This window comes from Lonchura striata, chromosome 3 (genome assembly GCF_046129695.1).
Source record: "Lonchura striata isolate bLonStr1 chromosome 3, bLonStr1.mat, whole genome shotgun sequence".
Classification (NCBI taxonomy): Eukaryota; Metazoa; Chordata; class Aves; order Passeriformes; family Estrildidae; genus Lonchura; species Lonchura striata.
This window is the reverse complement of record NC_134605.1, coordinates 58,272,882-58,417,060: the sequence shown is the minus strand read 5'-3', so window position 1 is coordinate 58,417,060 and position 144,179 is coordinate 58,272,882. Positions and strand designations below refer to the sequence as shown.

Genomic DNA, 144,179 nt, shown 5'->3' with positions numbered 1-144,179 from the left:
ACTAGAGTGTTAACTTAAAAATTAATCTACTATTATGAAACTTATGCAACTACTTTCCCTCAGGAGACAATTATAGGTCATAGGACCACCAGTTAAATGTATTAAATAGCAGTATAAATATCTTTTATATTTCCATAAAAGAGAACATCTGATAAGTAAGCAGTAGAGAAGTAAAAAGATCTTTTATGGATATTGGAGATTGTTTTACATATGCTCTACTTGTTCAGATAGTGCTGTTTCTCACAGATTTTTCTCTAACTGCATTTTAGAACAATTTACTTAGGTTTTGTCTCTGTTAACCTTTGTGTTGCAAACTTGCCTTGGTCATGACATTTGTTACACTGATAGTTCATTTTCAATAATAGCAGTTGCAGATTTTGTCATACATGATTGGGTCACATGTGCAGAGCTTCCCCAGCCCATCTAATTCCCTGCGCTTATCCCTTCCCCTAGCCCAGATAACTTTTTTTCAAATAGACTAATTTTTTTCTTTTTTCCTTCTTTTTTTTTTTTCTTTTTTTTTTTTTAATTCAGAAAGTTCTGCATGCTTTCATTCATCTGAGGACTTACATCAATCCTTTATCTGTGCTAAGCCTCAGTTCTGCTCTGGGGATATAGCTCTGTGTACCCACCTCTGGCTACATAGACTAGCCCAGTCCATAAATGCTTCATTCAACTGAAAGTCCTTTAAAATAATCAGCTCCCTGATACCAAGACTGGCTTCTTTTTCCTAAATGATGCAAAGCTGAGAAGTTGCCAGAAACTTTAATTTCTGGAGATCTAATTACCAGTTTCAATTTCAGACAAATCTGAATTCTGATGTCTTCAATGCGAAGGTTTCTGACATAACTTGTAGCTACAACTGTGAAGTTGACAGCATTACCTGCCTCACCTAAAGTATCAGCTCTTTAAGTGCATCTTCTTGTCTTGGTGGCCAGTGCCACTGGCTTTGAGGATGTACTTCTTAGACACAGGAGGTTGTAGACACCCCTTCTGAAGCTGGGCTCAAACTTGTTCAGCTGCTGGTGCTATGCAGCAACATAGGATAGCACTTCTTTTCAGACAGAATTTATGAGTTGTCTCATCTCTTAATTCTCTTCTGACAGTACAAAGTTGATATTCATAGTTCAGGGATGTAGCTAGAGGGGCAATTTTAAGGGGCAAATATATGGTAGTGCTAACTGATTGATAACCAGTGCTTTACTGCATTAAAGAAGAAGCAAGTTAACAGCAAGAACAGGTTCTATTCAGTCAGGTCTGTCAATAGAATGCTTTAGTTTCATACTGCTGAACTTCCTGAGCTACATCACATGAAAAGGAATGAATCTGACCTCTGGGTATTATTTGTGGTGCTCTAGAACTTGCAATTGAGTCAGAGTCTTGGACAATGTTATCTGTCTAATACATTCTTGTATTTCCTAAAAGTTTTGCTATGGGGTCTACCATTTGTTTCAGAGATTTTCAAGAGGCCCATGGAGCAGAGTTCATCTGTCAATAGCTATTACAATTCTTTGAGCTTCTGTTGTGAAGAATTGTGCTTTTGTCTTTCGAGCATCTCTTAACACCAGGTTTTTAATTGTTCAGCTAACATTATTATTTCCTAAGGTATGAGTCACCAATGTTGTACATCTGGTGCTGTCATTCACCTTCCAAAATAGTGATAGATTATGAAATTTCACTGTTCTGATTGGTAACAAGCCAAAAGATTAATTATATTATTCATCCTATTACGATGCAAGCCTCTTTCTGAAAAAAAAAAGCAAGATTACTTCAGCTGGCATAATATTCACTTGCCCTAAGATTCCTTTGATGTCTTCTGCTGGTCAATATATTACAGATGGAAAATACCACTCTGGCAATTTGGTGCAGGGAACTTTAAACTTTGAACTAAGAAGGCAAGATTTTCACTGAAGTATAGTGAATGGTAAAAATTTTCTATACCAACTTTGATCATAGGTTTTTCAGAGCATTTGTGAACATCTCCTATCTTTGCCAATTAAAACAATGCTCTGCCTACACTGCAATCACTAATCTCACTTCTTAAACAGCAGATTAGAGAGCTCTGTGCTGCCTCACCTGCCCATTCCCCGACAGCCCCCAGCCACCCCATAGGGCTGACAGGCAGCTTAACCCTGGCTAACAAACTACTCTAATGAACTAAGCAGCATTGTTGGAGACCAACCAGAGTAGTGATTTGAAAGCTTTATTTTTCCATGGAGCACTTTTACCTTTTATTTAAGTGCTGGCTTTAATGGCTCATTTAAATTGTGCTGAGTAATTGTGATGTTCCATTAAACCAGGTCCAGATGTTCCCTTGCTTGAGCCCTGTGTCCACCCCCGCCCTTGCATATTGCAACCTTTTCATTCTGAGCCAGCTTCACATCTTACCCTCACACTCAGCAGCTGCTGCCAGCACTGTCATTCCCTGATGCCAGCTTCAAGCCTGCTTAGTGGGTCTAGGTGACATTGTAGCAGATGTCACCCTTTAATAAAGGAGAGAGGTTATATATACACTCCTATCCTGGAAGAAAGGATGGCCCAATGTATATGCAAATAGCATAGAAGTGCATTTCATCCTTTCATAAATTACAAATTATTGCAGTGCCTTGAGAAACTGAATTCAATTAAGAAACATTTACATCACCGTTTTTTGCTCTGATCCTCCTGTATTACAATTCTCCTTGGAAGTCTGTTCCTAGCAGAGAGCTTTACTGATACAGGCACTTTATAAAAGCACTTTGCAGAGGCATTAACTTCCAACTTGATATCTGGGCTCTTATATAGCATTTTGAACAAAAGCATGTTAATTCAAAGGAAAAATCAGAACGGCTTCTGCTCTCTTCTTTTAAAAACAGTTTTTAATGATGGAAAGCAGACACATATGCACATCAATTCTACTGTGTGCAGTCAGTAGAATATATGAAACCAAGAGCTGTTGCCTAGGTTTGCATGAAACATAACAGCTGGTTTTGAACAGAGATTTCTTTTTTTGTTTCACTGCTATCTGATTTCTCAGTGGTCTGTTTTCTACTAGACAAACATGGATAATCCAGTGCTTCTCTAGTGTCCTATGCAATCATCTCTGGAATTTAAGATTATTGTGTTGCTTACCATAATTACCCGTCCCTTGGTTAATGACTACAGTTATAGATGAACAAAAAGCCTTTCATGTACTTGCACAATCTACCAGACACAGGGCAGTATGAAGCAGGGTTCAAAGTCCAATTGATTCTAATTCCACACATTGGTAATTTTCACAGCAGCTGTCCTCTGATGATTTTGCTAAGCCTCCCTGTATGTTCATGAGAGTATGAGAGTGACATGACTCCACAAATACAATAGCAGAAAGTGTCTCACCACCCATACAGCACTCCTTGCCTAAGAAGGGCACATTTTCTGAATAACATCATAACCATCCTGACTATTGCTATTCCCACCACACTGGCAGCCCCCAGAGCTATCAGGAAATTATGAACGAGTTAGTTTTGATGAGAGAGTACTCCCGATAATAAGAGAAAAATACTTGATCCACATCATTTCAAGTAAGAAGAGACACATCCAAAAGTAGATGGTTAACCAAAATGTGAATCAGATGCTGAAAACTTTGAGAACTTCCCAGACTCTGGGAGCAGAATTGAATTTTGGTTCCCAACTGCTAGCGGTAATAAGAGTACAGATAACCTTCCTAAAACCACATCTACAAGACAGTCCTCTGCCACAGCATTAAACTGTACACAGATGAGTCTTGGCCACTGCTGGCTTTGTCTAAGTTACAATGGAGGTTCCTCTATTTTGCTTACACCCAGGCCTGTCAGCCAGAGCAATGAATGAATGGCAGCGTTTTTACACACATCCTAATATAAGCTATATCAGAATGTACTCCAGGTATAATTTATCGTGAACATGGAAATAAATTATATAGCTCAGACAAGTTTTTAGACATAAGATGTGGGATGAATGAGCACTTCCCAGCATGGGACCATGTGCTCTCCCTATTTGTGTCCTAGCTCAATGCTGAAAGGAGACATGGTTGTGACCCCTCTCCCTTACACCTCAGAGTCCCTCTGCATAGCAGAAGGGAGCCAGAGCATATCCAGGGCTTCTTTAGTTGTCAAAATACCCCTGTTTTGCAAATATAACTGTGAAATGCCTGTCTTCTCCTGAGTGCTGCCGTCTCTCCACAGCGTCTCATAAAGTCATCTAGCATTAAAAAAACTGCAGGTCTAAGTGTTCAGCCTTTGCATTAGAGGTGATCAATCTTTAGCCTTTGAGGAAGCATGATCCACCCACACTGTGACAGAGACCCTTAGAAAATGAGCATAAGCCTCATGAGAGAAGAGAGATGCTGGTTTTCTTATGGCTCTGCTACATCATTGTATGGCAAATGCCAGCTATAACAAATTAGGGGATTTTCATATACCTAATGATATAAGCAGAAAATCTGTGATAATGCAGACAACAGAAAGTCTTTAAAACTATATCATAGAACAGCTCTCTTAGTGAGCTTATGAAACAAAGGTGCACAATAAAGTAATGCTGCAGTATTACTCTACTGCTGCCACTTCCTGAGCACACACTGTCAGGAGAAATCCACTCACTGGACTACTTCTGATTCTCATTTTGAAATTATTATTGCAAGTGCAATCCCCAGCAATGAGGTAACAGAGATATTTTAGTTTCTCTGTGGGAAGCATCTATATATCAGGCTTGTGATTGCAGGGATCTTCCAGAGCATTACACCTTCCTTGCTGACAAGTGTATCACATCAGAGGTGTGCTGGAGGGGTGGAGAAAGCAAAATGATGCTCATACAGCAATGTCACCCACAGCGTCACTCTGCTGTGCTAACATGGATTGGAATGCTTGCAACCAAACTGAGAGGAGCTGAATTTCTATCAAGAGGCACAGCCTCAGAGAAGGAGCATTATAAAAGGAATCTGATGAGATATATGTATATGCATATATTTATGTATATGCATATGTGCGTGTGGATATGCACTTCTGTAGGTGATGCCAGATGGGATGCTGTGCCTCTGGCTGGCAGCCAGCAGGCAGTGGCTGTTAGAGCCTGGTTCCCCCTCCTAGGAGTGAAAAAGCTGCCAGCTTCCAGAGCAGGGCTGACTTTCACGCAAGATTGTCCTTGAAAGATAAAAGGAAGAATGAGGATAGTTAACCTGATCATAAGCAGGTCACTGAACTGCATTATGATTGAGCAGGTATTATAGAAATGTTTTTCCTTTAGTTAAAATTCCAGTCCCACAGGAACAATTGAAATTTTGTAGATTCATTTTGTATGTATAATGTTTGGCCGTAAGATGATTAAAAAGAAAATCAGTTCTGCTTCAAACCCACAAGCTTTCTACAGTTTCCTATGGTAAAATATTGTTACTGAGGCACATTGTTTTAAGGAAACTTGTTTTCCTGGAAGCATCTGCAAGTTTAGAAATAATCAAGACAATAAGACAAAAAATCAAAATGATGACTAGGTTCACCAATCAAGCTAAGTAAGAAATGAAGCTTTTGAAATCCATCAAGCCACAGTTAGAGAAAAAAAGCCAGTCCTCAGAGACATGACTGGCAGTTTTGTCTTTTAATCTCAAAAGCTGATTTTGCAAATTTAAAATTTTTATGCAATTAACTACGGTCACAGAAGGTTGTTTGGGGGTAACCTGATTTAACTATCAGTAAGACATATATGCCTCTAACATGCAGTATAGGCTGATCAAACTAAAACCTTTGTTTATTAATTGGGTTATAAAGATTAGTGTCAGTTATGACTATTAAGAATATTTAGCTTTAGTATTTATTTTTTCCTTGAGAAATAAGCAAAGCCATTTGCAAATCTGAGTGAGTGAAGCCTTGCCATGCCTTTGCAGTCATTAGTGCCACTTCCCTGGTGAAGACAGCATGTTGTGCCCTGTATGCCAGCACAGAGGGTAACAGGACCTTGCAACAGCAGCAGAGAGGCTCAGTGTCAGGCTAGAAACAGGACCGGGGTAACCGGAGTCCTTTGCATGCATGTTACATGCAGAGGTTCAATCTGAGCCTTGCCTTCCCATTTAACATGAGCAGAAACAAAATGAAAAATGCTACAAGGCTTCAGACTACACCTTATAGTAATACACCCATCTCTCAAATGGCAATACCCTCCTTCCTCTGGGTCACCCAAAGTGCTCTGGCTTCTCGTTCCCTCGCCAACTGCAGACAAACAGCAAAGCTCAGCTGGGGCTATCTGGTGGTGGCAAGGGCACACCAGGCACAGAGTCAGTTCATTACTGAGCACAGCCTGACCTTCTCACGCCCTCGAGGAGGATGTGCAGGATCCTCATGGCAAGTTAGGCAACTGGCCTGCAACCAGCACATTCTTGCTACCAGCACAGAAGTGATTTCCACAGTAACCCATTTCAGCCCCTAGCATAATGGTTAGTATGATATGCAACCCAAAATCCATAACATTTAATAGAGGAAAGTGTGAAAATACATAAAAGGGCTGGCAGTGAAATTCCAAGGTTAAGTTGTAACTTTTTTAGCTTTGGGTACAAGTACAGGGACTTGAGAGAGACATTTAACATTATTTTTTCTACCATCTCTAGATTTCTAAGAATAATTCTGCATTTCTCAAGCCTTTCCAGAAGGAAGAATGAAGATCATCTTTATGGGACAAGAAAATTTCATCTGGAAAAGAAGGGCCATTTTATACTGTGAAAGAATAGAGATGTGTAACTGCACATATTCTTTTAGAGCAGGGAATATGGTTAAGTAAGACAAGGAAAACTAAAGCACAGACATGGTTATCAGTATGAAATCTTCTCATTTACATCCCGCTGCGTATTTATTCATGTCATAGCATAAGGGAACATCAAGAGAAACAGGAAAAAAGTGGTTTGTCAGAGTTCAATCAGTGTTGTTGAAAAAGAAAAAGCCATCTTTATCATCTAGGCAGCCCTTAATTGTCAATACAGTCCAACACTTACAAGAATGCTTATTGCAATGTCTCAAAAATAATTAGTGTGTATAATGTTCACAATTATCAATTTTAAAAAGGCTAGAGGAACTGAGACATCAGCATGAATCCCATCTTCCTGCTGCACAACACTGGAACAGCAGCAGACCAAACCAGCCTGTTCACCTCATTATGCTGCTGATGGGGAGTCATGCTCCCCACATCCCCCTCCAGCTCTCACAATGAGGGGGAAACAGGTATGCAATAAGGACAGCCTCTCTTTGTTGAATATTTTATGGGAATGGAGGGATCCAGGCACTCCATTTCCTTCCTCTACCTCCAATGCAATGAAAAGGAACTTCAGGGCAGCAGAGAATAATGCCCGAAGAATTTGATTCTTCAATTTTTTATGCCTTTTAAAAGTTTTTAAAATTTTACTGCATGAGGATAATGGCATTTTCTACCAAAAGTGCATTGCTGCTGACAATGGCAAAGCATTGAGTATTCAACCCCTGCTTTTATCCGATTCCCCTCTGTAATCTCCCAGATAAGAGCAAGCAAAGCATTTTACTTGTAGACCTTTCATATCCCTCCTGGGAAATTAAAAGTTGCAAAAATCCACCGTGGGATACTGAGAAGCTTAAGGGAGAAATAATGAGCTCTTGTTAGTGAGAAAGGAAGAAAAGTCTGAGGAACCTGAGGACAGAACTGTAAGGGAAGTCAGCAATGACTGAATGGCTCTGGAGAGGAGGATATTAGCCAACAACAGTGAACAGATCATTATGTATATGGCCTTAAGGGACTCCACCCAGAGATAGCAGGGAAAGTTTCTGCAAGACAGGAGGGAGACATAAAGTTTCTCATCCCTTTCTTTCAGATTAATGAGAAAAAAAGAGCATCACACCCTAAGGATGGCTCCATGCTGAAGGACAGCAGTAACCCATCTGGCCTGCAAAACTGCTGGAAGAAGGGTCAGGCTTTTCAACTGAACTTCATTTCAAGTAAAGAATTTACTTTGAAGAGCCACATAAATTTGGCATCCCTTCATTTTTATTGTTGCAAGTTATTTGCAGGGGAAATAAAGAACAATGACAGAGAGGATATACTCAGTTTTTGAAGGATTTTTTATTATTTATAGCTGAAGAATGAACACCAACATGTTTTACATTTCCCACTTGCAGATGTCATTTGATGCCTGGTATTAAGTGTCCAGGTTGCCCACTGCAACCTGTCTGTGGCCCTGGGCTGCTGGGCAGTAAGAGTTTTTAAGTGCCCTAAGAGTTTAGGGCACTCATATGGACTGGGGCAGCAAGTGCTCCCAGCAGAGGTGAGTTCCATGATCCCACTCTACAATGCCCAGCACTGTATGAGACTGATGGAGCAGAAAATGCAGAGGGAATGTGTATAAGAGAGGCTAAGAGTCTGGGAAAAACACACTGGGAGATGAGGGACAAAGTAAAGAGACGAATATCACCCAAGAAACATCAGGTCATGTGGTACCATATTCCTTACTTTTACCATTTCTGGTTGTTCTTAGCACTCTAAAATACACACACAGATCCATTTCAGGCAAATCTCAAACCATGAGTGTTTAACAACATCCTGATGTACAGGGTTCAGGCAGGGTCCTCTGTGCTAAGACAAGCCAAAACAAGAACTCATTCCTTATGTGTCAGTCTATAATGAAACGAATCTGAAAATTCAGAGTGTGCTATTAAATAGCATACAGCCATTAGTGAAATATAAATCAGTTTTTCTGAAACCTTAGATGACAACTTTCTAATCTGAATAGAGATGGCTATTGACCTTATTATAGCAATATATGTATAACTAGTACTGAATTCAGAGAGCAACCATTTTTTGGGTACAACATATGGATGAACAGGTCATCTCCCCCTCTACTATTTACCCTTGCTTCATAAGCAGGAATCGTGACTGAATCAAAGGAAATCAGAGAAAGTCCCAGCCAACAGTGTTCACACTTCTGTTTTCAAATAGCTACTTTGAGGATAATCAACTGACTGATAATAATGAAATACTTCCAGTTTGCAACCAAGTAGGAAGAATATGATAGAATTTTAATTAGAGAGAAATGGATGAGTAGATCAAGACAATTCATACCAAGGAGTGCCAAAAGTGATGGATGAGGTGTTAGCTGTTGAGAAATTTTCGTACTTCTGAAAATTTCAGATGCTTGTCAGTGTTTTATTTTTTACTAAAGCAAAAATTGAGGTAACTCATTTAACTATAGCTGACATAAGTTTCAGACAGAATTATGGCAAACTAGGCCAGGAGTTTATGACTAACAAGATTGGAGTGCAATAGAAAAATGGAAAAATAATTCACATTCCAGTGAGATTTCACTTCTGTTTGATAAAAGTTCCCAGCACTGGTATAGAAAATTCTGGTAAAATCAAGAGAAGTAGCAGTACAAACTTGCAAAGAAGGAAGTGCACCTGTAGCCCTTCAGCCCCACAGGCAGTAGCATGGCTGTCAGAGGAGGAGTGACATAGATGTGGTTTTACATGCCCTGTGGAACTGGGTTGAAAATTCAGTTTGGAGACTAAGGACCAGAATGGGAGCCTGCCACTCTTTATGGTATGGATGTGATGTTTCATATGGTTTTAAAATTAAGAGTATTGTGGAGTAGGGAAATGGCCTTTGATGCCAAAGTTCAGATTGACATAGAAGATCTGGCAATAGCATAAGAAAGAAAATAGGAGGAGGGAAATATGACAAAAATTGCAAATTAACAGTTTTTTATAGTAATTGTTTGGTTGATAAGAAATTAACTGTGTGGAAGATACGCACATTGTCAGATTCTATCAGGTTCATAAATTCTCCCCTTTTGACTAACACCCTTAGCTAATAAGCAAAAGTCTTAGAGGCACAATTGGGAAATTAGCTTTCAATGCACAGGTGGTTCAGAGGGAAAGAGCCCCATGTGGGACTGGGACAGGGACACAAGAGGATACACGAGACCTTATGGTTGGCTCCCTGGAGATGGGAATCTGAGAAGTCTAAGCCAGAAGAGAACTGCAGCTGCCAGCTGAATCTGAAAGAGACTTTCCACAGATAAGACTTGAAGTACTCCCTCTTCAGATGGGCAGAGACAGCTGACCTGACTGAAGGCTCAGAGGGAACTTACAACACTTGTGAAGTTGAGTTCATCTCTAGATTCAGGCATGCTGGTCATGAAGCAGTAACAGAGATTTTCTGCATATCTTAGTGAAGAATTTACTGTGATGTTGAAATTTATTATTTAAAAAATAACTAATTCTATTACACCTTCACAGACAGCTATACCAGAACATGATTTTCCTAGGCACTGATTTGTGAAAATGTAAGATAGATAGGTATGAAATATATATAGACAGTGATTATGGGCCAAAAAGTAACCTTCAGATTCCATTTGCAGTACAAATCTGCCACAGTAATCAAAAAAGGCTTGTTAAATGCTAGGGAAGAGAGAACAAATGGGGAAGAGGCATACCAGAAAGATACCACTTAGATTTCAACTAGCTGTCAAAATCCTTCTCTTTTTAACCTCCAGCAATTCAGCATTGTTTGGCATTGTCATTTATCTCCTTTACTTACACAGTCACTCTTTGAATGCCTGCAGCAGTCTGATGGGAAACATTAGTGGAAAAAGATATTTTTGAAAAGACTTTGTTGGTGTTTGGAAGAGCCCAATTCAATAGCGTTAAGAAGAAAATGTGATTCCAGAGGGCCACATACATGCTTACATTTTTATTTTTAATCACAAAAACAGAAGGAGAACTAAAAAAAGGTTTGGAGTGTTGCTTTTTTTCCCCCCTCAAACAGAATTTTAGTGGAGAAGTGGGAAAAACCAACTGAAACTGGTTAAAAACTGTATCTGACCAGTATTGTCTTCTTGTTACCTCGAGTTCCCTCTTCTGAGTATTCTTCTAGCTTTAGCACATGCCAAGAGCACAGCATAGCAGTGAATGCCTCCAGCTTTGAACAAGCTTCCTCAGGCAGCCCAACAAGTCCAACTGGCTGTGCTGCACTTCATGCTCCCACTCTGGAGAGGTCAGGCTTGCCAGCATTGGGTCACAATACCAGCAGCAAGATGGTTGCTCACAGACTGAAGCTGTCCATAGTGATGCTCCAAGTCTGGCAGTCCCCAGGACATGGGTATTGTCCCCACATGACACCAATAAAGTAAACATGCTGTGTTATAGTCCTCCCAAAATTCAAGATCTTCTGAAGAATTTGACCAGCCGTACAAAATGCCTCTCTTCTCAGGCAGATCCTCTGTTACCAAGAAGAGAGCAATTTTTCAAGAGGAAAATTCATTCACTAGGTCTCTGTTATGTAACTAACCATTAACATGATGAGGAGATGAAGCCCCTGAGGATGGTGCAGCCACAAACCATTGCTCATTACCTACCAACAGCAATACAAACTAAAGCCTTACTGGCAGGTTTTTTAAATCTTAATAATTTGACATTTAACAGCTAGGAAATGCACCCTTGGGAAAAGGATTGTGAGTCAGGGTGGTCACTAGGGAGCAGGATACTAAAAAAGAAAAACAAGTAATGATTCACAAACTGCTGTAGTGCCACTGAATGTAGCAGAGTTCTACTGGTCCATGTAAGCTCAGGCTCTGTCTGACAGGACCAGATCCTGTCAGGTCTCTACAACAAGTAAGTGGGCCACACTGCCCACGTGTAATTCCTCATGCTGTCCCACAGATTTTCCCAGTCTACCCACCCCTGCTCAACTCCTTTGACAGTGCAGTTTTGCAGCACAATTATTCACATGAAACACTGCTCACTGCTGATAAAGGATCACACTGTCATTTTCACCCAGGACAGGTGCCAGGGAGCTACTGCTCAGTCTAAGTGGGGAAGTAAGATATGCTTCAAGAAAGGAAATCATGAGCAGTAAATTAAACACACTGAAAGTCTCCTTGAAGAGTCATCCGCAAGCCCTTGTGCTTATCCAATGCTGCCTACCCAATGAAAAGCTCATTTGATTAGGAAAAAAGGCTGACAAATCCATGTGACTAAGAAAAACACGTCCTGAGGAGGCTGTCCCTGCTACAGTACAAAAAAGCACATTGTGAAACCACCGTGATGTGGGTGGGAGTAGCAAATTCCAGAATTGCAGATGGTATGTGGCAGCATATTGATCACGCCCTGACAGAACTGTCCCAGCTCAACACAGGCAATTTGTTTGAAGGAGATAGAAAACAGAGAAGCAAATATTCCTACAACACAGGAATTATTCTGAACAGTCAGTTCATCATCTGCATGAAATTGTCCACCATGGTTAGAGCTGTTTAGTGTATTCAAAAATTCTTCATACTCCCAGGGTTTGGACCTTGAGACTACAGAAACTGTGAAAAGGATTTTCCAAATCAGCTGTTAAACTGCAATACATTTACTTTAGCTCATTACATAAAAGTACGAGTTCTGTTTTTATAATAATGTAGATTCCTTTTTTTTTTCTAAAGTCCTATGCAAACTGTTAGCTACGTAGCACTAAACTTTAGAAGACTTGACCTTGTTCTTCATAACAAAAACATGTGGTAGGGAGCCTTTAAGATGAAAGGCCAGCATTTCAAGCCATACACCATATTCAGCTGTAAAAACAGTCTTCACACTCCTCTTGAGAGCTATTGAGCAGGTTTAGCAGTATACTGCCTCAAAAGGAATTGTCTTCATGGCCCAGAAAGCCAACAACCCTGTTTTAGCTCATAGTGAGCGAGAAATCTGAAGGGAATTCTGCTGAAAGGCCATCACACACTGGTAAGTGGAAATTGGAACAGATTCAAGTACAGACATAAAATTTTTGCTCCTCACGACTGAGGAGCATGTGGAATTTTTGCCCACATGTCAGGTTTTGTTTGACCCAAATCCTCCTAAGTCATGCACCTGCAACTCACAACCTGAGTTCAAACACTTAAAAGGTGGCAGCATCCCCTGAATCCAAGAGAACAAATTACATCTGGAAATGATTGCCATGCCTCTGATCCATCCAGACTGCCTAAACAAGTAGACTCGGGTCTGCAACATATTTCCAGTATATTTGATGCTCTGGATCTCCAGAGACTGGGATAGATTTTAAGTTGTGCAGATGTGGTGAACAGATGCAGTCCTTGGTCACACACCCAGAAGTTATCAAAAACATGTTCTGTTTCTCCTGCCATGCTTCTCTTGTCTCACTTGCCCGCTTGGTGGTCTTCAGTTCCCTGAGGTAAAATAACAGCATTTCCTATTGTTCTTCTCACACCTTTGCAGACAGTCATAGTGAAATTTTCTTGTTAATGAAGATCAGAAATAGGCCTTATTGCAGTGAAACACGTGCCATGAACAGCAACAGAGAACTTCAGTATGAAGAAATATCTCCAGCTCAAACCATATCTTGTCAGTGTAGATGTAGATTCAGGTTCTATCAGACTTTCCCTCAAGCTGTATCCAAAGCAGGCAGAAATACTGTTCTGCTTCTAGCTGGATCAAGCAAATAGCCAGCCAACAAGCAAACATGCAAAGCTCAGTGATTTAATTTTGTAATAGACAATTTGCAAAACAACTACACCACAGCAATAGGGATGATGTTTCATATCAGTACATCAGCCATATACAGGCACCCTGACTCATTTTTGTAAGGATGAAAGATTAAAGTTTGTGGTAGTCTATTCTATTAGGCAATTGGACCAATTGTCAGAATTATCAGGTGCCATTTAACTTGGATGCCTTATAATCTGGGTGCCAAATTTAGGACATATTAACACAGGTTTTCAGGCTTCAGGCACCAGGTAGTGGCAAGATGGTTTCAGACCTGTGGAAAATACAAGCTCTCCACACCTCAGAAAGGATACTGACCTCTTTATGTTTTAAACCAGGTGATACAGCTAGGGACAGAAGACCAGACATCTTTCAGGTACACAAGTTTTGAATGGAATGAAAGGAGACTCACTCTACTTGCCTGATGCTGTGCACCTGCAGACTGAGTCACATCACAGTGCAGATGTAGTCTTTTACATCATGGCTCAGGGAACTGAAAAAATTGTTTTCTTGTTTTACGTGACAGTCACCAATGTCCTATTGAGAAACAGAACCTCTCTCTTTTAAGCCTCTTTCTTTGCTTTAGTCACCAGATCGTGCTTTCTGTATTGGAATAGCTCAGTGAAGAGTGGGAGGGCTGAAACACAAACACCAAATGATAGGACTTTTCCTCCAATGGCACTTTAAAAAAGCAGAAATCCATGGTGGGTTGAGCCAGATGATAAAATAGAAACACAAACATGCTACACTACTAGAACAGTTATGAAACAGATAAAGACAATGAAGGAATATGCCTGCTCAAAATGTAGTCATGTCCAGGTAAAAATTGCTCCTATCACAAGTACACAACCTCATGAGTATAGGACCTCACAGACAAATATTAGCCCTTAAATCATTTTAAGTACTTCTAATCACAAGTACTGAAATGATTAGGTGCTAGATAACTTAATCTTTTTTATTTTAAATAAGGAAAACAATCCTCCCAATTAATTCTAGTGCTCACTAAATTGTTTCAGTACTAATTGAACACATTCCCAGCTCGGCTGAGCCATTCAGTATAGCTTACTGCAGTACAGGTAATCATATTATCCTGTGCATACTGTTTGCTACCTCAAAAGCTTTTCATTCAGGCTGTTAAAACAGTTGTAGATGGAACAGGGCCTTCTGGGCTTGGAGAGGCTAGAAAACTGGCAGACAGTTGTTTCCTCCCCAGCACGCTGTACCCTGACTGCTCTGGGCAGGGAGAAATCCTGATAACGGGTGGAAGTACACAGAAGTGAAAGCATCTCTGTGCTGTCAAAGATCATGCTTATAGCTTTCACTGAAGAGCTGTGAGCTGTAAATTGTGCATTCTAGCCATTCTCCCTTCATTGTTAATAAATAAAAATGCTCTCTTGCAAAAATCAATGACTAGGGAAAGGTTTGCTTGCTCTCTGAGTGATTTGGGAAGGCAGAGGAGAATGCTGTTGGGGAGTTCTTGGCACAAATTTATGGTGTGGAGACAACAGCCTGCAATGGTAGTTGGGAAATATTTCAAAAATTTTGAAAACAGATTGTGTTATATTGTTCTTGTCTCGAGTGATGTGTGGATGGTGTTCACCTCCCAGCAGGAGGGATGGGGGTGAATGGTTGAGGAGGGAGCCAGTGGAATTTGCACACTCCAGTCCCACTGGTTTGTGCTTTGTTTTGGTACAGGGGAGGATGGAGGGTGAGGAAAGGACCCTGCTTTTGCATCTGAAAAATAAAGAGGTTTTTTAACAAATGGGAATATATTGCCTTGTATTAACAGTTTTTGGGCAAAAGGTAGCAGGGAAAAGAAAAGGTGGAGGTAATTTTTATCCCTGAACCAGGCAGCACAGGAAAGCACACATTTAGACAGCCAAAAATTTTTCCCATATTAAATTTTGCTAATATTCTGTCCATTTTGCACAACATAAGCTATCATTGTTTTGTCAGGAAGGACGGAAGAGGGTGGGGTAGGGGAAAAAAGTAAAGAAGAGAGGAAGACAAAGCACATGAGAACAGACACATGTAGCACTTCCCAAACAGTTCAGAAAAATATGCATATTCTAAGAAGAATTACAGCACTTCAGGAAGTTTGGGGTTCAATTAGGATCACCTGGCAATTTAACCAAGGTAGCCAGTCCCTAGTAAACTGCCCCAGATTTTCACAGCGTTACAAGAGGGCATTTTCAACACGATTGTTTGCCTTCTAATTACAATCAGTGATGCCTTGCTTATGTAAGGATACCCCTATTACATCAAGTGTAAAGCAGATCAACGTCTTAGAAAAACCAAGCTCAGTTGGCTCTGTTTCTGAGCAGTAATCTTATATTTCAAGATCATTGCAGTTCAGACTTCCAGGACTGCTCAGTGTTGGAACCCTGGATGATGAGAATTTTCAACTTTCTATGCTGAAAGGCACAGACCCACAAGAGAATACTACATTTGACCTGAGGCTGTGGAGAAGGCTTCCAAAATTGATTGATAGCACTGGGATTACAGGTGTGCAGTTTGAATAGAAGTGTGTAATATCATGTGGTAGAAAACTTAGAGTTTAAGGTTTTAGAAAATAGTATTATCTATAAAGCTAAGATGGAGGTTTTAGGGCAGTGGTGGGCCCTTCTTCTTCACCTCTTCTTCATGGGTTTGAGTGGTGTTTTGTAATTGAACAGAAAATGTCCACACTGTGGGACACGAGGGATCAGTTATTGGGTTAAAAGTGAAAATAATTTAGGTGTAATTTCTTGATTGGAGAGTTTAGCCTTAAAAGACCTTGTAGAGAAAGATAGCCATTTTGTAGCTTGTTAGTAGAGTGCTGTAGAACTCACCACTTGTGAGATTGTAATATAGATAAGAAATAATAAACATCTGAATCTGAACATGAAATATCATCTCTAGTGCCTTCAATCCCAACCTTGACAGAGGCAGAAAAGAAGTTAAAGAATCAACGGCTCAGCCCAGAATGCCACACAGCCCTTCTGCATAAAGCCTTCTTCTCTCCTAGACTGAGAAGGAGCAGGCACTTGCCTGCCTAGTGCATATGCAAGTGCTCATCACATCCTGCTCAACCAGAGGGACCAGTGCTACATTTCAGTATTCACTATCTCCCATCAGTCCATTTCATTCCACTTACATGATCTATGGGAATCCTTAGGGGAGTGTTTGCACAAGCTAGTCTGGAAAAGAAGGTCAGCCAGTGTTAATCTGCTGGGAAAGTGGCAGCCCTACCAGCTCATAGCACCAGAACTCATTTGCTTTCAAAAGCAGCAACGTCAGATGCAAACAAGGTGAGGCCAATAACCTCCAGTTTGGTGCCAGTGTACATCATGCTCAGACCAGAATGGACAGTCTTGCTAAATGTGATAAAGTGCTTCATCATATCTACCCTGGCATCTAATTTCCAGGTTAACCCCTTGCTGAGTTCTGTATCTCCGCCCCTTAAATATTGTCACGACATGACAACATAGCTGGGGAGATGGGAATGTTTCCATGATAGTTACCAGTTCCAGGCATTTGTTTACTGCACACTAATTGTCTCACTGAGTCACTAGCACTCTAATGTATGTGATGCACTGGCTGGTGTCTTTCAATGCATGGTAAACCTACAGTGGCATTAGGTATTGCTGTTATTATGGTAAGCAAGAGTTGTGCAAATGTTAGGGTAAAAATCTTAGCTCCTCTTAAAAAGTATAAGAAAAGTTGTTTACTACTGTGTTCACATCTTCTGCATTCTTACTGGAAGTAGTCAACCAGCTATTAAATTAGGTTACAACATCTGCAGAGATAGAGTTCATGCTTACACATGCAATGGTTTTACATTTTTACCTCACAAAGTCATCATACCAGAGACCTGGTTACAATAATTCTCTCACACTAGAGTGGAAAAGAACAGTGTGTCTTATCCTATCCAAACTTTCAGTCCTGAACTACAGAGTTTGCATTTTGCATTCTCAGTTCTGAAAACATAGGGTCAACAAAAGCTAGGAACAGTTTGTGAAATAGTTGTGATTGATGACGGTAAGTTTGTTCACAGTACATTGCCTCACTGAGTAGCAGGGGGCCTTTCCACAGAGATGAGTCAGTGACAGCACGTTAATACAAAATCTAAGGGATCACCAAGGACTAAAAATCATGCTAGCACCTTCAACAACAAAAAGTTGCTGGAGGAAAAGAGCACAAATGTCCTTAAGCATGCTCTTGTCACATATCCCACAAAAGCATTTCTCCAGACTAGCACTGGATGGCTTTCTGAGGGAACTGTTGGCAACCAGGACTCCCAGATGTTTATTCTGGGTTGTGATTACAGAGCTCAGCTCCAGCATTCTCTGAAGTGCTTTCTGAATGGGAGCACACAAAGAATGTCAGTAGTCCTGAAATCTTCCCATGCAAATTGGCACATGGACATGGTGGTATTCTCTGAGATGCATCTGAAAGCAAAAAGTGATGCAAGCCTGCATCATGAGACGTCAGCTGGTTAGAGGTACATCAGGTTCTGTTAGTGGGTTACTAAACCCTTAAGGAACAAATAGTACATTTAACCTGTACTTCCTGAAAAGATCAGGGGAGCAAAATGATCCAATTTATTTCCTGTGCTCCCTTACAGGTCTTGCTTTCTAAAGACTCACATTTTTTTGGCACAGTTGTCTTGACAAAATTCAGTGGTTCTAAATACTTAGTACAGATGCACAGTCACATTTTTCATCATACACACATTTGGATACAGATCTCACTACTTTTCTCTTAAGAATGGATGATAGATATTATCTTTGTTTATGGTTTAAAATTTAAAAAAACACTCAGGTGCAACATATGCCAAAAGCAGCATTTGAATTAACACACAGCTTTGAATGAAGCACTAAGTATTATCACATGTTTCACTTTTATATGACTGCTCAGCTCTTCCATGCTCATCATGGAATATCCATTGACTTAATTTCATTCAGCCCAACCTGAGCAAAAAATTTAGCAGGTAGAAACCTGCCTACTTTACAGTGAAGGCTGAAAGATACTTGTTGGTTGGATGATTTCAAGTATCCAACTTGAGAATGTTTTCATGTGTCCAGGTTTTGAGCTGAGATAATCACATTTTATTGGCTCTACACCAGAGCAGTTCTCCCAATGGAAATATGATAGCTAGAACACTCATCTGCTGAAAAACAGTCCATCTGGAATAATGAATCATCAGCTCTTGTCTGCCAGTACCCACCCATACAAAACATATGTGTCAACCATCCTTTGGATTTACTGGAAGTGGATTTACCACACTTGTTTCTAAGGAATCCGCTAAATTAAAAACCCATTCATTAAAGTACAGCTTTAATTCATTTCAGGCTCTTTCATGACCTGTCATGTTATGGATATTCCTATTTTACAATCCAAGCAAACAGAACAATCCATCCTTTGATTTGTAAAAACATTCACATGAGTTGATGACAAATATCTATCATGGAAGAAATAAGAGCTTTCACATGATGCCTAAAAAAGAAATGTTCAAATGGAGTAACTTCAGCAAACAATTTAAGTTATTTTGAACAAATATTTGTGCACATCAGGAAACAAAACACTCATTTTGTTTTTCAGCTACTCATTATAAACAACAAAAGATTAAGAACTTTTGTGAATTCAAAACCACCACCAACTCCCTTCTTTCCCCTGATGTTTGTAAATTGTCTACAGCAATGTCCCACATACACTGAGCAAAACTGATGACTGCTGTCAAAAATGAAACAAATGGCACTACAGAGAAAATCTTAGACTGAAGACGAGGTGATTTACCCTTCCATCATGCACTGTCTGAAAGGGGGCTGCTGCTAATTTGTGAAGAGGGAAAACAAAAGAGCAAGTTTTTCTGATTCTTGGGCCAAAGGGCTTGCAGCACAGTTTGTATCTCTACCTTTCATCCAGAATAAAAGGCCAGAGTGTGCCGAGCCTTTTACTCCCAGCTGCTTCTTGAGCCATGCAGCAGATTCAGTTTAGCCTCATTTATGTGACTCAAAAAGCAATATAATAATTACAGAATACTGGTAAAAAACAGGGAATTTTAGAGTCTTTTAAGCTTCTCCTTTGCTCACATAGATTTTTTCCCTTTCTTAATTTCCAGATTGAAAGTTCTCTGGTGCTAATGGCTTTTGATTTTGACTTATTAAACCCTGCACAGGATGTTTTAAGCTCTCCTATCTATGTGCACTAGAACGCTTAAAGAGTTCAGCCCTGAGGACATTGACTCTCTATAAATAGTAGGAAAATGATCCATCTGTTAAGAGGGAATTGTATTTCAAAACCATACACAGCAAAACTTTGATTTTGTATACACTCCACAGCTGAACTGCCACCATTTTCTTTAAAAATCTTTTATTTCTTTCCATTAATTTGATTCACAGTTTGGTCCTTTGCATTCAAAGGCTGTTAGCAGAAAAGGAAACTGGAGAAGAGCTACAATAAACAAATACACGAACAGCAGAAGTGTCTTGGTACATATTTTTTGGTCCTAATCTTGAAGAAGTTTTACATTTAGAAGGTCAGCAAGAGGATACCTACTGATCATACCAGACATTATTACTTAGGCAAAACAACTAACCTTAAATTCATTTTTACTTTGACTCATAATAATTAATATGGAACTGTGGGAACCCCAGGCTTACTCTGGGGTCCCATGTGGTGGTGAAATTCCTCCTCCAACCCATGCTTCCAAAGAAAAACTGAGCAGGCTCTTGCTGTTTGGTCTCAAGGCAGTTTATTGCGAGTTATCTAAAAGATTGTCTTTGCGGACTGCTGTGGTTTGGTCAGTGGCCCAGGCAGAGGCACACACACCCTGACATCCTCTCTGTCTGCTGTCTTCCTCTTCTCTCCCCCCGCCCAGAGCTGCTGCCATCTTTTATATGATATATTACATATTACATGTTTATAATTTTCCCCCAATACCTACTACCTATATTACAAAGTGCTTTTCTACTCTAAACCAATCTGTGAGTGCCAAAATCACCAAGAACATGGAGGCAAGGAAGAAGAAGGAGGAAGAACAGGATCAACCCACTTTCCTCCATCTTAGAACTTCTGACCCCCATGTACAAAGTAAAAACCCCCCTGTACAAGTGTTAAAACCCCCCTGTACAATACTAAAAAAATTCCCCTCTATTTTGTAATTACTTTTACTATACTATCTAACCCTTTGTGACTGCTTGTTCCACCTTCAAAGTTGGTAACTCATTCCATGGCTCAAACTCAAAATCACAGCTGTTTCCAGCTGCCTGCCAGGGTCTAAAATGCTTCTGACCAAGGCCTGGAACCTCTAAAAATGTCTGAGAGACATTTTGAGTTCCAACATGGAACCTTTGAAATAGACTCCTCTTGCCTTGACTCACTCTTTAAATTGACTGAAAACTCAGGGCAAGGGCTGGCTTTCCAATGAAGGAATACAAAAGTCAGATAAGCCATTCCAGAGGCAGCAAAATTACCCCCTTATTTTTTTCCCTTAGAGGACATGCTCACAATGCTCCCCACCACAATTTTTTTCTGTTGAACTGCTTGCAGAAGATGATGCAAGGGATGCCTGTCTGACACCCTCTGGCAAACATCTGTCTCACAACTTGACAGGTGACTCACCAATACAGTGAAAATTACATTATGGGAAAGCAGTCCCAGAGTGTGGAAAAAGAGAATTTGTGGCATAAGAGGGAGGGAAGGAGTTTTCTAGCAAGCTCAAGCCCACTAGAACAGCTGGTCTTGGTTTTTCAGCTCAGCTATCCTGGGATAAAAAGGGAAATAACTTCAGCCACTTAGTTCATCAAGATTGTATTGAACAACCTCAGGTGGGAACCGTCAGGCCATGGGGAGCTTAGACCAGTTAAAGGATGTGGGAAGTATGCATGAATTACACACATGGAATAAAGGATTTTAGTTAGGTAGACAGACAGAAAACCAGAAGGCTTTAGTGTAACAGCATCACTTCTTCTCAGTTTCTCTGCTCTGACTCCATTCTTTTCTCACCAAGAAATGGAGGCAAAGCAAGGATCACAGTGCTCCAGAAACCCAGACAGCTGCTGCCAGCAAAGAGGTAAGAAAAATGCGTTTATGTAACTTTATTAATATTTTGCTTACACAGGAAATTTAATCAGCAAAGACATCATGTACTTTAGGACTTCCTAAATAGCAGTATTATCTATAAAAGGAATGAATGCTATTACATTAATTCCCCTTCCGGAGGCAGAAGTACATTTCATCCCCTTTGCCTTCTTGGCATGCCTATAAACCTCAAAGTATTTACAGGTAGTGCTCCAGGGCTACTGAGCAGTGAATATTTGATTTGGGCAGCTCATAACCTCTTAAACTCTTCTGAGTGCAATATGTTGTATGATTCAAGAGGTGAGTTTTAAACACTCTAGTTTATTTTATACTAGTGACTTCCAAATCACCCACTGCTCTATAGATGTGGTAACACAGCTCCTGCCTTGTGAAATATGCGTAAGTCTCTCTTCATTCAAAGTTACACAACTGAAAATCACATTATAGGTCTGAAATAACAGTCTTCTGTTCTAAACTGCAGCATCCCTGAATGCTTCCCAAGCCCCAAATCCATTTGGTGAAAAGGAAAGAGGAGGCAAAGCCATGGCTATATGATCCTTGGGAAGATACAGATCTACTCAGGGTTTAAGCTCATGCTTCCTTGTCAAACTCTTATGGTCCCAGAAGAGATACCAGGAGGGGGGAAAAGAAAGCTGCCATAAGCTGACTTATCCTGTGTTATATTCTTCTCTGAGGTTTTTTACACAGCTAACTTGCTGGAGAATTCCTTAGGCAGCTCCATGTCTCTGCCATGAAGGAGCTAAGGAGCTCCTTATCATGTTTTTCAGGACTCTGCAAGTGTCTGGGGCTTTACTAGAAAAATTAAAACATTGTGAGAAAGATTGTTTATATTATCTTTGTAATATTTCTTAAAACAACACTTCTTATTTCCTGTTTATCAGTAAGGAAGCTAGAAAGAAAAGAACTACATATGAAATCCTTTTAATCTCCCTCTTTTTAACAGTTAAACTACATGGTACCTGTAATGTTTCAACAGGAAACTCTCCTACCTGAATACTCATGTTATATATATACATATATATACATATATATACATATATATATATATATATAATATCTATACATAGGAGCGCATGAAACTGTACATAAATTCTTTTCAACTTTGTCAGAAAAAAACCATATCCTCTCCTTTCATTCCTAATCTTGAGGACCCCCATTTAAATTTATACCTCTGCTGCCCTAATTTTCAGGGCATTTCTTGCAGGGTTAGTCCTGCCTGTTGTCTGATTTCTCCCCACCTGGCTCACCATATTGTGAAGGATGTTTATGCACAGACAGGTGAGACTTGTTTAGCCCCTCATGTTATTCACTGTCAGGATTTTAACAATGACTACAGCTACTGCTGTGATTTATTTTCATGGGCTCCAGAGCTAGTCAGAAGAGAACTGAATGTCACTTCAGTTAGAAAACAGGCTCTGCAAGGGTACTGTAGTTTTCTTCCACCTGTGTGATCCAGAGAGGACAAATAAAATACCCTCTAATCCCAGCATGTGACAACAGAAATGAGGAATACAATGCTGTCCCAGGAGATGAGCTCAGACAGTGACCAAACAGAAAAGCAGATGAATTCATGGGCAAAACCTATTCTATCTTGCAAAATCAGTGTAAATAAAAAAAGAAACAAAAAGCAGCAGGAAGGACTGTGAAGATATTTAGGCAAAATTGTTCATCTGCATTTAATGGAATCGGCAAGTTTTTACTAACAACACTGGGATTCTTCAAGCCATATGTCCAGTGAATAACAAAGTCCAATGCAGCCTTTTCTAGATGTTCTCAGTCCTTTAATCCACTTGAGCAATAAGCTATTACTCATTCATATGCTGTCACGTCAATAATTCAGTGTGGGTATTATTACACTTGCGGGGGAATTCCCCAACAAAATAGATTTTTATTGAAGACTATTGACCAGTCAAAACCAAGAAATTTTAGGCAAGTTGTAGTGGAAGACAGGAACTTGTCCAGAATTTATCCTGCCATTTTTCCTTTGGGGCATATAATGGTATAAAGGTTCCATCAAATGGTACCAAAGCGTCTCGGCTTCTTGAGCATTTTGCCATAACCAGCACTAGCTCACCCACCAGGTTTCAGGCTCCTTGACTTGACTTTGGATCATAAAGAAAAGCCTCAACTAACAGAGCTCTATCAGTTTTTCTTCCTCTGTTTCTTTCCCTTCCATAGTCCTATAAAACATTATTCCAGATGATCCACTTTCCTTCTTTCACATTGCATTTCACTTTTTCAGGTGTGCATTTTAGTTTTAGGAACAATCTATGCTGCTAAAATACAGAAATAGTACAATTTGTATAAAGCAAGGAGCTTTCTACTTGAGAGCAAAGTTACTTCCCAAGACACTGAAGGACAAAAATTGAGAACACTTCTGCTTTCACCTTATGCCAGTGTAATCTTTGTTGCAAATATCTGAAGAGACAATTTATTCTTCTCAAGGTGAACGTTAAAACCTGATGGGCAATATGCTGGCCAAAATAAAGCCACACAGCCATATTAAGCACTCTTAAGGCAATGAGCTCTGCTTGTTAGGCATGCTGTTGAAAGAACCAGAATGAGAATTAGAAGTGTTTGAAGACATCCCCTCAGGGCTAAAAAGAACAAGCTGAATTGAATTTGACTTGTACCATGAAAAGTACACTACTGAGAGCCTAGCAGCAGAAAGTCAGTAAACGAAAGTCATGCTATGCTTGGGTACTACAGGAGAAACAGAACAAATGTACAGCACATTAATTATGTCTGTGTAATTGCTCATTAATCTGAAAAGAGAGAAGTGATGTTCATCATTTATCTACTTCAACATATGACATTAGAATAAATCAACACTTTCATAAGCTTGACAAGTTTGGGGAAGACAACATTGTGTTCTCAAGGAAAGAAAGCTTGCAGATTCTTATCCAACCCATACCAGTGAGTGACAGAGGACAAACACAGGTGTTTGATGCCCTGAGAATTAGAATAAATCAAGGTCACAAGGGGAAAAACAAGAAAAGCTTTAGCAGTCTTCATTGTTTTTAGATTACAAGAGGGAAAAAAAAGTCCAGGTTTTGATCTTAAGGAAAAATTGACAACTTTACCCAACTATGTACTTTGTACTGTTATTATTATTTTATTATTTGTTTAATTATTCTCAGGTGTTAATATAAAACTGAAAGAGAAAAATAGAAAATCAAAGTTATTTTCCTGGAGTCAAGAAAGGATTTTAACTGTTACCACATTTTACTACAAATGCAACTATGACACAGTAAAAATTGACTGCTTGTTAATAGCATCACTGTGTAAAACAGAGTGACTACAAGCCTCTTGGTAAATCTTCTGAGGATTGTAGCTCTCCTCACATAAGTTGTTAAGATGTGAAGCTGAAAGACACAAGCCAAAGCTCTTAAGCATGCTCCTACTAATTTGTCAGGTGGCATCAAATAAACAATCAACACTTCAGAATAATTCCCCATATTCTAAGGGAATATCAGGGTGGGAAAACTCAACATTGGAATTTTTTTTCAAATACTGACTAGTTCAGATATCTCTTTGTGTGTGTGTTTGTGTGTGTCCCCAAAAAGAGGGAAATTAAAGTTTTGAGATCCCAGCTTTTGAACATAAGTTTGCCATTAAAAAAAAGAAAAAGACATGCAGTTTCAGCTAGGCAGAAATGCTTCTTTTCCAAAAATGAAAGATATTTTGATATTTCTGTTAGGAAGAGGTAGATACTCCTTTCAAGATAGCATTAATATTGCAGTTCTTAAACAGGAGAACTTTTATTGTTCTGCTGCCAGCTTACTGATCCTGACTTCTTCCACAGCTCCCATTACACATCTCTGAGCACTTCAAAATCTTTTAATCTATTTATCCTTATGGCACCCCTAAGAGTAGCAAAGCACTATTATCCCCATCTGTCAGGTGAACTGATGAAGGGATGCCAGTCCCTCATGAACTCATCATGAGCAGACCAAACAAGGGCAGAGCAACATCCATCCAGCAGAGTGGCAGGAGACTTTATCCATACCCCACCAGAGGAGGAAGACTTTGAGTCTTTGCTCCCAGTTATACAAAGAGCTAAATTCTTCTCTTTTCCATCTTGGATATTTTCAATGTAGTCCAGCAGCTACTCATGCATATTGCTTGAGCAATGAGACCAATTCAGGAAAAGGTGCAAACAGATAGGAATTCTGTGAAGTATCCACTGGCACACAGCATAGGGCACCTGCACTTTCAGCACAGTGCTTGGAGTGGCCCTGAAGGAGTCAGATCCTGCAGCACTGAGGAGCAAATCTGAGTACAGCACCTCTGAGAGGTCTGCCAACAGTAATAGGAAAAAGGTGGTTGAAAAGGAAGCAGAGATATAAATCTAACCATTCACTTTGCTTGTGAATTCTGGTGTTCCAGTCCTGGACTATCCTCACTGTTGGGCCATATAGATTTTTAAAAGGAGATAAAAAGCATTCCTGCCCTGACCAACCAGGAGTGTTTTTATCCAGAATTATATAAAAAATTTATTCTCTCGACCATCTGCCAACAAGATGAGCACACATGGGCTGGGAATGTTAATCCATGACACTGTCTTCCTTCACCTCCTCCAACTGATACCTAGACTATATAGCTATGTGAATCTGACTTGTGTAGAAAGAATAAAATCATTAAGCATGGTTGACTTGGCCAAAAAACTTCCAAGACAGAGGTAGCTGTAAGTATTTGGAAAGCATAAAAATTAAGTAAGGAAAGTAACTGGCTAGGTTAATCCAAAGGAGTGGAAATTGCTCTATATGGTGATGGTTAAGTACTATCAATTATTATACTAGTCTAATGCAGAGACTAAAACTTGCAAAAAGCCCTATTTTCTCTTACAGCTCCCAATAAGACATATATTGCTAGAGTAAAATAAGTTTGTCTGGGTTTCAGTATCAGACTCAAAAAGGGCATAAATAAAGGACAAGTGTATGGCAGAGATGACGGGGTTCAACTTCTGGACCAGTATATGCAAGGTGAAAAACATTAAAGGCCCAAATTGCTGCCTGCATCTTTCCCACCTAAAGGCAAAATGGGCTGCAGTCATCCCTATTTGCTACTTTGCTACATTTCACAGCTAAGCATAAACCCCAAAGGTTTTTTTCCTCTACATTGAAGCCAGCACTTCAGGAGAAAGCAGCAAACGCTTCTGTCTATTCCACCACAATATTACAGGTTTGCTTTCCCCCTTCTGCATTCTAGTCTCTGATTTCTGTTGTATTTCACAGACTCACAGACTGATCAAGATTAAATGGGAACTCTGGAAGTGATCTTGTCCAAACCCTCTGTTCAAACAGGGTCATCTAGAGTTGTTTGCCAAGTCTACACCCAGATGTCTTTTGAATAAATATATTTATATTGTCTAAGATCTTTAATCGGCAGTAAAGTCTAAAAAAAATTAGAGCTAGTATATATTCTAGGAAGTAAATGCTTTATGCTTCTAGGCATAGCAATCATGTCCTTAGAGAGCCCACACAAAGCAAATGACTATCCACCTACAGCAAACCTGAATATTGACTGTTACTGACTGTCATCTAAGTTAGATTCCCTTCATGTTCAGTCTAAAAAGATAGGGTGGATGAATAGAAGGTCTGCCTCTCTGAAAGTCATTTGAGATTTTAGGTAATATTGATGGATTGGACCTGAATCTCTGTCCCAAGATGTTATAGCGTAAAGAAACCTAATGAACATGAAAAAGGAGAGCAATGAATAGAAAGAGATGTCTCTTCCACCTTTCAAGAGAACAATGGCACAGAGAAGAGATGAGCTTCAACTAACTTGCACCTAGTTCAATGCCTTGTACCTTGACCCGAGGTGCCTGTATCATCGAGTTTGAAAAACTGATCATCCAGCCTTTTCCAAAATACCTTTCTTTCAAAGCTATTAAAAATAATACTGCTTACATATGAAATACGGCTGTAAATAAACATTCAAGTCACAGACACATTTTTATGAATAGTTCTGTGAGCACATAGTGATGGAGCTTTTACAGAGATTGATCTGAAAAAATCATGTTTCCCTGCTATTTGGACAGGTTTTACTACGGTATCAGAAAGTTTTTGCATTGAATGCAGCTCATCACAGCACAATGGGCCCCGGATTTCAATCAGGTTTCTACATCATACACACTGCTTTCTTTATAAAAGCTTGACTGATAGGACAAGTGTGCCTCCTGAGCCAGAGAAGCACATTAGCAGTAAACTTTCCGTGCAGGCATAGGCAATGGCTGTAAACAGCAGACTAATGTAACAGAATCAACAGGGATCTCACGATCCATGAACTGATTATGCAAATGTCCTCTGATTGTTTACTTGAGCCATTCTAATCATGGCCTAAACACAAAGCACTTGGAATTTTTCAAATGTGAATGAGACTCTACTAAACATCTAGACTCTTTCTTCTTGGGGCTGTTTATCTCCAGTGCATTTGACTTTCTCAAACCATTAAGTTAAAGGTACAATTGCCACTGGAATGAGAAGCCAGCTAGTTGTAAATCTTGATGCTGAAAGTGATCATTTCAAGCTACAGATCCATGCATCTATAAAAGGTTACAATAGCTGGCTTTTGTTTTGTTGGGGGTTTTTTTGGGTTTTTTTGGGGGTTTTTTTTTGTTGTTCTTTTTTTTTTTGTGGTCCCAGAGAATTAGTTTTAAATGGAGAATCATGCTTCATAGATAAAGTTAATATAATGCTGGAAATTGTGAGGCACAGCTACAGTACTATGGATGCCCAATTCACATTCTGGCAACTTATGTACAAATCCTCCTTTCCACCTCTCTAACCAAGCATATATTCTTTTTCAGCTTATGCAGGCACTCTACAGCATGCACTTATCCCACCTAAAGCTCCAGTCCTTCAGTATTCCTGGCACTCCCCCACAACAGATGTCAAGATCTGAGGTTTGTCATCCATGGTCTCCATGCCACAAGTGGTGTTGAAAACTCTTCCATGGTGAATATGGGACGGGTGGCAGCAGCAGCTCTTGACAGTAGCTGTATGGATGTTTCCCCAGGAGCTGCTGGGTAATTCCCCCATGCTTCTTACAGAGCAATTGGGAGCTGAAACAATTAGCAACCAACACATCCATGCCTTTACTGACAATGTAAATGCCAAGAACTTGGCAGAATGAGATAGGGATCATTGGATTAGGATGGAAGGAAGGCTAGATCGTCTTTACCCCTGAGGTGAAAGAAGAAGAGCAATTAGGAAAGAAGAAGGATAGGATTGGATTCCTCATTTTGGCAGACAGGAAAATAAGGGAAGGAAGGAGCCAGAGTGAACTTCTGCTTAAGGGTGTGTTAAAGGAAACAAGGAGCTTAAAACTGGGAAGGGAAGATGGGTGGGAGTGAAGTTCTGTTTTGGAAACAAGCAGGGACATGCAACTTGCCCCAAAAGTTAGCAGTTGCTGCTGCCTTGAGTAGAAAGTGAATTTCAGAACAAAGGGTTTATGGCAGAGACCCACCTGCCCATTCTCCCATCCCTTTTCTTTTACAGGAAGAGAAATCAAGAGTAGGGCTCAGCTTTGGAAACATGGCTCCATTCCCAGTCGAACTAGTGTTGGAACCAACGCCCCAAAGTGCACCCAGAGGACTACAGGGAGCCAGAACAGCTCTGAGGGCAGGGTATCTATCCCATATTCCCTCTCAGGTAAGTTGCTTACTGACATGATGCTTTTCAATTGACACTGGACTACTGAGAGAGTACTGTGGAGTAACTTCCAAATCTATGAAAGCAGAGATAACAGTTGTAGTAAAAAAACCAACCAACCAAAAAAAAAAAATCACAGCATGTGTCCACTGGAAATAATGCTAGGGAATGGCAGTCATCCACGTTTTTCTTTTTTTTTTTTAATTGACCACTAATGAGCACTACAAAAATTTTATATTACTGAAGAAAAGTTCTCTCACAAATGCCAATGTAATTTGGCCTAGTAAAGCATGTGTCTTAGCCTTGACTTCAACAGAAATCAGTGATTAGAGTTAAACGCATCCATAAGCATCTGCAGGATCAGAGACTGTGTCCCCACAATCAGCTTTTCCAGTACAGTTCACAGTATTGCCAAAGAATCATATTTAAGACTGTATTTTAGTATATCCAATCTATTTAGCTGGTATGTTGTGCATCTCAGAATAGATAATTTCCATAAAATATTGTTGAAGATTTGCTTTTCTGAGTCCCAGTTGTCTGGTAAGTTGCTTTCTTTTTTTGTCAAGATGTGATTCATTAAACTGATTTAAATATACTTTGATTTTTTTAAATGTTTATATCAATCATGTTTACTGAATTCCATATTTGTATTATTTGTGATATGCATAATGTTTTGAAACACATGAACATTACACTCACTAGCAATAGAAATTACCAGCTACAAAGGCAAGAAAATTATCTTCATTCCATTATCTAGATTCACCAACAGAAATCTCATAGATGAACTCTATTCTAATACACAGCCAGATAAGCAATCTTCTTATCTCATAATGGTTTCTTCTCATTTAAATCTCCATTACTTCTGCCATCTCATTTTTATGTAATTTCCTTCTTACAGATGCTTTTATGTTAAATTTCCCCAAGCAGACAATAGATATTACGTTTTCTTGATATCTATTTCAAAGCCTTTTATGTGGAATGAAAATAAGTGCAGAGAAGCTACAGGAAGGTTTTATTTTCTCAGGCATTCCCAAACTATATATATTCTACACTGCAAACTCATTCTAGATGAAAACTACATTCCTTCTTCTTAAAAAAAATCCAATTTCCAAACGTAAGGATTAGGAAGCTAAGTGCCAGGCTTAAAAAACTTTTAATTTGATATAATATTATTGCTGATAATACTGGGGGGACAAAGTAAATCCAAAAAGTCCCTATAGATTATCAACTGAACTATATTCTGCAGATCTGATGCAAAAATGTCATCCTTTAATTCATTCCTGCCCACCAATACAAATTTCTTCCTCTACAATCCTATGAACCTCACCACTTCTTTTTTTTTTTTTTTTTTTTTTTTTTTTTTTTTTTTTTTTGTCAAGGTATAGGTTCTGGAATCTGTCCCTAAAAGATGGAGGAGTGAAACCAAACCTGAATGAAGTGCAACTTGCCTTTGGCAACTGTTTATCAACTAGACTAACCTGATAATTTTTCTCTGTGAACTTACTGAGGTTGCACTCAATCCCCTCGTCAAGATCATCAATAAAGATGTTTAACATCTTTGGGGCCTTGGGAAACCCACGCTTGTGATTGGCCACCAACTGGATGCAACCTCATTCATCACCACTCTCTGGGCTTGGCCATCCAGTCTTCTTAACCCAGCAAACAGTGCACCTGTCCAAGCCGTGGGCTGCCAGCTCCTCCAGGAGAGTGCTGTGGGTGACAGTACTGAATTCCAGGTAGACAACATCCACAACCTTTCCTTCATCCACCAGATGGGTCACCTGGTTATAAAAGATCAGGTTAGTGAAGAAGGATCTGCTTTCCTAAACTCATCCTGGCTGGGTCTGATCCACTAGTTGTCCTGTATGCCCATGAGAGTACTCAATCTGTTCCATAACCTTTCCCAGCACCAAGTCAGGCTGACAGCCCTGTAGTCCCCTGGATATTCCTTCTGGCCGTTCTTGTGGATGGGTGTCACACTGGCCAGATTCCAGTTATTTGGGACCTCCCTGCCAGCTGCCTATAGAATATTCCATCTGCCTCTTTATCCTGGTTGGACGGTCTGTAGTGGATTCCCACCAGGATACCTGGCTTACCAGCCTTTGCCCTGATTCTCGGCCCTAGGCACTCAAACTTATCACCACTATCCTCAAGCTCTGTGCTGTCAAAGCACTCCCTGAGGTACAGAGACACCCCCTCCCTCTTCTTCCTTGCCTGTCCCCTCTGAAAAGTTTGTAGCCACCTGCTGCAGCACTCCAGTCATGACAGTCACCCCACCACATTTCCCTGATGGCAACTATATCATGGCTTTCCTGCTGCACGATGGCCTCTGGTTCCTCCTGTTTCTTACCCACACCGCCTGCACTGGTGTCGATGCAATTGTGACTGCTCCGTTCTCCTCCAAAATCAGCTTCTATGTGTCTCAGGTCCTGCACCTCAAGGGAATTGTAAGCATGTGAAATAATGGTCCTTAAATCAATTAATAATTCTAACAATTTTCAGCATGCTGCTGAAAAGCAAGAGTATGTATGGCTCAGATAAGTTCATGTATGTATTTTGAGACTCAGAAAAGAAGATGATTTGAATTAACAGGGCTTGAAAAACTACATGAAGAACATCCTGAGGGCAAATGATCTAACAATTGTGTCATGACATGTATTTTAATAGGAAAAAATATTAACTGCCATGGTGAGGTAAGTGATCCTTTAAACATTTGCAGACAAAAAAACCACTACCCTGCTGAGTTTTCAATGACTTGAGAACAAAAGCATCTCCATTTAGACACCAGAAGCATTTGACCCTCACAACCCACTGTTGCTATGTTTACTAGGTCGTGCCCATACTGCCCTTCTGGTTCAGTGTTGAAGTGATACCTCGACTGTCCTAATTCACCATCTGTCAGTTGGATTTGCAGTGTGTTTTTAGCATATTCAAATTAGATTATCTGAGCAAGAAACTCACCCAACAACTCTTTTCCATCCACCCATGCATCATATTTACCCCAGTCTGCAATGGAGACAATAAGTGGTTAAATTGATGACTTGTCCTTCAGACAGCCTCCAAACACTGAATGATCAAGACTGCTGTGAGAATTAAAAGATATGGTATCAAAACTTGCAGGTACTAAAGACCATGTTTGAGTTACCCATCCCAGTTTGCATGGGCAGATGTTCAGAAATGTAGACTGCATTTTGGCATTGGGAATAATTCTCAGTGTTCCTGTTACAAAACTCTAATGGATGTCTCCAACTCATCTGCCTAGCACTACTATAATTTTATAGCTAAACATGTCTGGGTCTTCTCCCTCAAAAACCAGTCTAGAATTACTCTCACAATATTGCAAAGTTGGGTCATTTCTGATTCTTGTTTCCTCTTGTCCCTCTTAGCTGCAGCACTGAATCATGCCACCTTCAGACCATGTAACTGGTTATCTACATGCAAGGTAAGTAGCCTCACAAACCAAATAATGCAAGATCCAAACATTAGGGTTGCCTAATGCCAAGGTACCTCTTCACCAAAGTATTAGGATACCCCTCCTTGCTGCTGTTTCTGTGTTCACTATCCTGAGTTCTCCCTGCATCCCAGTGTGCTGAATATGGCTATACTGAGCAAAGTCTGAATTCCTTGTGCCCATAGCTCTCCTTCCTTTCTTGTGTTCAACATGAAAGTCTTATCATCAACAATTTTTCCCCTGAATACTTCCCACAGACTGCCTTAGCCCAGGCTCTCTTGGTCATGGGTTTGGGACACAGCTTGAGAAAGGCTCTGCACTGGAATGGGAAAGCACGGTAATGCACCTGCAGCAATCACACAGACACGAAGCACAGGTCTCTGTGTCCAAGCACATGGTCTCCAACACAACCTGCAGCATATCCAGGGGATGCTCAAGGTTCAGGGACCACTGAGAAAGCTCTCTTCCACGATAATTCTTGGCTGCAGCCCTAGGAATTATCATCCATGGGAGTTCCAGGTGAGGATAATGCACTGTGGGGGAAGACTACTGCAGCTGCCTTCCCACGGCTGCCATGTGCCAGGCTGCGCCCGTACTTGACCCATTTACAGTTGCCATGGAGAGAATGAAGTGTATGGAATTATCACTCCTCCAACTGCAATGAGATATCATGGAAATAAATATCTATTTGTGAATTTAAAGGGGGAATACAATGAAATAATTATGAAAATCTATGTCCAGTGACTGCTAACAAACATGTATTATTTGACAAAGCTAATCTATCATCCTTTGTTATCAGCAGACTGCAACTCTACCCAAATCAAACCTCTTAAGAAGAAAAGAGAGGAAATTGGGCACAGTTGTGGCACCATTCCTTTCAAGACTTTCACATTCAAAATTCAAATGCTTTTCATCTTAATGGTCTTGCAACACAAAAATGGATTAAAGCAGCATTAAGCCAGAAATCAGATTTTTATGTGCAGTGCAATTTCTTGCAAATTCCTTGAATAGGTTGGTCTCCCTCACAACAATTAGATTTCTTCCCTCTGTAATTTTGTTGCAGCTACAGCAGCTACTAAAAAGAACAGCACAGTGAGATTGCAGAGAAGAGCTCCTTCCAAGTGCTACTACTCAGCAAGGTTTCTTAAAGAAAGAAACACTACTATATAAAGGTTTGTTGAGTTGACAGCAAATGACCAAAAATGTTTCATTTAGACCTCAGTAAACATTTTATACATGTTAATGATTTTTTCATTAGTTTATTCTCTTTTCCCACTAAACTGTGAATTTATGAATTTCAAGGATGTATAAAAATGTTAAGCTCTTGCAAGCAACTCTGCAAATCATGAGACAGATCAATTTTTCAAGCTTGGTGGCTGAAGGTAATTTTGGTCAAGCCTCTGGTTAAGGATATTTGCAGCACATAATAGCAATAATTTATTGAAACTATGGCTCAGTGAACATGCTATCTCCATTCACACGTCAGTGGATGGCCCTTTATTAGCCATTTATGCCCATGTAGCTAAACACATTAATTAGTTTTTATTTTCACTTGTTTAAAGAACTTAGAAGGCTAGATGGGGATCAGCATTCCCAAACATCACCTGCAGTTAGAGGAGCTTAGTCTTATGCCAGAGATCTGATCCCACTTTTTTTTCACTGTGTCTTCTGATTATTTTACAATTGTGATAGCAGGGAGAGACAAACAAGCTAAAAGAACAGAGTACAAAAATGAAGGCATATAAAGTCTATTATTCTAACCAGAATGTCCCACAGGGAAATGATTCAGGGCTAGCAACCCTGAAGACGGAGGAGGGGAAACTGTGCTAAAACACATTTGAGTGACACAGACCCAGGCTGTGGGATTGTGAGGGCTTGGGTTTGGTTTTTTGGGGTTTTTTTTGGGTTTTTTTTTGTTTTTTTTTTTTATTTCATGGTAAAGATTAAAGCAGACAGCTGAAAACTCAGAGGTAGGCAATATCTTTCATCCATCTTAGAGACAGAGAGAGGTGGCTTGTCCTGCGGTAATGCAGTGCCACCTACTGATTCCTTTCTTTAACAAAAAAAATGAAAAAAGAAAACCACAATAATTATACCTTCATGTTAAAGGGAAAAAAAACCAACAAACCAAAAAAAAAAAAAAAAAAAAAAAAAAAAAAATCACAAAAAACCCAAACTAAATTACCCCTTCTGGTAGGGCAGGTGCGATCAGCAGCTGCAGCACCAAATGACAGCTGTCCTGATTGTTACCATGAGCTTTGCAGCACTGCAGCTTACCTGTCTCAACTACTGATAATTAACTACAGCTAAACCCAAAATATTTCTTTCACAGATGAGAAAAACCATAAAAACAGTAAGGAAATATTTTTAAGAAAAGAAAATAAACCCAGAATTTCTCATCAGAGAAGACTTCATGAAATACAGGGATCTCTGGATGCTGGCAGTTACTCTAAATCTGATTTATCCCCATCCTGTGAGTTGAGGTTCAGGTTCAGGTGCCTTCCAGAAGCCACACATTCCCATTAGCTAAGTGCTGGGCTACATGCCGGGAAATTCCACATATTTCATTTCTGCTCCCATTTGGCCTGAAGACACCCATCCCTTTGTATTGCTGTGGAGCTGCCCTTGGCCAGGAGACAGCTGCAGGCTGCACAAAAAGGTGGGGAATGGGATGCAGCTTCATGGTTGTGACTTTGGCAGGTGACCACCATAGCAGGTGCTATATGGGACTGCCATCCCTCACCAGCAAATCTATGTTTCATCTTCCTTATTCCTGACTGAAAGGAAGATGAGTGAGAGGAAGACCAGACAACAAGCCTGGGATTTCGAAGTGCCAAATACACCTCATAGCTTCCTACGGATGGTTTTTTCCATATTCTTTCAGTGAGAAAGAGCAATTCATAATGCAAAACCAAAGATAAACTTTTGCAAGTTTGATTTTTATGCACTGGTGCAGCAGTTACCTTTTCCCAAAGATAACATATTTTTTTTTCCTTAAACTCAAAATACTTTCCTGAATACTATAGTTTGCATATTAGGCTATAACAACACCATGAACATACATAGTCTGAGATGGTGCATTAAAAACAATGGTGAGCAAGCTTCTAGAATAGTAGAAGAGCAGACCCTGAGAGTTTTAATAGTTCAAAGATGATCTATATTTACCACTAACATGTAATTCTCAATTTACATGGCACATGGGAAATAATACTTTTGCCCTGTTCTGTCCTGGCAAGCTCTCTTGGATATTATACCCAGGATTTGGTGCCACTTTCATGATGTGTGTGAAGAGATTCAGTGGAAAGCAGTGAACAATGAGAGATCTGGAAAGCATAGCATAGAAGGAAAGCTTGCATGAGGTAATATCACCTAAAAAATATATTTAAAAGCTACTGAAAAGGGAAGTAATAAAATTTTCTTGCCCATCACAGATAGGAGGAAGATGTAATGACCTTCATTCACAGTTAGGAGAATTCAGGTTGCACACTAGCAAAAAAGCACTTGAGCAGCAGAGGTAGAGATAGGGGGAAAGGGTGTCTGAGAGGCTGTGGACTCCCTTCAACATCCTTACTAACAAATTTAATAGAAATACAGGGATAATTACTCTGGCCACAGGCACAGCCTAGACAAGTTCATGAGGTTCTTCAAACCCTTCTTGTTCCATGAACTTCTGATGTTAAAATTCTAGCCTAGGGGGGAAAAAAATGAGCTTCCTTCTAACCATTAATGCAGGGTCAAAATACAAGTACAGCCTGATTCCACACCAGCTGGTGTAAATCAGGAGGTACTAAACTAGGGGCACTGGAATTACACTGCTATAAAGCCCAAAAATATGGCCTTTAAGGTCATTAAACTAATGGGTTTTTCTGTAACAAAAGGCAATTTCTAGATATTTTTTTGTACATATTCTAGTTTCTTTGTTGTGTTCTATTCTGGGTTTTATAGCAATAATGATATGATCACCTCATTGCCCTGGTATCTAAGTAGTGTAACAAGTGGAAAAAATATTAGCCAGGAGAAAGATAAGTTGATTTGATGCCCCTGCACCATATTTTATACCCACAAATAGAAGAATGGAACTGAATAGATTATTTTTATTAAACTCTACATAGTAAACCAGTTTCTCTGCCATCTGTGGCTAACAGGTTCACACAGCTTTCTTTTTTAAACTGGCTAATTTTTTACAGGAAAAGTGTTAATTAAAAAGTAAACCAAAGGGATTAGCTAAATCTTCTGTTTTCTCTGTTTACCAGTTGCTCATCTGTAACAGAGAGATCATAGTTTTCTCACCCCAGACATCTGCTGTATGATTCATTAAGATTTGTAGGGTGGTTTGCATATTCCCAAGTTATTAAAATAGATCACAGCAGATAATCCAAACACTACATTAGAAATTAATTTCCTTTTACTGGACTTTTGACAGAATGCAGAAAATGACTGGAAGATCTGTGTTTTTTCTTCTGAGATATACAGTCAGCCAGTGTGACTGCCCATGCTGAGCCTAGAAAATAAATCTCTCAGCAGCCTCAGTAGGAATGGGATCAGCTAATAATTACCCATATTTTCTACAGGAAGCCTGAGATCTTGCTGATATAGTGAGCACCCTCCAAGAAGTACCTCTATTTCTGCATTTGCATCCTCTCCCAGTGGATTTCCCTTACGAGCATCTCCCAAGAATCTGGTCTGCCCCTTTGTACATGGATAGACAGCTTTTATTGTGCACAGGAGTATCTTCCTATTTAAAGTGGAGGGTGAGCAGTCAGTTTGGTTTTGAGGTAATTTACTTATTGACAAAGATCAGCCTAATATCACCTATTGCTGGGTGGAAATATGTTCTCTTCGGGGTAAAGGGGATGCACAGTCTGCCTGGCTGCATGAAGAGCATCATCCCTTGTAGTTGTGATAATATTTAAGTGTCCATGTGTGGACACTCTTATGCTAGGAGTAACAAGTGCAATTTCATGTTTAATCCACTTTTGAAGATAAATGCTGAGTGTGAGTAAACTAAGCAGGAAGAAGACACTCATATGCCAGGAGCTGATAAAGCAAACTTTATCGGACTTAGCACAAAGACAAAGCAAGACATCCTGAAGCTGTGGCTATCAAAAGCCGAGGTTCCAGGCATGAACAAATAACCTTAAAACCTTTGACCACATATAAGTAGCTTGCAAACCAGGTATTTGGAAGTGTGAGGCAATGGCCACTAACTTACCAAGGGTATCTGGGTCAGTGTCCTCACTCTCAACTCTTGATGCCATTTGACCCTAGACAGCTTGATTTGTCATGGGTTTACTTCCCCATAGCTGAGAGGGTATCAAGCAAGGACAGCTTCCACTGAACAGTACAGCAGTGCTCTTGCTTGAGCAGTGCAATATCTTTTTTAATTGTGTCCTATAGTTTTGTTCCAGCAAAGCTTCTTGATTTCCACTGTTTCAAAATATAATTCTGAAGTAAGGAAGCCTTAACTTTGGGTTATTAACTTTGAATGCCAGATTATGATTTCCATTATTCATTGCCACAACAGACTATTAAAGAGGCATCTCTACCCAGCTAAATGCAAGATTTTGTCTCCAGGCATAATAATATCTCTGGGAGCTGTTCAGCTCTAGTATTTAAACATATATTTAAATTTAAGAATGCAAGTTGTCCCCTGACAGCAGTCAGAATTCTGTTTAAAAGTAAATCACAGACTTTGTTTTCTTTTACTCAATACAGCATAGTTGCTATGGCAATAATCAGTAGCAGAGCACTTGTGGTGTAAGGCAGAATGTTTTGATTGTCGTGTGAAGATTCACACCTCCAGAATTCAATTCTTTTACTAGCTGCTGCTGTTCCTCCTGCTGGCTCAACAGACTGCAGTGAGTCTTTATTAGCTCTGATAAGCAGCACCAAGACAATAATTGTCCCACTTGCTCTGGAAAGGTAACTGAGCACTGAAGAATTAACAAGGCCTTCACTCCCTGTACAAACACCCCAAAGATGATACTACAGAACAGGTGTTTAATGTACAACATTCTTCCTTTTCCTTGGTAAGGAAAGCTTTTAATTCACTTCCTCTATAAAGAACACCTGATGGACTCTATTACGCAAATGCTAATCACGATCAAAGCACTTCTAAGAAGGGATATCCAATCCCTGATCATAAATCTGTAGTCTCCTTGTGTGTGCACAGTATGTATTCAATTTTTATCAGAGTTTTATGGAGCAAAGAACAAATATAGTACCAAGTTGTCCACCAAGAACAGAAGAACATCCCCAACTAGTCAGACGAAAAAATAGATATGTGGGAAAGAATAAATGAAAAAATATCAAAGCAGACAGATTAGCAAGACAGAAGTTGCTGTTTAGCCTTAAGATCACAGGCAAGATCATAACAATTTCTGAAACTATTTGCTATGTTGAAAAAACCTGAGACCTTTTAAACTACCTTGCTTTTATAAGGTGCTCTCAAGGCTGCTCCTGAGGTAATTTTTGGGAATTTTAGGAGGAAAACTCAGTTCCCCAACAGTGTCCTCATGACTCAGTTGAAGCACAGTTGGACTTTTGCAACTTCCAGATATTCCTTCCTCCCTTTCAGTGACCATGCCCAGTATAAAAAAAGTCAGATATCCTTCCTTGAGGTCACTGTAGGATAATTAAGGATCCAGTGTCTTGCTACCTACCCACCACAAAGGCTCATGGTCTTTAAATGCAATCTGAATACAAGCTGCTACAAAAGACAACATCCCCACAAACAGTGAGGTCCCAAGGGTGTCCTGGGATTAAGGAGGCTCTGATGCTCTGTTTCAAAAGTAAAGCACACACAACATCCCTGAAATTCAATGCAAATGCTTCTCTGATAGCAAGAAATGCACACTAAGCCATTGAGATTATATCTGGAAGAAAAAAGGTGGGTACTTTCCTAGCATGTTCCCAGGGAATCTGTATTTATTCTGACAGTTGTCATGTAAAAGGATGGCCACATGTCAATACAGGAAAGTAAATAAGTAAAAAGACTGAGGAGTGTTAGTAAAAGCTACTTCACAGTGGATCTGAAAAGCCACTTTATCTCTGCTTAACTCAGCTGGCTCTGAAATGGGAATACATCAGTGGAAAACTTTTTTGCCTCTGCTACCTATTTTTGGACTTGTCAAAAACATATCACCTAGATTTTTCCAGTTTTCAGCTGATAAAATGCTTGTTGCTTTTCCCTATATACTTTCATACTGATAAGCTTTTTCATACACAGTAACTGAGCTTACCTTACCTCAGTTAAACTCTGGTTTATAAAGCCTGGTCTCTATGGTCCATTCAATAATGTCAGAGTCAGGTCTTACACAACTGTACATGTCTGACACCTTCCATTTACACGTTACACTAGTTTTAAGTCTCAGCATAGAAAGTGCAAGCTGAAAAAAACCCCAACAGAATCTGCCACTAGAAGTGGCTGGACCTTTTCATAGGCATAGGTTGACATACATTTCAGGCAAATATCAAAAGATTTGTTATTTCAAAGTATATCACATCTGGATCTGGTCTAGTACCTGAACCTGAAGCCTTAGGTACATGGGTTCCCCACGGGAAAAACTTTCCTGCTAACTTTTTAGTGCTTTGTCCTTTTGCTGTACTGTACTTCAAACTTGCAGAGGCAAAGGTAAAGTAGATAAGAAAAACATCACTGTAAAAAGATGAGCACAAAGGGAGTTTTTAATAATCAGAACAGAATTTAATTTTTAGAAGTTGGTGAGCTTCAGTAACTAATTAAAAAATATCTTGCTTATGATTTTTAAATATTTTTGAAGTCTTTCACTGCCTTTAACACTGGACACTGACCCCAGTGATAAAGACAAATAAGCTCTGAGATGGAAACCAATATCTTCTCCATGTCCAGAGAAATGCCTGTGAGCTACTTGCTGGGAAATCATCTCTGACAGGCACATAAGAAAGCCTTGTGAAAATGTTCTTCACAAACTCAAAAGTAGGGAGGCCCTCCAGCCATACACCTTCTACCGTTTGAAATGAGTATACATGACCCAGTATGAGAACTTGGTGTTCCTTTTGTTTAAACATTAATCAGCTTTTGCAGAAATAGAAGAGCAGTTTCATTCACTTCTTTTCAATTTAAATAAATATTAGATTTCTAAATACATAAAAAATCACTTTGCACTTCTAAAATTTAAATTACTACAAACCTGAAATGTAACTTCATACAATACTTAGGAAAAAAAAACGTAACAAAAGCAGGAGGGAAAGAATTGAGAATACTTTCCTAATATATATGTTCAGTCAGGTAAGTTTTCTACAGCTATCAACAAATTTCCTTCAAGAGCATTTCATTTGCAGTTTGTCATTATTAAAATGCCCCTAAACTTAGTCCTCCTTGCTATGTATTTGCACAGAAGCTTACAACTGTCAGAATTTAGTCTTGTTCAAACAAAAAAATACAGAACCACCACTCCCTGCAAATTATTACTTTCATAAAATTTTTGTTGCGTTCAAGGTAAGAAATACAAAACCATCTTAATCTTGCAAACTAAGTCAAACGATTCCTCCAGTAAAGATCCACCAGGCAGCAAGGAAAATTCCTTTCTTGGCTCAGAAATTTGTGAATGCTGAGAAGGAGAGAAGACCTCTGCGGGTAGGGGTAGTTCCTCAGCCTCCTCCCATCCCATACAAATCAATCAGCAGGACAGCTCTACACACCCTTCAGGACTGGTTTATATTTAGAAATTAATAAAGAATAAAAAATAGCAAATCATACACCCACTCTGCTTTGGGGAAACAAATGTGCTAATCAAGGGAAGATATAAATAATCGCACGATGACACCACGAAATGCCTCATCCGGTGGCTTCAGTGCAAGCTGCTGTCCAGGGGCCAGCAGAGCTGCTGGATGTATTCCATTAGTCTCTTTCTCAAAGAGATGGATTTCTTTTTTTGGGAACAAGCCCAGTTCACCGAGGAGTCATTTTTTCCCCCATCAGCTGAGATCAGTCACCAGTAACTCATCACTTCTCATCCAGCCCGTGCTCTCCACTTGTAGCTGAGACTTTCCAGCAGTGATCCCACAGCTGGCCTGCAGGAAACACCTCCAAACTCCCTATTCATAGGCTGGGAAGGGCAGAGGAAGGAGAGAGCAGGCAATCAGATACAGAGAGATAGGGAAAGTGTGACCTTCCTTTCCCTCCACAATGACACCATTTTCTCCCTCAGCTTTAACCTTTTAAAAACATTCAAGAAGCCATGTGAAAACTCACAACCTCAATACAATCTAGACATAATAACTCCAAATTTTCAGATGCAAAAGAATATCCATAGTGCTATGATCTATAGATACTAGGCCAGAGAAGGTGAACGTGGCCAACAGCTCCATGGAAGAGCCAATCTGGTTTATTATTCTACCAATTACAGGCACTTCTATTAAAAACTGGTTTCATGTTTCATTAAATTGCTGTCCTGACAGCAAGAAAACAGGAGTTTTGAGTACCTAGCTCTCCCACTGTGACACAGTTTGCCTTTAGGGAATGTATGAAAAATAAATCTTTATCAGGGACTTCCATGCCCCCTCCCTGCCAGTGAGGTTGGCATGAGGCAGAAGTCATAATGCTTCTAGACACTCATGTGAAAGGATTGAGAAGCCTGGAACATTCAGGTGCTAAATGCACTGAGGATGCCAAGTTTATACGATGGCTAAGCAGGAGCCCAGGAAATTGCAACAAAAGTTACTCGATGTCTTGCCTTGGCCATCCAAAGCTGGCTTTGTCAGTCTACCTCAGCTTCACAAGAACTTGCAGACATGTGACTGGAGGTGTACAGGGACAAAAGAGCAAAATAATGTGATGGGCTTATAGGAGGGAACTGGGATTTTTACTGCTTTCCAGCTGCCTTACAAGAAAAGAGTGTTCAAATGGCAGGCTTGTGCTCTCAGGGTGGTCCACAGCAGGGTGTAAAATTGTTGGGAAGTTTATTTATATGCTCAGTCACTCTCTCTGACCTCTAATAGGAGAAAAAACAGCATGAAATGAGGCTCCAGCTACTGTGAAGAATTGCCAGATAATGATATTTATGGAAGAGTAAACATGTTTATACACATCCCTCAGCAGTTAACCACTTTATTGAGCAAAAGACATGCTGCCACTTAAAGGGTTAAAACAGATTCATAATTAGAAGGGAGACTGCAAGACCCTGGTGCAATCCTGCTGTGCAGGACAAGGAGGAGGGTGGTGAGTGTGTACACACACCTCCTTCTGCTCGGAGCAACAATATTTTTATTCACTTTCCAGATAACAGAATCAAAGAATCATAGAGAAGTTTGGATCGTAAGGGACTTTTAAAGGTCATCTATTCCAACCCCTTGTGATGAGCAAGGATACCTGCATTTAGATCAGGTTGCTCAGAACCCCTTTCAACTTGGCCTTGAAAGCTCACAGGGACTTTAGAGCAGCTATAAATTGCAGAGTTTTTTGTTAGCTGGGCTATCACTACAGTCCTGATTCAAGTTAGTGCAGTAGCTCAAAGCCTGAGCTGCCCAGTGCCTTTTTGAGGAGCAGCACAAAGTGAATGGGTTTGATCCCAGCCTTGGCACTAACCTGGCTGCCAACACCTTTGCTGGTAGTTTCTGGGCACACAGAATTTTTTTAGTCCTAGCAGGACAGAGATGAGGCACTACTGCAGAAGACACTGCTTGGTCTGCCTCCATCTGGGGAGGAGTGAATGTCTGTCTGTCTCTTGCGCTGGAAATTCTACCAGCATTTCTCCGTATTTTACCTATGGTTTTCTCAGAATTAGGGGTGGTGGAGGAAACAGCTCTAAATAATGACTACAATGCAAACATTTTACAGTGGAAAATGCACCACCCTAAAAGTGGCACAGAGCCATCATTTTAAAATACACAGGGCAAGAGCAATACCCCTTTGGAAAGTGTCATTTCAAGGTAATGAGGATGTTGAGGAAAGACTGTGTGACCCTGCCCATATTTATCCTCCCAAATAGGTGGGGATGTGTCACAAATCACTGTTACCAACCCGAGCCACTCCTCATTCCAGCATGGCAAGCTCTGCCTTGCCACCAAGGACAAAGCACAGCCATCACCATAACTATTTTGTAGGAGCAGTTCACAGCCAGTTTATCACTGTGAACCTGCAGTGGGAACCCAGCAGTGCCAAAAGACAGAAATAGCAGCACTCCCTTTATCACCCAGGGTTTCACAATGCACAACGCTGTGCCAAAAGGTCCATGGATAGGGTGGGGAGATTCCCCTCACCTTTGCCCAGGGCTCATCACTTAGTCTTGATTTTTAGAAGAACTGTAAGAAAAGGTTTCTCATTTCCAGGTGTGGCAACATGACCCTCACCTCTCAGTTCAAGATCTGGTCTTTACAAAGACAGGACTGCACGAAATGCATCCTGAGGAAAGGGTGCAGAGCCACTCTGTGTGACTGCTGCCTGAGACCATGAGTTGTATTAACCTTCTGGGAGGAAAGGGGGGAAGCGAGACTGCCCCTGATCTGAGATATACAGTCACCTTTAAACAGTACTTTGGTCACACAGTCTGACTGTCTCTTTACCATTGCTCCATCCCACTCAGGGAGAATTGCTGCTCTAAGTGGAAAGTTAAGAGCTGATGGAGCTGAGCTTGGCCAAACTTCCTATTGCAATGACCAGAAGCCAAGTATTGAGAATGGGCTGAGTCCCCCCAGCTCTGCATGTTACCCATCCAGAGCAAAACTGTCCCTGATGGTAAAAAGGCACACATTGATGTTGGAAGAACAAAATGCTGCACTCACCATCTTTCCTGGGAATAGAGAGCACTTTCCTCATTCACATTTTTCCATCAACAAAGTATGTATCTGTCTCCCCTACAAAGAAATAAGAGTTATTACCATTCTGATGTTTCAGATACCAAGTGTTCTGCATGGAGAACTACAGGACCACAAATCATATCTATTTAAAGCACAATAAATTGTTCAAGGCCACATAAAATAAAACCAAACCAAATTTCCCATTAGTTTCATTTGTGAAACCCCAGGAAACTTCCACTTTAGTTAAGAACTAAACAACCCTGATTTGGCACACCTAATGCACCTGCTGCTCTGATCATGCAGGGCTTAGCCCATGCACAATCAACACTTTGAGTGTTCACATTTCTTAAACTTAACTCAGAGGTTAGCTAAGTAGCCACATGTGGAAAGAGAAAGAGTGCTGTGAATTAATCATAAAAATTACCTGACTTAGCTTCAAGGAACAGAGCTCTTTCAAGAGCACTCAAAATCTAACAGCATCCCAGTGACAACTCCATGGAGTACAACTCCAGCTCTTAATGTCTGTTTCCTAAAACTAAAATAAATCAAGCTCTTATATTATTTCATGGCAGTGAAATCCAAAAGAAAATTGTGTATTGCTCAGAATATTGCTATAGATTTATTATTTTCCTGCGCACAGATGAGTGTCAGCAGTTGCTTTTTTTTTTCCTACATGATTTGAATGATCTCAAAGGCAAAAGCCAACACCCCCTATAAAAGTTATTTAATTGTCTGAGCTTCACCCAAGTCCCGTCCTCACTTATATTCTGCTTCTTTACATCTGCTGTTACTTTTAGTATCTTTATTCTTTAGAGGTATAAAAATTGATTTACAAGATTCATCTACAGTGGAGCAAGAACTAACCTGAATTACTGTCTGACTTCCCAGTGCTGCACACTGAAATTTTTCATTCTTTCTACCTCAGCTCTGCTCTAACTCATCCCCACCAGACATCCAGCAGCCAGAGTACACACCAGCTGACACCTTTTTCCTTGAGTTCCAGCAGTTAGTTTTCCAGGATGCCTGAAGACAACGTAAATCATATTACCACCAAATAAAGGAATAAGCAAGACAATTTCAGCCAGGAATATTCTGCCTCTCCCGTACAAAACAACTTCCTTCTCTGCTGAGATTAGTCAAACTGTTCAGAACATGACTGCATAATGGAAAAATTACCCTCAATTCACTTTGAAGAAATGTCTTGCAGGCATTACAGTAGAGTCTGTCCTTAAATATCCTCAGCAGCAAGAAGAAAAATGCTTCACATTTCCAGATGTAAGATGTGCAAAGAAGGTTAATTAACTAAAGTTCATATACTGCTTTGAAGGTGGAAAGACCTTCAAAGGAAGTGTTAAGAACAGATAACCAGAATCCATCTTTTCCAACCTCATAAAAAGCAGATCAATGCTGCATAGAACACATACAACAGAGAAATTGTCCATTTGTAGGATTATTCATCTAAGTTTTCTTAGGGCCTAAGGAGTTGCTTCGAAACTGGCATTTCACAGCTGTCTCTCAGTCAGAGTTGGGATTTCACTACCTATTTTTGACAGGTAACCCAAATGGGACATTGGAGTCAATATGGCTGGAACATTACAACATTTCTTCAGCATTCAGGGCTCATAGTTTTGATGTTTAAAAAGCAGATTTCTGACAGCTCCCTCAAAAAGTAATTTTTTCTGTATCTGTCCAAATACATAACAGCCCAGCTAAAAATGCTGTTTCTGTTGCACAGTATGCCCATTAAATAATTCACGTCACTGACTAACACTGGTGAGAAGTGGTATGTAGTAGCAAAACAAGTGAATCTGAGTACATGACAGCACATTTCTAAATATTAATTAGGAAGGAATGAATGAGCATATTTAAAAATCAAACTGAAATGTACCTCTTGCTGTATTTTGTCCTTACCATCCTTACATCCAAACTGCATGAACTGCAATAACTTAGCCAAACCTCAGGAAGAATGATGGGAGGAATTACTTTCCTCCCCCAGTGGTGAACAGCTACATCTCTCAGGCAAAGAAGCACAAATTGCTTTGGTAAACCATATTTTAATTCCACTGTGGAAAAGAGGCATTAATGAGACCCTGAGTAGAAAAGTGAGTCTTAGGCAGGATGACAGCAAAACCAGAAGCAAACCACCAGCTGACTATCAAAGGTAGACTTTGATTTGTATCAGCTGAGAGGAATGTGACCTCCTCCAAACCCTTGTTCTCAAAATAAGGTAGTTTTATTATTTGGATGAGTAGATGGTGTTAAGCACTACAAATATATAGCATATTGTGCTATAGAGAGCTCAGGAATCTAAAAAAATTGTTTTCTTTCAGGCAGCTCATGGAAAGAAAGTGAACAAGGACATAAGGTCTCAGACCAGAGTGACATTTTCTTTGGAAGTACTTAGATCTTGCCCTTCTAACTGAAGCACCACACTATGGAAACTGCATATCTGAACGGTTATGCACATACACACACTTATTTTTTAAACATAAAGCAAAGGTTTCAAAACATATCACCAACAGAGGAAGCAGCCTGAAGCTCCTTGCAGGGGTCAACTGATTAGAAGAATCTCACAGCGCTGTAACAGCAAATTTCTCTCTGAATCACCAACAAACTCTGGTGAATCTGGCTCTTGCAGGATGCTGGTTTTCACCCCTGTCCCATTTGATTCAAAGCCACAAAGGCCAGAGATATATTTGACCATTCAAAAAACCTCTCCACACTATGCACTTGAATAGGCAAAATGACAACTCTGGAACAAAATTATTAACTGTAGGAATATAATTATGGGTTACAAAAGTATCCTTTCCATCCACAGAAAGCTTAGTGCAGTTCTGGAGGCAAACCAGCACAGGAAGGAGGTAATTTCCTAATCAAACTTTTAAGGGTATCTTATCAAACCTACTCAATGTCCTCTACTTGGAAAACTGACTCCAGTGTCTCCTTGGAAAAGAGTGACTAAAATACAGCCATTCAGCAGGACTGAAATTACCTTCTTTCAGATAATATGTACTCATGTGGTATTTCACCACATGGATATTTCACGACAAGAATCCCAAAGAGAATCCCAGACAGACATTCTGCTGTTTCCACCAACAAACATTTTGGCATTCATCCTATTTTCATCAGTGAAACACAGTCAATTCACTGCAGCCAAGTAAGTGTAAACAAATCAGTTTTTAAAAATTAAGGCAACATTAGGAAATGTTCCTTTTCTTTTTTTTTTTTTTTTTTTTTTTTAAATAAATCAACCCTTGAAAATGTCATTTTACAGCTGCAGAAAATGTGACTTTGCCTGACTTTTTTGTTGGGTCAGCCAAACTTGAAGAAAAACATGAAATCTCTCTGTAACCAAGGATAGACTACTACTTTAATAAGCACTATTCCCAAAGGAAGAGAAAATCCAATTACTAAAATGGTAGCATCATCTTTTCATTATTATTTCAGGAGCTCAGAGTTAATTGGACAAGTTTAGCACCCTGTGAATGAATGTGTGTCCTCATTTCACAATAAATATTCTGTAATTACTTCCATTTCTCTGAAACCAGGAGATGGCTCTCATTAGCAATACCCTGGAAGAAGCCTTTTGTGAGCTTGAGTAATATTACAAAGCCCTTCATTAGCATATCTGGGTACCCCACAGAAGCTCTTACACACAGAGAAATGTTCTTATCTCTTCTTTCATGTAACTGCACAAAGGCCCCACATACCTATGGGGAAGCTGCAGAAGTGCTTTTGCCTCAGCCTCCACTGCAGCCCAGCATCTGTCACCTCATGCCCCACTGGGCTCCTTGGACCAGGCACTCCTGCCTTCACTTGAGCCAAGCTACAAGGTCCAGCACACCTTCCCAAAGCACAGGACAAAGCCAGAGTGGTAGCATCCAGCTGAGAAACCTTGGCCTGATCCACCTGACAGGTCACAACTTCCATCTTCCTCTTTCCACCTTCAACAACTGCCCATCCAGGACCCTTGTGCTCCCTTCTGTGGGGGCATCTGCATTTTCTAGGATATTATTAAGGACACGTGATGCCAGAGAGAAATGCCACAAGGCAGGCTGTGCTGTGTTTAACTCGTCACCCACCAGAGAACACACCTGTCAGGTGCTCTCCACCACCTCCTGTGTTTTAAGAGACAAAACTTGATCTTCCACACAGAAGCCCAGGAGTGTGCATCTGCCCCTCTGGACTCATCACTGACCCCTGCAATTGCTTTCTTGCACATGAACACACACACACACACACACACACACACACTAGTTGCCTTAGTAAAACAGATGTTTCTGAAAGCAAAAGATGTTAAAACACATCATCCAAATCCCACACTAGAAAGACTTTTTTCAGAATTTGGAGCAATTTCTCTTCTTCCAAATCTCTCTGTTGAAGAGAACAGAAACAGCTGCACAGCATAACAGTAATGTTTTATACAAAGGTAAAGATTATCTGCAGATTTAGCACAGTTCTTCTTATTCTCTCCAGCATCATGTCATTCTCCTGTTAATCGCAATGATATGGCAGAGCTCAGGCTGAGTTCTATACTGTCAGGCTGCTTTGGCTGAACTGCTATTCTCACACTGATTGCACTTTTCCCTCATAATCTCCAAATCCATTTCAGCTGCTCCTTTTCAGAAGGCAGCACGATGTACATCTGGCTGCATACCTAGCCTTCAGCTGCATTAAGATGCACTCTGTTTAACCAGTTATAATCTTGCAGGGCTTCCCTCTTTTTCTCATCATACCCCAATCTTCACCTAAATTACTCTGCTATTACCAGCAGAGATTTGATATATTCTAGAAAACAGCCTTATGCATTGTTGTCCCTTAAGTACAAACATCACCTTCCAAGCACAAAAACAAATGCTTGGAAAGGAGGGGAACAGAATTCAATGAAGAAAATGTCCCAGAATTTCCTGCAACTGTTGTTGGTTTCCTTTATTCATTATATTTAGCTTTCTATAGAATATTTAATTACTATCTAGGGTGGAAAATGAGAACTTGGTCTTAGACTAAGAAAATTGAATTCCATTTTCATTTTCCTCTCTCCCACCACAGAATTTAATAAGAAGCTTGAGGACAAGTATTTGGACACTTCAGCGAGCATCCTTTCTGGAGCTGAGACAGGTGTTGAGCTCAAGCTTTAAGTCTGAGCAAAAACTTAAACCTCAGCCCTGAAGACAAGCCTGGAAAGAAACTCCTCACAGTTCCCTCACAATCCCACTGTCTTTTTTCCCCCTTTTTCCTTTATTTGTTGTTGTTACTAAGAGGAAAGTCTTAAGTATCCAACTCTATCTGTGAAGTTGAATCTTTAGGTACAGCTTTCTGAAGTTTGGAAATTCAAAGCTTGGGGTTTAAAACTAGTCTAGCTTACATTCTTGATCTGCACAGTTAAGTTAAGCCTGAAACTTTCTCTGACCCAAAAAGTCAAGTCTGTTTTCATCCCTGAGAGTTTTACAAATATGTTTTCCTTTGCCTAAGTTACAAACACTGTGGGAACATGGACATAGCTTGATTTGAATATAAACATTAGAGCTGATGTGTCCCCTCTGGAGAGGGGACACATCAGCATCTTTGTGTCTCCCTAAGCAAAGCTGCTTTCAGGCATTATACAATAACTGGGTACAGACATAAACAGGCTGAGGAAAGATCTGAAATAGAACATAAATGACCCTATGCTAATTGAGAGCTGTAAAGGATGGCAAATGTATTAATACTTCCCCATGTAAAATAATCATCTCACACCAGTGAGATAATCTTCTACTGTTAAACTGAACTGTACTCACTCCATCAGTAAGAATTAACAGATGGAGCAACTCTTTGAGATTTACATAACAGTAATTAAACAAATGCTCACAATGGCCACATGATTTCATGCTCAAGCCAGTGCATTCTACAAAAAAAAAAAAAAAAAAAAAAGCTTTACTGTCATGTTGGAAAATTCCAAAACGTGTAGCCTGAAGAGCTCTGCAAAAGCCATCAGCTTTATAACTTGGATCAGCCTGCCTTGTCCTCCAGGATATCCTCTTCACTGTCCACTTAGAATGAGAGCAGAAAACTCAGAAATAAAGCAGCTCTAATAGACACCTTCATTATCTGTAGGAAGAAGTCCTTGGACTGCTTCATCTGTAAGATGAGAGAGTTATTCATACATGTTGCTACACTGGAAGTCAGTCTGAATAAAATACATGGGAAAGCTTGTAACTCTTGGTATACAGAAAAATTCTGTGTGCCCACAGAGAGCTCCTGGTACAAGCAGGTAAGCTATCCCATGGCACCTGCTTCACTGCCACAAGCACCAGCAGCTCCCTTTGGGGCTAGGAACTGAGACTAGAGGTAGGCATGGGAAATACAAGAATTACCCATTACTACTGACAGGAAATGTCCCCACTGGGTAACACCCTCACATCTGTGCATGTGCAAATGTATAGGAATCTAAAAGGGCAAGAAAAAGCAGAACAAGCAAAGTACTTGAACTGCACATTAACTGTAGAAGGAAGGAATCCACCCATTAGAGATGGAAAATGCAGAAAGGGACTATATTTTGTATCTTCACATGGGCTCTCTCTCTCCTGCCCAAAAGTTAGCAGCATCATTAGCACCAGCAGACTTCCCTTACCTCTCTGAGGTGCTGACACAGGGATGATGGAATGGGGTTTCCCAGAAGTTCACTTTTCAGAAATCTTCACAGCCGTGCTGGACACAGGGCCACCACCTCCATATCCCACACCAGACCTGCAGAGCTCTGTCCCCACCCCAATACTCCTATTGGCCCAGAATCATGTAGATGACACACACACACCTTTGTCTCCAGCATGAGAAATACGTCTGGAAATCTCCCATCACATTTAATGCAAAGATAAAATCAACCCCTGAAAATAAATTAATCTCATTAAAACGGAACCTAGACCAGATCCAGGTGGGGGAATGTATCCATTTATTTCTACTAATTGTGCAATATCCCATCTGCTGTTGCTGAAAATGTCTGCCTTCCACATGCCCATGTCACCCCCCAACTATTGCACTGAAGCTTTTGAGTTCTTATTCCCTTCCAAACAGGATGTGTAAATAGAAAAGAAATTGGCAGAATGAAACACACGCTGATATAGCTGTTTATTCCCCTCCCAGCTGAGTGACTGGGGATTAAAAACACCAAAGCAGGTGTTCTGCTGCCACCACATGGTCATGAATAGACCTAGGCATTTTTAAAATAAAATGCTTCCTCAGAATGCATCAATTCACTAAGCCTATCATTTTTACATATTTCCCTAACATGCCTTCAACTTCGGTTTCTTGTACCAAATCTATCAAATTCCCAGAGTTCCAACCTGGCTGCTAGGTCTGCTCTGCAACCAGGTGGCATCCAGAGATGTGAGGTGTATCCAACTCTGTTTCTCTTTTTGTTGAAAGCAAACAAGTTTGTGATATACCTGATTTAAAAAATCTCTGCAAACAAGTGAGGAAGAGTTGGAAGTGGTTTTATATTTTGGTGACAAATATTTCCAACAGTTCATTCTCTCAGGAGTAAATTCTGGGTTCTATTAGTGAAGAGTGATGTTATTTGTGATGCAGCCAATATTTTTGTTCAGGGATGTCAAAACCACCATCATTGAGGTCTTGAAGTGGCAAAAGGCTTTCATTTCAAAATAGTCAGAGAACAAGTATTAGGATGATTCAGCTCCCTACCATAAAGAAGGTTATAATTAAAACATTTATTGTCATCATGAATATCAAGAGAATGTAATGACCCCACAGTTTAAAACCACTTAGTAGGTTGAAGATAGTTCCTCAGGCTTTCAGTGTAATATCAATCCTTGATTATCAGTGAAGTGCAATATGGGTGGATGGGACCCCACTGTTTAGAGTGAAAATGAGCTGATTCCCCTTTACAATATCAGTCTCACCACATCCTTTCTACTTTGTCCCTCAAGGTAATTTACAAACAAGAGTTACTGTCATATATTACTCCTTCTCCAATCTGCCTTAAAGGGACAGATTTTTAAGGCAGGAATGTCAAAAATATCAAGGTCTACATTGACTTTCTCATCCAACATGAAAAACTGACTTAAACATTAGCATTTGGGATGATCATTTTCAGCTGTCATTAATATTACTTGACCAAAGTTCAAGAAAGGAATGGCCACAATAGCAGCCTGTATTCTAAGGAGCCATTTTGGTAACTCAAATTGCTGTCATTTATTGCACTCTAAAATACTTCAGTTGACATATGTCAGTGCTTTATTGTGATGGTTTTGACCTCGGTGAAGAACTCATATGAATCCTTTGCTCCCTCCCTGCCTATGCCTGAGGCTTTCATCCCACCAAATGGCAAGTTCAGGTCTCTCACAAGCCAGCAGTTGGTCCACACCAATCCAGACTGAAGCCTGTGTGCCACCCTGTGAACACGTCCCACGTCGCTGGACCACACCGTGGCTGCCAAGCCATATTTCACACCATTGGCTCTTCTGATCACCTCTTCTTCTGTATCAAATGCTACCACACATGTCACAGGACCAAAGATCTCTTCTTGCATGCAACAAGATTCATCCTTGACTTCAGCAATAACTGTGGGCAACATGAAATAGCCTTTCTGGTTGCCAGGTGGGAGGGCTAAAGGATCCACTCCCTCTCCACAGAGGACTCTGGCTCCTTCAGCCTGGGCTTTCTTCACGTAGTTCCTTACCTGGGGAAGCAGCAGAAAAACATCACTGCTAAAGGACACCAAATCCCAAGTGTTTACATATCAGCAGGAGCCTCTGAACAACTCCAGCTGGAACATGCTGCCCTTTTACAATAGAGGGCAGCATTCCCTAAGTTTCATTGTTATGCTTCTTTGTATGCCAAGCTGTGTATTTCTTGCTGAAAAAAGTAATTGTTTTCTCTTTTCTAACGTTTTCTAGCCTAGCAGACAACACTGCTGGCCCTTCCCACTAAGTATTGTCAAAAAGGTAGGACCATTGGTGAAAATATAAGTGGTTCCAGAGCCTCCCTCCCTTCTCTCAGGAGCCTAGGTAGTCTGCCATGTATCCCACACCATGGTTTCACTCATTTACTCCAAGGAATCAGCAGTATTTTCCTGCCTCACAGGCAAGGCTTTTTAAATGGTTACATGCCACTAGGATGATGAAGCTATGAATGCTACAGAAAATCTCATCAATAAATGATTAAAGATGTTTCCGTGGCTGCTGCTACCATATGCTTGCTACCTTGAACACATTGGATGTACTGTTGATCTGCTTCTGCTGTTCTGCAGTTGCCTGGCTTCTCTCCTTACAGAAAGACCACAGAGATACCACAGGACTTCCTTAGCTTTTTCTTCTTTTAGGCACCTTGGCAGGTAAAACTTGGAAGCTCTCTGTGGTGCTACAGACTAAGGACCTCAGGAAGTGGGTGTTTCTACCACTCTACTTCAGAGCAACAGAACTTGGAGAGGCATCAGGAAAGCATATCAAAGGTCTGGCTTTCTCTCACTCTGTGGTTTTTGGGTCTGCTACTTGCGTCAGAGATTTCTGGGATATATGCATCTGCTCTCCCTGAACTCTGACACCACAACTTTCATTTCATATAAGCCACTAAAGCAGACTGTGTCTAACTGTGCACCATCTCAGCTGCTCTCCACACATTGCAAATTACTGCAAGCAGTTCTAGGAAAGTGTTTTCTACAAGCCAAAATTTGCCAGAGTGATATAAAAATAAAACTTTTAACTTGTCAACTAGTTCAACTTATTAGGCCAATTAGTGATCTTAGCAAGTGCATCATTAAAATTGAAGAAAATGTTGTTGAACAACATTTGTGAGTATAAATTCAGGACTATTTGTGAGTATAAATTCAACCATTAGAATTATCACATTCAAACAGGAGGAAATATTCTTTTGCTATTTTAAATTATTTTCCCCATGGAGTTTGACTTTTTTTCAGAGCAATCACATGATCCCAAGCCACAGGCAAAAGAAACTTCATTAAAAAGATACCTTATAATGGCTTTGAGTTATCATCCCTCAGAGCTAATCTTGGAGATGACAAGATTCTTTCCTGCATAGTCCTGAAACTCCCTTTTGTAGCACTCTAAAACATGAGATGAAGTCACATAAACTCCATATAACATCACCTTTTGTAGATGCTCTTTACTTATTAGTGCTCCCACATCGATTGTAGGATCTGAGGGATTCCCAGTCTTCCACTTCTTGGCCTCTGCCACAAACCTCTTCAAAAACTCACTGTATATTTCCCTCTGAACAAAGATCCTGGAGGTGCAGAGACAGATCTCACCCTATCAAAAAGAAAGAAACAAACAAGATATCAACTATATTGGCTCATATAACATTGCACTATTGACATGTATTAGGAATTACAACCCAATTACTTGTTTCCCCGCATCCTCAGGAGCGCAAACTACGTTAACCAGCACTGCAACGTGGGATTTTTTCCAGATAAAAAACGAGAGAAGGAAAAGGCAAAACACTATCAGTATCATGCAATCACTGCCATAAGTAAATTTAATTTTATCAATTACATGTTTACTTCTCCAACATATTTTATAGGAAGCATGATTTGTAACTCTGAATGATCTCTCTCTTCATTTTCTGATACTAAGCTATTTTTCTAACACTTGCCCAGATACAATTTCCTGGCTTTGGTGCTCTCTCCTGAGGGTGATGGTGAGGGAAGAATAATGTTGGTAAAATTTTGTGGGAAGTCCCCTAATTTAGTTCTAACAAATGAACAAGCTTCCCACTTACTTACACAGTGGGACTTAAAGCAGCTGCTTCCCTGAGAGATAAGAAACGAATGTACTTTGAGAGGAGCAATAACACCTTGTTATCTTCTGATGGAGAGTACGAAGACGAGCATTTTATTACTTTGTTTTCCTCCTTGTGGAATAATGAAACCTTTTTCATATTTTTCTACTTAGGACTTTCTCAAACACAATCTTGAAATAGACCTTGACAATTTGAGATTCAGACCCAAAGGTAGGCGCAGCACCCACACAAGCCCTCAGACACGGTCCCATCCTGCTGCCAACGGGGTTTATGTGTTATAGGAGCAGGAGGCACCTGGTTGGCAAAGCTGGACCTCACGGTGGTGGGGATGCACTGGCTCAAGTCAGCATCACTGAAGATGATGGCGGGGTTTTTGCCTCCCAGCTCCAGCGAGAGCCGCTTGCAGTGTGGAGCGCTCTTCTCTGCGATCCGCTGGGCCGTCAGCGTGCTGCCCGTGAAGGAGATGAGAGGCACGTCAGGGTGGCACACCAGGGCCTCTCCTGCCTTGGGGCCTGTGCCAAACACGATATTCACCACCCCAGCAGGCACCCCTGATGGGAAAAAAAGGCACGCGGTCATTGTACCCTCCTGTCGCTCCAAGGGTGTCACTACACTTTGTTTTGTCCCTGAAGTTAGAAAGTTACCAGCAGCTCATGGGTGAACTATACTAACCCTTAACTTCAGTAGTAGCTGAAATCCATTCTGTTAGACAGCTCTATGTGACATGGGTTAAATGATAAAACCACTTCCACGAATCAAGCTTGTCTGACGTGCATCATCAGAGATGCAGTGTACAGTCATTCAGGGAATAAGCAATTGTTCTCCCAGTTTTAATTAACAGTGCACCAAATACAGCCGTGACACAGTTACCAAGAGCTGATTCTCACTCCTTTATTCTCTCATGGCTCCTTTGCTTGCACCACAGACTTAGGACATCCATAAATGGAGTGCAGGAGGCACAAAACTTTTCATCAGAAGATAGTGGAAAAAAATAAGCAACAGCTGGACTGGGGAAGACAGGATAGCATGAGGACAGAGAAAGCCTTTTGTTCTCCAGTGCAACATTCAGCTACAGCAGTCTTTCCCAAAGCCTTTGAGCACCTCCTGATTTTGGAAACTAAAAAAAAACTGGTGCACAGACAAACATTTCCACTCTATTCCTGTTCCTTAGCATGCTACAGTACTTACCTGCTTTCTCCAAGAGTTTGCACATCATCCAGGCTGTAACAGATGTCATCTCACTTGGCTTGGCAACCACAGTATTTCCACATGCAATGGCAGGAGCTATTTTCCAAGTCAACAAATACAATGGCAAATTCCAAGGACTGATTAAACCAGCTACAAAATAAAACCACAAAGACAGGTCAGTCTGCTGGGATACAAAACTCATTTCTCTGACCTCAAGCAGTTATACACCAGTTCAGATCTATGAAGGGAATTCGGCCATGGCTTTTATTTCCAGACAAATGTACAATAAATTTGCAGCATTCCTCACAGCGAGATAACTTCTTAAAAGACCTGTGCAAATGATCCTAAAAGAGATCAGCTGAACTCTCTGAATAAGTTTTGCTGCTTCTTCAGGACAGAATCTTATATTCTCAGGAAGTTTTTCGTGTTTTGCAGGAACATTAATGCAAGGTTAGCCATAACAATAATTTACAACAGTTTTGTCTGCGGTAATACTTTATGTTAACAAAGAGCAAGTGAAAGTAATTATAGAATGGTTTGGGTTGAGAGAGTCCTTAAAGATCATCTGGTTCCAAAGCCCCAGGGACACATTTCACTAGAACAGGTTGCTCAAAGCCCCATCCAACCTGGTCTTGAACACTGCCAGGGGTGGGGCATTGTCCATTTCTTCAGGCAACCTGTACCAGTGCCTCATCACCCTCACAATAAAGAATTTCTTCCTAACATCTAATCTAAATCTACCCTTGTTCACTTTGAAGCCATTACCTCTTGTCTTATCACAACATGTCCTTGTAAAAAGTCCCTCTCTTTTAAGCTTTCTTGCAGGTCTCCCAAGAGCTTTCTCTTCTCCAGGCTGAATGTGCCAGCTCAGATCATATTCCTGCTTCCTCCTGCTCTTTAAAGCTAGTTCTTATTTTTCAGTTTTAATATTAAACAAACTCTGTATAACATATAATACACATTTTCCAGATAAATTTTAGTCTAACTTATGAGTGTTAGAATTTATCTCTATATAAACTGTTGTTCCTATGAATTGCTGAATAATCAGAATTATTTCCAGTAATTGCCTTTAGGAATATTTTCACTTTATATATTAATAGAAAATTATGAAAATAATCTGTAATTGTCATGTGTGACTCCTTACAAAAGCCACATGATTTCTTTCTGTTTGATGGAGCAGATTCAGTGAAGGACTTTTCCTTATGAGAATACTTTTACCAGAAAAAGTCATGTTCTTCACTGCTCAAGAGAAGTTTTAATGGGTCCTCTAAGATAGCCAATTTTATGTTAAACGTAATTCAAGTGTAAATGTGGAGAACTCTCATATTTAATGTTATATGTTATTTGTACTGTATGTATAACATAACCTAATAATGAAATCGTTACAACACGGTTACTTGTCAGCTCAGGACAACCACTTTGTTTTCTGAAGCAGCAGCAGCATCTAGTGGCCGAGTTCAGCAGTTCCCCAGCTAGAGTGGTTTCTTCATCCACGTGGACTCGGGTCACAGACTACTACTGCTTTCCCAAAGGAGAGGGGGATCCCACTCTCCCCACTGAAGCAGGAGCTCAGTGCTCTGCCCATCGCACTGATCCACAGCTGTAATGCTCACCCACAGACACACAGAGACAAAATACAAGAGAGATTGTGAAGGTGAGAGCAAGAGATTAAGCTTTTTAGTCTTTTTTCTTTTTTTTTACCATGAAGTTACATAACTGATTTTACATGGAGTTGCCGATGCATTAGCAGACAAGCCCATGTTTAGCAAATGACTCTGAGATAATAAATGCTTTCAAAAAAATCTTTGCTGAGCCCCTACGGAGGCAGACATTCTGCCAAGCTTTTCAGCATGTGAGGATCATCATACCAACTCCCACAGGTGCCCTCGAGGTGTAGTGCACACAGCCCATGGCTGGCATTTCGGTGCACTCTGTGACGTGATGCAGGATGGAAGAGGCGAAGAATCGGAAGTTGTACACGGCCCGAGGGATGTCCACCGTTCTGGCAAATGTAATAGTTTTTCCTGAAACAAAAACAAACACGTTGCTGTCATCATGGAGAGAAACACTGCTCTATAGTCTGCTCTGAAAGTTGATTTTTGTGTCTTTTGGGAAATGTCTTTTGTCCTGTGCCCAAGTAATCACCAGCACAGTACAAACGTAGTCAATGATAACAGCTCCCCTCTAGTAATTCCAAATATCTGACAACTGAAGTCAAAGTCAGCAATTCTGAAAAGCAAGACTCGCCCAGGAATCCCAAATTCAAAACCTCCTCAAGGTTCATCCATATCTACTCCAATCTGCTGCAACAGTTCATGCCATAAAAAAAAAAAAAAAAAAAAAAAAAAAAAAAAAAATTCATCCAAATCCTCCATTTTAATATTCAGCAAGGCACACTTATTTGAGATCAACAGTTCCAGTTCTTACCCTGATCCTTTGACTCTGCTTGTGCGAATGCTTCCAGGTCATGTTCAATCAGGTCTGCCAATTTGTTCAGGATCTGAGATCTTTCCAATGGACTTTTTGAGGACCAAATTGGGAAGGCATCTTTGGCAGCTTTGACAGCAGCTTCCACCTAAAAAAGCAAAATAAGGATGGTGAATGCTAATGAAAGGATTAAAAAAATATTAAACAATAAGCAGATAAATTCATATTTCAGAGACTAATAATCCAAACCACATTGCTGGGGAGATGACAATTCCTTAGAACTTCTCCATTGTTATCAAGACACTACCTCATAATTCAATAAGTATTACTGAATCAGAATATCTAGAAAATATCTGGAATTCTTGTTTTTCTCCAAATTACAGCAACTTGTGGGCCACCCTCCAGGTCTGAAAGAAATGCTGGAATGGTCAACTGGAACCAGCAGGTGCCACTGGCCAAAACAAAAAGTATCTTTTTTTCTCATAGAGGAAAGAGCAAGAATCTCCCCAGAGCAAATGCAGCTTCAGTCTAAACATGCATAACCCTTGCAACATAAGACCTCAGCCACAGCAGGCAGTAATGAAAGTTAAGGGGCTGGATCCTCTGCTAGCTCTTGATTTCCACCATTTGGATCAGGCAAGGACTAAGAATGTATTTAGGGAATGGACACTCAGAGGAAAATTTTATCTTACCTGATTACAGTTAGAAAGTCATTAATGCCCTCACAGAAAAAAAAAAAGGTCCTTTTTCAACTCTGGGGTTTAGTGAGTTCTCTTACTAGACACCTAATAAAGCCTACAGGTAAGAATTATTGTAAGTGTTCATACAGAGACACACCACTCCTGTCAGGATTTTGCTTGAGATGTACATGACTGCTGTACAGTCCTTCAGCCTGACATTTCTGAACATTGGCAGATTACCAGCACTTTTCTGAAGCAGACCTATCTTCAAAGGATTGAATTCAGCAGGCGGCTTTCTGTCCCATCAGTCATTTCCTCTGGACTCTTAAATGAAGTTGCCTATATCGTTCATCTGTTGATTTATAAGCAATTCCTTTTTCATGTTTACCAGTCTCACACAAACTAAAGATGGTCATCAATATCCTTCCATATTTTAATTAACTGCCCCATTCCCCAACTTTTGCTTCCTATGTAATGCTTATGCCATACTCCCAATGTCTAATGTATGTATCAAAGTGATGGTTTAGTCAAACCTGCCTTAGCTGAGTTCCTAAAATTTTGCTCGTACAATTTCTTCAGTTTTGGAAATCTCCCAAAATCATTAACTAGGAGGATGCTGATGTAATATTGATCAGACTATTATGACCTCTCTGAATGTTGCTATATTGCTAGTTCCCACTGAAGGCTCCTTTCCACCAATTCCACAAAACTGAGTTAAAAAATTTGTTCCTTCAGATTGTGACAGGTCTTATAAAAAACATCACAAAATAACTTACAGATACACCAAAGACTTTCTTACTAATGAGGGCACAAAAGTTCAAGTAAGCAAAAAAATAAAATCTATCTACCCCTTCTTCCCCCTCCCACACACATCAGAATTTATGGGCCCTGTAAAAATAACACCCAGAGTTTGAAAGCCAGACCAGCACTAAGGGGGCAAGGTGGGAAATGAACCAATGTGCAGAGAGTCACATGGATCACTGGCCAAGCTCAGAAACCTAGACTCTTCTCTTTCGACTGTAGTTCAACAACCTCCTGCTCATGTGCCGATGGCAGCAGGCTGTCAGCCACTGAGCACCTGAAGCAGGACCAAACTAGGCCTGGGAAAGGGGAACTGCAGCTTCCTGAGTGAGTCCAATGCAGATACCATGCTACCCTAAAAATGTTCACCTTCTGTGAAACCATACCACCTTCACCTAATGGTTCTTCCACCCTCCCATCTTGTGCTGCTGCTGCTGCTCATCTGTCCTTTCTTCTGTGGCCTTTTCCACCAGCTGCTGCCAGGAGAGGAGACAGTCAATACTGTCTGCATTTTTGACCCTTCAGTGGGTTTAGAAGAAGGACAAAAATACTGCTTTTTCACAAACAGCAGAAGAGAAAACCAGTAAAGGAAGGAATTAGGTGGCAGTAGATTCATCAAATAAAAAGTAAGGGGAAAAAAGGAGAGAGATTTGTAGAGAAGAACTAAGCATACACAGGTTAAACAGTTACTTAGTTTGACTAGCAAAAACCAGCAAAAAAAGTAAAGCCACAAAGAAAGCACACATAAGAATTGAACTATGAACTCCTGTGTCTGAAACACTTCCTTCTGCTTTCCTCTTCTGCATGAGACAGACATACAGAAACAACACACAATCCAGACCCACCATAGAAGGCTCCTATCAAAATACCCCATGCCGAACTGCCCTCAGGACAAGATGTTTGCTTTTGCAGGGGATGTGCAGTAGCCAGGTTCTTTAAAGAGAAGTGTTTTTAAAGTAGATATTTACCAGGACTAATTAGTCCTCATCAGCCTGTCTTTTGGATATGCAGGGCACTTGCTTGTCTTGCTGTGGTATTGCTATGTAGAATTTAAGGTATTAGCTGGGAAACAAACTAACCCCTAGGAACAAAACTCCTCAGTGTTTTTGGCAGAAAGTTGCTAAAATGGCCACAACAGCTGACCTGGTGTTAAACTCTGGAGTCAGCAACAAACTCACTGTCTCCCCTTGTTTCATCTAAGTTCCCAATAAAATTTACCAAGATAATATGCAACTGAACACTGAGCCTTGCTAGAAACCAGCACCCTGAGTCCTTCGCTGAACTCTGGTCTACATGTTTATTTGGTATCTCTAGATAACCTCAAATAGTATGAGATTGCATTTTCTTCAGCATATTCCATCAGTCACCAGCACATGCCAGCTCTGCAGAGCACAACCCTCTTGCACAGTTGTCTGAAGGCAGGACTAAAGCACTCACCAAATTTATACGTCTTTAAACTGGGCTCCCATTGCTGAGAAAGAGAGAAAGAGAAAGCTAAAAGAGAAAAGCCTGACTGAGATAGCTAAAAGAGAAAAGCCTTGCTCTTAGGATGCTTGAACTATATCTCTAGAGTGGCCAGCAGCCTCTGGCATTCTCAGATCTTTCTGGTTTTAATGATTTTGCAAATGAACAGACAAGAAGATTTACACCTGCACATCAAAGAGCAAACTTTTCAGGCATAATTAGGATTGGAATGAACTTACACAGATGTATTCCAACAAACCCAGCCTGTTATTCTTTAACCCTTGGTCATCAGCATCTAACAAATATTTACCCAGGTGAAATTAGAGTGCAAAGTTTTCTGCTGAGAGAAGCTGTCAATAAGGCTGAAATGCAAGCAAAGGGAACAGCTACACACTGTAGTAGTCTGTTTTAAAAAACATTTTCAAAATGCTGTCTGCTATTTGACAATATTTTCCAAGCCCTGTGTGCTATCCAAGCCTGTCCAGTCACTTTCCTCTTCAGTAAGTTTGAAACAATATTTTGGACACAGACTTGTAGGTCCCCTATAAAGCAGCATCAATGAAACTGCAGCTCCCCTGATGAACATCATTGCCTATCCACACCTACAATGTTCCAGGAAACATTCAGCCCAGTAGAGAGCTCAAGACCAGGAAACCCTATGGATGCAGAGGACAAGGTATGTTATAAGGAAACACACTCATCACAGCTACTGAATATCCAACTGCTAATATCAAAACCACAGAGGTCTGAAAGATTTTTACCATCTTCAGAGAAGAGACATCAAGCCAAAAACCCTTTTAAATTAAAACTGCAAATCTTCAAGACACTAAGGGAGAACACAGTTGCATATGGTGCCTCTAAATTTATTTACAGAAGATATCAATAAACACTGTTCTCACAGGTTGTTTATATTTACAGCCTGTCTGGGTGTTATTGTGAACTTACTCACAAGGCATCTCCCACCATGTGAGCTAAAGGAGATCCACACAAATTACTGAAGCTTTATTGATTCACACCAGCTTAGAATCCAGACCATAACTTTCTAATAGCAAAATGTGACAAAAATTGCAGCATTTGCTGCCACAGCAGTGCATTACACCATACTACAATATAATCAAGAATTTACTTGTTTAAGCATTGGAGTCATCATTTTTCTGTTCTCTCACCTCCACCGTCTCTCACTCAAAAGGTTATTGTTACATGAATTTAACATTTTTCACTTTTCTGTACATGTGGATAGTACTCACCTCTCCCTTGCCACTGTCTGGAACCCTGCAATAGACATCTCCAGTGGATGGATTATAGGAGTCTATGTAGGAGGAACAAGGAACAAATGTGCCACCTATGAAGTTTTCCAGCACTAAGAGAGCCTTTGAATGAGCCATTGTTGGCTGCTTACTTCACCTGTGATTTTTTTTTTCAACGAGGCATCAATTTAGATTAATATGTCTGTAGGTATTTGCACAGTGAGTCCAAACTCCTCCCCATCTCCATCTTCCCTGCACCACTTGTTTACAAGTGGGAACAAATCCTGGCAACAACAGCAGGAAAGAGCAAAGGGGAAAAAATTAGTATTACTGTGACACATAAGTTCTTTTCTAGGAGTTGAACCAAAGAGGGAAAAACAGCACAGTTACTGGAAGCCGGCTTTTCTCTGTCTGTAAGAAATGAAGTACTGAAAAAAAGAGAGAAAATGAATGGTTTGAGGCATTTTCTACCTGTATCAGTTTTTGAAGTTACAGTTTGAAGATATTTTGCAACAACTGAACAAAATAATTCATCACTCAAACATCTGGCCAGGAACCTGCTTCTAAGTGTCAGCAGACAAAAGACACTTAAGACCAGCATGTCTGCAGCTCATGTTCACTGTTCCATCAATACTTTTCCTTGTATCCCAAAACCAGTGCACCTAAGAACCAAAAGATTTTAAGTAATAAGAAACTCTTTTCCACTAATATCACCAAACATGAAACAACAGCTTCATGACCCCTCAATTCAAACAGCTGAGAAGCACAATCCTACCTGATACACTCTTATATGCTGTCAGAAATTCATCAAGTTTTTTCTCCCAAAGAAAGCAAGACACTGACTATCATGCTTTCCCTTCCATAGATATTCCAGCAGAAGCCACTTTACTATAGAGAAGCCTGTTACATATAATTAATTTTTCCATTAACTTCCCAAGACCCAAAACTGCCCGGTAAGAGCTGTGTAAAAGATATTTTCTCCAAGACAATGCTGAGGATTATCAACTTGCTTTAAGATTGTGTGCCACCTCTTTGCTCTCCAGAGATATTCAAAAAACTACACCCAGAGAGCAGTATGTTCTCACCAGGAGATTGTGAATATCTCAGTCAGAAGTTTAGGAAGATTTTGCATCCTAGACAACTGGCAAGCCACCAAGTTTCACATGGATCAACATGTAATCATATTTTGATTGAAGAAAGGTGACACACTTCTATTGCACAACAACAGATCATTTATGCTTCAACCAAGTGGCACCTCTGGGCAGAGTTCAAATCTGTGTTGAAAGGCAGTGCAGTCACGTTGCAACTGGATTATGTAATACCTCTGCTTCTCCCAAGCTGCAAACTAGGAAAGCATGCAGTAGCTTTTCAGGCATCATAGAAAAGTGAGCCTCAAAATTTAATCCAAACATGTGTGAGAAGAGTTATCAGAGCTTTGCCTTTGTCCATAAACAGTAAGGAATTTATGCAAGTCTTAGAACTGAAGACTGTAACTGCCCCCTGACTTAAGGGCGACCTAAACATTTTCAAAGTTTGAAAGGCAAGCTCAAGTGGAACCGGTTCAATGCAGGAGCTTGGCAGTATAAACCTCTGGAATCCAACAAGGGCACCTAAACCTTCACAGTGGCATGTTGAAACTGGTAAATATTTAAATGCAATTTTTGGTCTATAAAAAGACATAATAAATAGTGGTAATTAATAAACTTGTCAGTAACAGTTTGCAGGTATTTCAGTTTCATAAGCTTTTACAGAAGTCATTTCCACATAAAGCATTGCTGATACTTCTACAAATACCCATGCTGTCAACAGTACAATTCAACTATGTGGTCAAGTGCAGGTAGCTGCTGAATTGAGGCTAAAGTACCTAAACTCAAAAAAAGTTATCTACCAAAAAAAATCACGTGGGAAGAGTAGGTACAGGCCATAAAGGACTGTGAACTAAATAAGAACTATAGCATTTTTGTGGTGTTCACTACTCTGGACACAGTTTTACTTCAGTTAATCCCCCTAGACCGATGCTCTGGAGCAAGCGCTTCAGTTCCTGCCTCCAACTACTAACTCGGGGCAAAGGTGAATTGTCTCCATTATGCATTCAGGTCCTGAAATACCTGAGGTCCTCTCAAAATTCCTACCAACATAACTTCCAAGTTGTAGTAAAGTGTGTCTGTCCTGAGCTGGAGGTGGCAGAAGGACCCTCCTTTCAGCTGGGAGGTTTCATCTGCCCCGTTACTGAAAAGCGGGAAGGACTTACAGGCATAAGTCAGCACAATTTGGCTTTAGCAGACACCACAAGATTAAACTGTCAGCCTTTGTTCAAAAGAGCCCTAAGTATGGATGAAAGAGATGTGTATGTGCAGTGGCTGCACTGAATAACATGTGAAAAACTGAAATTATTTCTTCAGAAAGCCCAGTTGGATGCCAGTTTCGCATTTTAAGTCATAAGTTTACTCTGAAACTTCTCAGTTATGGTAAGTGAAGAATGATTTAACATGATTTAGGAGTATTTAAATAACAAAAGATGAGGGAGAGAAAAATGCTCAGACAAATTAATTTTATTATTCTTACTGTTTAAAAAATAAAATTAGCCAAAGTTGGCACAGCTTCCACTACACAGCAAAAGAAAATTTCTTTTTCCTTAAATAAATTTTGGGACACGGAAAACAATCCCATGATAATACTACATGCCATTCTCTTGAAAACAAGGTAAATAGTTGGGTTTTTTTCCCTGAATATGCATTCAACACAAACCTAAAAATATTTTAGACCAATAAAGTTATTTTACTGAATTGATGTGCAGCAAAAAAGCAATCAAAGAAAACATGTAAACAATTTATGTTTGGAAGTAAGGAGCTTGTTTCATGATAATTCATCATCTTTTTCTCTAATTCAGTTTTCTAATGTTTTTCGATCAACTTCTCTAAGGGCTAAGTTCCACATGGAGAAACTCATGAGATTCTTGAGATCAAGAAGTGCAACACCTGCAGTTCCTTGTCAGTTGGCATCTTGTTCTGCAGCAGGAGAGCCTGATGAAGGGATCCCCAGATGTCTCAAACAATTTGAGTTTTGTCACCACTATCTTCTCCCCAGTTAATTGCACTTGTTCCTTCAACTGAAATAACTAGATTCTTATACAGAAGTTTGGATATCTGATTGAGTTTTGCTTGGACGGTGGAAATTCTGTCACCACTGTCATTCTTTAATCTAAAAATATAAGCAAATGGAAAATTAAGTACTGAGTGTAAAATGATCTCAATGTTTTTCAGTATTTTATAGTTGTGGAAAAAATAATTCCTTTTCCACTTAAATTCTCAGAACAAGAAGACAATTACTAAAATATCAAATTCCAAATAACATCTCAAAGAGGTTATTTAGTCTCAATTCTACAAACATTAATCTAGCTCTAAATATTGCAGATCTAAATAGAATCCCGCTCATCTCAAATTTAGTGAAAAATGGGTTAAATCCATCCCATCTCTGGATCTTATTTAAGACCAGACAGATTTTTAGGAGCATTATACATCCATAAGGCCTCTGACTGACCTAGCACATCATTCCTTATGCATACAAGGAGAAACCAGAAAAGTTCATGCCCAAATTCTAAGTTTTGACATTAAATGACTCAGGCTTAAATTCTCAGTACCAGAACTTGGTTAATGCACAAGATTTTTTAAAGGGACAGATAGAGCGACATTCACATTTTTTGCTTCTAGTAGAAGATAGAACATTTATGTTTAGCCCCACAGTCTTTGCTTCCTCTCGCACAGAATAAGAAAATGTTTTTTGGCATCAGTAAGAATCAAATGTACACCTGCCTTTAATGACAACAGAAAAAGATGTTGGACCCAATCTAGACACAGTTAAAATGGCCAACACTTCTTATTTAGAAACTGCTTCCAGTATATTCATGCAGGCAGATTTCAAAAGACTGATGTATTTCAACTCAAGGGGAAAGAGGGGAAATTCTAAACACAGTAATTTTTACTCCTAATAAATTAAACAGAATTATGACAAGTTTTCCTCACATCTTCCTGCAGCACTGTCTCTTTTTTAGCAGAAAAAAATTCACTCTTTGGGCTAGAGGGTGTAATACAGGTCTTAACCATAACATCATTCCTCTGCAGTACAAAGAGTCTATTACAAAAATGCCATACCTCTGTAACAACTCCTGCAGCAATAGTGGAACCACTGTAGCGTAACATAAACCTCCCCAGTTCTTTAAAATCTTTGTACAACTCTAGAGCAACAGGTCTTTGAGTTTGTAGTTCTATTAGAGCATTCTGGCCTTTAGCCAAGAACCTGCAGGTAGAAAAGCAGAAAACTCTATTAGAAGTGTATGCACAGATAAATGAAGAAAAAAACAATGAACAAACAGGAAAAATCATTTTAGAAAGCCCAGAGTACAATTATCAAACTTGATTTCAAGTATAACCCAAGTCTTGATACTGAAAACTGATTTGCTTGGAGTATACATTTTAATAAGGCATCTAAGTTTTCTTCAAAAACTACTTGGCACAACACAGCATTTAACAAATTGTTTTGAAGCTAATTATCTCATTAACACCTGTTTTGTCATGTCAAGTGGAAATCAAGTCTTGTTTCAACCCACAACTAAAGAGCCCATTCATTACTTTGTAGAAGTCTCCAGCAGTTTCAGCCATGAATTTTCTGGAAAAGGATTATTCTGAAAATGCTGTATGTCTCAAATAGCATTTCTATATTAATTTAAAAATATTTTTTTAAATAACTAGAGGGCTGTTCCTATAGTTGTATGGGAAGATTCTCTAAATTTCTTTTGCAATGACACATTGTCTAGCCAAGTGTGTTCTAGGCAGTTAACCATCTCCAGAATTATATAAGGATCCCATGCTTTAACAGTAAAAAAAGAATTACTGTTTCAAAAACAAATAAAAAAGAGAGGGAGAAAAAAAATCCTTTAAGTTAAGCACTGCTGACCTAGGATTCATTCCCAATTATGCAAGTGACCTTAGGCCTAAATCACTACACTTCTCAGGTGCTCTGCAGTTATCAAGGGGCAGGAGATTTTTCAGTTTGCAAAGCACATTGAAATCCAAACATGAAACCAACTAAAACAATAAAAGCATATTCTTATAACATACAATTGATTCATAGTAGAACCTGTCTGATATACATCAACCCATTTCTTGAGTAATTATTAACTATTCATAACACTTACTTAGGTTTTTTCTTTGTCACTTCACCAGTACTTTTGTGCAGGACACTCAACAGTCTTGTAATAGTAGCAGGTTCACTTACTGTTTGATAGTGTAAAAGCACCTGAAAATATTTTTTGCAGTTATTAAACATCATATAATAAAATCAGCAATCCTAGATATTAATAGTTGAAAACAGCAGCTTGCTTTAAGACTGATTTTTTTAAAAACAAATACCTATAAAATTTCTCTCACAGGAGTATGTGCCTCACATCCACATTCCTGAACTTTGCGATCACAACTGATATGACACAAAGGCCATATTTTATTTTTATCATAAATATATTTTTCATCCTTTAATGTTATGCCTTTGCCACCTCAGTGCAGTTCTGTAGCATGAACTGGTATTTTATTTATTTTAAAAAGTATCTTAAAAGGTATTTTACACCTAAGTGCATCACCATATTTCCACAAGATGCAAGCTTCTAAAGCCTAGCTGTGGTGGAACTCACATTCTCTGAAATGGCTCAGCTATGAATTAAAAGCCAGTAAGAATATACATAAACTGGCACAGTAGCTCCTTCCATCCTCTTCAAATTACAGAAGAATCTGTTTCCTCTGGACAGACAGAACCACTTCTGGATTCTGACTGCATCTTGTATTCAGGAGGTCAAACATAGAAAGGAAAAGCCCTGAGCAACCTACCATGAACACACTTTTCACAGAGACTTACAGGAAATCCTTTAGTGATTGGAACCTCAATATTGAAGATGAGAACCCGAGCTCTGAACCGAGTACAAACTTTTATAGGTTCCTTGGGATCACAAAATACACAGCCCACACTAGAAGAGAGAACAAAAAACAAAAAATCTAACAGATATCTCTTAACATAGAAGTGTTAAATAATTATCCCTTTCCAGGGCAGTGATTAAGACAAGCAAAGGAAAAGCAACACTAACATAAGAAGGGTGGTGCAGGGGTGTAGGTGCGTGGATATCCAGGAACACTGTATTGAAGCCTGTAATAAAATGCATTCCTAGACAATGTCTACCTTGTTTTGTGTGTATGCATGAAGGGCTCTGTCTAGTTCAGTGAACAATTACGTCCATTGCTAATCAGTTTCTGAAAATGTCATTGTTTCCTGTGCGTAGATATTTTTAAGAATTAGACTTTCATTCAGAGATTCAGGGTTTCCGTTCAACAGCAGAAAATACTGCAGGGTGCCCAAAATTGCAGTACTGCTGCCGGTGGCTCGACTATTTTCTGGATAATAAGCGGACATCATGATCAGCATTCAAAACCTGAGATTTCAGCAACACTCATTTCCAAAAAATTCTACTTGGAGTCACAAGAAAGCTGCTGCTTGTTACAAGTTGCTAAAGTAGACTAGACATAGCTTTTTCACAGGGGCTAATTTTAGCCATCTGAAATGAAAGGAAAATTAATTCCACACAGGTAAACATTACAGAAGAGAAAAAAACAGCATGATGAAACATATACATCAGATTTCACCAGTATCAAGAGGACTTGAAAATTCACAACTTTTTTTGACAACCCTAACCTATCTCCAAAAGACGAATGACAGCAAGGTAACATATTAACTCAAGACTTCATTCATCAACTAGAACAAGACTTCCCTCAACCTTTCACCATTGAGACTCCCACCCCACTATGAAATGGCAACAGAGAATACCTGTACTTTTCCCTTAAATCAGAGCATAGATTTGAAAAACTATCAATGCAAGGAGATTTTCAAAGAGTAGCTTGAAAGTTTGCTGTCTAAAGTCCAACTGAAATGTAAAAAAGGTGAACAAATTGTGGATCCAATTATCTGGCTTTAAAACTACTTAAAAGCTTGAGGCTAATGCTTATAATGAGTCCTACAGACTGGGAAAGACATAAAGAGATTCGCTTCACCTCACTATTAAGACCACCCCTTAGTAAAATGTCTAAGAAAATAAATCTTACAAGTAGCTAAATGTGTTGAATAAACAGGTTCCATCAATTCCACTTGTACAGATTAACTTGGTACAAAATGACAGTTGTTTGCATGTGTCCTGTTAGAATAATTGATAACTTGAGAAGTTCTTTAACAATTTTCTGTTTTATTTAGCAACATGGGTTTAATTTATTTGGCAATTAAAATGTCCAAGGGGTAGTCTAAAAGAAAAGGGCTTGGAAGGTTACTGGTGTCAGCACTAGGGCAAAGGATGGAAACTGACAGTATTCTTCTGAGGCTGCCGTTGCACATGCAGCAGATGTTTCCAACGTTTGTACATGCAAGCCAGGTGATAGGCATCACTTTGGTTTTAAATATCCTGGTAGCCACATCATTCTTCAAGTAAACCGCTGTAATGTAGCCCAGTATAATAGTTATACAGCTTTTCATTAAAAACAAACCGTTACTTAGACTGAAACCCAGTTTTGCTCACTTGATTTTGATGATATCCATGCCGGTCAAAGTGAGACTAACGTGATCTCCTGCTGCAGCCCAATCAACTGGTTCATCATGCAGTGTGATTCCTGGAAATGAGTAAGAACAGAACCTCACAGTGAAGTACCTAGGTTCTGAGCTACAAACAAACAGCTCTGTTTGGGCCATTTGTGCTTCATCAACCATTACTCATCAATTTTCAGTATGAATGGGTTGAGAGTAAAAGCTTTTTAACTGAGAAGACTGAGGAAGCATTTCTTTCCCCTTGGTAAGGATTCACTATTCTCTCTCACCGCACCCTGCACCATAACATGGCCTTATTCGAGCCAGAGGAGGGGACCTGGCCCTTGTCACCAGCACAGATGACGCAATCCTGAAAATGCTGTAGTACTAATATCTCCGTATCTGCCCCACCCATCCTTTGAGGCACACGCACACCCTAGACCGCATCTTTCATATACTTTAATGGTACTGTGTCAACTTTCATTTACCTTGAGTGGGTTTGCTGACTCTTTCATAAAAAAGCGTAACTGAAGCCTTCTGTTTGCAACATCATGTCTATTAGAAAGCACCTTTACAGGCAATTTAATTCTGATTTTAATGTATTTTAATTTCTTTAAAAGACAACCTGCCTGATGGATGAGGGCAAGGCTAGTTAGCTCTGATTGAACATCCTGAGATTTCTGGTGGACACCAAGAGAGAAAGAAAAAACCTGTTTTTTTAGAAATATGGCATATTTTTATAGGATCTAGTTCTATTTTGCTGCAGATTGTACCTTTTGACTTGCAAATTTGCTCCCAAAACCACTTGCCAAAAACATGCCAGAAAGCATGATTCAACTATAATCATGTTAAGTAACATTTTTTAAGCAGTGATGTATCTGTCATTATCACAGAATGAAAGAAATTCAGCCTCTTGAAATGAACAAACTGAATCCTAATGTGCACACTGCCTTAAGTAAATACTGTATGCTAAATTAAATTATGACTTCTTTACACTGAATATAAATAGTAAATGCTTAATGAACTTACATGCCCAACCTTCATTTGCATTTCAGTCATAGGAGAGGCAGTACAAAAAAAAAACCCCATATAATCGTGCTGCAGGAGATACTCAGAAAAAATACATCTGTTTCCATGGTACTTCCTCCACTCCCCACACAGAGGAGTGCCTACAGTGGTCTGCTACCCAAATTCATCCACATTATTGTAACATTCCTGTGCATGTGGATGTGCATAGAACTGTGTAACTGAAGAGCTTCCCAAATTAGCATTGAACAAGCTGGGTTTGGAACAGAGCAAATAACCAAACCAACACATTGCTGTATTCAGGCTAAACACTTAGATACAAAAACCTACTCATATCTCAAGGACTCAATTTTTTATCCACTGGCCAATGTAGGAAAATCATAATTTTATCTTTCTATTTGCATATGAAGCAAAACCAACACTGGAGTACAAAGACAGCAAGCTTAATTAGGAAACAGCTCAGCACTTAAAGTCTAGCTATTTCTTTCCAGAAATCAAACATATTGAAATTTAAATCAAATTTTCTTCTATTTTCTAATTGTTCAAAAGACCTATATCCTGAAAGTTTGATACTATGAAAGGATCAGTGACAAATCTTACAACATCAAACAGGAGCGATGACTTTATTCTCAAGCTTTTTCACAACCAGTTAATAAGATTAATTTCTAAAGGTTGTTCAACATCATCACACCTCCTAACAGCAGAAACACTCCACAGTAAAGCTGAATACTAATGATTCCTGTACTGAATATCTTTATAGACATTGCTGGAACTCAAATGCTTTTACAGGCTCTTTATAAAGCAATGTCAAAAGCCACAAGGCTATAACATTTGGATTATGTGATACAGTAAAAAAAAACATGAAAGATTTCACATACTCTTCACAGACATATTTATACAGACACAGTCACATCTAAAGAAATTCGTTTTATGCTTTCACAATTTATGTTTGACAGTTAGTATCAGTTTGACAGTCTGTTACCATTTCAGTAACTGTTTCTAGCCCAGTATTGACCTGAAAGCAAACATGCTGCTGAAGACTGTACCTTTTGCAGTGCAAGTTTCATTTGGAGGCATTGCCAGAAGTCGCTCTCCAACCTGAATATAGCCTGCTTCTATTTTACCAGTCACACAAAATCCTGAACCTTGGTCTGCAATAAACACAGCAACAATTTTAAAAGACTTCATAATACAGTCAGTATTTCCCATCAGAAGTTAGCCCTTCACCAATGCATGGACAAGTTTTTTAATATTATGAAGATTTTTCTCCCTTCTCAGCAGAATGTTCAATACTTGCAAGTTAGCCAGCTGTGCATCATAATGAAAATGAAACATTAAATTCAAAACGTCTAGATCTTTTGTTTTTCAGAACTAAGGAAGAAATATTCTTCTTTAAACAAATGTAGGAACATAAAGAAGTATTTTTTACTTTTTTAAGTATTAGACTAAACCCCTTAATTTCTAGCAATATTATTTAATTCATCACTTTCTCACTATGATTACAGATAAAAGGAATATGACAGACCTCTCATAATAATTCTCATGCATACAGGTGCAAATTCCTATGCCATTTACTGTTTAACTGAGTCAGAATCCTACACACTCTGTATATTACTTTTACTCCTGGAAAAATCAAAGAATTATTCTGTACTATTTAATATAGTAATAAATATGAGAAACTGTTATAACTGTCTCATTTAAGTATTTCTGAATAAAAGATCTGCAAAGTTTTAATCTTCAATATCCTAACAGTCTGTTCATCATTTGAACTATATGCCAGCTACTTTCAACAGATGCTACACATGGACATTTAAGCACATACACTTTAACAAATGCTCCATCTTCTTAGCACATGTTTGCAGGTGTTTAAAAACAACTCCCTGAACTGATTCTACAATGACATTTTCAGTATCCATACAAGCAAAAAATAATCTTTTGCTGAACATCAGAATTCAGCAATATAAGCAAGCATCTTAGTATTTTGAGACTCTAATTAAAAACTGAATTTAAAAGAACAAGTTGATCTCAAATTTTGAGGTCTCTTACAACCAACTTGCTCTTTGCATTCACCACAGATACTGATGAATGCTTCTGTGAAATTAATCTTTCTATCTGGAAAAATATTACCAGTATGCCTGCATGCTAATTTTCCTCTATTCATTCCAGCAAATGAGATGAAACACAGACAATTAATAGATGACATCAAATGTCAAACAGAAAATTGTCAAAGCTGGTACTGGCTAGAAAAAGAATACCCAAGTCATGTTACAGACACTACCTCAATACAGTACACAAAACAATCTGAAGCTGGTATTGCAAGTACTTGTGGCAACCAAAAATATAAGCTGATTTCACATTCTCAACCACTCCCAAGCAAAATCAAGAACCATTTATCTTTTGTTCACATCATCACCAGGTTTGTCTTGGTAAACCAATGTGGTCTTTGAAGCTTCACCAGCTCCTATGCTGATTGCTTCCTGAAGTGTCAAGTTTCTTCAGTTCCCCCTGAAATCAGTTCAAGCGCAAAATGGACAGTGGGGGACAGAATCAGGGCATAAAAAAATGGCCCAATTTCTGTGCATCAAGGTATTGGGTTCTGCCAGGACATGTTTGTATTCAAGATCTGGTTGGTGGACAAGGCATTTTAGGGTCAGAACAGTCATAACCTAGACAGAATTATATAATATGGTAAGCGGGGACTGATGCAGCAGCAAAGGGATTTACAGGACTTCTCAGATCAAGAGATAGTATAGTTAGCCTGGAGAGAATGAATATTAGGAGGATATGTGGAGGATAACAGCTAAAAGCTGGCTGAGGCAGGTGAATCATATATGTAAGCATCCTTAATAGAGAAAGGGGTTTTCCAAACTGTATAGGAGTACACTCAGCACTCTCACTTTTTACACACTTCTATGGACAGCTCCTCCTGAGCATGCACAGGTACTGCAACAGAGATGAGAACAACTGTTGCTTCATGTACTTGTATCTGCAGCTACTTCCTCTGGTGGCACCAAAGTTGATTAAGTTTTGAGATCATAACGTAAGAAAAAATAGTCAGAAAAAAACATCTAAAAGGACGCATTTAGTGATAAACCCTCTATATGTAAATTGAGTCCCTTCCAAAGTCATTATTTTTTTGCATACTTTAGCAAAATAGATGTAGTCAAAACTGCCCATTTTATGAAACTTTGCTCAACCCAAAAAATTATTATTGCAGCTGAAAAGCTGTGATATATTATTTTGAAAGATCTCAATCAATAATCCTAACACACTTTCCCACAGGTCAGGAAAATAAAGAGGAAAAAATAAACACAGAAATGGCATAGATGACAAAACTATACCACTACCATTACCACTAGAGTAATTTCCCATGCAACTCTTCAATATTTAGCATTATGGCTTCAGTTAAATCAGCTAACTAAGGGCATGCACAATATCTAGTGTTTTCTCAAAGGCCCACATAAAAATTGCACACCCTGGTATTTCCAGGTTTATATTACTTATAATCAGTATTTCAATCTGAATTTTTTGTACTTCATCTATAAACATCTTATAAATAGAAAGCCAAATTCCTCAAAATATGAATTTCAATAATCATATTTGATTACAAATATTTCCAACAGTTCAAATCATGCTGTCATTTAATTTGCAACATTTCTCAAGGAACCTACAGAATGTTTCAAATGGGCTGAGTCTAGAAGCCTTATTTCTTCTAACTTACCTGCAATTGAAAATGACTAAATGGAAAAAAAAATATCAAGTTTACCATGAAAATCTTATAGGCCCAATGCCCTCTATTTTCACCAGACAATCAAAGTAAGAACTACTTATAGTTCTTGCTGTCCTATCTTTACTAATGTTAGGGAATAGCTCACTGCCTGAAATCCTTGGCTGGTTGTAACAGTCTCACCACCACCACTATTTTCTTCCACCTCATCTGCCCAAATTTTTATGCAAAAATTAAGGAACGTATCATTATTCACAACTACAACAATGAACAGAAAAGGAACAAGACAAACTTATTTAAAATCTATGACTGGAAAGCAAAACAGCCCAAAGCCACACTCATAAAAAGTTTGAGAAATATTGATTTAGTCCAGCAGAACCAGTTTGGGAAAGTCCCACATTCTGTCCCACAGAACCATGAACTCATTACACAGACAAATAACTGGTCATGAAGATTAGCTTCTTCAATTTCTTTCCAGAGTATTTCACCTTCAGCACTACTATTTAAAATTTGGCAAGGAATAGAACTTGAAAACCTCATATTCTGGTCTAGGACTACACATGAGCTCCAACTTTAAGTCTTATTTTGACAGCATTTTTTAATACTTGTGTTAACTATCAGTGAAATGATTGGTAAAAACACTATAAAAGCAACCAACCTTTAAAAACATCAGCAACACACAGTCTAAATGGTTTATCCACTGATCTCTGTGGTGGCTTGAAAGAATCTGCAAATAAATTGGTAAGATCTTTTAGAATGTCTGTATGCAATAACTCTTTCAGCAACTTCTCCATTAGAGAAATTAATTATATTGCATTCCATTGATTTTGTCTCATGTTTTCCCTAACATATATGTTTTAACTCACACAGGAATAAGAGGTATTATTTTAAATGAGGAAAATTGCACTTACCAATTTGCTCCAACAAACACTTTCCTTTATACCATTGTATGAGATCACTTGATTGACCCCTTGTGACTAGATTTTCACCACCAAGGCCACTTGTTGGGATATAAGCCACATCTGATTCCTAATAAAGAAAACAAACAGATGTGAAGCATACATGAACAGCAGACTCTCCTAGAGAAGCGAGAGGTGCATTTTTTCAATGTTATGCATCTCAGCTTTAAAAGAATAGCTGTCACATTTGTATTTCCCCTGGAGAAGGCAGGGTACTCAGTGGATTCCTTTGTGGTTACCTCTTGCCCAATAACTATGCTCCAACAAAGAGTTGGAGTAAATTAAATATGACAACTAGACACTGAGTTCAGGTAATAAACTCATCCATGTTTGACAGGAAAACTTTGGTTTGAATTGCTACTTTATGCATAGGGATTGCAGGAAGACCACAGCCAGTCCGAATGAACAGTAGTTGGAACTCAGAAAACATGAGAGTTCTCATGAGCTCATAATCCACACCAATACCTGCTCCAGTATAAAACACTCTACTGTCATTCATGTAATCCTGAACATTAAGATAGACAATTCTTGGTCTCTTCTGCTTTGTAGACAATAATCCCAAGAAACTACAAGTGATATGAATACCCCAAAGATTCAACAGACCTAAACAAAGATGATGACACAAAGGGTATTAAAGAACTGATTACTCTTATGCAGGACTCAGTGTCACCCTACCAGGAAGAAAAGGCATCTGCTACATTATGTGCATGTAGCAGTAGCAGGAAAGTCACACAAAATAACCTGACTGTAGAAAAAGCTCATCCCACCCAAATGCTTGAACAACGCAACCAAGCCCTCACAAATATGTTACCTTAAAGCCAGCTTGCTTAAGAAATTGGCCGAGCTTGCTCGTAATTTCCTGAAATCTTTCCTGTTGCCAATTGACCTAAAATAAAGCACAGATTATGATATGATAATAAAATGATAGATTTTTAACCATTACTTGAACATACAGCTGCATGTCATCAATTCTGTAGTAGAAACAGGTGTATATTTATAAACATGAGATTTCCAGGTGCATTCATACTTGAATATATAAGAGGATACACATTAGCAATTACTGATCACAAACACCACTAAAATTGCAAGCCCTTTTAATTTGAACAGTAACTTTTTTTTTTAAGTTTACACAAAATTCAGATTCAGCAAGATATAGTCACTACATTAGTAACTTAAAACATAAATAGTAATCTTTAACACACTTTAAACATTTAAATAAAACTACTGAGGTCTTGACCTAAATGACCACCAAGATGATCTTAGAGATGCCACTGAGATCAGCTGTTATGTCAGATTTCCACAAGTACAAAAGCAACCCATACTCATTTGAGCACCAAAATTAACCTTCTGTGTACTTTGAAAATACACCCATAAATAAAAAGAACAGCATTGTAAAGTCTAAACATAAGGGACAGAGCTAGAAAGCAAAGAGCAATGTTTTATTATAACTTTCACAATACTGATCCTTAATATCTATAAATCTAGACAGAAACCCTTCACTTAAATGAAGAAACTAAATGTGTACCTGGTCCATTTTGTTGACTGCAACAGCCAACTGCGTCACTCCAAGAGAGCGCACTAATAATCCATGTTCTCGAGTTTGTCCGCCTGTCTCAAACCCTGCCTCAAACTCTCCTCTGCTGGCATCCACAACCAAAATTGCCACATCAGCCTACATTATAAATAAAAAAAAATTAAAAATAAAAAAGTGGTTAAGATGTAGAAAGAATCTGATGTAGAAAGAATCTGGGTAAATCCCTCAAACAATAATATTTCACACAAAACATACTTTACACAGAAGGAATCCTGATGTGCTCCAAACGTAATTGAAATTTCTCAGTCCCATCTGTATCGTACCACTTTGGTGAGATATTACAGCATTATGTCATAAACCAGCACCTCCTGGTTAAACATAGGACAATTGCTGGTTTGGGGAACCTGTCCCCTTCAATCTACCCAGATCTAAACAAAAGCAGCCTATGCTCAGAATCTTTAGAACACAATGTATGAGCACAATGTCCACTTCTCTCTGCTTTGGTCTGTACACTTTCTATGTGAGAAGCTGCAAAAATTACAAACAAATCACCACACTATACAACTGGGACAACCAGTTCTACTGTACTGTTGATTGTATGCTGGATGTGAATGCTTCACAGTCCACTCAACACACTGGAGCATGCCAAAATCACAAGATGGCAAAAGACAAAGTAGCCTATTTTATCACCTAGACAAACCCTCTGCCAAAGCATTAAGAGCAAACAGTCTACAGTACTGCACAAAAGTCAGCATGTAAGCTGGGAAAAACACAGATCTTGCTGTTAGCCTTAAATGCTGCTAATATTTCTGGTCCTTTTCCTGCTTTGGTAAGTAATTGCTAGTTAGACCATCGTCATGTACTAAGTGACGGCAACAGAAGTGAACAACAAAGGTACTGGTGTCAACAGGCAAGTGTAAGACAATTTCAGAGTACTGAGGAGAAAAAGTGATACTTTTCCCTTTTCCTTAAATTATTATGCTTCAGAATTCCAGGAAAAGGAAGACAGTCCTGATTCTGAACGTCCCTGGCTTCATCCTAGGCAGGAAATCCCCACAGCTCAGAGACAGCAGGAGTGTAAGAATGGGAAAAGGATAACTGATGAATTTCCCCAGAGCTGCCAGTCTCAGAAGTGCATTGCAGTGTACTACTCCTTAAAAAAAAAAAAAAAAAAAGACATCCTGCATTTTCTAAATTATAAAAACAGTACCTCAAGGACTTATGGAATGTGTATCAAAGGTCAGATGCTGGTAGGCTTGATAAGACACTGAGCCTACTCTAACAGGCAACAGAAAGTTGCAAAGTTTCAGTGATTCTGTAACAGGCTCCAGAACAGACCAGTCCCTCATCCCCTGAGAGCTGGAACACAGAGATACCAAGCTTCTTTCGGTCAGCCCTGTCTTCTGCTGAATTGATACAATTGCTGGGGGACCTTCAACTCTTCTCTTAATACTTAATACTTAAAACTCTTCTGCTTGTGTTACTTTTCTCCCAAAAAAAAAAAAACAAAAAACAAAAAACCACCTATTTAAACAACAATTGTAAAAAAATAGCACATTTGATTCAATATTTCCCACTGCTCTGAAACCAAAGAGTCACTTTTAATTAAAACTCATAAAATTACTACAATACATATTCCCCCATATAGACGGCTGTATAAACACTACACCATAATTTGCAAACTTCTGACTATTCTGCAGCCTAACCACTGGGTCACAAGGTCTGAATTCTCAACCAGGCTCTGCTTCAGAGCTAAAGCAGAACTTGGGACAAACCAGTCTTCCTATAGTGCAGTTCTCTAGATCATACCAGCAGTATTCATCCAAGTACTCAACAAAGATCTTCAGATATAACCCATATTTCAGACAGTTATGACAGAGGCAAAGCAAAAATCTATACACAGCTTAGCTTTGGAAAAAAAAATTGATTAAAGCTCTACCTTGGAGAATCAATTTTATTATTTAAAGAAGGGTACCTATAAATGAAAAAAAAAAATCACTCATTTTATATCATGTTATTTTATATCACATTATTTTTTCTCCATCTCTAAGGTATTATTTCCACAAATAATAATCTATAGGAGACTGGTAAGTGACATACTTATTCATGTATTATGGTAAATGCCATACTGATTTCAATGGATAGTGTCCAATGCTACTGACTTCACCTACTGTTCCTAAAACAAGTGACATGCAGTCTCTGCAAATATCCTCTTGACAAGATAAATATATTCTATATAAATTTTGTTATCTGTTTTCTCATCCCCTACAAAATACACTGTAAAACAGAAAAATGTGTTTTGCTTGAACTATAAATCCGTTTTCTTTAAGCTCAAAATCACTTAAAATCTTAACATACAATGTGACTTTCACAGAACTACTCATTGAGTAGTCATATATCACATTTGAATAGCTTTCAAAGCTCAAGTGATTTTATCAAACTGCAACTTACTATTAAGTTACTTAAATAAAACCCTCCTCCCAAACATTAGCATCAAAAAAGCAATTACCTTTAATGTTTAACACATTCTTTTTTAAGTTTAGAAAATGCAAAGATAGGTTAATACAATCAATAATTCCATTCCATTCCAGCTGAGATTTTAAAAGAAAAAAATATTTAAGAAGTTACAAATAATACTGATAATGGGGAAAGCATTTGAGACCATTTTTACCTGTGCAGCTCCTGTGATCATATTTGGAATGAAGTCCTTGTGGCCTGGAGCATCCATCAGTGTAATGACTTTAGTTGGTGTTTCAAATTTGGTCATACCCACATCCATTGTTACTCCCCTTAAATAAAACATACATGCAGTGCACCATTAAAACTGCTTTAAAACTTCAAAGATATAAGGTAAGCTATTAAAAACACAACCATGAAATTATTCCTTTCATATCTTTCATTGATTTGGCCTTCACTGTAGGGATACCTGAATGTTGGAAGAGAAGACCTCTAAAGCTGCCATTTAGTAAATCCTGTTGAGAAGAAAAATTCCCAGGATTCCCAGTATTACCATGCACTCTTAGACCATGTCCAAACAAGCACAGCAAAAATATGAAAATTTAACTGCATATTTAAATCATTACAAATTATACTTTTGATATTTAATTCTTCAGAAAAAGGTATCAGAATAAGAGAAACATAGCCGAATTAAAAAAAATAGGTGGTATAGGACTACAAAGATGCAGTTACACTTTTACAAAGTCCACAGTCAGAACTCCTGATTACCAAGGAAGGATCACAACACACTTGGACTCAGTTCCACATCCCACTAACCTCCACATGTTCTGATAGGATCCATCTCACCAAATGTAAATACCTACCATTCACATGTCTGTATCTGGGTTAGTCATCTGCACTGCATCTCCCTTTACAGACAATCAAGACAGACAGGAACTTTCAAGGGACAAAACATCTTGTAGTAGAAGAGACTTCTAGTATGCTACTTCCAATCACCAAAAAATCCCAACAACAAAATAAGTCCCCAAAAATCCCAAACATTTACAGATGAATCCAGAGAGGTTTTTTTTTAATTAAAAAACTCAGAGCAGAGAGAAAATAGAATCAACCAAAATACCAATTCAGAAAACTCACTTCTTCAATATAAAAATGCAATTTTGAATTTCATATTTCAAATTAATAAAGCCTTTTATAAAGCATACAAATATAATTGTTAATTAATTTGTAGATTTTATTTCAAAAGTAATGTAAGTCACATATGATGAACTGACATTTCAATGTTTCATTTATCAGACTAATATTTTCTAACAAATGCTGTTTGAAAAAAGGTAACTCCCATCAAAATGTATTTCTACCTTTCTCTTTCTTCACCAGTTTCATCCAAGACCCATGCATAGGCAAATGAAGCTTTACCAGCCTTTTTAGATTCCTGTTCATATTTGTGCATAGTTCTTTTGTTCACGTTTCCCAAAAGGTAGAGCAAATGACCCATTAAAGTACTTTTGCCTGCATCAACATGTCCTGTGGAAGAAAATAAATATTACAATTATTTTATTCATTTATGCAATTTAGGTAAAGCATAAGAAATATTCTAAACATATAAACATTACATGCGCTGATAATGCTTCTGTAATCCATAAAACTTCGTAATCCTGTGAGACAGAGACACAGGAAGACAGCTTATTATAACAGCCAGGTAGCTTGACAGTCATAGAGCACCTCCAAATTCATGCTAAAAAGAACATGCTGCAAAAATGAAACCAAACCAATCATCTTCTGTATGCTCATCCTCACTGTCCAAGTCAAAGACATCTGAGTGGACTCCCTCTGAAGACTTTATGAAATTCCATTCCCTGAAGTGAGGATAGTTTTGCTTCTATAACACTTCCAGATTTTATCAACGCAGTTTTTAAACTTTATGTTTATCAGAAATGTAATTTAACAGTATTACCTATTACCACCAAATTCAGCAGTTGCTTTCCTCCTTGTCTCTTCTCCAACTCTGCTTTCACATCTATTTGTGGTTTTGCCTTGCTTGACTTTTTTGCTGGAGTGGGTACCATATTCTGCTCTTCTGAAACCTGTGCTACTTGCGGTGAAGGAGTAGATTTTGAGACAGCCTCAAGTACCCCAGAAGCAACACTGATGTCTTCAGGTAACAGTCCTTTCTGAGGTGCATTAATGTGGCCATTTTCCTCAGCAATTGCACTAGGGGAAAAAAAGAAAACACAAATAATGCAAATGGCAAAGAAGACATAGGAACAGGGGAGAGAAATTGAGTTTTCAACTCACTATCATGTAAGCCCCAAGAAGTATGTGATAAGCCCATTACGGTGGAACTGATAAGCAGCTGGATAAAAACTGTACAGATACCAGCTCTGAACATCTTGTCTGAAAAGCTGTCTGTTTACAAAAGCAAGATAAGAAGAAATCTTGTAAAATATATGAAACAGATAAACAGGTTTTCCATAGACCTTCCTTTAACAGGAAGGGAAAGGATAATTATGCAGAACAACCACAGAGCAGGTTTCCTCTGAACAAAGAGCCCAAGTCAACTTTGAAGCACAGATCCTGAAACTGTTTCCACATACAGTACCATTACTACAGTTGAACATAGTAATGTTTTATTCTGAGAACAGCAACATAAAGAGTTGATATGAAGCACATGTGAGCTGCAATTCAAAGTGCAATACTTATACAGAACTATACAGAAGACAAGTTAAGATTTATCAATATTGAAAAAAAATTGTTTCATGCGTCAAACAAGACACCCAGGATTAAAGAGATTTGGATTCTCAAACTCCCTTTTTCTAACACCCTGTTCTCCCACAAATCACCATACTAATCCTAATGGTAAATAATCTCAAACATATTATTTTCTTACTCTCTCTTTTTATCTCCATTTTAAAAATGAAAATATTTTCCTGATTGACACAAGCTTTCTGAGAATGTACAATATTATTCTTTATCTGTCATAACAAAGATGATCACTAAAAACAAACACTAAGTAAGATTTTAAAGACAGTAAGAGCTTTTTTACTGCCTAACAGAGTTGCACAGTGAGGCATTAATGTAAGAAACAAGACAGGAACAGAAGCAGTTATTACAGGTCTGCCAACATTCTATCACAGCAAATGTCAATATACAAACCACTGATTATTCAGAAAATGAAAATTCCTAGAGAACATTATACTTAAAATTTTATCCAAGGGGAAGAAGCTTATGCCCCTGGAAAACTGGAAATCCTTTCAAGTTTAGTACCATCATGCTGCAGACTGCTTTCTCTGGAATAGCTTCACGCAGGCTCTTAAGAGTCAAGCATTTCCACATCCACAGTGATATTTTCACTCTCCACTTTGTTTAGATTAACTAACAATTAGCTACCCAGTTTTAATCTTTTCAACTTCTACAAACCAAGCTATTTGTTTTGGTACTTTAGAATCCCACATTGTGACATCTCAGCTTTTATTTGACATTACTTCCATTTTCTGTCTGTGTAGGAGTATTTGCATTGCATTAGTCCCTTTCAATTACATAGATCTCATGGACCAATACAGCCTAAACATGTTAATCTACTAAAGAAAGCTGTTGAAGAGTTATTATCTAAAAAAATTAAACATTATAAATGTTCAGATCAAATGCAAACTTAGCCTCTCGTTACTTCAATAAGTAACATGGGACATTTTATGGCTCCCCCTTCTTCCCCAAAGTTTCAGAACCCACCCGAGTTATCAGTACTGCAGCAGACTGATTGATTTTGACCCTTTTCATAAGGCCCAAAGCCAAGTTTTTCTCTTGATTGTGAGACCAAAGCAAAAATTCCAACACTCATTTTTTTGGCTACAAAACTCAAGGTCAGGTTCTTGCCTCAAGGCTGAATACCCAGATTTTTTTTCCCAAAACCCAAGGTCAGGTTCTTGCCTCAAGGCTGGATACCTAGGCATGCTTCCCAAATTAGCTAAGCAAACAACCTGTTTTATGCCAGCCATGATGGTTGCAGGGTACAGATAGTACCTGTGCTTCTGTATAATGGATAGACAATTCTGTATAAAGTCTATTTGATATTAAATAAAATATAGATGTAAAAAGTCTATTTCTATTTTTGTATTAAGTCTTTTCTAAAAAGAAGTCATTCTACAAAATATTCTAAACCACTTGTAGGAGAAGGAGAAGCTTTTATCAAACTACTGCCTTGGGTCACACGATCTTGACATTCTAGAATTCACACTACAAAACAAACTGTTCTGTATCACTAACTATCACTCCCATGTTACAGATAGCATTGCAGTTTGACAACCTGAATAACCTTGATAACACTTGATTCTTTAAACCAAAGCAATAGCTGGTCATCATTGCTTTACATGTAGCAATGAAGAAAGTTGATTACTCACAAATCATTCCTCAGGGAAAAAAGTCACTACAACTATTTATGCTTTCTTTTACTGGAAAAGGTAAGTGCATTTATATAAGGCTGAACAGAAGGCTCTGCCTTTAAAATTCCTTAAATAGTACATTAAGTTTTAGCTGAAAACCTACTTTGGAATGACAAAACAATTATTTTTGCCAATGTCTCTGCAGGGAAATTTTACTTCATGAAAACAGACTGGAAAGAATCAAGTTGATAGAGGGTAAATATAAGAGAATTGTGATAACAAAGTTTTCTACATACTGTAATAAGGTAATAAAAATCATCTGAATGATGTCAAGTATACCAAATAACTTTTGTCTCAATCATTTAAGAAAGCCTCATATATTTACAATTAATTTGCATTAGACAACTTTCATCAAGATTAAGACTCTTCCATCTTTTTTCCCTTTCTTCAGACATACCAGTTCAGTCTCCGCATAATATTTAGTATGTTCACATTGAAGTATCAGGACTAGTGCCAATATGTAAAGGTCACACTGAAATGCAAATATGGTCTTTTACATTGGTATCAAGTTTTCTTCCTTGAAAGTCTAATATTTGAAGTTCTGGAGAAAACTATTTGTATAAGAAGTCAAGACAGCCTTTACAGCTGGCAATAGTTTTCTCTCCTTTTCAGTGTATACATTTCTTCCCAAACCAAATTTTCAAAAGTAAAAAAAAAATTAAAAGGCCCTTATTTAGATGAAGATGTGAGTCACAAACATAAATCTCCTATTTTTCTATAGCTTTCCAAAATATATTTCCAAAATATATATCAAACATTGTCATATCAGCCTATTAACAGACAAGAAGGTATTTTCATAGAGAGGTTATTTGCAAGCTTCTAAATTTTTTTTCATTAAACTAGGTAATGATTCTTTTTGTAATCCCAGATGTTAAGATCTTCCTGCAGGCCAAAACCTACATCTGTAAGAATTCCCCAAAGCAGGATGGATTTTGTGTGGTAGAATTTCAAACTAATTACAGCATCTGAAAGAACCATGGTTATTGCCAGAGACCATAAGTATGCCTTCATTTCTATGTAGCTTTTATTGCAACCACTACTGCTTAAGGATGCCAAATAGCTTTTATTTTGGGTAGTGCAAAGAAAAAGTGCTAGATACAAATAAATTAGTGAAATAAAGCTCCATCCATCATTAGGCCTTGCTACTTTCTCAAGGGTACAGTATTTGTACAGTCAGTACACTGCTAGAGTTTAAAAGTTTACTATGTTTTGGAAACCTGGAAACAACTTGTACCACAATAAACCTAGACTTGCTATTTCAGAAAAGAAACATCAGAATGGAGAGAGCATATGATCTACTTACAGAGTACCCCTAATAACACAATTCAGCTTTTTACTGACCAGTGTCAGGGAAAGGGAAAGCAAGTTTATTGCTAGGTACCTAAGCAGGAAAGCATGCAGATTAAATTTCAGTCTTATGGAAGTACATGAAAAGAAATGACAACAGCAACAGTAAGACCATGACAGTTATGCTTCATGGCAACCAAATGAGTAGTTTATTAAAAGCTTGATAACGGCTCAGAAAAATGCTAAAGAGCTCAATTTCTGACAGTCAAACAAAAATTAATGACACTGGAAATGCTCTTCAGCTAGCCTCTTCCCACGACATTTTATAAAATTGTTGAATTGATAACTCCTGTCAGAAGGCAGTACTAGAGTGTCACTAGTGCAGGCAGTTGAGAATATAACCAAGTCAACTGCACTAGAAAGCATCTTCAGTAGCAAAGTTCCAGCTTGGTCTGAGCCATGACAACCTACCATATGAAGAAAAATTTATATTGAAGGAAGGCCACTTCCTAAACCATTGCTTGAATCATTTTGAGAAGTTGATGGAACTACCAAAAGTAGTCTCAGTTTGCCAACCACTGCTGTCTGGTAACATGGAGCCATTGACTGATTATGTAACTCAACTTCTTTGAAAGGCCAGAACTTACGTTGAACTTATATTATGAACTTTGCATGCATGCTGAGATGATGTACTCAAGGAAGCTTGAACATCAGCAATTCAGGTACAAATATCAAAACAGCCTATCACAGGTCTTTTGGAAATCAGCAGACAAACCAAAGCCTGGTAAAGACCAACATTTAGTCAAAATTAAAACTGCCAGGCCAGAAATTTCTTATGCTGTCTTACATAACAGTAAACCAAATAAAATGTTATGGTCACATTACTGTTTTCTGGGAAATAATAAATACAACATATGTTGTTATAAGACATGTTAGAAGGCATTCAAACTCCCACAAATATTGAAAGGTTCACACCACCACACATTCAAAGAGGAACCTGAAAGCTCATCTGCTCAATATTAACTCTTCAGAATTTAGCTTTTAAACATTATTTTCAATCTTCTAGTCTCAATGCTGGGTGAGTTATTTTTACACAACTGACTCTTTTGGAGTACTTACAGTCATTACAGAAACGTCTACATTTATTTCCCCTTTCAAAATTATTAATTACAAAATATTGGTCAGACTAGTTAAAATAATCAAACCTCTTTTGGTCACAGGTTCTTCTGGCTTCCTTTATTACTTAACAGAAAGAAAAAGCCCAGTAAACAGTTTTGCTAGAGCATCAGTTTACCAGCAAACTCCATTTTCTGTAGAAAATTCCACTAATATCTATCAACAAAGGCAATCAATGCTCAAAGCAATTAATGATTTCTAATAATCCATCAATTTCAAATAAGATTCACTAATTAATATGAGGTTATACCTCAAAACAAGACTGAATCATAGACTGAATAGTTAGTCAAAGAATGGGGGTTTTTGCTAATGCAAGCCTGCTGCTTTTAAAAACATGTCCAAAAATTACCTTTAAGATCCCATATAGGTAACAACAAAAACTAGTTCATATGTACTATACAATTGCCTTCTAATGCTATCTGCACCATCCAAATACTTTGGAGTAAAAGTAGGGGGCACAGCTAAGAGATATTTTAGAATCCATTTAGAATGCTTTGAATAATTTATACTAGTGCTTTTGGTCAGTGACATAAACTATATACTTTAAAAAACTATATAATTATAAACACCCTGAAGTAAATTAATAATGAAACAAGAACATAAAGAACTTATAAAAAGGGTCAAAGGAACAGGTGTTAATAAACACAGATTCTTTCTGTGCCTTAACAGGTTATCCTTACCTTGCCATTAATCCAGAAGGTAAATGCAGAGGAAGAAAACCAACCCTAATACTCATTGAACTGAGGTGGAGGTTCATGTTTTGTTTTTCATGTTTAGAAACAGATGATTCTCTGCTTCTATAAAGTCAATGTCATAGGCCTTGCCTCCACAGCAGTCTGTTAGACAAAAGGAGGCCCTCATCAGACACCTTGAAGAAGGGGTCTTTAAGACATGCAGGTAACCTTACCATTTAAATTGTATCTTCTTCTATATTCATTGATTGGCTGTGCTCCAAATCTCATGCTCTTTTACAAATCATTCCACTTTTTACCTATTACTCCCACTTAAAGCTAAATACCTAATGTATATCCAATTTCTACAGTAAAAAGAAGTTTGTTTTCAATTAGTATTTCAGCAGTATCACTAAGTGAGATGAATTAAAAAACATCTTCACAATCACAGAATGACAGAATAGTTTAGGTTGGAAGGGGCTTTTAAAGGTCATGTAGTCCAGCCCCCCTGCAATGAGCAGGGACATCTTCAGCTATATTAGGTTGCTAAGAGCCTGGTCCAGTCTGATTTTGAATGTTTCCACAGGTGGGGCATCCACCACCTATTTGGGGAATCTGTTCCAGTGTTTTAACACCCTCACTGTAAATAACTTCCTTACATACGATCTAGACTCTCTTGCAGTCTAAAACCATTACGTCCTTTGTTCTGTCAGAACAAGCCCTCCTAAAATGTCTGTCCCCATCTTTCTTATACATCCCCTTTTGGTACTGGAAAGCTACAATGAGGTCACTCCAAAGCATTCTCTTCTTCAGGTTGAGCAACCTCAGCTTTCTCATGCTGTCTTCACAGGAGAGACACTTCATCCCTCTAATAATCTTGGTGGCCTCCTCAAGACCCACTCCAAAAGGTCCATGTCTTTTCTATGCTGAAAACCCCAGAATTGAATACAGCACTCCAGATGGGGTCTCACAAGAGCAATATTAAGGATTTATCTAGAGGATTTACCCACAGGTCCTGATGGCTTAATCTTACTTTAGTCTACAGATGAGGAAGCAGTCATCTTATCTGCTCCCTGTGGAGCAGGCACACATGCTCAGTAAGTATCAGAGATACAAAATTCTGTATTTGCTCTTTTTTAGAAAGAAACATTTTAAATAGCCATTATTACAGATTAAAAAAAAAAGTGAATCACAACTACATAAAATGAGCTAACAGACCTTCTTCACTCACTTAATATTCCTTTCTTTTTCTAAACTTCTCTACAAATTAAATTACTACACAGAAGTCCCCATGAAAAACTCCAACTTCTAAGAAGTTGAATAAGAACATAAGAGATGAAGGTGCCTGGAACTTCATGAGTCCAGCTGTCAAACCCAGAGTCACTGATTAGTAGACAGCAAATGGAAGAAAAAATTACACTTAATTTATATATGTCAAATCTCAAACAGTAGAGACAAAATATTTTGGAAGTCCCAGCAATTTTTCATTTGGAGCTTATTGCATCTAACAAGACTGGATGAAGGTGATGTCTTTTAGCAATGACATTCAGCAGCATAAATGAAAAATGACATCAGTTTCACACCTTGCATTAAATGTGCTTAGGTAGATGAAACTGCTTGCTTTCCACTCAGTTATCAAACATGCACAAGATACTGAAAGATAAAGACTATGTTCCCCTCTCACTCCCAAAAATGCTTTCCAGAACAGAAGTAAAAACACTGCAGGATGAGCTTGGGATGGTGGCATTTACACTTGAGAATTTTTTGACCTCAGGATGAACTATGGGATTTCTTGCCCCAGATTAGATAGCTCTTTTAAGACTGGGTTCAAAAACAGAGTAAGGGTAAGAAAAATACATTAATGATTCTTAATAAAAATAGACAAAACCTAGCCATAGAACACTACACAATGATATTTCACGGACCATATTCCCAACATACATGGCCTGTCCTTATATATTTCTTTAACTATTCACTGCTTGCTATTGCTGTAGGTAGACTCTGATTCAGATGTCTGTCTTCTTGCTCTCATGAGACATCCCCCTCAACAGTTCCAAGTCAGGATAAAATTAGAACCACTCTAATTTAGCTATAGCACAAGTAGGACCAAAGTCTACAACAGTTGTACCCTGGACACCTGTTAAAGTTAATAAAAGCTGCAGAGGAAGGCATGGTTTAGCCATAAGTGATTGTTTTCCCCATCAACTATTCTTAAATACATTACTTCCTTTGAAGAACAAGCAATTACAGTTAAGATATATTGATTTCATAATTCCACTTAGAGAACTAAATTTAAAGTAAACGAACACCAAGAAAGTTCAGTATTCTATGAAGCGGATGTTTAAATAATCTGACTACCTGATATCTCTATGCACTATTCATAGTGAAAGGATTTGTTAAACTCAAAACGTGAGGTACCATCTTTTGAAAGTAATTCTGAGTCAAACAAGAAGCTGAGATGGTTAGTTCTGAAGAGTGACACTAAAACTGCTGTAAAAAATAGAAAAAATAATAAGAAAACTTGCTACAGGTGCATCAGTCTGAAAGAAGAGCTGCTGATGTACCTTGATGTATGAGTGCTTGGCTTACCATGGAACTTCAAATCCCATAGACTGTTTCTTTCCAGACACTGTCATTTTGGTAATTTTTGGCACAATTTCAGATTCCATTCTGGCTGACTGGAAGTCCCTTGTTTTTCCTAGTAATAGACAAAAAGTAAGTTTGAACTTAAGGTTGTGACTAACACGTGTTAAATATGAAGTTAACAAGTCCCATTGCTTCTCTCCAACCCAACAATACCAGTCCTTCATGACCAACTCTCACATTTCAGTGTCTTATGTGAATATATTACATAATTAATGAAAATAATGCGTAGTTAGATCTATTGTGAAAATCTAGCCTCTATCTCCAAGCATTCACATGACACCTACACTACACAACAGCTTTACTAGAAGCAGCTCTGCAGGATGCCAGAATCATTTCATGCATGAGATAAAGAAATAGTTTGCAGCTGCTCATTAGATTATTGGATTAATTTTTCTTCAGAGTTTTTCTTTTGCCTTAACATTTGCTAACATTGTAAAACAAAAAAATATGTCCAACTCAGACAATTCTAGCAGCAGCACTATGTGTAGCTATGTGTGGGCTGCAAGGCCTTCCCTGAAACCTGAAAACAGACTTGTCTCCTACTGAATTACAGTCAAGAAGCCAAGCAAAGCTAGCTAATTTCAAGATTATTTAGAAATAATTACCAGAACTGAGTAACTTAATTACTTAAAAGTATTAACTTTTACCATAATTTAAATGAAAACACAATAAAAGTTTATTCTTAATTCTGTGAAACTACTTGCACAACTAATAGCACTACAGTGTTATTAGTTTATTGTCAAGCTGTAAAAAAAAGATAAATTATTTACTCTGCAGAGGAAGGGTTTACATAAAAGAAGTAAACTAGTAAAACAGTTTCTTTACACAGTTCCCTTGTTATTATTTCAGGATCCCTTCCTCCTTCAAGGAAAAAAACTTCCTGCATTACAGCATTTGTGACAACTGCTGCACATTGTGTTGTGAAGGATGTTACACACATGACAAAGCAGAACAGCAACCTAAATTCAGAATTAAGCTGCAATTGTAAAATACAGTTTACCTACAAGTGTATCTGAAAACTAGAAAAACGCCACTACTCTTCCAGTATTGGACCAATTTGAATACTCAAGAGTCAGGTGAATACCAAGTTACTCTTTCAAGTATTTTAGATACATTACATTAGGATGAACTATTGGAGCCATTTGGCCATACTCATTTATGTTAATGCTGCACTTCCTTCTAAAGCACAACGGTTACACCTTTCAACCACAAGATCAAATTGGTTTGCAGGTTACATAAATGATTGCGGTCAAGGCTGGTGAAGATTTCAGGCAAGGAAGCAGAACACCACAGACATGTCTACAACAGCAAACGAAAACAGTAAACAATCACAATATAGATGGAGACAACCTTATTTATCTGATAACTTGGTCTTCATCTCCTTTATCTGCCTTATCTGCTGATATTAATTTTATTTATATGCCACCTGCAGCTCTCTGCAAGACAGTCTTGTGTGTGGTTTATGAATAGTTGCATACAAATAAGAAACAAAATTAAGAGAAATAAACGCAACAGAAAGCATGGCTTTAAAGAATCTCAAATCATGTAACTAACAAATATAAATATTCAGAATATAAAATTCTCACTGGACAGGGACTATTAGTTAAGCATAAAGATTGTGTTTCATCTTTGAACTCTTAAATAGATGGCTTACAGCATTTTTTTAATAAGGAAACACTTCAGTTACAGTAAAAATTACATTACTTTTGTTGCCAAATTGATATGATATTTTCTGCATCAATTCCAACAATTTTCAAGCACACATCATTTTCAACTAACATGTAAACATGAATGCTTTACATGTCATTTGAAAGCTGAATTCTCAGAAAATACCATGTTTGAAATCTGGCTACAAGGAACTGATAATTACAAATAACACAATTAAATTGAAATGAGACTAGTTGAAAGAAAGACAAAAATTAGTATTATGTAACTTGAAAATAACTTACAATCTATTAGTCTGAAAGCCAAAGGTTTTACAAAACACACCTCTACTAAATTCCAAAATTAAGCTTTACTCTGTACAAATAATGCTGCAGTGTTTGACACAGACTCGAAGTTACATTGTACAAGGAGACTTAACACATTCAACAAATGAAATATTTGAGACAGAAAAAAAACCTTAAAATTAGAATTTAGGAAACACTACAAGTTGAAAGAAGATACAAAACTAATATCACAAAGAACAAGAGAAAGTAAAATAAAAGTCCATTAAAGCTGACCATTTGGGTAGTTCTTTATTTATGGATACTTTAGCTTTAGAAGTAACAATAACAATAATAAATAATTATATGAATAAATAAATACTAAAGCATAGGTGGAGCAAGGAAGTAGACTGCAATCATACAAAGACAAATCAAACCATAGGAATAATCCAAGAATGGCAACATTCAAACAGATGAAAAGGCAAGGCAAGAATTATTAGTAACACTACTGATAGAAGCATCAAATACAACTTTCAGCCTCCAATATTTTTATAACCAAGTACAATAAAATCAAGCAGAACATTTGAGATAAAGACCAAGTCTGTCTTTTATGCATTGCAGGCGCCATTAAAGATTAATAATTATGGCTTCATTACAAAGGACAGAAGGCTGGGAAAGGAGTATACTTTACTATCTAATCTATAGGGAACCGGAGAAAACTGCATGATAAATTCTTATCTGCTATAGCAGGCAAAGCAAAAGCTATTTGGCACTTAACAGATTGCATGCAAATCCTTAAATTGAACCTTGGAACTAAAAGGAAGTCAATGCACAAAGCTGATACAATTCTTAAAACACTTCTTAATCTATAAGCAGGGTACCCTGTAGCAGCTGAAGGGTACTACAAACCCAGAAAAAACATACAAACAGTAATCCCAATCTGATTAGGACAAGAGCAGCTGTGGAAAATCAGATTATGAAGGGAAAGGATTAGAAGGACATAAAGATTTTTACCAAGAAGGCCTTGATAAAGTCCTTCATACCTACTGCCATTTGGACATTCTCGAACACATGCCTAGGTAATTCAAAGGCAATACGTTTCCTAAATCAAGAGATAGATAAAATAAAAACAGATATGTCTTTCACAAACTCCAAAAGAAGTCCCAATACCTCATTACATTTCACTACTTCAAGCATTGCAATGAAATAAATATAAATTTTCTTGTATCCTTACATGTAAATGCACTAATTGATATAACACTAGGAAAATGTAAACATCTCCCTTCCACAGAAACACATAGTATACATTTATAAATCATAAAAATTAAAATTGAAAATAAAAAAGTAAAATCTTAAAGGCTCATCAGCATGATAATTCTCACAATTCAGAATGTTCAGAACCCTAAACTTCTAGCCTATTTTAAGCAAAGTAGCTTCCAGAGAGGTATTTGGTACTTAGACTGCATAGACATCAGAGTACCCAGACTAAAGCACACTGTAGCTACAAGTCAAACACTATTACAAAACTAAAAGTGTACTGATGAACCATGTCTCAGTATTAAACTGAGATCAGCCTAACACCAAAGGGGACAGGCCTGCACAGCCATTACTCCAATACAACTGGAGTGCATGATACCTTGACAAAGTTCTCTTCTATATTTCTTGGCTGTGTTTTTACCTTTCTTGTGACTGCCAGTTGGTTTTCTGACTTAACAGACCCAAAAAATCTGTTAAGGCTTATTCAAAAAGTATTATAAATGACAGCTGATATAACTCCAAAACTGTTAGCAACACAAACCCAAAATCTGATGACAAAATGAACTGTGTCTGACGTGCAGTCTGATAAATCGATGATGATGATTATGACACAGACAAATACATATGCAGGAAGGAAGTAAAACATTGGGACAATCTTTAAAAATTAACAGTCTCTCTAGATGTTCAGGATGGAATAGTAGAAGTACATAGATTTAGCCAACCACTTCCCTTTACTGTGAGCAAATCCCCCTGAATTTCTTTTCTAAAACTGGTTGTAAGCAGTACCTGTAGAAGATCTGTACAAAGAAATCAAAATATTACTCTGGCTAAATTATCAAACATAACAGGCCTGATAAGTCCTTTTTTTCAATTTTGATTCATATATATACTTAACACTGAAAGCAACAAGAAGATAAAAATTAATCTTGTCTCTAATTCTGTTGGAGCTATGGAAGGTTTCAGTAAATGGGAGAGTTGATTGACAGTCTAGTCTGTTCCTAGGTAGTTTAGAGGTAAATGAAAAGAGGAATCTGTTAAACAGCCACTCTCTCAAGAAAGACACGTTGATACTAAATGGATATCGGCGTATTTGGAGAAATGCACACTAGCACTGGGTATTTAAATCCATACTGACTGCTCAGGTGACCATATCTCTCCAACAGCAGAAACAAAATGCCACTGCTTTCAATTCCTATACACAGAAGCTTCTCCTCCCAAGTAGTCTTTCACCCATCAAACTGTAAATTGGTACTGAAACTCCACACTCAATGAGCCCATTGCACAGAGAAGCCCGTTTCTGAAAAGATGAACCAGAACATTTCACGTGCCTGAATTCAGCTTGAACAACAAAGACAAATGTCAACCCAGGCATGTCTTAAGCCTATGCTTTTTCAGATGGCAATCCCATTTAAATAAATCAATGTCTACTCACAAAACAACTACTGTTATAGAAGCACAGGCAAAGGATCACACCTTCAAGGGAATTATGTTCCAATTAACTGTAGGCAGCTTGCAGTTAGTTTTTCAGTTGCATGCTTTTGATATTTGTATTGGTTATACTGATCCTTCTCTTTTCAAAATTGGATGTGCACTTTAAGGCAGCTACATACAATTTCAATTTTGAATAGGGCTGAGGATCTTACATTTAACTGACACTTAGTAGACAGAATAAAGTTAAGTAACTTTAACAGGTCCTCCTAATGCTGTCTAAACCAGCACTGCAATGAAAAAAAACACACATGCAATACCATGCTTTCTAATCTAGAAGGTACAGTTTGCATGCTTTCCTCTGCTACAGACTTTCTATATAACCACAAACAAGTCACTTACACCTCTGTCTGCTGATTATACAGCAATAGTCACCAATTACATAAAAGAAAACGGGGCACCATGTCATGAGCTCGGTGCACATGCCATGAGAGGACACAGCTCTGTCTGAAAAGCAGAATTAATAACCAAGGTTCCTCTCAAGATAATACACTTCCCTTCCTATATGCTCTGCTATGATTTTAAACTAATTTTAAGACCCTGTAACTGTGAAAATATTTCAAATATGGACTACACAGGAGTGAGTCAACCAAATGTAGACACCCACAAGATTACACAGAATTTCATGCTCGGAACCATGTATCACCTGTTTGCCCACATATATCTGGGTTTATATTAATATCTAATAATAAATCCATCTTGTCACATAACCCACCTAAAAAACTTCAAACTGTTTATATTTTTCTATTTATGCCACAAACCTCATGAGCTTTAAGCCTTTAAATATTTTTTTTAAATTTGCCTTAAAAACAGTAATTTTATTTTTATCTCTTCAAATGTCACGATACATGGGAAAAAATAACATAAATTATCAAAATTTGTCAAATTAGAGAGATGCTACTGAAAATAATTTGTTTTGGTTTCATAATTAAACTGAATTATTTCACACTCATTAATTCTACAAAATGCTGTAGGATATAGTGGTAACTTGCAGTTTAGTTAAGTATGCACTGGGATGCAGTACGCTATCATCAGTGGCATTGGTACTATTAGTATTTATCAGTACTAATAAATACTATTAGTATTTATCAATATATCACAACTCTGAGAACAATATCAGAAGTCCAAGACTCTCAACAATGTACCATCAGTACATAATATTACTATGGAACTCAGGACATCCTAGATTTCCTAAATTTAGACAGCTTCCTAACCTATAAAACATTCTGCCTGCATATAATTTGCTGTGCATTATCCCTATAGGTCATCAATTAAATGTCTTTTGATGCAACAGCAGTGACAAAGTCTGCATGTGTGAGAACTTCAGCTTACAGAATTCTTTCCATATACAAACATTAGTACTTAAATTAAACTGGTTCAAAATAGCCACTTTTAGAAAACCGTATGACATTGTGCTACTGTGAATCACAATATACAAGAGGATGCTACTGAACATCTATAGCACTTCCAAAAACAATGCAACAGTCCAAAATAATAGAAAAGATAACTTGCTAAGTCACCACCCAGTGATAAGACACAGCCATTCTAAAGATATTACTGAAAACAATTCTCCAAACAAGAACACTGAACTTTTTCTTTTTAAAAGAAAGGTTATTTCCTAATAGAAACCACAGTCAGGGCTTTCCAGGTAACTTGGTCTCATTGTTATAACTATTACCTCCTCTGCAAAGTTTCAGAGGGTGAATATGATTTTTTTTTTTTTTTCATGAACTGGGAGTAGGCATTTTCACTGAAAAATGCTGAAAATAAAAATGTTCACTTGCACCTAACTACAAGAAATTTTTTGGTTTGTTCTTAAGGTTTGATACAATAAGAGGGAAGAGAGATATGGCAAGTCTTGAGTGGTGATATTCCTGAGTCTCTCCATCATGGACCAGTTTTCTGGGATCCACACCACACAAACAGCACAACTTGCTATCCCAAGACTGAAGTTCCAGAAACAGTTTGCTTCACTACATGCAGCTGCAACACTGGGTGTGCAGCAGACACAGTCAGAGGGGCTGGCAGCCTGCTACAGCCAGCTGGCATTCCTCATCTCTCTGACTTTCCTTTCAATGTTTGCAGCTTTCAGCAAGTTGACATCTCTAGTCCAAAAACTAATTTGTTCAAGTGAGGCTCCTGCCTGGAGCTAACTTTTTTTTTTTACTTCCAAACAGGGAGAACAAACAAACTGGAAGATAAAAGATAAAACAGAAGGTTTTAAAAATGGCACCAAAGGAAGGTATTATTTGCATAAACTAAATCCTTCAAGTGATCTTTCCACATTCTGAAAACCCACTTGATTTTGCCTTAGCAAACAGTTTGCACATGCTCTTATGGCTTAAGTTTTAAAAATGAAATCCCTGGAACACTTCATCAACATTCATACATAGTATGTAGCTGCTACAACTGTTTTTGTCCAGGCTGGACACAACTGTGTCACCTAAACTCAAATTCTACTTCTCCTCTGGTCCCTATACTTTCCTACCACAGCAATAAATTGGAGGCATAAATTTGTCCTGGATAAATCATAAAAACAAACAAAACTGGAGGGCAAGAGAAGAAAACCATATAGTGAGAACTGGCAAGCAGCAAGACACAGACAGATTATCAAGAACAGATGAAGACTAGAAGAATAAAAACCAGTCAGTCAGAGAAGATGAAATAGAGTGATAGAGTGACCATGGGAAAAAAAAAAGGTAGTATTAGTGAACAACCTAACTTGGGGAAAAACTGTGTATAAGGAGAAGGAGAAAGTAAAAGGCCACATACTCAATGACAAGTTACATGCAGAGCTAAACATGAACAAAGGAAGCACCAAATGAGCAGAACTGAAAGCAAATGCAAAGTATGTCTGGAAAAGAGCAAACATAGAAAATAATAATGGCCAACTATTGGAAAAATAGGTAGGAAACTGGGAATGGCTAGATAAGGAGTTTAAAAGTATGAAGTAGAAAAAATGCAACTGCAATAAAAAATGTGGAATTACATGAGGAAATAAATACTGTGTTGAGGGCACAAAGACAAATTCAACAAAAAAACTGAACACAACTGAGTAAGTCAGAGGATTAGAAGGACACAGACACAGATGTTAGATCAGGTTGAAGTGGATGGTGAGGAATGTGTTAAAAGAAGGCAACAACACATTTTCTTTCCTGTCTGAAACATAGCCAAAATTTCTAGAGTCTCACCATGTCTCTTGCCATTAATACTACCTCCCCAAATGAAGCCAAATAATACAGAACCCAGCAGTCAATAATAGCTGCATTCCCTTGCTCTTCTCACCTGAAACATCTTCCTGTGAGAATTTTCTGACATCAGGACTTATTTAATTTACACACAGTCAAGCCTGCAAGCAGCACAAAATTAATGTTACCTATTAAAATTATTTTTTCCAAGTGACTCCTTACTGCAATCATTCCATCGAATGATGTACATTTTATTTAGAATATCTAATGTTGCCAGAAACACATCTCAGAGAACAGTGTATAAGTATATTTTTATATAAAAGATTTTACTCATGTCTATTACAACTGGGAGCTTTCAGTATTTTCACAACTTACACTTGTATGTCTCAATATTTGGATGCTTAAATCAACATTCCAATTTTTATGAAATTATGTTTAATCAACACATGACAGCAAAGAAATGCACAGACCAGTTCTCTATGTAGACCATTGGTACAGTCCTTCCAGAAACATGGATAATTAGTGTGGTTTGAATTCATGGTTCATCTGCTAGGGGAGAGACAGGCACTGATGCTACAGCAAAACTCTTCAGATTTCCAGTTTCACTAAGCCAACACCTCCCCTGTAAAAGAGCGGAGATCTCCTGTACAGAAAGGCAGACTGGGGGGTGGTGCGTGTTTTCCTTTCAAGAGTACCCAAACATCAGCTGTCTCCTTTTGATGTTTCCGACACTTAAAGGTCCAATAGGAACTCAACTATCAAAACAGCAACTTTCTCATCCACCAAGTTTTTCAAAATTATGTCCCTGTGATATTTCTCATACCTACTGCTTATAGTTCAATGGACTAAAATTCAGTCCTTCACATGACCGTAACTCAGCACAACTCATCCTGTAACTACTGAAACCTAATTTGTGGGAGGTGTATTGCTCTGCACTCTAGCAATGCCAGTGATACCCATTCTCAATCTGTAACTGAAGCTACAATCTCCTGTAAAAATAATTTATTAGATATTTGTAATTGCTCTGTAACAGCACCTTTACTGTTCCCCAGATACACAACCATAAGTCGTTGGTGGTGTTTTCTAACTCAACGAATTTTTCTTAAATGACTGTGAATTGTCTTTCACTGAGATTTACAAAAAACTCAATCTGATATTTCTGAAGTGCAACTTCCTACCATAAATGGTCATGTAAAGAGCAGAGTCAGCACTATGGGCAGGATAACCCCAAAAATATATCCCCTTCAGCCAGTAACTTAATTGAACAGGACACAGAGTCCATGCAAATTACCAGAATTTCTGTTAAACCTTGGCCCAAAATGAGTATGTAAAACTGAAAGTACAGTATGTACATTCTATTACAATTATATCAAATTTCCAAAAATAACAAATAGCAATTTCAGGTTTAATTCATAACTAATGTTATAATTCCAGAGGATGGTGCTATTTGCACATCACTCAGGTAATTAAGAAACATCATACCCTTCACATGTTGATATTATTTATGCAAGTACATTCCTGTTGATTGTACTGAAGAAGTGCAAGGCATTTTACAAAAGGAAAGCTTTCCTGATCCACAACTTTTATTTCTGCAATAAAACTACTTCAGTATGAAAGAGAAGTTTAAGAACAGTGAACATGAAAAACATAGAACCAAACTGACAGTATTTAAAGAGTAAAATCATCTTACATTTCTTCAACTTTTCCACAACTATTCTACAAATTTTCTCCAGAAGCTTAATGAGGCAGCCTTTTAAAGTTGCAGAAGAAAATGTATTTACTAGGCCTACACAACTGTTTAAGCTACAAATATTTCTAGCATTTTTAAGTTCCAAAAAAATGCAAAAATTTTGTGTGGTGAGAACTTCTAGGCAGGACTAGCTAAAGCCTTATTTAAATTTTGGTTGTCTGAATTCTCAACCCTCTCACTCTGCTGGTGACATTACAATCACACTAGATCCTTTCCATGACTTCAGGGATGGCAATGCAGACAGCATAAGGCGATGCCACAGCACGAGGCACATTTCAGAGGGGAAGACTGGTGGCTTCAGAAGGCCAAAAGTTTAATCACATATCAAAATTTTTTTCACTTACTGAAAAAAGCAGTTCAGGGTCTTATGCAAGATGTGATTTTAAAGAAGAAAGTGTTCAACAGGTTGAGTATAGGTTAAATGAAAAAAAAACAAAAAAGATCCAGCAATTACTCATAATACCGTGTACACACAAACACTGTAAATTGAAATGCAAATTCATTCAATAAAAAAAAACTAGGAGTTGTTCGTGAGTACAAGGGAGAAACTCACTGACACTGACTTTTGCACTTCTCCTTGCAAGGTTATGGTACTCAAGCAGCAAATTCTCAGAGACGTCCCCTTTCAGTTTGTGGGGCTTTTTCCCTTAAAAAGACAAAATAATAGACATATTGTACTTACATATTTTACAAAAAGTCAGCCAAATACCCTCATTTTGAAAGCTTTACCTATAATAAAGATAAAGGAAGAGACAGTATTTACTAGAGCTTCATTAAAGGTAAAGAGAAGAGGAGGTACAGGATTGCCAGCAGAAATGGAACTGAATAGATCGAACTCTGTGGAACTGTTCCACTCTGTGGACCAGTTTGTATTTCATGGGGTTTTGCTTTGCTTTGATGAAACTGACTTTTTGATCATCCTTGCCATGCCCACCCACCTCCTACCCAACATAGATGGAGACATCTTCCCAAGCTGGTAGTCAGGGTACTTCTCAGGGATGTGGTAAAACTAAGTAAAAAGTCTTTACTACAATTGACAGAAATTGTAATTATATGGGTATCCCCCATACCACAGCAAACATTCAGACTCATGTTTTGGGGGACTTTTTCTTCTACTTAGGCAAGAGACAACCTTCCTGCTAAAAAGCATTTCACTGCAACTACTAACCAGCTTTGGGTTTGAACCTCAGTTCAAAACCATCTTTGTGTTCAGTATTTGTTCATATAAAGAACTCAAGCAAACATAAGTTGCATTTTTGCTACAAATACTTAAATGCTTCTTGAATTCCACAGTCCACAGCCATAGTGGAGATTTGAACTCAAGAAGAATTGCTTCAGGGCATTGTGCTGCTTTCACTAAGAAAGAAAACTGCTACAGAGGAAAGAGATACTAAGGAACAAAGATGAATAAAGTTCCAGAACCTTTTCTTCTGAAACATAAATAATATTCTAAATAGTCATAATATAAAAAAATGTAGCAAATAGTATTACAGTTCCCTATATTGAAAACTACAATTAGATACAAGAACACACAAAAAAAAAAATCATTGCCAACAAAAAAACCTCTCTCCAATACAGTGAAAACAAGTGTGTTATTTTAAATCCCAAAATAAAAATCATTAAAAGGTATTGCTTTGATCAAATAAATTAGACACAGTCATTTTCCTAACTGTCAAAAAAATAATGTTTAGTGTTTGAGTTTCTTGATCAGGAGCAATTTTAATAAATTGAGGAAACTGAAAAGGAAAAAGCTGACAGTATTAACCAGAATGGAAGTAATGATGCTGGAAGGCAGGCTCCAGTGAAGATAAACCCAGTAAAACACAAGACTGACATTCTAACAAACTTGCCTTCAGAAACAGTTGTGTTCTATGCAAGGCTGCTAGCTCAGAGAACCCAAGAATAAGAAATTAAATAGGACCTAATATTTGCGGTCACTTTTTAAAGCAACCTAGCAGAACAGGGCCTGCCCATATGTCCCCAAGAAAATGGGAATTTTTTTCAGAGCAGGTATCTGTAGCAGTGCACAGAGAGACTTTACATCAGGTAAATATCTAACAACTGTAAATAGCTTACATTAACTAATAATACACATGAATAATGGAAAGGTACCTCTGACAGGTGACATGTGCCAATACCGAACTAGCAGACCTAGGAGCTGATAGACTCCTAATTACCAGAGATATAATCAAATACAATAGAGTAGGAGATATGGTATTTGCAGTTTTACAAAACAGAGTAGCTCAAAGGCACTGTAAATTGAAACTCCTAGCTCTTTTGCTATTGCAACTAACCTATTATCCAAAATTTCTTATTCTAACTAATCTGTTAATATCCAAAACTTAGGCAGCTACTGAAAATGTATAACCTTGTAAAAAGTTAAAAAATAGATTAACTTCATACATCTAAAAGCCATTTGAACAATTACTTAAAAGCTAAATGTTAAATGTTTGAATTTATACCATTCAGAAAGAGTGAATGTTAAGAAACAAGAAATCAGAAACAAAAGGAATTAAAATACATTGATCTTTGCACATGTGAATTAGGTTACTTAAACACTGCACACAATCTGTTCAAAGGAAATAATCTGAGTGAACATACACCCTTTGACAGTGCTTCTTGTACAAGGATTAAATGTAAAATAATGAAGCAAAAACACTTAAGAGAACCAAGAAAAGTAATTAACAAGGTCCCGTTTCTCCTTTGTATTTTTTCTCCAATGAGACTAATATTGATCAACCTATTCTTTCCCACATTAACTGTTCCAAAATTTCTGATTACGGGATGACGTGTCATACCATTGGTTCATTTTTGCATTATTACTCAACATCAACATATTAAGTGGGGGGGGTTTAAAAAAAATAACTGCAGGATTAAGGGATTAAGGGATGATTAAGGGATGACGTGTCATACCATTGGTTCATTTTTGCATTATCACTCAACATCAACATATTAAGTGGGGGACTTTAAAAAAAATAACTGCAGGATCACAATTTTTCACTAAAAATTTCAGAAAAGTGAAGTAAAGTTCAACACTTTTTCTTATATCAGATTCAGCCTAAAATAATTTTTAAAATATTAGAATTACAAATTATTTCTATGCACATGGGACAGTTTAAGTACTCTAGAGGCATTCAATTTTAAAAACATAATACCAGGAGAAAACACTTAAGATTTCCTCCTTCCAGCTTAGTTTTATTTTCAGTGTTCTTACATCATGAAACCAAAGGTTGCAGGTGCACCATCAATATGTTACAATATGCTCACAACCTATGATTCACTACTAGTGATTACATTTCAGAATGTGCTATTATTTAGCAGAATGCTTTCCCTATTTTTTACTAGATACCACTTTAAACATCTTCCCCTCTCAACACTATTTGACACTCATGGTGGAACATCAGAAGAGAAACAAAGGGAAATGAGGTTTCAAGTCCAGACACACACATATCTGCTAGTTCTTGGTAATTTATCTATAACATAATGGGACACGTGAAGTTGTGCTACTCCACTTACAACTGAAAGAGACCTTGACTGCTCATAACGATGCTGGTGAACCAGTATTTTATTCTATCTTACTACTGGCATTAAAAGCTCAGCTTTTCTGATATAACTAGCTACACCACCACTAGTATCCCTTGCCGGTAGACTTTCCAGATATTCCTGTGCTGTAAAGGACACCTTCTTTTTTTGCATGTACCTCCTAAACTCAAGCAACTCTGACCTTTTAGAAAGAAAGAGTGCAATCTCAGTTTTGGCCTCAGTGCTACACAGATAAAAGCTCAATTACCACACACATAAACCTACTCAACAGCAGCTATCTTTAATAAAAGATAAGTAATAACTAAATACATCTACAGGAGAGGATGACCACATTCTCAAAGCTTGAGATAGAAACTCCCAGATAGGGAAGTTTGATACTCCTAAGTCATACTTTACTGTCACATTATTTACTTCTAGTTTATTTTTGTGAAATTTTCTGTATGTCTTCACTGTAAGATCAACAGGCTTAATTCGACATCTACTTTTGCTGCTTCCTTTAATTCTAATGGAAAGCACCTTACACATTTCCTAAACAGAATTAGCTTGCCACACTGTCATCTTGTCCTGTTCATAAATAGAGTACATTTGAGGAAGGGCAGAAATTAAAAGGAAGCAATGGCTAATAAAAATACAAAGAAAAAAAATACAGCATTCTTTCTAATTTAAATATCTTACTGGTAATCCAAAGAATATTTGAATGCTAGGTGTGAAACTGCTAAAGTTCTCTGAATTTAACTTGGAAAACAAACTTAAGCTACATCAATGCAGTAGGCAGATCAAAGGTACTTGATTTATCTGCAGTCCAGAACCTCCACAGTATCAAAACCAACATATTAGCAAAAAATATTATATATAACTGAAAAAAGTTCATACAACTATTACTACAAATATAGAGACTAGTTTTAAGCTGTCTGAAAAGCCAGGAAGTTTTCCTGGACCACAGCTGTGCAGTTTGTAGAAACACCTAGTTATAACAGATTATATACCAGAAATACATATTTCCCTAAGGAATATATTATGGATGCTACTAGCAACAATTAACATTGCTGAGAATTTAGAGACTCTACCATTAATTTGATGATTTATTTGACAGTAGACCTCTGAATGGCTAACTGATACAAAATCCTAGAATTAAGCTCTAACTGTATTTATCACGGAAATCACTGCAAGGAAGAGCACAGATACTGGCCAAGCTGAAATAAACAAGACACAAAAAAACTACTTGACATGCATAGCGGCACACATTTGAGAAACACGAAATTCAACTTTAAAAACCCTACCTGTTCTGTATTAAAGTTTAGGAAAAAATCAAAAATTGCACCACACTTCAGCATAAGAAATGTTTTCTCTTTTTAATTGATACATGTTTTACATTATCTGCATTACTTATCTACACTTGCAATACTTATATATATTATTACTCTGAAAATTTATTTATTCCTAGGAACTCATATGGTGTCAGCCAAGGTTATCTAATTTCCAGCATAATCAAAGATGAACTTGCTTAGTAAGACTAGAAAAAATTAAAACCTAATATTACTATAATCTGAAAAAGAGAGACCCATATTTAGAAAATAACAACCTATATATAGATGTAACGTGAAACGTAAGACTGGAGGCTCTATTCTGCCAAAATAGTTCAGAGACACAAACTGATGTATAAAAGATGCATATCTGAGTTAAGAAGCAAAACTGAATATTGTAAAGTACAGCCTATAGTTTTAGACAAGCTTTAGAATATTTATCAGAGGTGGATCAACGCCAGAAAAATCTCATTTGCCAGCCTGAAGCAGTGCATTTCACTCTGTCATGACTTTAGAAGAGAACTCACATGGACTCAAGTTCATTGCTTCATGTTTTTCTCTACATTTCACATTTACAGTAGCACTTGTAAGTACACATATAGCATCTACAATCTTGCAATAGTTTGTTTGCATACATGTTATCATAAAAATAGCATCAAAAGAATCAAATTTAAAGCACATTTCTACCTTGACAAGCATTTATTTAAGATCTTTGGATAGCACTTTTTTCTCAACTGAGCACAGCACTTGGCATACACACAGTTACGCTATCTTGCCTAGTGGACAAGCAAAGTTAGTCATTTTCCTGTTTATGTGGGTCAGCAATAGGGAAGAGGAAAACATTTAAAATAGGAAAATGTGATTCTTAAACCACGAAAAGCTGCAGCAGGGACTCCAGCAAGGAGTACCCAAAATAACTTTAACTCGTATTTTGGAATAAAATAGATACAAAATTTCCATTTAGGGTGAGCTTCTATATAGGCAGTAAAAATATAGAAAAAGAACTGAAGCAACAGCCAAAGCTCTTGCATGTCTTTGAGAATATGGCATTACAACTTCTGCAGACATAAGTATTTTCCACAATGAAGTCAGCTAGTTTTCCAGGCTTCTGGCATTTTTAGCATTAATTTCTGACAGTGGACTCATGAGTTTTTATTATAATGGCCATTTCAATCATCACAGATGTAACAGAAGGGAGGAAACTGGTACTTTACATATTTCTAAGTGTCCACGCTGAAGACTGAAAGGCTGCAAACACAGAAGCTGATATGATGAAAAATGGGTCATAATCACCCAAGAAGAAAACAGCTCAGGTGTAACTAGAGGCACACAAGTGGTGGCATTTCTGTTATGTCTAACATATATGTGCCATAATACATTAGACTATGCAACTAATGTGCTTTGTAACAATTCTGAATCCACAAAACTGAAGAAGCACATCCAAAAGACTGTACAGAGATGAAGTCTGCATTGTTGACACAAATTTTCTAGGGAACAGTATTTGTAGTGAAAAACTGTTAGCATAAACAGACGTTGCGAAACAATTTTGTGTTTAAAGCTTGCATTTTTACACCATCCTGGCTTTTACTTTTTAACTTATTTTCTGAATTTTCCCAGGTTTCCTGTTAGCACTGAAGCTCCTTTTTATCAGTAGGTAATGTATTTTAGCCTGCTTCTTTTGCTCCCACTATTTTGGATTGTATATGCCACTTGTAATGTTTAGATGTCTCACTGGTTTCTAAAGCTGAAATGCATTAGTTTTCAACTGCAAAACACTACCATGTCAGATTCCCAACAGCATTCTGTTGCTTTGAGTACTCTTCAGGTACAACTTGAAGTACAACTTCAGGTAGGACTGAATCTTTAAATTGATACATGACAGCACTGCAGCAGTAGTGATTCATTCATCCTTAAAACAGGATTTAAAAAAAAAATCTGACTCCAATCATACACTCCCAACAATCCAGCAATCTCATCTGAGAATTTAGTAAATTCTTCACTTTACCTTCTAAAGACACTGAGAAAACCAAGCAATAGTTGATCTTTACCATGACCTAAATGGACTGAGATAGGACATTGTAAGAAAAAGTGGAGCTACGGCTTCCCCAGGATATCTGGTTCTTCTGGAATCCCAAAGTTCTAAAAAGGACACATAATTTTTAGTTTCATCCAAGTTCTCTTATTTTCCAAGCACAACACCCAATTTTCATACATGATACAATCAACTATGGAAATGACTGACTTTGTATTGGTTTACACTTTGTCCTAACAAAAGTAAACCAAACTAGTGTTAGAGGACCATAAAGGAAAACTCAGAAAAAGCCTGGAGTGTCACTTTTTCCAGTGTAGGTGTATGAGGAGAATCTCAAAAATGTATTTCAAAGGATTTTAAAAAGCTTTTCATTGCTGGTGACACATTTTTCCCTGAAATAAGCCACTTCCTTTCTAAAACCCACACAGTATCTCTGTGTCAAGATTCAGTAACTTTGCAAAGTCTGTGTGTATATTTTTCTTACCCAAAACACAGAAGTCTTATATTCTCATTTACTTTCCATGATTTAAGATATATCATGTCAGATTTCAAACATTTCCATTGAGAAAAGAACACATTTTCTTTGTCACAGACAGAATGCATAACATACCTGAGTATAATTAAGTACAACAGGTCCTCATCTCTGCAGCAGGCATTTGAGAATTGTAATGTTACAGAAAAGTTACCACATCCAACTGAAGTTTAGAATAAAAATTTCTTCTCAGCTACCAGTGTATGAATAATGGATTTTCCAATGAGCAAAATCAAAGCGTCTAGAGCCTAATATGATAAATGGCAGTAAAACCTAAGGAAATCTAAAGCTAATAAAAATATATTGTACGTCACCTTTAAACTTCAGAAAGTTTGGTCTTCTTTGGAATTTTCCCTATAAATAAAATCCAGAAGTATCAGTTTGTCTGGTTTTGCTTGGGTTGTTTTGGTCACTGAAGGCTCCCAACTTCATTTGTCCATTAACCACAACCAGAAGTGATAAAAGTTATCTGTCAAAGCACAATAATCTGCATTCTCACATTCTGCACTAAGAAGTAACTACTATCACAATGACCATCGGCAACAAAAAGACAGAAAGCAAGTATTTGTCCATGGAAAGAGAAACACGTATCATTCTGAACAAAAACCAAAGCTTGCTTCATTCAGCTGAGTAAAACCGAAGAGCTAATTGTATCAAGTCACATTGTGGTGATGTTTATATGAATTTTTCATTTTTAACTCCTACTCGTATAAAGCAAAAAGGAAGGAAAACACTTATGCAGGAGAGGCAAAAAAAAAAAAAAAATCAGAAAATGAAAACAAAATGTAAGGCAAGCACCTGCCGATTTTATTCTTTTCTTGAAACTGCCCATAGTGTATTACCAGTTATGTCAAAATCCTGAATAAATGCAGAATAAAAAGCATAAACCAAAGATACATGTCAGTGAAGAAATACCTGTTTTCCTATTAACATCTATTAACTGCTTATCTATAAGAAAAAGGAAGTAGTAAAGCCTAATAGCTACAAACCTAGACTTAAATGTGAGACACATGCTCTATTCCTAAATTATCTGGCATGTCATGAGTAAGGCTTTTCAGCTTCCTGTGCCTTACTTTCAACTTTGACTCTCTACTGTGAAGTTTGTTTCTTATTAAATATTTATAAAAATAGACCTGTTCTTGGTGCTATTCTTGAGAAACTACCATAAAAGAAAATAGCCAGTGCCACCACAAAGACAGGTCAACTCTAGATTCCTTGCTGCCCCAACAACAACCAAACCAGATTCAGTTTGCAGTGCTTTTAATTTCCTGCAAGGACTGCACATTTACAGACATCTGACTTCTTTCTTGCTCAAGCATCACTAAAATCAAAAATCTTAGTGTCATAAAGTGGTTAACAATTCTGTTAATGATGCCTAAAATGGAATAGAACCTTCCTCAATCACCAGTATCTGTTTGTTCTGTAACACTAACGCAAGCAAAAAGAAATGAAAATGTAGTTTAGACAGAAAAATAAGATGCAGAAATTAAATGAAAAGGCAGATGTTTTTCACTGAGGGTACCATTTTCACATAAAAACTTTCTAGAAGTTTTAATTTTAAGAAAGATTTCCCAGAGAACCTGTGAATACCAGCTACATTTCCTGAAACAAAAATCTTTGCTTGTCTTGACTATACTGAAAACAACTTACTACAAGAATGTGCTTCAAATTGCAATCTCTGAATATCACTAATACAGAACAAAGGACACCTGAGAAATGCTACACGTGTCAAGAACATACGCCACCAGTCAAAAAAGAGAAATCTTTATTAAGCTTTCATTCTTTCATGTTATGGATAAAAAGACTCAAAATATCAAAATAATATCTATCTTCATCAGCTATTACCTCCACATATAGATAAAATCACAAAATTAGAGTATATTCTGAGTTGGAGGGGAGCCACAAGGACCAAATCCAGCTCCTGCCCCTGCACAGCACCAACACTAAGAGTCACACCATGTGCCCGAGAGCATTGTCCAAACACCTCCTGAACTCTGTCAGGCTGGTGCTGTGACCACTTCCCTGGAGAGCCTGTTGCAGTGCCCAGCCACCCTCTGGGTGAAGAATCTTTCTTATATCCAACTCAAACCTCCTTTGACACAACTTCAGGCCATTCACTTGGTCCTGTCACTAATCACCACAGAGATCAGTGTCTGCTCCTCCTCTTCCTCTCATGACTGCAATAAGGTCTCCCCTCAGTCTCCTCCATGCTGAACGGACCAAGTGACCTCAGCTGCTCCTCATACAGCTTCCCCTCCTGGCCCTTTCACCATCCTCATGGCCCTCCTTTGCATGCTCTCCAGTGTTGAATGTTGTTATGTTGTGGCACCCAAAACTGACCCCAGCATTGGAGGTGAGCCTGTCCCAGAGCAGAGCAGAGCGGGACAATCCCCTCCCTCCCTTGCCTGGCTGGCCGTGCTGTGCCTGATGTCCCCCAGGACAGGGTTGGCTCTCCTGGCTGCCAGGGCACTGCTGGCTCATGTTCAACTTGCCACTGACCAGGACCCCCAGGACCCTTTACATGGCACCACTCTCCAGCCTCTCATTCCCCAGTTTGTATGTACTTCCAGGGTTGTCTCACCCCAGGTGTAGAATCTGACAGTTGCCCTTGTTGACCTTCACTTTGGTGACTGCCCAACTCTCCAATTTACTGAGGTCTCTCTGCAGGGCCTCCCTCCCCTCAAGGGAGTCAGCAGCTCCTCCCAGTTTTCCATCATCTGTGAATTTGCTCATTATCCCTTCCAGTCCTTCGTCCAAGTCATTTATGAAGATGTTGAAAAGCACAGGGCCAAGGATGGAGTCTCACTAGAGATGTCTGATGTCACCTCACTCACTATACACCTTTGCGCCTGATCCATGAGCCAGCTGCTCATCCATTTCACAATGTGTTTATCCAGATGCATGCTGGACATTTTGTCCAGAAGAATCCTGTGAGAGACAGCATCTAAAGCTTTACAGAAATCCAAAAATATTACATCAACTGGATTCCCTTGCCCAACTAGATGAGTTACTTTGTAATAAAACAAAACTCAGATGGGACTTTCATGAAGCCATACTGGCTGTGACCACCAACTGTGTTGTATTTCAGATATTTTTCAATACCCCCCAGAAAAATCTTTTCCGTAACTTTATCAGACACTGAAGTGAGACTGACAGGCCTGTAATTTCTGGAGTCTTCCTTAATGCCCATCTTGAAAAGTAGGATGATGCTCACCAGCTTCTAGTCAGCTGGGACTTCAGTGATGATGAGTAAATACTTCACAAGCAACTCTTCTCTAAAATCTCCATAATCTCATTATAAAAAGAGTAAAATAATTTTCACTATTTTCCTAGGTCGAATTTTTAAGAAATGGTTCAAAGATTCTCTTTCAAATACAATTTTAATCTCTACAGACTACAACCATTTTACAGGTTCTAGTCCTCTTCTGGTCTTATTTCCAGAAACTTACAGGGCAATGGGTTATTTTCTAAAGGAATCCTACCAATACTAAGCATACTAATCAATTATTTGAGCAATGAACTACTGACATACCTCAGAAGTCACTGACAATTGTTTCTAATGGGCCATTTTTAAGCATGCAATGTAAGAAATCCACAAACCAGATAAAGAATACTTCCATGATGACAACTAGAAGCTGATGAGCAGCTTCATACAGATTGCTCATCTCAAGAATCACCTAAAAACACAAACTGCAATTAGCTTTTACTTTTTGGTAATATGGTGTACTTGAATAGATCACACAAAGGAGCAACTGATGCATAATACAGCAATACTAAAATAGAGACATATTCCCATTGAACTGCAATGAGATAGCAATTTGGGAAGACAAAGAGTGTGATTAAATAAATAAATAAATCACTATTGGCTTTTTGTTTCCTCACATTGTTCTCCAGTGCAGACAGGTAACTTGGAGTAATGTCAATTCCTATCATCTAATTAGAAGTCTGGAAGCAGTAAATTGAACATAAAATCTAAGTTTATCAGCTGTCTACATGTCAACAAAATGAAACAAAAAGATAACCAAAAAAATTCAATTATATTAAAAAAAAACAACCAACAACAATCTAACAGAGAAGCATCCCCTTTCAGCACTTTAAGGAAGTTTACTACATTAATTACAATGGCATTAAATATTTACTTGAGATATTGATCCATAATGAAACCTAATACAAAACAATTTTAAAAATTTGAGAAATCGAGTACTTCAGATTGGAAAAAGACGTGACTGTCTGTATAACCCTAGCTTGTATATGAACTACTACCCTTGTATAATGGCACTGTAATTCAGTATGTATGCTTCATAAAAATACAAGGCATATCCTATCTTCAGACAAATCTTTCACCCAGATATTGATTTTTCCAGTACTAGTTTGCATAAGTGCAGATTTTTAGAAATTGCTGATTACAGAAAAATGTTTTTGGATGGCACAGTAAGGAAATTGGGCAAAACACAAGACAGCAAAGACTAACTCCCTGCACCAAGTAGTCTCTTAGAAATAACATTTTGAAATAGTATTGTGCAACAGTTCTAGAAATTCAAGCAGTTTGCTGCATATGAAACTAAAGATCTTGAGAACTGTCCAAATAGATTTTGCCTTACTTCCTCCAAAGGAATCCTCTGTGCAAAGAATGCCTATGTCAACCTGGACAAGAACTGGAGTCTGTTTCCACAATAGATATAAACATTGCAGAACATTCAACTCTATTTCTATCAGGAAAGTTAACAAGAAATTGTAATTAACTCAGTCCTTTAATAATATACATTTTATTGACATACATGAAGCAACATCCAGAAGTCAATTTTGTATTAAAAATAATCACCAGACATTTAAAAATTATGCACAGAATAGATTTGATGTACAAAATGCCTTAGGAGTACACACTAGTAGTACGTCTATGCAATTTAATATTATCTTTTTCTGTTTATATGCAAAAACAGACAAGTACTTTGCAATGTTAATATGTGAATTCCAAACCAAGTAACACAATTAAACCATATTAGCCAAAGATAGACAGTAGCTGTAAAATGGGGGGGGAGGGGGAGGGGGGAATTATATACATAAATTAAGGAAGTAAGCTCACCATGTCAAACATAAAACAGGCGGATTTCGTTTACTAGAATTCTAATATTCATTAGGCACAAATCCTTCAGTGCAAAGGCCAGACAGTTGTTACACAAAAATGCGACATACCATATCATGCAGTACTCTAACACAATTAAACCTGTCCTTGATACCATATATCTCATTCTCAGTAAATAATTAAAGGAATAATTCAGGAAATTATTAAAATACCAGTTTAATTTTAAAAGCAAATATAGTGTCACAATACTTTTTGTTTAGAAAAACAAAACTATAAAATTGTCTAGGCATGAAAATAAATCTCTGCTGAAATTGGAATTCAGGTTAATCCACCACTTAGGTACCTTCTCCAATGTTCAGCCTGCAGGTCTGTATTAATTCAAGGCTCACTTCAGAATTCAGGATTGTAAACTGAGGAAAAACCCCTCCCCTACTATTTACACACTGAGCAGCATATACTGCTCCTTCATGACCACTAATACCAGAGTCAAATGCCAATGAGAAAGTAATTATATATGAAAATCTAGCTGCCTAACAAGAACCAAAGTTGTTTACTAAGGTAACAGTCCCACAGTAAGATCCATGATAAACATAAAATGCTGATGCTCTTTGGCTTCAGACACTTGTTCAAGCTCTAATCAGCACTAAAACTATGCCCCCTACTACTTGTTCCAATGGTATCCACAGGACCTATATTTAGTTGTAGGTCTAGTTCATGTCTAAAATTATAACAAATTCTAAGGAGTTTTATGCAAATAAGGCCAGCCAGGGGAATGAGAAAACAGACCAGAACAAATAAGAAGTTAGAGAAAATATTTATATGGTAAAGCAAATGTATTCCATTTTAAAAGACCCACACATATTAGAAATCTCTAATTACTGACATTAATGAAGTCTTCTGGAGTATCTGAAACACAGGAAAGCAAAACCACCTACAAATACAACAGGCATGACAATGCCAAACTTTGCACTCATATTTTATTTTGAAAAATTAGAATTTCTCTACTAGAAAAATACAAACAATTTCGGGGAAAAGTGAGCTTTAATTACAAACTCTGCTAACAGGACCCTTTGGTCAGTAAGAAAAACAGACTTGGATTTTTAAGCAGGGAGGAAGTTAAAGCTTGGATTAACTGCAGAGAAAAAGATCACTGAAAAGCATTTTGTATTTTTGACATAGTAGGATTTGCTATTATGACTAATCAATAAAACAATCAGTATCCACCAGACTTTTATAGAAAGTCTTCTCAGGAGATCAATTATGCTCCTGCTAATTAACTTATCAAATCATAGTATATACACTGGATTGTATTATTTAATCCTTTAAAGGAACTCCAAATAGGTTAGGATAAATTAACAAATCAACTAGAACATAAACACTGCAGCACTCATTATATAAAACTTTTATTAATTCGGGTAAGAAACATCCATTTCATTCACAAGGTTGAAGTTCACATAGCTCTTAGCACTAAGTGACAGATGCATCAACTAGACAAGCAAAATATACAGACCATTAAATTTGTACCTGAGAAAACTGGAACATGTTTTGTTTTATTTTATTTAGAAACAAAATCGTAGTGCAATCTAAAGTCAGGGATAAACCTGAAGGTTTTGCCTTTTTTTTGATCTAATATGCTCCAAAAAATTGGATTAAAACTAGATGAAAGTCATATCTACTGTTTCATACTAGCTGCCAAGTTTAGCATAAGTTTATGAACACACATTTTTCTAGTTGCAGCAGTATCTCTATTGAACTTATTGCTGTTCTGAATCTAAAACACTGTCAATGAACTGGAAATACATTAGAGGTCATAATGTGTATTAAAAGGAAAGTTAAAACATATATGCAGCTACTAATTTGAATAACAGGGCACCATAGTAAGTCCAGAATGTTCTGATTTGGATCTTTCACCTAAAGATTTCATTTATTCAAAAGATAACATGAGATTCTGCATTGTCAGCAGAAGAGAATGTATTTCCATTTCTTAAGGAAGTTTTCATCAAAAAACACAAGAGGCAGACAGACACAAACAGCACTTAGGCTTTGCCTTATTTTTTTTCTCCATTGAGCAAAGACTCTCATGCTACAGTTGAAAGTACTGAAATTTCAGCACTTCTCTGAAAAGCTTGAGAATAAACAACAGAATGCTACAGAAACTTCTTATTAAATACATGCAGCATGTACAAACATATAAAATTGCTGGTTTAAAATGCTGGATATCACATTTTGATAGCTAACTGGAGTTGTGGGGCACAACAACAATTTAATTGCTTGCTCCCCTACAAATTTGGTCCTATCAAAAACTACATATGTACAACCACAACCAGAACTGTCAAAACCTGAGGTCCTTGAGGCTTTTAAAAACTAAAGGCATTTCTGCTGTAATAGTGTGATCAGTATAAAGATAGAATAATGACATTGACTGGAAACATCCATTACAAGACTGGCAGTTTAATAACATACCTTTATCAGAAAATCTAACCTTAAGAACATTTAATAAAACAGTTGTAATATAAACTGAGGCTCCTGCTTCCCAAACTATACACCATATAGGAAAAGTAAATTACTTTACAAAATAATAATTCACTGTTCTTCCCAGTGAACTGTATCTTCAACACCTAAAGCAATAATTCAAGAAGTCTAATGGTGTTTACAGAATTTTGTACATGCAGTATCTGTATAGTGGAGTTCAAGACTTTCCAAAAGTTAACAATATTAAACTGTCAGTGAAAATTATGCAAAAATTAGGATATTCAGTGCAACACTTTAAAAGTTCACATACAAATTTCTACTTATCAGCAAGAATTGTAATATGCCAATTTAAAAAATAATAAAAAAATAAATTCTGGATCATAAGTAGGTCCTATATTATTTTTTTTAATACAATTCAATATCAACACTGATGCCTTTTTTTTGTTTCTCATTTCTGTCTTGTAAAACCTTTTCTTTGGTTAGCTTTCACAATATCATCAGGAGATGCTGATTTGAAGTCAAATGGTGTTATGGCTATTGTAGGACCAGTTTCCTTGGGTTTTACATCTTGTACTTGTCTACTGTATAGGAAAGTTTTGTGTATCCCAACTGTGCGCCGCTTATACCCTTTTGGGGGATAATGGAGGCACAAGGTTAAAGCAAAAGCTGAAGGTCTTGCACGCAGAGCCTTTATCCATGAAAGGGACAAATCCTGCCTCTTAAAACCATGCCCTTTTTTGGGTCTTCTGTTTGTTTTGGCAAAACCAGAACATTTGCCTTGTTTTTCTTTTATAATTTTCGTTTCAGGACTTAAGATATTTGACTGTCCTACCACACTTTTCTCTGTAGATACATCTGCACTTTTTACAAGGACACTTAAATCAATGTTGGTTCCTTGGGTGGGCCTCAATTCAATTACATTGTGCATGGGCAAGTCCGTCCTCTGCTGAGTTTTATCTATTTCAATAGTCTCTGCTATTAAATCTGAGAGTGATAAATTCTCAACCTCCTTTACTGGACAAACTTCAGAAAGGGCTAGAGAAGACAAAGATCCTGTTAGCTCTGGCATCCCACCTGAAATTTGGGGTTGACTTGCTAGCTGTGATAATGATGAGCTTCCCAACTTCCTATCAGTGAGACCTGCTGTTGACTGGGTGTAAAGATCAGCCAAAGAGTAACAGTGGCTAGAACTGCTTTCCTGGTGCTCCTGAAGCAATTCAGCCAATGATGTACTTCCTGATCTTAACACTGGCAAAGCAGCCATGTCTGAAGACAGGCTTTCTTGCTTTCTACTTTGTGCAAGTGAAGAAAAATTCTCAAGAAGTTCATTCTTTTTATTTATAGTATGACTGATTTCATTCTCAAGAGCCGAGTTTTCTAAAGCACTTGCTAAACATAAAGGACTACAAAAATTTGCATTTCTATTACAATCAGAAGTTTTTGAGGAAAAAAGAGGAATGCTGTGTTCAGGACTCAGAGAATCACAAACCATATTCTGCATCATCAAGGATTTCAAGTCCTGTGTTTCCTTGCACTCCAATGGGTTACCTCCTATGCTAGAGTAAACATCTTGACTGCCAGGAACCAAACTTACTGCATTAGCACTTTCTGGTAGTTGCTTCTCTGCTTGTTTGTTCACAGGTGCACAAAATGATCCTTTACACAAATCATCACTGAATGCAGATGACAGAACCAGTGAAGAGGAATTCAATCCTTTCCTTTCACATGAATGTATATTGGATTTTTCAAAATTTGTACTTAAAGAATTAAGAGCTGAATCACTTTTGGCTGTCAAGTTTCCAAACCCAGGTTTGTTGGTGTTGTCAGCAAAATTGTCTACTGCACAAGAGAAACTGTCTGTACCAACACACATTTCTGGATAACAATGTAAGTCTCCTTACCTTACAATAGCCAATAATTTTCAGATGGAAGTCCAGTCACAATGAAATATCCCATTTTTTAAAAGTTGACAGCAGCAACAAAAAAAAAAAAAATCAAGAAACATGAAAAGGCATTCAATTATTAAGTGTCATCCAAAGGTAAGGAATGTTCTACATGTAAATCACAGGTATCTATTGAAATACATAAAAAACTTTAAGAATCAGCAGAGAATGCCAGTAAAGACGGCAAATATTTAAGTAAAAATCAGAATAAGAAAGCTACTGTATAGACACTACCCAAAAAAGGAAATACTAGGAATGGAAGATGTCAGTTTACCAAATAAATAACAGCACTAATAATTTAAAGATACTTTCCAAATTTAAGGGCATGCATTAATTCAGTTAAGTAATATATTATAAATCAGAAATCTGTCATGAACTGCAGATGGTCACAGCTTGAATTTAAACTGACAGAGGTGTTACTCTGACTTCTCCTCAAGAAAAGCTCTTTCCTTGAAATGTTTTAGAATACACATATAGTTAGTCAGTCTTCTTTCATTTTCCTAGAAATGACTATTGCAATGATAAGCGTCTTTACAGTTTGTAAAGCCCAAATTAAACCATAGTTAGAAATGAAATTAATCACCTTGAATGTAAGCAATTAAATATAAGTATACCTTTTGTAGTCTTTGCTAAAATCACAGCATCCTTATTCTTGGTCTTCGCATTTTGCTTACTGCCTTGCGAAAGCACAAGATCCAAAGCCTTCTGTACATCAAATTTAGTATCCAGTACTGCTTGCACCATTGCTTGTTCTGGTATGGACTCTGCCAAAACTTCTCTCATTTGATCAAGGCATGAATTAAGACGGGCTGAAAGAAACACATTACTGTTATAAGCTGCCCAAAAATATGTCTCCAATGGCCTAACCACTAGCACCGCACCTCTGATTAGCAAACAGAAGGACAAAACATTACAATAAGGGTTAAAACCTTTAGAAATTAATTTCAATCCCATTTACTGCCCTGAAAGGCTTTGTTCCCACACTCTGCAGAATATTTAACCTACTTCAGATGTTGCAATAAAGAACATATTACTGACTATTTATTCATCTAGAAAGTCCCAGTACTGAAATATGTTGATATTGCAAAATAATTATCCTCACCACAGAGAAGAAATACAATCACCTTAAAATTATCCAAAGCAATAGAGTAAGTCAACGTAGAATCCATTGAACAGCACATTTTAAATGTTTACAGATGCTACAATTGACACTGAAAGTATAACAGCATTTTCAGGGTCCTCAGGCCTTAAAAACTGAAAACCTGGATCAACACACCAGGTTTGAAACTACTTCTAATTTTTACCATTTCTAAAACTGTAATATATTTCTTGGCTGATAAAATAAATTTTCTGTGGAGCATATTTCTGCAACTACTATAAGCCTTTACTAAGATACCTGCTGCACAACAAGAGACTGAAAATTAACCAGGTTGCCACTCACTGGAACCCATACAAACATACAAAGAATAAAATCTTCCTAAAAATCCCAGCTTCTGCCAGTTCAGATTTTAGAAAACAGGAAATGAAGAACAAGAAGACAATTACATACTTGTATTTCAACACTTCCTGGAATATGTTTAAAGAAGTTTGGGAATTCAACACTACAGAATTCCTACCTCCATGAGGTTAGCACCCTTTACCTGTAATTCAAATAGCAATGAATGTCCCCCAGACATTTGCCCTACAAAACAAGAGCAGGCAGAGCCCTACACAATGTGCTGATTGTTATTTTACCATCTAATACTCAAGAAGAACAACCTTGTGAAACTCTTCACAGCCACCCTGGCTACATCAATAATTTTGTATTAATGGCCAACACTACATACTGTATGAAACATAATAGGTCTTGTGAGATCACTGCTGTTTTCACAGTAGAAGTGGGTATTTTGAGGTTTCTTTACCCTCTTTTCTTAGTCCAAAATGATACTTTCCTTCCAGCTCCAATACCAGGTCTTAACTGATTGAGTCTGTCAAAAGCATTCTGCAAAGCCAGAAGACTGCATTGTCTAGATCACCTGTACCATTATACTGGCTCATTCTTTCAAATTGCCCTCCACAGCTTTATTTCCTGTTGTAAAAACATGTATATTATTCCCCATATCTCTAAGCATTAGCTTAACTTCTACCAATTTACTTGACATGGAATCAAAATTCTAATTAACTGTTGAGTTTTCTGCAACTTTAAGTACCAAATTTCAACACACTTTAGTCTGTTCTTTTCAACATTTTTAAAATAACCCTAATTATTTCCAAATCATTAAAAACTATATTAGCTATTAATAGTTAGGAAAGAGACTTGTGAATCTTTTTCAGAAATCAAGCAATTAGGCAAATAGGCAGCAAGTTTAAAAAACAAAAGCAAGTATTTTTCCCCAACCACTCAGCTCAGAACTCAGCTTGTAACATGGAGTTCATGGCTGCAAGACTGAATGGAAACAAAAGTCTTACAAACTTAAAAAGGTAAGGGTAAGGAAAGATTGTACAGAATATTTGCTACATTTTCAAGGAAATTAGAGAATTTGAAAACCTCTTAAATACTGCTAATTGCTGTATTTTGGAATGCAAAACAAAAAGAAATCACTTTAATACTAATACTCAATTAATGATATTCAAGAGTCAAGATTTGAGCTGTCAGTACAGCTGCTCTAATGTCTCCACTTCACATAAAGTCTCATTATTTCTAGTAAGAAACTAAGAACACATTGTATCCAATGTATCCAACCAAATTACAAGTATCCAAGTTACAAGAAGTATACAAAACGTTGTTGTGAACTTGAAGAATGACCACTGAAGGTAGCTCCCTGAAGGGTATTGTTTTATAACAAGATTCTAAAATTGTGAGCAATGTCAGTCAAGTAAGAAACATTAATTTAAGACTATTCTAGTAAATCCTTAATTAATGTAAGAGATTATTCTGATAGTTACTTTCCATAATTACCTCTATCAACTTCAGTCAACTGATGAGTGGGTGTAAAACAATCAGCAGCAGCATCACTACCTTCACAGCCATATTCTTCTTCTAATGGCTCAGCAAATGTGGCTGGTTTGTCTCGTCTGGAGTAAATAAATTGAGCTGCTGCATTAGGTAAAAAACAAAGTATTAAAAATCAAGTCAATTTTTTTTCTCCTTCAAAAGCAAAACATAACTCAAGGTAAAATAAGTTAGGATGCTGAACTGTTGCAGTGGTTTCAAGGGGGTGGTGAGACACTACTGTGTAATAACTACTAACTGAGGACTGCACAGAGCATACAACAGCTCATGCTAGGATAAAAAAAAATCACCATCACAGTGAAACTACAGGCTGGGCAATATCCTTGTATCCATGGAATGCAATAATTCTGCAAAATTCAGCATTACAAAAAAGATTATACTCCAGGTTCAAAAAACACTATTTTCTCTACAAATCTATGGCCTAATGTCCTCAGAACCTTACATAATCATTTGTGAATTTGAATTCTCAACCATATCCATTTTTGAATTTTAAAAAGCTAGCATGAAATTAGCATGGCTTTTATAGTATGTAACTGTTAAATTACTGATAAGAATTAAATGGAGTTGAAAACATCCTTTCTTTCTTGGAATTTCATTAGAAATACAGCCCATGAGTAAAAACACATAGTCACACAAAACTTTAAACAAGTGTGTGGTTTCACTCTGATTTAGCAACATTAAGGTATATACAGATAAAACTCCTTGCTGAACAAGAGCCCCAGTCATTATACTCTCTCAGAAATGTGCAAAGCATAATATAAACAAACTGCCTTATGTCATGAAATATTCTCCCCAGCTCTAAAATCCATACTGAAAGCAGGTGTATATCCAGAAGTAGCAACTCCTAGCAACTGTTTCCCAAATGCATACACACACTTCATATTCAATTGCCATTAACTGAAGCAATTATTAGGACTGTTATACAATCTACATCAGATTAGTTTATAATTGAAGCTTCCACACAAAGAGATCTTAGGAAAATTAGTGTGCACAGTCAGGAATTTATTTTGCCATTTATCACTCTACACTTGAGCAAAAGGTACACATTGCACATTTTCATCACTGAAATCAACAGCATGGGAGAACACCAGAGTTTTTAAAGACCTAATTATCTCAAGTACCTGTGGCCAGAGGTCATACCGTACATCACAGTGGATTAGATCCAAACCAGCTACCTGCAGTAGCACAGCTTCCTATCAACACCAGCTGCACTATTTCCAGGGCCTACTCAGCTCTAGAAACAATGCCACCAAACCTAGGGAAACCTAAACTGATAACCTTGCCAGAGACTTGACTGGACAGCACAACTTAATGGTTCTACAGCTGGGCTGAATTGAGCTGGGATGAGCCACTCCAATTATGCCTTACCTGAGCACACAGCCATTGCTATTTTTAAACCTACTTTGCAGCACTGCAAATGGTGGAAGGCTGATTAGCTCCACATGATCTTGCATGAGAGGACCAGCACTGCAACCCAGAGTAAGACTCCCTGTCCCACATTTACCCAAGGGTGTGTAGAAGACATCAACTACCAGGTGCATAATAACAACTGTCAAGCCCAGGTACATCCTACTAACCATAGGAAAAGATACCAAATGCTTCAAGATTATCAACACATTCCCACAGAGCAGATTTTTACATTAACAAGTACATTCCAACCATCTAAGGTAATATATATGCAGGGCTCAAGATGTGGCCAGTTGTCTAAGGGGACTTTCAAAAGTCCAATGTCTAACACTACATAACTGACTGTAACAGAATTATGGCCACTAGGCACTTTTCAAAAGTGTCACTAGCTTTTAAAATTTATTTTATTTAGAAATAAATATCAAAACAGGCATCAATGAATAATACTTGATAATTATTTGAACTAACCTGTTGAAGGAGAAATGCAATAATCATCTTCTACTGATTGGCCATACACATCATCATCTTCAAAGTCTATGAAGCAAAAATAGCAAGATTAATCTACACAATTTCTAAATAATATTATAATTCAAATACGTTCTGCACAAGGTTTTATGAAATAATACATTTCCTGTATTCCAGAAGTACAGTTAGGTTCTGTGTATTTCCTATGTGAGAAATAACCTTCCAAGCTCCAATAACAGAATTTTCTTAAAATAATATAATTTAACATTTAATACTCTATTCATTAGGCTGAAAATTTTCAAGAGCTGCCACACTTCACACCTCCTCCTTCAGCATCTCCTTTGCCCTCACCGACTAAATCTTTCTACATTCCACAAATCTTTACCCATGGCACTTCTCTTGATATTTTTGCTTGACCTCTCAGCCTTCACCCCAGACAGGCAGGTCAATTACAATTTCTAGTCCAACAGCTAAGGATCAGCATTTCTACTCCATTCCTATACATTTCTCACCTTTCTTCTCTATTTTATGCTCACATCTATCCACCTTTCAAATTAAGTTCAGCAAGCAAAAAAAAAATTCACAATTCCCTCTGAATATGCAAAATTGTTTCAGGTAAAAAGCAGGTATCTTATACAGTTACTTAAAGCTAAAAATATTCTTTCCTCACAAAAAAAAAAAAAAAGGCACGCAGAAATAAAAATAATAAGTTATGCGCCTTCCTCTCAAAAAAGGAATCCTAGTATTATGCCAATCTTTAAAAAATTGTGTAATTTTCACTAAGTAATAATGAAATACATGAAAAAAGTAACAAACTATTATTAAAGACACTACTACACTTGGCAGTTTCACAAGTAACCTCTATTTGTTATTGTAAAAGACAGACCCCAGTATGCACTGACCATAAAAATTAGTATTTAAAAATTACATAAATTACAGAGAACAGAGTAGAAGCTACTGAAGTATTCCAGCTGCACTGCCAAGATACTTGCAGATGGAATATCACATTTGGTTATGATCACAGTATCTCAGAAAGGAGAGGGGAAAAACATAGAACATAGTCAAATAAAGCCCAGAAGATCTAAGGCCTCAGAAGTCTTCCTATGAAAGGAAACTAAAAAAAAAACTGTAAATATTCAGCTTAGAAATGGGATTTGTATTTGGGCATTACAGAATCAGATGCAGTATAAAAAAAGCATATTGCATTTAACAGGTAAGAAGACACAAAGTCTCATTCATTTGGGTCATAAATGATTCTGTGTGACTACAGAAGAAACATACGGTACAAGGGTAAAGACCTGACACATAACCTCACAGTCACATTTCCAATAGCAAAATGTGCCTTATTAGCTACTGCGTAGCTATTAAGATTACTGTGTATCTCATTACACAGTAATGAGCAAACTCATTACAAGAGAGTCTGATGAGTGCATCAAGACTCTATGGATTGCACACTCAACTTTTCAAAAGCCAGAGACTCGGCTGAAATCAACGTTTCAACCAATCTGTGATGAAAAATGGTCTCTAGAGGATGAAAAATCAAGCAGTAGAATTCCCAATCTAATTCAGGGCTTTGCCTATATTAGGAAAATTTACACTAGCAGAAACTGCAAGGTGGGAACACAGTCAGCACAGCTCACATGAATTTACAACTTCCAAGAAATTCCAATACCAGAGTGAAAAACCCAATTTGTACTACTATAATACATAAAAACCATGTAGTCTGTTTACTCAACAGAAGACCAGAGGCAAGCTGAAGCTTTCCTTGCATTTTTGTAATAATATGACAAAGTGAAGCAACAAAATTACTGCTCCCTCAGCAAAGGGCTCTTTAAAATATCAGTATGAGCCAAAGTGTGTCCATTTCTCCACAGCCCAAACCAACAAAAATAAAGACTTTCAGGGAAAAAAAAATACTCTGATTTACAGTTTGGGTAAGTTAATGGGGCCAAGGCACAAAGAAAGCTGCCGTACTGCAGATACAAGCCATATTCTTATGGAAGAACTCTTCATTCCATGCAAGAAGCACAAGTAAAATGAGACAGGTGCCTGAAAAAGAGGTTGTTCCCTAAATGCACAACTCCATCTTTAAGAATTACATTTCTTCCTCAAGTAACAGCTGTTAACCCATTTCTATTAACATCAGCAACACTTGGCTAGACTTTGGCCCTGAATACAAATTTTTAAGTTTTTCAAGACTAAAGATGGATGGATTCAACCATACTGAGGCTTTTTTCAAGTCAGTGCCGCTACTGAAAAGCAGAGTAAATTTGGGCAGCTCAAGGCAAGGCAGCCGTGGCTTGGACCACGTACCAAGGCCACGCTCGCCCCGTGTGGAAGCTCCCGGGAGCCCCCGGCAGCAGCAGGAGAGCAGCCACGTGTGCCCGACCCTCCCCACTCGGGCGGGAAACGGGCCGGGAACGGGGCGGGGCGAGGCCTCGCCCGGAGCCCCGACCAACCCCCGCCGAGGGGAGGTGAGGGCGCGGCTTTTCCCCTCCCACCGCCCCTGACAGCCCCCCGGACCCTCCCCTACCGCCGTGCGAGGCCCGCCACACCCTCCTGCCCGCGGCCACGGCACGGGTGGCCCGGCCGGTAGCAGGGGCCGGGCGGAGCGCCGAGGGACCGACGGGTCCGCAGCTCCGCCACCACCGCCTGCTCGCCATAACCGCTACCTTCGTCGTAGTTATATCCTCGGACGTTCCTGTGCCGGGACATGACGGCGACAGCGGCAGCAGCGGCGGCGACGGCCTCGCTCGCCCGCCCGCGGTGACGCTGGCGCGGCCGGCCTAGGTCGCCATGTTGAAGTACGGCGGCGCCTGGAGGCGCCCCCTCCTGCGCAGGCGCGCAGGGCGCCGCTTCCGCCCTCGTGTGCTGCTGGGCATGCGCACGGCCCGTCCCGCCTGGCTCGGGCCGGCGGGTCGCGCGGGGCCGGGGGCGGCGCCCGGAGGCGCTCGCGCCCCGCCCGCGCGGCGGGCGGGGGGGGCGGAGCGGGGAGGGGAGCGCGGCCCCGGCGGCGGGACAGCCGGAGTGCGGGACTGCCCGGCTGCGGGACTGCGGGAGTGTGCGGGGCTGTGGGACTGCGGGAGTGTGGGAGTGCGGGGCTGTGGGACTGCGGGAGTGTGGGAGTGCGGGACTGTGGGACTGCGGGAGTGTGCGGGGCTGTGGGACTGCGGGGCTGCGGGAGTGTGGGAGTGTGGGACTGCCGGGCTGTGGGACTGCGGGACTGTGGGACCGCGGGAGTGCGGAGCTATGGGGCTGCGGGAGTGTGCGGGGCTGTGGGACAGCGGGGCTGTGGGACCGCGGGAGTGCGGGGCTATGGGGCTGCGGGAGTGTGCGGGGCTGTGGGACCGCGGGAGTGCGGGGCTATGGGGCTGCGGGAGTGTGCGGGGCTGTGGGACAGCGGGAGTGCGGGGCTGTGGGACCGCGGGAGTGCGGGGCTATGGGGCTGCGGGAGTGTGCGGGGCTGTGGGACAGCGGGAGTGCGGGGCTGTGGGACCGCGGGAGTGCGGGGCTATGGGGCTGCGGGAGTGTGCGGGGCTGTGGGACTGCGGGAGTGCGGGGCTGCCGGGCGGCGGGACTGGGAAAGCACCTGCGGCTGAGGGGTGCCTGTCGCGGGGGGACCGGCCGGAGCTTGGTGTCCGTGACCTTGGAGGCGTCTTCCAGCCTGAATAAACGTTGCTGCGATTCTGCAGGGTCTGGTAGCATGGAGCCTGTCTGTAGTAGCTGTCTGTGTGGTATTGTGAGTTACAGGGACAGTCTAGATGTGAGATGCCCATTTTCTGTTAATGATGAGTTTGATTCAAGCCAAAAGTGGCAAGTTTTACATGCGCACATGTAAGCAAGTGGTTTGAAGTTTATTCAAAAGCAGTTGCATCATTGATGAAAAGGGAGTATTCTGTATAGGCCTGAATTCACTAAGGGTAGGCTTATTTAAACACACTTGAGGTAAGTGTTTGTGATGTGTGTACCACCACAGGAACAGGGCTTGAAATTAAGTACAAGGCCTTTCTCACTTCTGGATCTGAAACAGCTCCAGCTGACCTGGCTTTTTGATGACAAGTAGCCATTACAATCCAGGGACTGATGAGTGGCCAGGCTTGAATGAGCTGCTGTAGGTAAATGCAAGCTGTAATAATTAGCATTGCTGTTGGCAGCATTAAGCAAAATGTCAAAGCATTAGGCTACGTGGAGCCTTGATCTGACTATATTGGCACATTACTGTGCCATTACTTTCTAATGCCAAGTTTCAGCCTGCAGGAGCAATTGCACTGCCAAGTGTTTGCATAGCCGAGGCATGTCCTACAGCTGCTCCTCTTGCTGGGGCAGACAACTGAGGACAAGCAGACAAGACATTAAGGTCTGGTGAGAGAGTTGGGATAGAGATCCCAGTTCATGAGCTCCAGCTGTGGCAAAATCTGTCTACATATCTGCCAGCGCAGTTGTTCCCCTGCAGATACCTGTGTTCATCTGTGGGCTCGGGAGCTGCTAGGCAGATGACACCATTAATATTTTTGAAGTCAGGTGTCTTTTTCTTTAAGACCTTCAATAATTTATTTACCATCTTTTCATCCAGTCTTGAGAATACCAGAAATCAAGTCCCCCTCCAGCCAGCTGCACGCTCCAGGTTGTCCTCTGATACCCCAGCACACAGCCACACATCCCTACGAATACACATGCCCTGCTTCTGTACCTGTCACCTGACTATTGTCTTGTCCTTGGCCACATGCCAAAACTGTCACTATCTACCACTCCACATCCTTCCTGGCCACTGCCAGAGGTTAATACTGCCAGTATTAACTATAAGCCTAAAGTTTGTGTTCATATACAAATAGTATGCAAAGTTGCAGATTGTTTCCTTATATTATTTGCATATTTCTAACTAATTTCTACAGAGAAGCACATGCAGCTAAACAGGCTTAGGCTCTATATAATGACTTTCATACAGTGCTAGGATTAAAACAGAATTGGAAGCAAAGGTTTCTGGTCAATACTTGTGTCCTGTTGACCTTTAGTGTCCCAAATGTTCTCTGCAGCACAGGTTTGACAGTAGTTGAGCTAATCCTTACCTGTCCCAATCTCTTGACATGAGTCAAAGATACAAAAGTGGAGACTTGCTATCATCCATTATTACTACAGCCAGGGTAGCACACTTCTAAATTCAAAACCTGATTCCAGCATCTGCTTTCTGGGCCTTCAGTGAAGTAACTTGAGCCACTTCATCATTACAACTATATATACCAGTCTGCCTCCAATGGCTTTACTTTGGAAAAGACACTTTCCAGCCTCTGAAATTACTTCAACCCCATTCTTCAAATGTTAAAAACTCCAGTAAATATTAATTATGTACATTTAGGTTTTTTTTTTTTTCTTTCAGGTAGTGACAATTCTTGTTTCTCACGTCTGACCATTGTGTTGCAAAGATATTTCTTTTATCCTTCTTATTGATGCTTTTTACATAAATCACCAGCTGCTTATCAAATAATAAAGTTTTCATGCTTGAATTTTTTTTCATTACTTCTCTTGATTTTCAGTGACTGTGACCTCCTCAGATAGGATGCTCATTTTATTTGCTTGATAATCAAATGTAGGATTGATTTCAAGATTTCAAAATTAGTTCAAAACAGGAAAATAACAGTTGTAAAATATAAAGGTAAATATAACGGTAAGACAAATGGATGAGATTATATAATATGTAGTCTTTCCATGGTATTAACAGTGAACTTAAAATGTTGTTATTTTTCTTCATTTAAAGTGTAATAAGTTATATAAGATATAAGGAAAAAAGAACCCAAAGAGAACAATTTCTTACAGGAGCATAATTATTTCATATTATACTAGTATCTTCAAAGAGTCACAAATACACTGTGATTATTCCTTGCCTTTTCTTAATTCTGAGACATATGTAAATGTTTTAGGGGAAGATGTTCAAGAAATAATAAGCTTTAGTCCTCAAGCCCTAGCTAGCTATACTTCAGTTAGTGCTACTTGTGTATGAATGCGAAGTTCATGAAAAGTATTCATCTGATAGCAAAGCAGTCTTCTATAGCTAAACATTATTCCTTCAGCAGCAATTAAAGCACCATCAGAGAATCTTGTCAGTCTGGCTCCAGCAGCTCTAAGGAATGACTAACCAGGTCACTTGTGGCATCCATTTGCTTCCTGCCCACTGAAATTATATATTACTTTAAGGTGTGTGCCTTAAGAAGTGAACTAAGATCACCGATCTCGATCCAGGTGACAGCATTTCTGATAATCCTCTTTTTTTCAGCAATCTGTTGGGCACTCCCAGCCTCAGCACTATGAATTTTTTTATAAGTGTAAGAATCAGTTAATAAAATACTTAATAATTTCGTTTTAGCTAAGTGGAAAGTCTTTCATATAATGTTATTTCTTCTTCAAGTGATACCGCCAAGCTTTTTAGTGATTGAATAGTCTTAGTTACAAAGCATTCAGCCTATTTCAATATTGTGTTGTTGTTTTAACCCAAAGTGAAGGAAGGCTAGGAAAAAAACAGCATAATTCCAGATATTTTACCACACTACCAGGTGTGGCTGTTAAGTTCTAAAATATAATATTATCAAGGTCAGTAAACACATTTCCAGCTGCTAAATGATCTGACTAGTTCAAATGACATGTAAATACATGTCTATTTTTGTCTAAAATGATGCCATGTAGTCAAAAGCTGATTTAAAAGTTAGAAAACAAAGAGTATTAATAAATTATCATTTTGTACATATGGTAAATAGCAAGTGTCTCAAATTTTCCATAGTATGAATGAGCTTGTTAAATATATTTATTATTTCTTTGGGAATGGATCAATGCAGAACAACAAGTTTCACATATGAGTGATTGATGTTAAGTCAAGACCTTACACAATTTCAACAGGATCCATTAACAGCTAAGTTAGATGGCAGCTAATGGCAAACAGTAATGTAATGGCAATTCAGTCTAGAAAAGTGAGTTCTTTGTATAGTTTAACATAAATTATTAAAACTAGAAAAGACCTTTAAGATTATTCAATCCAACCATAAACCTAACACTGCCAAGTTGACCACATTTTTGTTCCTTACAAGTATGTAAACTTTCTGTTGCAAAAATGAATAAAATATTTCAGTGGCTTTAGGTAAATCTACACTTTCTGTAACACTTGGATTTCAATCCCAAATTCCTCTGTCACCCTGCTGCCTCCCTGCTGGCACTCAGAATACTTCTCATCTGCAGTGACCCAAATATTGGCCCAGAAAAGGAAGTTCAGTCTCTGGAAGGAGGGGAACTGCCTGAAGCACACAGCTGGGAGAGAAGGAGTTCAAATTCTAGCATGGTTGCCAAGAGCATGGTAGCTAAAGCCACTGTGAAGTACTCAATGAAAATCTATTATCTATTGGTTTTACCCCTGAATAAAAACAATATTTTATTACAACAGAGTGGCATTCACTTCTAGTTGGTCTATGAAGTTTATTGTTGGTACAGAGAGATAAGTGATGAAAATCATCAGGGGTATGGGAATTATCTTACACGAAGAAAGATGAAAAGAACTAAGAGTTTGTCTTACAGAGAAGATGTATAAAATGGAACATGGCCTAAGTTTATACTAGGAGTCGCTCAGAAATAACCATTGTGGTTTGTTTTTCTCATAGTAACAGTTTTTCTCCATTTCCTTGAACATGAAAGAAGGCAAATTTTAAACTGATAAAAGTAGACAACTTTCATTCAGGACAGAATTAGACTACAAAGTTCATGAGCAAAATAAATTATCATGGCTAAAAAATTAGCAGGATTCAAACAGTTTACATCCTTGTGTAGATGACAAGAATACTTAAACATGATCACAGCAAATATTTAAAGTCTATATAAAATCCTACAAGGTATGAAAATTTTCATGTTAGAGATTCCATCTACTTTTCTTGTTACAAGTGACTGACAGGAAAAATTAAGAGAACTGCAGACCTAAGGAAGAAGCAAAACAGAAGGCTGTCATTAGGACTTGATTGAATATGATGCATGTGTCCACACTAAAGCAATTTATAGTGACACATATATATATTTATAGTGCATATTAGCAGCATTCCATTGTGTATGATTATATACATCATTTTATCAAGCACTTTTAAAAGTTTGTCATGGATCCTGGCTACTACCATAAACAATGACTTCATCAATTTGTCTGTAATGATAGGACTTATAGATGCAATCAATCTTTCAGTAACAGCAGTGGGACCTTCTTCTACTACATCTGTAGAAAAAAAAGCACCAAAAGGAACTTAGATCCTGGTAAATGTCTTTTGAGAGACATTACACAAGTATCTATAGCTGCAAATCAAAGCAGGGTAAATATAATTTAGGAAATCATCACTTTCCTATATAGAGTAATTCATGACATGATTCTGACTGGGAGATTCCACTACTGATCTCTTCTTATAGACTTAAAATAAAAAACAAATGCTTACACATATGTGCTTCTGGGAGGCACAGTAATACTTAGCTTGTTGGGAAGACAGTTTATTAAAGTCTAAGAATTTTGTTAGAATTACTCTGATTTTGTTTTCTGTGTTCTGCATTTTTACATTTTTGGGACCTGCCTTTGACAAACCCAGCTATATATTTTGGGTCACTGAGTCAGGGAAATGCCCTGTACTTGCCTCTCTCAGAAATCCACTACCTCCATGGTTATTCTGAGTCACATTTCTTCCCACATGAGGTTCAGAACTGAATCTGTAAAACTGGGATGCATCAGGTTGAAAAGATTTATGCGGTGTTATTAAGTGTGTCAGGGAGCATCATTTGATGAATAAGAAATGTGGCTTCATTCATACTGATACTATATGTCAGTCTTCAACTAAAGTATTTTGTTTCCTCTCCCCCCAAAGATTTCACTTTCAAAGGCTGATTCTTCAAGAAATTATCAAGTCTCTCTTTATCTCTCAAATTATTGTCATGTACTGCACATTGAAGAATCCCATAGCAGGTATTGCTAATTCATCCTGCAATCACAGGATATAATGCACTTCGGATGCTCTTTTATTTTGCCTTTTTTGCTTTGTCGTCATATTTGGTGTATTCTAGAGTCAAATGCAGTCCTGCCACAAAGCAGTGACTCAAGCAGGGAATAGAAATCTTGCACAATTATATCCTTTTAGTTCCTTTCTTTTCTAATCTGATAACCAGAAGCTACTTAACAAGATGCTCATTTACTATCTAGTTTGTTTCACATATTTAAAGTATAAAATTCTATCACTTGCTATTAGAACAACAGCCTATCTTCCAGGAGCTAATCTTTTATGGCAGATGCCCTGTCTTAAATATATAAATCTATTAGAAAACCGATCTGATAAAAATTTATGCCTGCAAAATGATGATTCACTTATATCAATGTACTTGTCACTCAGACCTTAAAAAAATGCATAATACCACAGAATTGGGTGGGTGTTTAAAATATGCAAGACCTTGATAATAGGAAAACATTAGCCACAAAGTGTAAAGGAGAAGCACCAATTAAAAAATAAAATTACCAGTCCAAAATTTCCAAGTTTGTACACCATATATTATGAACAGCAGCATGTAAGCTTTTGCTTTTAGGGTGCTGCAGCAGCTACCTCATGGGTGACAGCATGATTTCAGTTTAACTGGAGATATCTTACTCATCTCCAGAGTTTTCATATCTGTGCTTTATAAAAGCAAACATGGCTTAGGCCTTATGAATCAGTATTTTAATACTGGTGTCCAAAGCCAAACTGATGAGGCTGTTCTAATTAAACATCATGCTACCTCCAAAAAAAAATAATCAGAAAATAATATTTTGTCACTTTCTAAGCTGTCTCTGAGGACAGGTTAACTATACAAATGTTTGCTTAATGTGCTTAAAATTATAGTTATTTAAATTGATTTTGTTGCTGATTGCAGATGTGGTGGACTTCATCTTTGTATTGAAGTCCATGTGTGTTTTATGTTTGTATCCACTGAATGAATTCCTTGAAAGACACAACAGCATTGCAGTGTAAGCCAAATTCAGTTAGCATTAATTTTTTTTCCCCAAACCATGCATAGACACAATGGTTCTTTCTGTCTCTCTGCTATGGATAAAATATGTTCCCACAATACTTCATACTGGTACCTTGCATCAACCATTCCTGCAGACAATACCTGTCTAACACCAGAGGCTAAACCTCTGACTTACAATATCAACTATATCATCTTGGAATGGAGGAGATCCCTGCAGCAACAGAGTCTCTCTTTGCCCTGCACTCATGGAAATAAAGAATGAAACAAATCTCACTTCTACATTAGTGATTTTTGTGGAGGCTTTTTGGGGTGGGGGGTGAGGGGTTGCAAACTTTTATAGAAGCAAAGTTTATGAAAAATAACAATTTTCATATATTTAATCATCCTAAATTCAGTGGCAAGATGCAAGAGAGGGACTCAAATTAGTGTTTCCTCAGATGAAAAAATGTGTAAAAAAGTGAATGCTACATTCTCTGTGAGTACACAGAGTTTCATATTAGTCATAGTGTGGGCCCAGTGATGGGTCAGAGATCTAGAGACAATTCTGGTTACAGCTATGAAGATTAGTTAGGGGAAAACTGATACAGTGCAAAAGAATTCATGTTTCATCCCTTCACTGGTTGTAGAATAGGTCTTTTATTTAACATAAATTATTCCTGTTGTCTGAAGTATTTAATAGAAATAGTCAAAGACTATCCACATTGCTTCAATTGATGGTAGGATATTCAGGACTTACTGAAATTCTTCTATTCAGTGTTTAATAATTGACCCTCTGCAGGATATAGAGTGAGTGAATTAAGTCACTGTCATCTGCTTTGCATAATATAAAAGCATATTAAGTGGAATTAAACAAGAATATATTTTAATCCTGTAGCAATAAATTTAATAATAAAATGTCTACTTGCCACTCAAAATCCTTATTCTGGTGAAGCATTAGCTAGATGCATCAGTAATTTGCTAGATTTCAAAAATTCAAGGTTATAATTTACAGCTATGATGCAATGCCAGCCCTCTGTGTTGGTTACATAATTCTGTTAAAGGAAAGTTTAGAGCGATTGGAAACGTTACCATCAGGATGAGTAAGGGTAGCCTTTGCAATAGTAACAGAAAAAATATTCCTACTTCACTTTAGTTCATCTGTGGTCATGAGGAAATCCACATTTCATTCCCAATAAAAGCTACAGCAGAATGCTACTAATACTGTCTCACTACAAGAAACTGATCATCTTTTTATAAAAATTCATTTGAGGCCTGGTCCAAACCTTCAGGAAGTCAAAAGAGATAAGTGGATTGGCTTTCATGAATCAAATTGACACTAACCAGACCAAAAGAATATATAAATAAGAGGATTTTGGTAGAACAAAAGCACAAAATTTTACATTGAGTTCCAGTGGAGTAAATTGTATTAGACACCCTATTACTGCTAGAGAAACTATGAGCTGAGCAACAGAAGATAATAATAATAATAATAATAGGTATAGCAAATTTCTTATCTATGTTCTCAGGCAGTGAGAAAATGTCAATGGATGTTATCTGTGGAAACACAGGATCAGATTAAAAAAAAAGTGAAATACAGCAAAGAGGAGGCAAATAACCAAGGGCCCCTTTGAACCTGAGGAGGTGGGAGAGGAGCACTGGAACCAGCCAGTCCTGAGCCTTTACTTGACCACAGGGGAAGGCATCAAGTGAGTTCTGCTAAGCACCAAGACACTCAACTGCGTCCATGGACTCCTGATCGTAGGGGCCTTAGCCAGGGAGATGTCTTGTGTTTTGCTGCTTGGTAGGGTTTGCATTTCAGGTAATGAACTGAGCCTTAGGGAAGGGCCTTAAAGAGGCCTAGGCATGGTACTGGACTTTTTTCCTTGGCAGGTGAGGAAGTCTGGTAGTTTACAAAAATACGGGGACTTAGCAGCTAGTTTGTGCTTGTATGAGCACTTCACCTTGCAATAAAGATATGACAATTTCCAGTATTTTAAAACAGACTGACATATTATATTTGAGGGCATATAAAGAAAACATCACTTCTCAAATCAAAGAGGAAAAAAGAGGTATTTTGCAACCAATTGATTTGAAATTTTAAAGAAAACTTGTCTGTTGAAAAGTCACTATTCTTCAACCAGAAAAAAACAGCTTGTCTCAGGCTGTAGGCTGTTTGGAAAAAGAATTATCTGTATTTTTTCCTGTATTTTTACCCTATTGATATCAGCATGGTTCTTCTCCAGAAATGACACACAAGAGCAATAGCAGCAATATTTTCAAAGATGAAAATAAACACATATGTATTTATGACCAGTCAAAACACTGTCAATGTATTGGAAGTCCATTTGTAAGTCTTACAATAGTTTCACTTGTACATGTTACATGATTTCTCTAGGATCCTGAACTAAATTAATGTTGTCCAAATGAACATCATTGCTTTACTCTGCAGACACCTGTAATGTGATTACACATTAAATTTACAGTATTTAAAACTTTCACTTTATAACCTGTATGTAATTACCATATCTTTCTAAAAAAATTCTTTTCAGGTATAGACCCAGAGGAACTGATTTTTCCATCTCTTATGTCATGCTCTCATTCTGAAAAGAATCCTAAGCTATGTGTGAAATAGTACAAAACTGTATTAATTACCAAAGTAAATTAAAGAATTCATGGTTAGTCACTGCTTCTGAGCTTCCAAGGCACAAAATGAGCTATTGGAATCTTGTTGTGATGTTTTTCTGCTGTAAATTACCAGGAAGAAATCAATCAATTGAGAATGAAGGAAAAATATAGCCATAAAAAAGATATATACATGAAGAAAGGAAAATAATAATTGAGAAATCTCAAAATGATTGCATATACTTCCTTCTTCAGCTAGGGCAAAATTTGTAAAACTAGGTCTACATTCAGTTTTACCCAAACAGATTGATAACTTTTATGCTATCCTGTCTCTGTGGAAGCTAAATTTGTCTCTTACAGTACTTTACACCAGCAACAAAAAGCAAAACACAGACAGAGTTTCAATATAGTTTAAATGTGATCTCTGCATCAGCAGTATTGAGGAGAAAGTTTTAGCTGGTGAAAGGGTGAATGTGTTGCTTTGATGTAAAAAGATTTATTTCATGAGAATGTTCAAACAAACAATCTGTTCCAGTTATAAGCAATGTGGCTATTTATAGGCTGAGCCTAATACAGACATAACACACTTGACTGTGAACAGTAAATACTTTGTGAGGGTTAGAAAGTGAAAAAAGAGCTGCTTGCAGGCACTGCCACATGGTGTACAGCATTTGCTGAGAACAACAATGCAACATCTGCAGATTCCCACAGGATGTGTAATTCTTGTTATTTCAGGGTCTCATCCAATTTATTTGACATTATTGTAAGATTCACATAAAGATGAATTGATTTTGGTCCTTAGCTTGTCATGTAAAATACTGGCTAAATACAGAGTTTATATTTGGATAAGTGAAATAAAACCTTCCTATTCCCACACCCTGAATAAGCACTTTCACCTTCTTTAAGATCATTCCAAAAATAACAGGAAGCAGGCAGGTAATAGGTACTATCTGGCCTAGCATTATAATTGCAGCCCCAGGCAAGAAGGGAATAATAGATTCTTCTATATACATTTTCCCCACAACCAGATCTTCAAGGCAAAGAGGCAATTGTAATAATAAAAAATCCAAATCTTTAAAACTTTTTAAAAGCAAATTGATTTAATAATTACTTTTAAAGAGCAATCATTTCTAGTAGTTCTATGCAGCACAGACAAAGTTGCTTACTCTGTTTTTCCTCTTTACTTGAGGGATGTCTGATGAAAAACAAAGTATGGAGAGACTTGTATAACCACAGGTCAACAGGTGAGTAAAGAAAAGTAAGCTTGTGCTTAAAAATGTAGATCTCAGTTGCCAGAGTGTGCAAATGCTAAATTATAACTAGTCTTTATTAGGTTTTCTGATGATAGGAGTTAGGGAAGGCATGAGCAGCAAGGGAAGCTGTACTGCCATGCTTATTCTGGGGATTGTATAGTACATTAATCCATCCATCCTTCCATCCATCCATCCATCCATCCATCCTCTGTGAGTATAACCAGCTACAGATACATTCCTATATGTTACAAATCTCTTATATTAATGGTGATTGTGACTTAAGCTGTCATTTGTCAGTGACCTTGGTTTCACCCTTAACAACTGCAGTGAGCACCAGTTCCATGGTACCTGTTTGTACTTCAGCAGCCTCTCATGAACTAAACTTAGCCTGGAAAACCAAGAAGTGAAGCCCATTTTGCCTTTCAAGTGGCAAAGTAGTTAGAGGTAGAACAACAATGCTGAAGTGACTCAGTGACAGGAGAGGCAGACAGGATCACGGGAAGAAGTAAGTGTGGCCTTCAGGGTTTGTTTGTCAGGGACACAGACACACAAATGTGGGTGATCTGCAGGCAGCTGTGTAACACCATCACCTTAATGCTGCAGTCATGACTTAGGACAGTCCCTTCTGGTAAAGAATTATAGCAAAGCCACCATCAGTAAATAAAATTTTTTTTAAAGCTATATGTATTTTTTTTCTCATTGTTTGATTTGTGGACATGAGCGTTCAGATGATATTTTTCAAAGAGTGCTCCCATTCATTAGTGCAAATTTTTTCTACTGAGCACAAAGTGGTTGGTTATGCAATATTATGCGATAATTCCTGGGGGGATTTGTACACCATCAACAATAAGGGCTCTATGCTCATCAAATACATGGCCTGCAGATGATCAGTGTATATGTCTGAGCTCCCAGCTCACACTGTCTTGCTAAACTTGTCTGGGCTGAGGAAACTTGTTTTTTCTCTTTCCTTTGGGCCTCCCACTAAGAAACAAAAATGAGTTAATTTCAGTATTTTTCAGTATTTCCATCTCTTCTCTCAAAACCCCACCTGATTCTGAAAAATCAAAATGTCTCCCCTTAAAAAATCCCAAAATGAAACACTGATCTCTGCAAAACCAAGAAAACATTTACAAAAAGTTGAATGAAACCTCCTGTCTGTGTGCAAAGGACAAGTAATTACCAAAAATAACATGTGTGATTGGTTTAACAAGAAATATTACACTTCATTATGTTTCTTTCAACAGCCAGAGAAGACTGTAAGGCTTTTCCTGGTATCAGCAGTGAGAGCTGGAAGACAATACTTTATGTTCATTTATAACCCACACACAAGTTCCTGCTGATTTACAACTTAACTCCAGCATTCAGTAATAATGGAACTAACTACCTTTAACCTTGAGACAAGTTTCATCTTCACACAAATTATTTACCTGGTTTCTGTGTGAGTTAATTGTTCCTTTCCGACAAACATTTTTTTCTGTCTTATCCAGGAATACAGATAATTTTAAATACTTTAAATCAAAAAGTGTCTAATGTTATCACATAACCTGGCTTCCTACATATACTATCTGAAGCAGTTATTACTTGAATTGACTCACGGCTTTTAGATGTACTGTTTTATCCTGATCTCGAGTAAATACTTGAAAGACAGAAAAAGAGGTTGAGGCCTGCAGCCAACAGCCCCTGACCAGTCTGTTCTGGCTTCCTTTCTACAACAGGTCTTTTGGGCTACATTTATAGGTAAACCAGATTGGAAACTGTGCATTGACCTGGAAAACACATGACATGGCCTAAATTAAGATCAAAAAATCCCCACCACCCTATCCCAACCAGATTTATTTTATCCAGAAATAATGGGAAAGGTTTGTGTAATATGCTGTTCACTTAGTGATACCCACACATTTTCTGGGGTAGGAGTGCTAGTTGTCAAGGATCAAAGTGTGCTAAAACTGTAGAAGTACCAGAAACTGCAGAAGGGTTCATGAGTGTGCTCTGACCCTGTTTTACTTGTATGTGTAAGAAAAACTCTGTGACCTTTATCTGAGCTTGCAGCCACTCTTAGGCTTCTTCATCTACAGTTTACTTCTCTGCCATTTATGCAACACCCCTCTCCACATACTCCACTCCTCCCATCTATTTGTCTTGACTACTGAATATCTAATAAGCACAGCTCATATACCATAGCCTCAGGATCTCCAAGATGTGTATTTTCATGTTTTCAAGCTGCATTTCGGTTCTTGCATATTTTGTTTCCTGTTTATTCTCCCAAGGAAATATGGGGTGTGGTAGCGATCCTTAAAAATAAGCTAGCAGCTAGCTGGGCTGACTCTCCTTGCTGAGGAAAAGGAGAGCTGTTGTCCATCCCAGGGAAAGTAACATCTGAGAAAACATTCACAACTGGTACAATTGACAGTGGGATCACTGTAATTGTAATAATATGACAAAGTAGCATTTTGAGAATTGAAAATCCTGAGCATTTACAGGAGAATTAATTATTCTGATCTGAATGATTCTTGTCACAACTCTACACAGTTGTCTTCTGAAGCTGTCTTAGAATCAAACTTGTTTCTGAACTATGAGGTGGGGGAGTGGCATATCAAAGCCTACTATGGAGGTGCCTATTCAATATGGATTCAAGTATAGAATTAATTTTTATGGCATTGAATTTCTTCACAGGTTCAGGTAGGCAGAGGAGGCCATTCATTGTTCCCATTCATGTGAGGGCATAATAGAAAGTATTTTTTAAATAGTCATCATGCATCTTTTGGTTTGGTTTGTTTTTTTAGTATTTCTCATGGCCTGGGGGCTTTTCTGGCAGTATCTTTCTTTCAAAAGGTATCATATCCTCTAGGAGAAAACAATGATGTAAAAGACCCAGCCCTTCTAGCTAAAGTATTTGAACATTGAAGGACACCTGCTGATACCATCCCAGTTTTGTCTGGCTGTTTGGGGAGGAAAGAGGGAGTTTTTGACTGTTGCTGCCCAATCATAAGTCTTCCCTAAGGATGGTGAGTTTTCTTCTCAGGCAGGTAGCAGGTGTGACTTCCTGCTTCAATCAATATGTCTGAAGGCAGGGAATGAAGGCTTAGGAAACAAGATGTCCACTCTACTTGAATAAGGGGCAAGTCCAAGAAAAAAGACCTTCTGTGGGTACAGCTGCTACTAGGATCACAAGGTAGGATGGAAATGTGGTAGAGAGTTTGGGGCTGTTGTACTAAGGAAAAAGCTAAGGAGTAGAAGTCATGGTATGTGATGATATGGTTAGGGCCTCAAATTATCTGAGTGGAGGTAATTGACTTCAGTGCTTTAACTTCTTTATAAAAGCAGCTAATTTTCTTTTCAAATTTATACACTGGACTTCTGACACGCAAAATCGGACATGATTCATATTACTTTTGAGACTACTTCAAATATAGATGCAGGTGGCATCATGATAGTGTTGGATGTCACCATCTGCAAAACATGCCTTTTCAAAACCACATTCTGCTTTTGTGGTTGTTGTTTTAGAAGCAGCTCTTCAGCTGGTGTTATCACATGATGACACAAACTGTGGGAAATGAGACAGTCAACAGGTGCTAAGAGACCTTGAATACTAGAAACAAGAAAAAAGTGAAAAAAAAGACTAAAGTTAGGCCAAGGAGATACAAAAGTACCAGAAATTTTGAAAATTTTTCAAGGTAAAAACAACCCAAGCAAAGAGAATTATAGGCCATTCTGGCTAGATCAGAGGAACTACTGTGTGAGAGTAATGTATTTATAGCCCATATCATCATGTAAGATTTCCCTGCTCTGTTACATCAGGCTTTCTCTAGGACCAAGTAGAAAAAACCTTTGATTTACTGCTCTTTATTTGGAAGGTTTTGTTTTCAACAGTAAAGCCATTCAACACTTTGTTGTTTTAGTTGTTGCTTTTTCAGCTGAAGCTAATATCAGGACATGGATTCCAGGGTAACCATATATCTGGGGCAAACTCTGCCCTAGAGCTGTTGAAAACTTACAATAGATACTGTAAGTGAAATGTCATAAAAGTTACTCTTCTTTTTTTAACTTGAATTCCTGAGGTGATGAGCATTTGATTGTGCATTTGATTGTGTCAAGAGGTCTATCTCTTCCTTTGCATATCTCCTGCCCCATACCTTCTGACTTCACTAGCCAGTTTCTGGACATTTAAAAATAAGATAATTATGATCTTAAGTACTTCTTGGAACTGAACTCCTTAGTGGAAAACCATCATACATTAATACTGCAGAAGAGAAAAAGGAAGAAGAACTCAGCAGTTCCAATAAATATTTGCCTTGTTGTCCAATGAACCTACACAAACTGGCTGACCATAGAGCACATTAATCCTGAGAGGTCAGCCATGAAAAAATTATTGTTGAGACAGGTTGAAATGGCTAAGGCACAAAAGATTCAAATCTGAAGGAAGCCATCAATTCCTTTGCTTATAGAACCACCTATTAATTACAAACACAAAACCTCCCTGCAATCAGAAATATTCAGCATGCAGTAAGCTATTCAATAAGCATATGCAAGTACCCCAAATGCATCTTTAAATGCAATTAAGTATGTGTACATAATAAGGAATATGTTGATATGTATATCCATCAGTTCTAAACATTCAAATGTTTACTTGCATAAATAAATACAATGTACAATTACAGCACTTGTAATATAGGCACACAGAAAATTTGATTATCATTTCAGTTTGATTAGCATTCTTAATTTTCTCTAGACTACTGACAAAAATCTTAAGTTCAATTATAAAAGAATAACTGTCACAGAAGTATATGAATATATTAGTACGAGACCAAAATTGAGCACAACTAATTATACGAATATATGTTTTGAAGCAAAGAGTGATAACAAAAGGTATCTTCTGAAACAAAGGCTGAGACAAACTTTTAGTCCAAGACATTGTTTTTTCATTGCTATCACCAGTGGGGCACATGGCCCATCGTGGCTTCTCTGCCAACTCTTTTTTTTATGAGTCATCACAGCATCAAAAGCCTGTCAAACACCAGAACAGAGATAACACATCCATAGACCACACTGTTACAAGCCTCCACAGTTTTTTTCCTACCATACCAGAAGAGAAGTCTCAAAATTACTTTTTCCTCACTTCTTCAAGTGCTACTCTATGTAAGCTTCGGGGAGTTGAACAAAGGACAGAACTGTAAACAAGACTAGCATTAGCAAGGGCCATGGGAGTCAGCCTGGTCACTGCTGTAGATTAGCCAGTGCTCCTGACTCCTCTGCCCAGCTGGAACACTGGGGTGCCTCAGGAACCTTTTCCAAGACACCCTTACTCCACCTGTGACAAATCCTTGATTTCTCCAAAAACGCCAGGAGGGAGAAGTGTTGGGGCAACTGCTGTCAAAACTGCATTACAGCTTTATTTTTTTTTTAATTTTAAATGGAACCTTTATAAATTATCAGGCCTCGTATGTAAAACACTGTATTGTACTGTTAAAGAATATTCCTCCCCTAATCACCAAACAAGCAATAAATTCCTCTAAAAAGAAGTCATTACCTCTGGTCAGAGTTTTCATATGTCAAGCAGGTATTTTTCTCAAAGAATACCTTCTTGTTTCTTTGTTGCTATTCAGGATATTTCTTTGTCTTTAGTCTTCTCCACAAGTCCATGCTATGAACATCATTAAAATTAACCAATAATGAATTATTTTAGAATTTATATAACAACTTTTAAAACTTGTTTTTTTAAAAAGGTTTTAATTTCTAAGGAAGTATTCAGAGAAACTCTGGTCTTTTCATTATATATGATCATATTTTCCAAATATGTCTGTAAGGAATAACATTAATATATCACATTTATTTGGTACAATTCTTCACTAATAGTAAAAATAATGAATAATTCCAAAGACAGACATGTTATACACAATACAGAAAAGGATACTAAAACTCAAGCCAAATGGAAAGTTATGTTTAAAATCAGCAGCAAGACTCTTCCCCAGAGACTGAGTACAGTCAGAATAAAAAATTCTACTGAATAACTAACAGGTGTTATTGAAAATGAGGTGAAGTGGTTTTAGGTGTATATCCTGAAGGAAGCAGGTAGCATGGTACCATGCTAAATAGTGCATTACAGGAAAATGAAATCCTACCCACCTAGTTGCTGTTGAACCTCTAAGAACTGCCATAGCATACGTCATTAGTAAAGGAGCTAAGGAAGAAAGTCTGGAGTACAACTGTATCCTTCTTCCTTAGTGTCTTAGCATTGCTCCAGACAACTGAAATCATCCTGAAGATGTTGTTGAGGGCATTGTCAAATAACAATATGGTTGCTACACTCTAAAGGGGTATCCAGGTCCAAAGCTCAGTGAAGTCAAACATGAGTGGGCTTCAGTGGACACTGGATTTAGGGACAGATTGCAGGAAGCAGAGAACCTGCTTTCAGTGCTTGGGCAGAAGCCCACACAACCCATCCGCTAGGAATCAGCAAGAGAGTTCTTGTGTACCTACACACTGCAGTCCAAAAGCAAGCTGAGCTGTCTTCCAAGGCTTACCATAGCTGAACCAGAAGAGCTACAGAACGTCATGTTGCACAATTAGCTAGTCTGACCGACTGAAGTGAATGTGTTCATTGTATGGATTCGTGGGGAAGACTAAAGACAAAGACAATATCCTGAATAACTGAATATGAACAAAGAAACATGAGAAGGTATTCTTTGAGAAAAATACCTGTTTGACATATGAAAGCTCTGACCACAGTATGAGTCACTGCATGTGACTTCTGATGATTCACTGCCATTTAAAAAACTCTGATAACAATCAACAATATCCAGCTGTTTCAAAAACTGTTTTTTTCTCTTGTAAATAAATAGTTGGAGTAACTTTTCATATCAAAAACCTGTGATTTAGTTTTCTTCTTCTTTTTAAGCCTCTAAAGAGCCATATCAGTGGGCTCTAGTGGATAAGATTGCTTACATTATTTGCTCCCCTTATCTTGGAAGGCCATTTCTCTTGCAGAGAGTTGATCTTGACTGCTCTATCTCACTCTCTTCTTGATCCAAGTAAATTACTTGGAATTCTGGTGGTGATGGTCATCTGCCAGGAACTGGACCAAGGGAACAGAACCCATACTAGCAGACCACCAGAATGCCACCAGATTATGACTTTTGGTTACTTCCATGGCCTTTGAGTTGTGATTCCTGCCTTACTTGCACAGGAAGGTTGAGTCACTTGCTTATGCCAGTATCACTGCTCAAATAAAAATAGCTTGAACTTTCTGTCAGGTATGAGAAGGTTCTTCCCAGTCAAGCATGAATCCCTTTCCAAATGAGGTAATACAATCTGAAAAAAAAAAAAAAAAAAAAAGTTTTCCATATCAGAAAGAGACAGTTGTACGTTGAGTTTAGCTAAATCAAAGTAATATGATGCATTTAGCAGTGTCCATGTGAATACAGTTTAGTAGTGAAAGGCTCTGACCTACAATTACTAGTCCTCTTGGCAGTTCCCAGTCTTCTGTCCTAAATGTTTTTTCCCCAGCTGATCTGAATTTAAGCAAGGTAAAAAATGTATCCTAGCAGTATCAAGGTATTCAGACAAATTTTGCAGGCAACACTTTCGAAAACTGACATAACACAGTTTTGTAATAGCTTTGAATAATTTTGTAAAGCCATTCAAGTTTAATCTACTTTGCAGAGAAATTATTTGAATAAAATAAATTATGCCCTTCCTAGTTTATACTACAGGAAGAATTTTTTACTCTGTTCATTCTATATCTTATTATACATAGGTAACATTGAAATTTTGGTTGGGCAGCACCAACAGTCAGACAATTCTTCCAGTAATTCTGCACTATGTTTTCATTCTACTTCAAGGCATACATCAGTGATTGAAACTACCTGAAAAAAAAAAAAAAACATCAGGTTTGGGATTATTTGCTGCTTGTATTATTGCTGACCCTGTAAACACTCCTAGTCCCTTTCAGTGCAATATTGAAGAGGCTACTAACTGAACCAATATGAGCCTGTCTTGAGCTAATCTGTTTGACTTCATAACAGAATGCTTATTTATTTAGTTACCAAGCCTCACCTGGAAATAGCAGCTAAGAGTAAATTTTTCCCAAGTTTGTTAGAAAAATATGCCAAATACAAAATCAAGTCTTAGGAGTGCAAGAGTGGACTGTAAAAATTTTTGTTCTGGGTGAGACCTATGACTGATCTAGCTCAGTGTTCCACACCTGCATTGGCCATTAGCAAATGAGGGGTCTCTCAATTTGAAACTTCCTGATAGTTCCATCATGTGTTGATTTGAGTGACATCTTTTAATTATTCTATATTTTGACTTTCTTGCTGTCCTGTGGCACTGGTTTTAACACAGTATACTGGTACATCATGTGGAAAAGGTATTCTCCTTCTATTAGGCTGACCATTTTATGGAGTGGCTCAGGTCCTT

General features: G+C 38.2%; 2 protein-coding genes across 2 annotated transcripts; both read right to left on the bottom strand.

Moving 5' to 3' along the window:
* Positions 1-51,895: 51,895 nt before the first annotated feature.
* On the bottom strand, positions 51,896-63,956 carry ALDH8A1 (aldehyde dehydrogenase 8 family member A1). The gene is made up of 7 exons (XM_021540656.3): positions 63,007-63,956; positions 58,815-58,962; positions 58,256-58,411; positions 56,388-56,537; positions 55,494-55,750; positions 54,548-54,709; positions 51,896-53,121 (listed from the first exon to the last, which is right to left on the bottom strand). Exons 1-7 carry the CDS (start codon positions 63,142-63,144, stop codon positions 52,669-52,671), a joined length of 1,464 nt encoding a protein of 487 aa, XP_021396331.1. The 5' UTR covers positions 63,145-63,956; the 3' UTR covers positions 51,896-52,668.
* Positions 63,957-65,540: 1,584 nt separating this feature from the next.
* Positions 65,541-124,774, bottom strand: HBS1L (HBS1 like translational GTPase). The gene is made up of 18 exons (XM_021540654.3): positions 124,584-124,774; positions 121,915-121,980; positions 119,986-120,123; positions 117,662-117,856; positions 90,474-90,582; positions 82,269-82,525; positions 81,673-81,838; positions 80,532-80,649; positions 77,852-77,998; positions 77,138-77,212; positions 76,279-76,396; positions 76,026-76,094; positions 72,687-72,791; positions 70,610-70,700; positions 68,911-69,019; positions 68,201-68,301; positions 67,158-67,302; positions 65,541-66,207 (listed from the first exon to the last, which is right to left on the bottom strand). Exons 1-18 carry the CDS (start codon positions 124,624-124,626, stop codon positions 66,196-66,198), a joined length of 2,064 nt encoding a protein of 687 aa, XP_021396329.2. The 5' UTR covers positions 124,627-124,774; the 3' UTR covers positions 65,541-66,195.
* Positions 124,775-144,179: the final 19,405 nt, after the last annotated feature.

Bases quoted from the DNA above. Each gene is read 5' to 3' on its own strand.
- ALDH8A1 (XM_021540656.3), bottom strand. From the start codon at position 63,144: ATGGCTCATTCAAAGGCTCTCTTAGTGCTGGAAAACTTCATAGGTGGC. The intron at 56,538-58,255 runs GTATGATGATCC...TTTATTTTGTAG, and splicing joins GAGGGCACCTGTGGGAGTTG to CTGGTTTAATCAGTCCTTGG. The intron at 55,751-56,387 runs GTAAGTACTGTA...TTTTCCCATCAG, and splicing joins CAAACTCTTGGAGAAAGCAG to GGGTGCCTGCTGGGGTGGTG.
- HBS1L (XM_021540654.3), bottom strand. From the start codon at position 124,626: ATGTCCCGGCACAGGAACGTCCGAGGATATAACTACGACGAAG. The intron at 90,583-117,661 runs GTATACTTATAT...GTCTATTACTAG, and splicing joins TTTAGCAAAGACTACAAAAG to GAAAAACAAGGGACTTCCAG. The intron at 81,839-82,268 runs GTAATACTGTTA...TTTCTTCCACAG, and splicing joins GCTGAATTTGGTGGTAATAG to GACATGTTGATGCAGGCAAA.